The following is a 139,845-nucleotide window of genomic DNA, read 5'->3' on the forward strand; positions in this document are numbered from 1 at the left end:
GTGAGGGAAGGAATGACAGCTGGCCGGTCGGTTTGATGGCTGACGGTTGGACTTTTTTCATCCCGTCCCGTTTTTTCCCGGATGGTCAAAAAGGCCCGGGCTGGGGGGCTTTTGGTAGGGAATATCCCGACCGACATAAACTCCACCACGACCGATTGCCTTTGTCTTTGTCTTTCTGTCTTTGCAGGTAACGGGTCGGGCTTTTACGAAGAACCCGGTCGGGAAGGAACCGGGAATTGCCCGAGTGGTGGTGTCGACCACCGAGCGCTAGCCCTTCGGCGGGAGAGCTGACAAAGGACACGTGGCGGCTCTTCACGACGACAGGCAGGGCACCCGGGAGGATGACACGTGGTGGCTACGTGGAAGACATGCCGAACGGCTGGAATCCTGTCCCCGGCATAGCGGCTATAAATACCCACAGTAGCTACAGTGTAGGGGACTTTTGGACGATCGATAGGTTGTTGTTAGAGAATCCCGACTGCACTCAGTCGGTACTCAGAGCAACCAAGTAGATTGTACTTAGGGCCTTTACCGTGATCAATAAAGTCTTTTATTTGCTTTAAACGGTCTCGGTATTTTATATTGCTTGCGTGTAATTAGCAGTATCAATATGTATTATTTTTTTGTTGTAACTACTAAATTATTATTTATATATAATTTAATAAGAGTAAAATAGAGTACTAATTATGCCAACTTTGATTGGGATGAGGTTCGAACCTAAGACTTTTTTTTTTTTGTTTTTATTGAAATCAATAAGTAAGTTAACAGTGAACTAACGGCTATTAATATAGGCCTAACTCTCTTGGACTCTTATTAATATAGTAGATAGATAGTAGAAATAACAAGAAATATATACATACACACACAGATATATATATATATATATATATATATGTTCCCGGGCAGCCCCTCGATCGAGCATTTGTCCGCTCGGGATTGTATCATCAGAAATCCTCCCCCATGCGCGGCCGCCAGCACCTTCACTTGGTAGACGAAGTTGAAGAGCTCCATCGTGCAGGCTACGTCGTGCCGACTGCAGATCTGGGGAAAGCAGGCGATGATCCGATGCGCGTTCGGGCAAATCTGCCCGGGCATAACCTGGTAGTAGCCCAAGAATGCAGTAAGGAGGCTGGAAAAGGGGAACGTGATCGGGGCCATTAGCGAATCATAATGCATCCCGATCCATTTCCCCTGGTGCCGCTCGATGATGTTTCCGAGCTGCCTGCTGGTGTCGAACTCGACCCGACCAGCGATAGTTGTCGCGATCCTACTTGCTTCTCCCTTTGTTAGCAAGCTCCTTTGGCCTTCGACGTTTTCACTATTGAGGAACTCAAACCCATCCCCGCCCGGCGGCGCCGGCCCGGTCGGGTCCTCTTCATCCACTTCGGCCTCGTTGGCCCGGTCTCCGCCCTCAGGCTCGGCTCGAGGATAATCCCCTATTACCCTCGTAGGCGTTTCCCTAACGCCTTCGTCCGGGAGGTTTCGTCCGCTCGTGGACGTTTCTTCGCTCCCCGACTCGCTTGAGCTCGACCCGAGGTCCCTGACGAGCTTGATGACCCTGCTGGCTCGGGGGCTTGGTCGGGAGTGGGCTGTGGTCGTTGTTCGACCTCTGGGGAGTAGGACATGATGTCCACCTCCTCGCTGCTGTGCTCGATTGTGTTGTCGTAGTCTGCGATCGAGACGTTCTGGCTATCCGAATCCGACATATTATCTACCTAAAGGTCGGTCGGGGTTAGTACAGGGGTCGCGAAGTTAGTTCAACGTTAGCTTTGTCCTACTCCTACGCAGAACTAAGAACAAAGTAGAAGCTAAGGGATCAAGAGCTTACCGATTGCTGGTACTTGAAGAGAACTTGAAGCTTGGCTTTCGCTCGACTGGATCGCTGAATTGCTGCTCGGGACTCTCTGAGGGTACCGACTGCTTCAGTGGATTGAGGAAAGTTCAAATGGAGGCCTCAAGGGCCTATTTATAGGAGAGCATTTAGGCGGGAAACCAATCCACTTGCGTGACACGACCCGCGCTGATTCCGAGGCCGGCAGTGGCCGACACGTGGTGAGGGAAGGAATGACAGCTGGCCGGTCGGTTTGATGGCTGACGGTTGGACTTTTTTCATCCCGTCCCGTTTTTTCCCGGATGGTCAAAAAGGCCCGGGCTGGGGGGCTTTTGGTAGGGAATATCCCGACCGACATAAACTCCCACCACGACCGGATTGCCTTTGTCTTTGTCTTTCTGTCTTTGCAGGTAACGGGTCGGGCTTTTACGAAGAACCCGGTCGGGAAGGAACCGGGAATTGCCCGAGTGGTGGTGTCGACCACCGAGCGCTAGCCCTTCGGCGGGAGAGCTGACAAAGGACACGTGGCGGCTCTTCACGACGACAGGCAGGGCACCCGGGAGGATGACACGTGGTGGCTACGTGGAAGACATGCCGAACGGCTGGAATCCTGTCCCCGGCATAGCGGCTATAAATACCCACAGTAGCTACAGTGTAGGGGACTTTTGGACGATCGATAGGTTGTTGTTAGAGAATCCCGACTGCACTCAGTCGGTACTCAGAGCAACCAAGTAGATTGTACTTAGGGCCTTTACCGTGATCAATAAAGTCTTTTATTTGCTTTAAACGGTCTCGGGTATTTTATATTGCTTGCGTGTAATTAGCAGTATCAATATGTATTATTTTTTGTTGTAACTACTAAATTATTATTTATATATAATTTAATAAGAGTAAAATAGAGTACTAATTATGCCAACTTTGATTGGGATGAGGTTCGAACCTAAGACTTTTTTTGTTTTTGTTTTTATTGAAATCAATAAGTAAGTTAACAGTGAACTAACGGCTATTAATATAGGCCTAACTCTCTTGGACTCTTATTAATATAGTAGATAGATAGTAGAAATAACAAGAAATATATACATACACACACAGATATATATATATATATATATATATATATATATATATATATATATATATATATGCAATAACTCAAAATTAAATACAAAAAATAAAGAATTTGATTACTTTATTTGTTGGCCTATAGGTTAGTTTGGGCTAGTACACGACATTTGGTTGAAAGGAATAAATTATGCAGGAAATGAATTGTAATTTAGTGTGAAATAAATAAGGTGGAATAAATTAGAAATTCAAATTACGTTGTTTTGCATTGAGAAATATATTTATTGAGATTGAGAAGTAAACAAGTGGTATAAAAGGACTTAAATAGCATTGTGTAATTGTGTAATAATAATAATTAAAAAAAAACAAGGATTATAGTGTCATTTAATCTATTTTTTCTTTCCCGCTTGAAATTAAATAATTATGAGAAAAATGAATTATAATTCGGTGGGAAAAGATTAATGTCATAATAAATTTGGAATTTTAATTAGAGTGTTTGGTATGCAGCAAGACTATGATTACAATGAATTAAAATTGAAGAAGTTATACAATTTCTGAAATGCCCTTATGTATTACTACTACTAATAATGATGGGTTTGTTTGTGGTTTATAACTTGAGTACAACATGAAAGCAACTATGGAAGGATATAATAAGACGAAAGAGCAAAGCCTGCAATTGCGTACTAGTGGTGTATTGTGAAAGAGAACAAATGAGCGAGTGGATGAAAATAATAAAGACAATGGGTAATACAATCTTCGCAACAATATATTTCTCCCATTCCATTGCTGAATTAGAATGGGTCATGAATTACAATTTGGTAGAATTACAATTCGTTCCAGGCCAACCAAAACAACGTAATTGAATGAAGAAACTAATTGCAATGCAACAACGATGAAATTACATCCAATCAAACGGGGTGTGAATTACAATTCAGTGGGGTACCCCATGAATTGCAATTCATTGGGGTACCTCATAAATTGCAATTCAACAATATGAGGGAATTGAAATTGCAATTCCCTCCAACAAAATATTGTAATTAGAATGACAAAAATTTATGGTGAAATTGCAATGCAGTTCATGTCTACCGAACAATCCATTATTATTTGGCTCAATTTAAAAAAAAAACATTTAGAAAAGAGACTATGGATTTGCACTCTGCAATAGTCCTAATGTTTATTATCTGGTATAGCGTGATCCGGCCGAACTAAATAAACTGTGAACATAAAAACTTATTAATTTTGTTGGGTTATGGGTAAGACATGACTTATATTTGTGTGTGTATATATTTTTTTTACCCAAAATATTCCTATAATAGTAATAAATAAATATAAATAAATGAAAGACATTGAAAAAAAAAGGGAATTATGTTTTAGAAGAAAAATTGGGCTATTAGAAATTTAAAAATAAATAAATTTTAAATTCCTTCAACGGGGAGGGAGTCAGTCCATTTATTTTATTTGTTTTAAAAAAACTTTATTTATGTCTTTGCGAAAACAACACAAATAATTTTGTGAGTCAAAATGTTTAAATAAAATATTAAAATAAAGGACTGACCGACTATTTATTTTTAAGATTTCAATTTTTAATCAGCACAATTTTTTTTTGCCGTTGTAATTTTCTTGCCGTTGTAATTTTTAAGTTTATGGTTTCCTATTTCTAAAGCAGTTTAGGTTTAAATTTCTTTGTTGTTTTTTCGGCGTTCTCTCCGGCTCAAGCACTCTGTCCCAGTCTCCGTACTCAAAGAAAAAACACTCTCTCCCAGTCTCCTGCGCCGGAAACGGTACGCCAATCCGCCTTCCGCCGGAAACGGTACGTCGAATTTCAGGTTAATGAAATTCCTATTTAGGTTTTCCTATTTCCAAGCAGTTTAAATTTCCTATTTCTTTGTTTTTTCGTCGTTCACTCTCACCCCTCAAAATTCTCTCCGTCTCGAACACTCTATACCGCGCCAATCCGCCTTCCGCCGGAAACGGGACCGGTGGACGTCAAATTTCAGGTTAATGCCGGCCCCTAAAGTAGGATTTGGAGGGTAAAAAAGTTGCAGCCATGAAGCTATGATTGGGGAGGCAAAGTCACTGATTTATTCCATTGTAAGTTGCTCTCTCTTGTATGGTTATCTTTCTGAGACATATGAATGCGTTTGTGGAAAAAAAGATCAAAAAAGAGAAGGGAAAAGGTAAAGTAGACTCATTAAAAGATAAGGCCTAAACTACAGTGTAAAGAAAGAAATTACCCACCTTCTAAAATAATTGATGAATTGGCCCAAGAGATTGCCTATACACTGTTCCTCGGCATGGTTAACTTCTTCTCTATTTGTATTCTGTTACAAATTTATTTTATTTTGTCATAATACTTCGTAACAGGTTATATGGCACTTTTACAGTTTTACTAACATGATAGTTCAAGTATTATAGGTTTGTTCTCCATCACTTCTTGTCACATAGGTTTACTATCATGGCAAGGAGGTTCAACACTGTTAGTGTAAGATGTTAGATCTGCCATCATTCAAGCATTGTCTGGAATAAGGAAAGGTTGAGAAGGATTGGGGTAAGTAGGTAAATTTTGTGGTTTCTTATCTCCCTTCATAATTTATTATTTTCCTGTGTTTATTTCTTCATTCTAGTTGATTGTATGTTTGTATATGATGTTATGCTTTGTATAAATATGTCCCTATGAGATTGTATAATTTGTTCTAGTTTTACTGGTGATTTTTGGAGATTGACAGCAAATTTTTTTGACTCTGGTGACAGTAAAGGTTTAAGCAGAAACAGTACAGTTTATTGATTTATTTAAATTTTCACAGTGTAAGATGTTAGATCTGCCATCATTCAAGCATTGTCTGGAATAAGGAAAGGTTGAGAAGGATTGGGGTAAGCAGGTAAACTTTGTTGTTTCTTATCTCCCTTCATAATTTATTATTTTCCTGTGTTTATTTCTTCATTCTAGTTGATTGTATATTTGTATATGATGTTATGCTTTGTATAAATATGTCCCTATGAGATTGTATAATTTGTTCTAGTTTTACTGGTGATTTTTGCAGATTGACAGCAAGATTTTTTGACTCTGGTGACTGTAAAGGTTTTAGCAGAAACAGTACAGGTTATTTATTTATTTAAATTTTTAGTTTTCATTTATCTAACATTGTACTAACTAGAACAGAGTATCCCTAGCTTGTGGTTGAGAAGGATTGGAGTAAGCAGGTAAATGTTATGGTTTCTTATCCCTCTTTATAAGTTATTATTTTTTCTGTGTTTGTTTTGTTTTGGGCTGGGAAAGAAGGGGCAGTGGAATAGGTTTAAATACGTGTTCTCTTAAATCCAGTTGATTGTGTATTTGTATATGATGTTATGCTTTATATAATTGATCAGGTTGTATTAAAGGCTAAGTGGAAGGTAGAAAATAAAGAACTTGAAGAATTGAACAGTGAAACTAATAGGAAATTAACAGGTAAATGACCTTCTCTTATTGGTGCTCTTTGATTAATGAATTTGAACTTCTCTTCGGTAGGATCATGGCACCTTTGATGTTTATTGCAGAGTGCCAGATTCTTTGTTCGGTTGCTCTATTAATTACCATTGGTTGTTATTGAAAATAAAAATCAACTTGAACATTCCAGACAATGGAATTTAAGGTTAATGCCGGCACCCTAAAGTAGGATTTGGAGGGTAAAAATGTTGCAGCTATGAATCTATGATTGGGGGAGACAGAGTCACTAGTTTGTTCCATTTTGTGAGTTGCTCTCTCTTGTGTGGTTATCTTTTAATTGAGTACACTGTAATTTTTTTCCCCCCATTTCAGAGACGAATGAATGCATTTGCTGACAATAAAGCTCAACAAAGAGGAAACGTGAAAGGCAAAGTGGACTCATGAAGAGATAAAGCAATAAACTACAATGTAAAGAAAGAAATTACCCACCTTCTGACTGGTAAAGTTATTGATTAATTGGCCCAAGAGAATTGCCTATACACTGTTCCTCTTCATGATTAACTTCTCTATTTTTATTCTCTTACAAATTTATTTATTTTTTCATAATACTTCGTGATGGGGGTGCATTGTGCACTTTTTCTAACCTGAAAATTCAAGTATTGTAGGTCTGTTCTCGATCACTTCTTGTCACAGAGGTTTAATATCTAGACAAGGACGTTGAACGTTGTTAGTGTAAGAAGTTAGATCGGCCATCATTCAACCAACCATCACATTAGGAAACAGCACTAAACTGTACTGACCAACTACAACAGAGAATCCCTAGCTTGAGGTTGAGAAGGATTGGGGTAAGCAGTTAAATGTTGTGGTTTCTTATCCTGGTTTATAGGTTATTATTTTTCTGTGTTTGTTTTGTTTTTGGCTGGGAAAGAAGGGGCAGTGGAATAGGTCACTTAAATAGGTGTTTTCTTAAATCCAGTTGATTGCATATTTGTATATGATATTCTGCTTTATATAATTGATCAGGTTGTATTATAAAGGCTAAAGTTGATTTTGGAGGGTAAAAGTGTTGCAGCCATGAAGCTATCTATGGTTGGGGGAGGCAGAGTCACTGGTTTGTTCCATTGTGAGTTGCTCTATCGTGTGGTTAAGTGAAAGATAAAGTGGACTCATTGAAAGATGAAGCCATAAACTGCAGTGTAAAGAAAGAACTTACCCACCTTTTGACCGGTAAAATTATTGATTAATTGCCCCAAGAGAATGCCTATACACTGTTCCTCATCATGATTAGTTTCTTCTATATTTGTATTCTCTTAATACTCCGTGATGGGGTTATAGTGCACTTTTACAGTTTTACTAACCTGAAAATTCAAGTATTGTGTAGGTCTGTTCTCGATCACTCTTTTCACAGAGGTTTAATATCTACATGGAGGTTGAACACTGTTAGTGTAAGAAATTAGATCTGCCATCAACCATCACACTGGCAACCACCACGTAACAGGGCTGACCTGGGCACCTAACCGCAAGGTATCACTTTGGCTTTTTAAATGCTTTTAAACATGTTGCTCCGCACTCTTCCAACCACCGTGATGGGGTTATAGTGCACTTTTACAGTTTTACTAACCTGAAAATTCAAGTATTGTGTAGGTCTGTTGTCGATCACTCTTTTCACAGAGGTTTAATATCTACATGGAGGTTGAACACTGTTAGTGTAAGAAATTAGATCTGCCATCAACCATCACACTGGCAACCACCACGTAACAGGGCTGACCTGGGCACTCTTCCAATATAAATTGAATACTCCATTAGCTTTATTAGGGATTTCAATTTCATTTATCTAACAATTTACTGACTAGAACAGAGTAAATCCCTAGCTCGAGGATATTGACATCAAGCATTGTTTGGAATAAGTGAGGGTTGAGAAGGATTGGAGTAATGAGGTAAAATTTTCGGTTTCTTATCTCCCTTTATAAGTTATTATTTTTTCTGTGTTAGTTTTCGTTTTGGACCGGGAAGAAGTGGTAGTGGAATAGGTCGCTTAAGAGGTGTTTTGTTCAATCCAATTGATTGTGTATTTGTATATGATGTTATGCTTTACATACATAATTGATAGGGTTGAAGTGAAGGATTAAGTGGTAGGTAAAAATAGAGAGCTTGAGGAACTACAAACTGATAAGAATATAACAGGTAAATGACCTTCTCTCATTAGTTCTCTATGATTAACGGTTATTGAAAATAAAAATCAGCTTGAACATTCCAGACAATAGAATTTCAGGTTAATGCCGCGGCACCCTAAAGTAGTATTTGGAGGGTAAAAATGTTGCTGCCGTGAATCTATGATTGGGGGAGATAGAGTCACTAGTTTGTTCCATTTTGTGAGTTGCTCTCTCTTGTGTGGTTATCTTTTAATTGAGTACACTGTAATTTTTTTTTCCCCATTTCAGAGATGAATGAATGCATTTGCTGAAAATAAAGCTCAACAAAGAGGAAACGTGAAAGGCAAAGTGGACTCATGAAGAGATAAAGCAATAAACTACAATGTAAAGAAAGAAATTACCCACCTTCTGACTGGTAAAGTTATTGATTAATTGGCCCAAGAGAATTGCCTATACGCTGTTCCTCTTCATGATTAACTTCTCTATTTTTATTCTCTTACAAGTTTATCTATTTTTTCATAATACTTCGTGATGGGGGTTATAGTGCATTGTGCACTTTTTCTAACCTGAAAATTGAAGTATTGTAGGTCTGTTCTCGATCACTTCTTGTCACAGAGGTTTAATATCTAGAAAGGAGGTTGAACGTTGTTACTGTAAGAAGTTAGATCGGCCATCATTCAACCAACCATCTCATTAGGAAACAGCACTAAACTGTACTGACCAACTACAACAGAGAATCCCTAAACTGTAAACTGTAAGAAGTTATATCGGCCATCATTCAACCAACCATCACATTAGGAAACGGCACTAAACTGTACTGACCAACTACAACAGAGAATCCCTAGCTTGAGGTTGAGAAGGATTGGGGTAAGCAGTTAAATGTTGTGGTTTCTTATCCTGCTTTATAGGTTATTATTTTTCTGTGTTTGTTTTGTTTTGGGCTGGGAAAGAAGGGGCAGTGGAATAGGTCACTTAAATAGGTGTTTTCTTAAATCCAGTTGATTAGATATTTGTATATGATATTCTGCTTTATATAATTGATCAGGTTGTATTAAAGGCTAAAGTTGGATTTGGAGGGTAAAAATGTTGCAGCCATGAAGCTATCTATGGTTGGGGGAGGCAGAGTCACTGGTTTGTTCCATTGTGAGTTGCTCTATCGTGTGGTTAAGTGAAAGATAAAGTGGACTCATTGAAAGATGAAGCCATAAACTGCAGTGTAAAGAAAGAACTTACCCACCTTCTGACAGGTAAAATAATTGATTAATTGCCCCGAGAGAATGCCTATACACTGTTCCTCATCATGATTAGTTTCTTCTATATTTGTATTCTATTAATACTCCGTGATGGGGTTGTAGTTCACTTTTACAGTTTTACTAACCTGAAAATTCAAGTATTGTGTAGGTCTGTTCTCGATCACTCTTTTCACAGAGGTTTAATATCTACATGGAGGTTGAACACTGTTAGTGTAAGAAATTAGATCTGCCATCAACCATCACACTGGCAACCACCACGTAACAGGGCTGACCTGGGCACCTAACCACAAGGTATCACATTGGCTTTTTAAATGCTTTTGAACATGTTGCTCCGCACTCTTCCAATATAAATTGAATATCCATTAGCTTTATTAGGGATTTCAATTTCATTTATCTAACAATTTACCGACTAGAACAGAGTAAATCCCTAGCTCGAGGATATTGACATCAAGCATTGTTTGGAATAAGGGAGGGTTGAGAAGGATTGGAGTAAGGAGGTAAATTTTTCGGTTTCTTATCTCCCTTTATAAGTTATTATTTTTTCTGTGTTAGTTTTCGTTTTGGACCGGGAAGAAGGGGTAGTGGAATTGGTCACTTAAGAGGTGTTTTGTTCAATCCAATTGATTGTGTATTTGTATATGATGTTATGCTTTACATACATAATTGATAGGGTTGAAGTGAAGGTTTAATTGGTAGGTAAAAATAGAGAGCTTGAGGAACTACAAACTGATAAGAATATAACTGGTAAATGACCTTCTCTCATTAGTTCTCTATGATTAATGGTTATTGAAAATAAAAATCAACTTAAACATTCCAGACAATAGAATTTCAGGTTTATGCCGCGGCACCCTAAAGTAGGATTTGGAGGGTAAAAATGTTGCAGCCATGAATCTATGATTGCGGGAGATAGAGTCACTAGTTTGTTCCATTTTGTGAGTTGCTCTTTCTTGTGTGGTTATCTTTTAATTGAGTACACTGTAATTTTTTTTTTTCCCCATTTCAGAGATGAATGAATGCATTTGCTGAAAATAAACTACAATGTAAAGAAAGAAATTACCCACCTTCTGACTGGTAAAGTTATTGATTATTTGGCCCAAGAGAATTGGCTATACACTGTTCCTCTTCATGATTAACTTCTCTATTTTTATTCTCTTACAAGTTTATTTATTTTTTCACAATTCTTCGTGATGGGGGTTATAGTTGCATTGTGCACTTTTTCTAACCTGAAAATTGAAGTATTGTAGGTCTGTTCTCGATCAGTTCTTGTCACAGAGGTTTAATATCTAGACAAGGAGGTTGAACGTTGTTAGAGAAGTTAATCACAGAGTTAACGTTGTCACAGAGTTAGATCGGCCATCATTCAACCATCCATCACATTAGGAAACAACACTAAACTGTACTAACCAACTACAACAGAGAATCCCTAGTTTGAGGTTGAGAAGAATTGGGGTAAGCAGTTAAATGTTGTGGTTTCTTATCCTGCTTTATAGGTTATTATTTTTCTGTGTTTGTTTTGTTTTGGGCTGGGAAAGAAGGGGCAGTGGAATAGGTCACTTAAATAGGTGTTTTCTTAAATCCAGTTGATTAGATATTTGTATATGATATTCTGCTTTATATAATTGATCAGGTTGTATTAAAGGCTAAAGTTGGATTTGGAGGGTAAAAATGTTGCAGCCATGAAGCTATCTATGGTTGGGGGAGGCAGAGTCACTGGTTTGTTCCATTGTGAGTTGCTCTATCGTGTGGTTAAGTGAAAGATAAAGTGGACTCATTGAAAGATGAAGCCATAAACTGCAGTGTAAAGAAAGAACTTACCCACCTTCTGACAGGTAAAATAATTGATTAATTGCCCCGAGAGAATGCCTATACACTGTTCCTCATCATGATTAGTTTCTTCTATATTTGTATTCTCTTAATACTCCGTGATGGGGTTATAGTGCACTTTTACAGTTTTACTAACCTGAAAAGTCAAGTATTGTGTAGGTCTGTTCTCGATCACTCTTTTCACAGAGGTTTAATATCTACATGGAGGTTGAACACTATTAGTGTAAGAAATTAGATCTGCCATCAACATGGAGGTTGATCACTGTTAGTGTAAGAAATTAGATCTGCCATCAACCATCACACTGGCAACCACCACGTTACAGTGCTGACCTGGGCACCTAACCACAAGGTATCACATTGGCTTTTTAAATGCTTTTGAACATGTTGCTCCGCACTCTTCCAATATAGATTGAATACTCCATTAGCTTTATTAGGGATTTCAGTTTCATTTATCTAACAATTTACCGACTAGAACAGAGTAAATCCCTAGCTCGAGGATATTCACATCAAGCATTGTTTGGAATAAGGGAAGGTTGAGAAGGATTGGAGTAAGCTGGTAAATTTTTCGGTTTCTTATCTCCCTTTATAAGTTATTATTTTTTCTGTGTTTGTTTTCGTTTTGGACCGGGAAGAAGGGGTAGTGGAATAGGTCACTTAAGAGGTGTTTTGTTCAATCCAATTGATTGTGTATTTGTATATGATGTTATGCTTTACATACATAATTGATAGGTTTGAAGTGAAGGATTAAGTGGTAGGTAAAAATAGAGAGCTTGAGGAACTACAAACTGATAAGAATCTAACAGGTAAATGACCTTCTCTCATTAGTTCTCTATGATTAATGGTTATTGAAAATAAAAATCAACTTGAACATTCCAGACAATAGAATTTCAGGTTAATGCCGCGGCACCCTAAAGTAGGATTTGGAGGGTTAAAATGTTGCAGCCATGAATCTATGATTTGGGGAGATATAGTCACTAGTTTTTTCCATTTTGTGAGTTGCTCTCTCTTGTGTGGTTATCTTTTAATTGAGTACACTGTAATTTTTTTTTTCCTCATTTCAGAGAAGAATGAATGCATTTGCTGAAAATAAAGCTCAACAAAGAGGAAACGTGAAAGGCAAAGTGGACTCATGAAGAGATAAAGCAATAAACTACAATGTAAAGAAAGAAATTGCCCACCTTCTGTCTGGTAAAGTTATTGATTAATTGGCCCAAGAGAATTGGCTATACACTGTTCCTCTTCATGATTAACTTCTCTATTTTTATTCTCTTACAAATTTATTTATTTTTTCATAATACTTCGTGATGGGGGTTATAGTGCATTGTGCACTTTTTCTAACCTGATAATTCAAGTATTGTAGGTCTGTTCTCGATCACTTCTTATCACAGAGGTTTAATATCTAGACAAGGAGGTTGAACGTTGTTAGTGTAAGAAGTTAGATTGGTCATCATTCAACCAACCATTACATTAGGAACCAGCACTAAACTGTACTGACCAACTACAACAGAGAATCCCTAGCTTGAGGTTGAGAAGGATTGGGGTAAGCAGTTAAATGTTGTGGTTTCTTATCCTGCTTTATAAGTTATTATTTTTCTGTGTTTGTTTTGTTTTGGGCTGGGAAAGAATGGGCAGTGGAATAGGTCACTTAAATAGGTGTTTTCGTAAATCCAGTTGATTGCATATTTGTATATGATGTTCTGCTTTATATAATTGATCAGGTTGTATTAAAGGCTAAAGTAGCATTTGGAGGGTAAAAAGATTAGTTTCTTCTATATTTGTATTCTCTTAATACTTCGTGATGGGGTTATAGTGCACTTTTACTGTTTTACTAGCCTGAAAATTCACAGAGGTTGAACACTGTTAGTGTAAGAAGTTAGATCTGCCATCAACCATCACACTGGCAACCACCACGTAACAGGGCTGACCTGAGCACCTAACCACAAGGTATCACATCGGCTTTTTAAATGGTTTTGAACATGTTGCTCCGCACTCTTCCAATATATATAGAATACTCCATTAGCTTTATTAGAGATTTCAATTTCATTTATCTAACAATTTACCGACAAGAACAGAGTATTTCCCTTGCTCGAGGATATTCACATCAAGCATTGTTTGGAATAAGGGAAGGTTGAGAAGGATTTGAGTAAGGAGGTAAATTTTTCGGTTTCTTATCTCCCTTTATAAGTTATTATTTTTTCTGTGTTTGTTTTCGTTTTGGACCGGGAAGAAGTGGTAGTGGAATTGGTCACTTAAGAGGTGTTTTGTTCAATCCAATTGATTGTGTATTTGCATATGATGTTATGCTTTACATACATAATTGATCAGGTTGAAGTGAAGGTTTAAGTGGTAGGTAAAAATAGAGAGCTTGAGGAACTACAAACTGATAAGAATATAACAGGTAAATGAACTTCACTCATTAATTCTCTATGATTAATGGTTATTGAAAATAAAAATCAACTTGAACATTCCAGACAATAGGATTTCAGGTTAATGCCACGGCTTCCTAAAGTAGGATTTGGAGGGTAAAAATGTTGCAGCCATGAATCCATGATTGGGGGAGATAGAGTCACTAGTTTGTTCCATTTTGTGAGTTGCTCTCTCTTGTGTGGTTATCTTTTAATTGAGTACAATGTAATTTTTTTTTCCCCATTTCAGAGACGAATGAATGCATTTGCTGAAAAAAAAAGCTCAGCAAAGAGGAAAAGTGAAAGGCAAAGTGGACTCATGAAGGGATAAAGCAATAAACTACAATGTAAAGAAAGAAATTACCCACCCTTCTGACTGGTAAAGTAATTGATTAATTGGCCCAAGAGAATTGCCTATACACTGTTCCTCTTCATGATTAACTTCTCTATTTGTATTCTCTTACAAATTTATTTATTTTGTCATAATACTTCGTGATGGGGGTTATAGTGCATTATGCACTTTTACTAACCTGAAAATTCAAGTATTGTAGGTCTGTTCTCGATCACTTCTTGTCACAGAGGTTTAATATCTAGGCAAGGAGGTTGAACGTTGTTAGTGTAAGAAGTTAGATCGGCCATCATTCAACCAATCATCACATTAGGAACCAGCAGTTAAATGTTGTGGTTTCTTATCCTGCTTTATATGTTATTATTTTTCTGTGTTTGTTTTGTTTTTGGCTGGGAAAGAAGGGGCAGTGGAATAGGTCACTTAAATAGGTGTTTGCTTAAATCCAGTTGATTGCATATTTGTATATGATATTCTGCTTTATATAATTGATCAGGTTGTATTAAAGGCTAAAGTTGGATTTCGAGGGTAAAAATGTTGCTGCCATGAAGCCATAAACCGCAGTAAAATGAACGAAATTACCCACCTTCTGACAGGTAAAATAATTGATTAATTGCCCAAGAGAATGCCTATACACTGTTCCTCATCATGATTAGTTTCTTCTATATTTGTATTCTCTTAATACTCCGTGATGGGGTTATAGTGCACTTTTACAGTTTTACTAACCTGGAAATTTCAAGTATTGTCTAGGTCTGTTCTCAATCACTCTTTTCACAGCGGTTTAATATCTACATGGAGGTTGAACACTGTTAATGTAAGAAGTTAGATCTGCCATCAACCATCACACTGGCAACCACCATGTAACAGGGCTGACCTGAGTACCTAACCACAAGGTATCACATTGGCTTTTTAAATGCTTTTGAACATGTTGCTCCGCACTCTTCCAATATAAATAGAATACTCCATTAGCTTATTTGGGATTTCAATTTCATTTATCTAACAATTTACCGACTAGAACAGAGTATATCCCTAGCTGGAGGATATTCACATCAAGCATTGTTTGGAATAAGGGAAGGCTGAGAAGGATTGGAGTAAGCAGGTAAGTTTTTCGGTTTCTTATCTCCCTTTATAAGTTATTATTTTTGTTGTGTTTGTTTTCGTTTTGGACCGGGAAGAAGGGGTAGTGGAATTGGTCACTTAAGAGGTGTTTTGTTCAATCCAATTGATTGTGTATTTGTATATGATGTTATGCTTTACTTTCATAATTGATCAGGTTGAAGTGAAGGTTTAAGTTGTAGGTAAAAATAGAGAGCTTGAGGAATTACAAACTGATAAGAATATAACAGGTAAATGACCTTCTCTCATTAATTCTCTATGATTAATGGTTATTGAAAATAAAAATCAACTTGAACATTCCAGACAATGGAATTTCAGGTTAATGCCGCGGCACCCTAAAGTAGGATTTGGAGGGTAAAAATGTTACGGCCATGAATCTATGATTGGGGGTTATAGAGTTATTAGTTTGTTCCATTTTGTGAGTTGCTCTCTCTTGTGTAGTTGTGTGGTTATCTGTTAATTGAGTACACTGCAATTTTTTTTTTCTCCTCATTTCAGAGACGAATGCCGCGGCACCCTAAAGTAGGATTTGCAGGGTAAAAATGTTACGGCCATGAATTTATGATTGGGGGGAGATAAAAATGCATTCATTAGTTTGTTCCATTTTGTGAGTTGCTCTCTCTTGTGTAGTTATGTGGTTATCTTTTAATTGAGTACACTGCATTTTTTTTTTTCTCCCCATTTCAGAGACGAATGATTGCATTTGCTGGATATAATGCTCAACAAAGAGGAAAAGTGACAGGCAAAGTGGACTCATGAAGAGATAAAGCAATAAACTACAATGTAAAGAAAGAAATTACCCACCTTCTGACTGGTAAAGTAATTGATTAATTGGCCCAAGAGAATTGGCTATACACTGTTCCTCTTCATGATTAACTTCTCTATTTGTATTCTCTTACAAATTTATTTATTTTGTCATAATACTTTGTGATGGGGTTATAGTGCATTGTGCAGTTTTACTAACCTGAAAATTCAAGTATTGTAGGTCTGTTCTCGATCACTTCTTGTCACAGAGGTTTAATATCTAGACAAGGAGGTTGAACGTTGTTAGTGTAAGAAGTCAGATCGGCCATCTAACCAACCATCACATTAGGAACCAGCACTAAACTGTACTGAGCAACTACAACAGAGAATCCCTAGCTTCCGGTTGAGAAGGATTGGGGTAAGCAGTTAAATGTTGCGGTTTATTATCCTGCTTTATAAGTTTTTATTTTTCTGTGTTTGTTTTGTTTTGGGCTGGGAAAGGAGGGGCAGTGGAATATAGGTCACTTAAATAGGTGTTTTCTTAAATCCAGTTGATTGCATATTTGTATATGATAATTGATCAGGTTGTATTAAAGGCTAAAGTAGCATTTGGAGGGTAAAAATGATTAGTTTCTTCTATGTTTGTATTCTCTTAATACTCCGTGATCGGGTTATAGTGCACTTTTACAGTTTTACTAACCTGAAAATTCAAGTATTGTGTAGGTTTGTTCTCAATCACTCTTTTCCCAGAGGTTTAATATCTCCATGGAGGTTGAACACTGTTAGTGTAAGAAGTTAGATCTGCTGTCAACCACCACGTAACAGGGCTGACCTGAGCACCTAACCACAAGGTATCACATCGGCTTTTAAAATTCTTTTGAACATGTTGCTCCGCACTCTTCCAATATAAATAGAATACTCCTTTAGCTTATTAGGGATTTCAATTCCCTTTATCTAACAATTTACCAACTAGAACAGAGTATATCCCTAGCTCGATGATATTCACATCAAGCATTGTTTGGAATAAGGGAACGTTGAGAAGGATTGGAGTAAGCAGGTAAAATTTTCGGTTTCTTATCTCCCTTTATATGTTATTATTTTTTCTGTGTTTGTTTTGTTTTGGACCGGGAAGAAGGGGTAGTGGAATAGGTCACTTAAGAGGTGTTTTGTTCAATCCAATTGATTGCGTATTTGTATATGGAGTAAGCGGGTAAAATTTTCGGTTTCTTATCTCCCTTTATATGTTATTATTTTTTCTGTGTTTGTTTTGTTTTGGACCGGGAAGAAGGGGTAGTGGAATAGGTCACTTAAGAGGTGTTTTGTTTAATCCAATTGATTGCGTATTTGTATATGATGTTATGCTTTACATACATAATTGATCAGGTTGAAGTGAAGGTTAAGTGGGAGGTAAAAATAGGGAGCTTGAGGAATTACAATCTGATATAGAATACAACAGGTAAATGACCTTCTCTCATTAATTCTCTATGATTAATGAATTTGAACTTCTATTCGGATCATGGTAGTTATCTTTGATGTTTGTTGTATAGGGCTAGATTCTATTAATTACCATTGGTTGTTATTGATAATAATAATAATCATCAACATGAACATTCCAAACACTTATATTTTTTAAATACTTTTTATTTTCAATGGAGTATTTTCGACGTATTTTGTATGTTTTCAAGTGTTCTTGTGTAGTTTTTGGTTCTTTCTCTTTATGTTTTCCCTGCATTTTTGTGCTATTTTCGGTTTGTTATGTTTGTGACTTGTTTTGTCCATTGCGTTTTTCTTTGAATGTGTTCCTGGATGTCTTGTTTTTTTACCATGCATTAATTTCCCCCCTTTACTGTTCATTTGTTTTGTGTTCTTTTTGCGTATTTTTTGTTAGAATTGTGTAGTTCTATAAATCGTTTTATAATTGAATATTTATATTATATGTTTTCTTTAATTTTTATAGCATTTTCAAGTGTTCTTGTGTAGTTTTGGGTTATTTTTACTTTGTTATATTTGTCTGTTGCATTTTGCTTTGAATGTGTTCTTGAATGTCTTGGAGTTATTTTCGCTTTGTTATATTTTTGCATTTTTTGTTTTTTCCCATGCATAAATTTCCTCTTTTTACCGCTCGTTTTGTTCGTTTGCGTTCTTTTGGCTTGTTTGTTGTTTGAAATGTGTATTTCCAATGATCATTTTACTAAGAGTATCTATGATGTATTTAGTTGTTTTCCTTAGTTTATAGCATTTTTCAATTGTTCTTGTGTAGTTTTTGGTTCTTTCTCTTAATGTTTCCTTGCATTTTTGTGCTATTTTTGCTTTGTTATATTTGTGACTTGTTTTTTGTCCATTGTGCTTTTCTTAGAATGTGTTTCTGAATGTCTTGGGAATTCTTTTCGTTTCGTTATATTTGTGTGTTTTTTGTTTGCATTAATTTACCCCTTCTACTGTTCATTTTGTTTTTGTAATGACGTATTTAGTGCGTTTTCCTTTATTTATAGCATTTTTCAAGGGTTCTTGTGTAGTTTTGGGTGATATTTTTGCTTTGTTATCTTTGTCCATGACGTTTTGCTTTGAATGTGTTCCTTGTAAGTTATTTTCGCTTCGTTATGTTTGTTTATTTTTTGTTTATTTTTTTTTTCTATGCATTAATTTCCCTTTTTTACCGTTCATATTTTTTGTTGTTAGCGTTCTTTTGGCGTATTTGTAGTTTGAATTGCGCATTTCTAAAGATCATTTTTATTAGGGTTAGTGAATTCTTTTATTTTATAAGCAGTATTTTTGACGTATTTAGTATGTTTTCTTTAATTTATAGCATTTTTCAAGTGTTCTTGTGTAGTTTTTGGTTCCTTGCATTTTTTGGGTGATATTTGTTTTGATGTATTTGAAGCCTTTTGTTTTTGTCCGTTGTGTTCTTCATTCAATGTGTTCTTGAATTTCTTGGGAGTTCTGTTTGTTTGGTTAAAATTTGTGTGTATTTTTTGAATTTGAATGTGTTCCTGGATGTCTTGGATTGGGTAGTTCCAAATATTGTTTTGCAATTCAGTAAATAACTTTTAAAGGTATTTCCATTAGGAATAGTGAATTCTTTTATTTACTAAGGATTAATTTAGATGTTGTTAGTCTGTTTTCAAGTGTTCTTGTGTAATTCTTGTTTATTTTCTTTTCGTTGTTTTTGTCCGGTTAATGCCGGCACCCTAAAGTAGGATATGGAGGGTAAAAATGTTGCATCAATGAATCTATAATTGGGGGAGAACAGTCGCTTGTTTTTATTCTGTTGTTAGTTACTCTCTCTTGTGTGGTTATCTTTTAATTGAGTACACTGCAATTTTTTTTCCATTTCAGAGACAAATGAATGCATTTGCTGAAAATAAAGCTCAACAAAGAGGAAAAGTGAAAGGTAAAGTGGATTCCCATTGAAAGATGAAGCCATAACTGCAGTGTAAAGAAAGAAATTACCCACCTTCTGACAGGTAAAATAATTGAGAATGCCTATAGTGGTTCCTCTTCATGATTAGTTTCTTCTATATTTGTATTCTCTTAATACTCCGTGATGGGGTTATAGTGTTTACAGTTTTACTAACCTGAAAATTCAAGTATTGTTGGTCTTTTCTCAAAGGTTGAACACTGTTAGTGTAAGAAGTTAGATCCGCTATCAACCATCACATTAGCAACCACCAAGTAACAGGACTGGGTTGAGCACCTAACCACAAGGTACCACATTGGCTTTTCAACATGTTTCTCTCCACTCTTCCAATATAAATAGAATACTTCACTAGCTTATTAGGGATTTCAATTTCATTTATCTAACAATTTACCGACTAGAACAGAGTATCCGTAGCTCGACGATAATCACATTAAGCATTGTTTGGAACAAGGAAAGGTTGAGAAGGATGGGAGTAAGCAGGTAAATTTTTCGATTTCTTATCGCCCTTCCTAAGTTTTTATTTTTTCTGTGTTTGTTTTGTTTTGGACTGGGAAGAAGGGGTAGCAGAATAGGTCACTTAAGAGGTGTTTTCTTCAATCCAATTGATTGTGTATTTGTATATGATGTTATGCTTTACATACATATGTTTTCCTTGTATTTTTGTGCTATTTTTGCTTTGTTATATTTGTGATTTTTGTTTTTGTCCACTGTGTTTTTCTTTTAATGTGTTCATGAATGTTTTGTAGTTCTTTTCATTTCGTTATATTTGTGTGTTTTTTGTTTTTTTCCCAGCACTAAACTGTACTGACCAACTACAACAGAGAATCCCTAGCCTTGAGGTTGAGAAGGATGGGGTAAATAGTTAAATGTTGTGGTTTCTTATCCTGCTTTATAAGTTATTATTTTTCTGTGTTTGTTTTATTTTGGGCTGGGAAAGAAGGGGCAGTGGAATAGGTCACTTAAATAGGTGTTTTCTTAAATCCAGTTGATTGCATATTTGTATATGATATTCTGCTTTATATAATTGATCAGGTTGTATTAAAGGCCTAAGTTGGATTTGGAAGATAAAAATGTTGCAGCCATGAAGCTCTATGGTTGGGGGAGGCAGAGTCACTGGTTTGTTCCATTGTGAGTTGCTCTCTCTTGTGGTTAACTGAAAGATTAAGTGGACTCAATGAAAGATGAAGCCATAAACTTCAGTGTAAAGAAAGAAATTACTCACCTTCTGACAGGTAAAATTATTGATTAATTGCCCCAAGAGAATGCCTATACACTGTTCCTCATCATGATTAGTTTATTTGTATTCTCTATTAATACTCCGTGATGGGGTTATAGTGCACTTTTACAGTTTTACTAACCTTCTGACAGGTAAAATAATTGATTAATTGCCCCAAGAGAATGCCTATACACTGTTCCTCATCATGATTAGTTTATTTGTATTCTCTATTAATACTCCCTGATGGGGTTATAGTGCACTTTTACAGTTCTACTAACCTGAAAATTCAAGTATTGTGTAGGTCTGTTCTCGATCACTCTTTTCACAGAGATTTAATATCTACATGGAGGTTGAACACTGTTAGTGTAAGAAATTAGATCTGCCATCAACCAACCATCACACTGGCAACCACCACGTAACAGTGCTGACCTGAGCACCTAACCACAAGGTATCACATTGACTTTTTAAATGCTTTTGAACATGTTGGTCCTCACTCTTCCAATATAAATAGAATACTCCATTAGCTTATTAGGGGTTTCAATTTCATTTATCTATCAATTTACCGACTAGAACAGAGTATATCCCTAGCTCGAGGATATTCACATCAAGCATTGTTTGGAATAAAGGAAGGTTGAGAAGGATTGGACTAAGCAGGTAAATTTTTCGGTTTCTTATCTCCCTTTATAAGTTATTATTATTTTTGTGTTTGTTTTTGTTTTTGTTTTCGACCGGGAAGAAGGGGTAGTGGAATAGGTCTCACTTGAGAGGTGTTTTGTTCAATCCAATTGATTGTGTATTTGTATATGATGTTATGCTTTACATACATAATTGATCAGGTTGAAGTGAAGGTTGGTAGGTAAAAATAGAGAGCTTGAGGAACTAAAACTAGAGAGCTTGAGGAACTACAAACTGATAAGAATATAACAGGTAAATGACCTTCTCTCATTAATTCTCTATGATTTATGGTTATTGAAAATAAAAATGAACTCGAACATTCCAGATAATAGAATTTCAGGTTAATGCCGCGGCACCCTAAAGTAGGATTTGGAGGGTAAAAATGTTGTAGCCATGAATCTATGATTGGGGGGATATAGAATCACTTGTTTGTTCCATTTTGTGAGTTGCTCTCTCTTGTGTGGTTATCTTTTAATTGAGTACACTGCAATTTTTTCCCCCCATTTTAGAGACGAATGAATGCATTTGCTGAAAATAAAGCTCAACAAAGAGGAAAAGTGAAAGGCAGAGTGGACTCATGAAGATAAAGCAATAAACTTCAATGTAAAGAAAGAAATTACCCACCTTCTGACTGATAAAGTAATTGATTAATTGGCCCAAGAGAATTGCCTATACACTGTTCCTCTTCATGATTAACATCTCTATTTGTATTCTCTTACAAATTTATTTATTTTGTCATAATACTTCGTGATGGGGTTATAGTGAATTATGCACTTTTACTAACTTGAAAATTCAAGTATTGTAGGAGGTTTAATATCTAGACAAGGAGGTTGAACGTTGTTAGTGTAAGAAGTTAGATCGGTCATCATTCAACCAACCATCACATTAGGAACCAGCACTAAACTGTACTTGACCAACTAGAACAGAGAATCCCTAGCTTGAGGTTGAGAAGGATTGGGGTAAGCAGTTAAATGTTGTGGTTTGTTATCCTGGTTTATAAGTTATTATTTTTCTGTGTTTGTTTTGTTTTGGGCTGGGAAAGAAGGGGCAGTGGAATAGGTCACTTAAATAGGTGTTTTCTTAAATCCAGTTGATTGCATATAGTATATGATGTTCTGCTTTATATAATTGATCAGGTTGTATTAAAGGCTAAAGTAGCATTTGGAGGGTAAAAATGATTAGTTTCTTCTATATTTGTATTTTCTTAATACTCGTGATGGGGTTATAGTGTACTTTTACAGTTTTACTAACCTGAAAATTCAAGTATTGTGTAGGTTTGTTCTCGATCACTCTTTTCACAGAGGTTTAATATCCACATGGAGGTTGAACACTGTTAGTGTAAGAAGTTAGATCTCAACCATCACACTAGCAACCGCCACGTAACAGGGCTGACCTGAGCACCAAACCACAATGTATCACATCGCCTTTTTAATGCTTTTGAACATGTTGCTCCGCACTCTTCCAATATAAATAGAATACTCCATTAGCTTATTAGGGATTTCAATTTCATTTATCTAACAATTTACCGACTAGAACAGAGTATATCCCTAGCTCGGGGATATTCACATCAAGCATTGTTTGGAATAAGCGAAGGTTGAGAAGGATTGGAGTAAGCAGGTATATTTTTTCGCTTTCTTATCTCCATTTTTTTCTTATCTCCCTTTATTATTTTTTCTGTGTTTGTTTTGTTTTGGACCGGGAAGAAGTGGTAGTGGAATAGGTCACTTAAGAGGTAAGTTCAATCCAATTGATTGTGTATTTGTATATGTATATGATGTTTTGCTTTACTTACATAATTGATCAGGTTGAAGTGAAGGTTAAGTGGGAGGTAAAAATAGAGAGCTTGAGGAATTACAATTTGATATAGAATACAACAGGTAAATGACCTTCTCTCATTAATTCTCCTTGATTAATGAATTTGAACTTCTATTTGGTAAGAAGATCATGGTAGTAATCTTTGATGTTTGTTGTATAGGGCTAGATTCTATTAATTATCATTGGTTGTTATTGAAAATAATAATAATCATCAACATGAACATTCCATACACTTATATTTTTTAAATACTTTTTATTTTGAATGGAGTGTTTTCGACGTATTTAGTATGTTTTCAAGTGTTCTTGTGTATTTTTTGATTCTTTCGCTTTATGTTTTCTTTGCATTTATGTGCTATTTTCGATATGTTATGTTTGTGACTTGTTTTTTCCATTGCGTTTTTCTTTGAATGTGTTCCTGAATGTCTTGTTTTTTACCATGCATTAATTTTCCCCCCTTTTACTGTTTTATGTTTTCTTTGCATTTCTGTGCTATTTTCGATTTGTTATGTTTGTGACTTGTTTTGTCCATTGCGTTTTTCTTTGAATGTGTTCCTGAATGTCTTGTTCTTTACCATGCATTAATTTTTCCCCTTTTACTTTTCATTTTTAGCGTTCTTTCGGCGTATTTTTTGTTCGAAATGTGTAGTTCTATAAATCGTTTTATAATTAAATATTTATATTATATGTTTTCTTTAATTTATAGCATTTTCAAGTGTTCTTGTGTAGTTTTGAATTATTTATACTTTGTTATATTTGTCTGTTGCGTTTTGCTTTGAATGTGTTCTTGAATGTCTTGAAGTTCTTTTCGCTTTGTTATATTTTGCATTTTTTGTTTTTTACCATGCATAAATTCCCTCTTTTTACCGCTCATTTTGTTCGTTTGCGTTCTTTTGGCATATTTATAGTTTGAAATGTGTATTTTCAAAATGATCATTTTACTAAGAGTTTCTATGATGTATTTAGTTGTTTTCCTTAGTTTATAGCATTTTTCAAATGTTCTTGTGTAGTTTTTGGTTCTTTCTCTTTATGTTTTTCTTGCATTTTTGTGCTGTTTTTGCTTTGTTATATTTGTGACTTGTTTTTGTCCATTGGATTTTTCTTAGAATGTGTTTCTGAATGTCTTGGGAGTTCTTTTCGTTTCGTTATATTTGTGTGTTTTTTGTTTGCATTAATTTTCTCCTTTTACTGTTTATTTTGTTTTTGTTATGACGTATTTAGTGCGTTTTTTTTTTTTTTTATTTATAGCCTTTTTCAAGTATTCTTGTGTAGTTTTGGGTGATATTTTTGCTTCGTTATCTTTGTTCATGACGTTTTGCTTTGAATGTGTTCCTTGTAAGTTATTTTCGCTTCGTTATGTTTATGTATTTTTTGTTTTTTTTTTTCCACGCACTAATTTTCTTTTTTTACCGTTCATATTTTTTGTTGTTAGCGTTCTTTTGACGTATTTTTTTAGTTTGAATTGCGCATATCTAAAGATCTTTTTTATTAGGAATAGTGAATTCTTTTATTTTATAAGCAGTATTGTTGACGTATTTAGTATGTTTTCTTTAATTTATAGCATTTTTCAAGTGTTCTTGTTTAGTTTTTGGTTCCTTGATATATTTGAAGCCTTTTGTTTTTGTCTGTTGTGTTTTTCATTCAATGTGTTCTTGAGTTTCTTGGGAGTTCTCTTTGTTTTGTTAAAATTTGTGTGTTTTTGAATATTTGTGTTTTTTTTTCCAATGTGTTTATTTTCTAAGGAGAATTTTTGAAATATTTAGTTTGTTTCTCTTTATTTATAGCATTTTTTGAGTGTTATTGTGTAGTTTTTGATATTCTCTTTATGTCTTGCATGCATTTATGGGTTATTTTCGCTGCATTATATTTGTGCTTATGATTTTGTTCGTTCTGTTTTTCTTTGAATGTGTTCCTGGAAGTCTTGGAGTTTTCTCTTTGTTTTGTTAAAATTTGTGTTATTCTCTTTATGTCTTGCATGCATTTATGGGTTACTCTCGCTTCATTATATTTGTGCTTATGATTTTGTTCGTTCTGTTTTTCTTTGAATGTGTTCTTGGAAGTCTTTGGAGTTCTCTTTGTTTTGTTAAAATTTGTGTGTATTTTTTGAATGTGTTCCTGGATGTATTGGAGTTTTATTCGTTTCATTATATTTGTGTTTTTTTTTTCCAATGTGTTTATTTTCTAAGGAGTATTTTTGAAATATTTAGTTTGTTTCTCTTTATTTATAGCATTTTTTTGAGTGTTATTGTGTAGTTTTTGATATTCTCTTTATGTCTTGCATGCATTTATGGGTTATTTTCGCTTCATTATATTTGTGCTTATGATTTTGTTCGTTCTGTTTTTCTTTGAATGCGTTCCTGGAAGTCTTGAAGTTCTCTTTGTTTGGTTATATTTATGTGTATTTTTTGAATTTGTTCCTGGATGTCTTGGAGTTCTTTTCGTTTTATTATATTTGTGTTTTTTTTTTTTCCAATGTGTTTATTTTCTAAGGAATATTTTTGAAATATTTAGTTTCTCTTAATTTATAGCATTTTTTGAGTGTTGTGTAGCTTTTGATTTTCTTTTTATGTCTTTCATGCATTTATGGGTTATTCTCGCTTCATTTTATTTGTGTTTTTGATTTTGTTCGTTCTGTTTTTCTTTGAATGTGTTCCTGGATATCTTGGAGTTCTCTTTGTTTGGATGTCTTGGAGTTCTCTTTGTTTGGTTATATTTGTGTGTATTTTTTGAATGTGTTCCTGGATGTCTTCGAGTTTTTTTCGTTTCATTATATTTGTGTTTTTTTTCCAATATGTTTATTTTCTAAGGAGTATTTTTGAAATATTTAGTTTGTTTCACTTAATTTATAGCATTTTTTGAGTGTGATTGTGTAGTTTTTTATTTTCTCTTTATTTCTTTCATGCATTTATGGGTTATTCTCGCTTCATTATGTTTGTGCTTTTGTTTTTGTTCGTTCTGTTTTTCTTTGAATGTGTACCTGGATGTCTTGGAGTTCTTTTCGTTTTGTTATATTTGTGTGGTTTTTTTCTCATGTATTAATTTTTCCTTTTTACCGTTCATTGTTTTTGTTAGCGTTCTTTTGACATATTTTTTGTTTGAATTGGGCAAATATCGTTTTGAAATTCAGTAAATATGTTTTAAAGGTGTTTTCATTAGGAATAGTAAATTCTTTTATTTTCTAAGGATTAATTTCAACGTTGTTCATTGTTTTTGTTAGCGTTCTTTCGGCATATTTTTTGTTTGAATTGGGTAGTTCCAAATATTGTTTTGAAATTCAGTAAATAACTTTTTAAGGTATTTTCATTAGGAATAATGAATTCTTTTATTTACTAAGGATTAATTTCGGTGTTGTTAGTCTGTTTTTCTTAATTTATAGCACTTTTTAAGTGTTCTTGTGTAATTCTGGTTTATTTTCTTTTCGTTGTTTTTGTCCAGTTAAATGCCGGCACCCTGAAGTATGATTTGGAGGGTAAAAATGTTGCAGCCATGAATCTATGATTGGGGGAGAACAGTCGCTGGTTTTTATTCCGTTGTGAGTTGCTCTCTCTTGTGTGGTTATCTTTTAATTGAGTACACTGCAATTTTTTTTCCATTTCAGAGACAAATGAATGTATTTGCTGAAAATAAAGCTCAACAAAGAGGAAAAGTGAAAGGTAAAGTGGACTCATTGAAAGATGAAGCCATAACTGCAGTGTAAAGAAAGAAATTACCCACCTTCTGACAGGTAAAATAATTGAGAATGCCTATAGTGGTTCCTCTTCATGATTAGTTTCTTTTATATTTGTATTCTCTTAAATACTCTTTGACGGGTCATAGTGCAATTTAAGTATTGCAGGTCTTTTCTCAGGTTGAACACTGTTAGTGTAAGAAGTTAGATCCGCTATCAACTATCACATTAGCAACCACCACGTAACAGGACTGGGCTGAACACCTAACTACAAGGTACCACATCTGCTTTGTAAATGCTTTTCAACATGTTTCTCTCCACTCCTCCAATATAAATAGAATACTTCACTAGCTTATTAGGGATTTTAATTTCATTTATCTAACAATTTACCGATTAGAACAGAGTATCCGTAGCTCGAGGATATTCACATCAAGCATTGTTTGTAATAGGGAAGGTTGAGAAGGATGGGACTAAGCAGGTAAATTTTTCGATTTCTTATCGCCCTTTCTAAGTTTTTATTTTTTCTGCGTTTGTTTTGTTTTGGACTGGGAATAAGGGGTAGTGGAATAGGTGACTTAAAGAGGTGTTTTCTTCAATCCAATTGATTGTGTATTTGTATATGATGTATGCTTTACATACATGTGTTTTTCTTGTATTTTTGTGCTATTTTTGCTTTGTTATATTTATAATTTTTGTTTTTGTCCACTGTGTTTTTCTTTGAATGTGTTCATGAATGTTTTGTAGTTCTTTTCATTTCGTTATATTTGTGTGTTTTTTGTTTTTTCCCATGCATTAATTTACCCCTTTTACTGTTTATTTTGTTTTTGTTTGTGTTCTTTCGGCGTATTTTTTGTTTGAATTGTGTAAACCGAATGATAACAAGTGATAATTTTAGTGAATTCATTTATTTACTAAGGAGTATTGATGATGTATTTATGGGCTATTTTTGCTTTGTTATTTTTCGTTGTTTTTTTATTCAATGTGTTCCTGAATTTCTTGGTGTTCTCTTTGTTTAGTTGTATTTGTGTGTATCTTTTGAATGTGCTCGTGAATGTCTTGGGAGTTCTTTTATAGCGTTTTTCAAGTGTTATTGTGTAATTTTTGGTTCTCTCTCTTTATGTTTTTCTTGCACTTTTGTGTTATATTTGTGACTTTTGTTTTTGTCCATTGCATTTTTTTTGAATGTGTTCTTGAATGTCTTAGAGTTCTTTTCGTTTTGTTATATTTGTGAGTTTTTTGTTTTTTTCCATGCATTAATTTTCTCCTTTTAATTGTTGTTCATTTTGTTTTTGTTAGGATGTATTTAGTGCGTTTTCCTTTATTTATAGCATTTTTCAAGTGTTCTTGTGTAATTTTGGGTGACATTTTTGCTTCGTTATGTTTGTCCATTACGTTTTGCTTTGAATGTGTTCCTGAATGTTTTTTTTTTTTATTGCTTTGTTATGTTTGTGTATTTTTTTTCCATGCATTAATTTCCCTTTTTATCGTTCATATTTTGTTGTTAGCATTCTTTTGGCATATTTTTAGTTTGAATTGTGTATTTCTAAAGATCATTTGTATTAGGAATAGTGAATGTTTTTATTTTATAAGGAGTATTTTTGACGTGTTTAGTATGTTTTCTTTTTAATTTATAGCATTTTTTAAAAGTGTTTTTGTGTAGTTTTTAATTATGCATTTTTTGGGTTATTTTCATTTTGATATATTTGTACCTTTTTATTTTTTGGTGTGTTTTTTATTCAATGTGTTCCTGAATTTCTTAGTGTTCTCTTTGTTTGGTTATATTTGTGTGTATTTTTTGAATGTGTTCGTGAATGTCTAGGGAGTTCTTTTATAGCATTTTTCAAGTGTTCTTGTGTAATTTTTTGTTCTCTCGCTTTATGTTTTTCTTGCAATTTTTGTGTTATATTTGTGACATTTGTTTTTGTCCATTGCATTTTTCTTTGAATGTGGAGTTCTTTTCGTTTTGTTATATTTGTATGTTTTTTGTTTTTTCTATGCATTAATTTTTCCCTTTTATTGTTGTTCATTTTGTTTTTGTTAGGATGTATTTAGTGCGTTTTCCTTTATTTATAGCATTTTTCAAGTGTTCTTGTGTAATTTTGGATGACATTTTTGCTTCGTTATGTTTGTCCATTACGTTTTGCTTTGAATGTGTTCCTAAATGTTTTTTTTTTTTTTTTTTTTTTTTTGCTTTGTTATGTTTGTGTATTTTTTGTTTTTTTTTTTCCATGCATTAATTTCCCTTTTTACCGTTCATATTTTGTTGTTTGCATTCTTTTTGCGTATTTTTAGTTTGAATTGTGTATTTCTTAAGATCATTTGTATTAGGAATAGTGAATTCTTTTATTTCAAGGAGTATTTTTGACATGTTTAGTTAGTATGTTTTCTTTTTAATTTATAGCATTTTTTCCAAGTGTTGTTGTGTAGTTTTTAGTTATGCATTTTTTGGGTTATTTTCATTTTGATATATTTGTACCTTTTTATTTTTCGTTGTGTTTTTTATTCAATGTCTTCCTGAATTTCTTGGTGTTCTCTTTGTTTGGTTATATTTGTGTGTATCTTTTGAATGTGTTCGTGAATTTCTTGGGAGTTCTTTTATAGCATTTTTCAAGTGTTCTTGTGTAGTTTTTGGTTCTCTCTCTTTATGTTTTTCTTGCATTTTTGTGTTATATTTGTGACTTTTGTTTTTGTCCATTGCATTTTTCTTTGAATGTGTTCTTGAATGTCTTGGAGTTCTTTTCGTTTTGTTATATTTGTGAGTTTTTTATTTTTTCCATGCATTAATTTTCTCCTTTTAATTGTTGTTCATTTTGTTTTTGTTAGGATGTATTTAGTGCGTTTTACTTTATTTATAGCATTTTTCAAGTGTTCTTGTGTAATTTTGGATGACATTTTTGCTTCGTTATGTTTGTCCATTACGTTTTGCTTTGAATGTGTTCCTGAATGTTTTTTTTTTTTTTTTGCTTTGTTATGTTTGTGTATTTTTTGTTTTTTTTTTCCATGCATTAATTTCCCTTTTTACCGTTCATATTTTGTTGTTAGCATTCATTTGGCGTATTTTTAGTTTGAATTGTGTATTTCTAAAGATCATTTGTATTAGGAATAGTGAATTCTTTTATTTTATAAGGTGTATTTTTGACGTGTTTAGTAAGTATGTTTTCTTTTTAATTTATAGCATTTTTTTCAAGTGTTCTTGTGTAGTTTTCTGTTATGCATTTTTTGGATTATTTTCATTTTGATATATTTGTACCTTTTTATTTTTCGTTGTGTTTATTATTCAATGTGTTCCTGAATTTCTTGGTGTTCTCTTTGTTTGGTTATATTTGTCTGTATCTTTTGAATGTGTTCGTGAATGTTTTGGGAGTTCTTTTCGTTTTGTTATATATGTGTTTTTTTTTCAATGTATTTTTATTTTCCAGTGAGTATTTTCGAATTTATAGCATTTTTGGAGTGTTATTGTGTAGTTTTTGGATTTCTCTTTATTTGTGCTTTTGATTTTGTTCGTTTTGTTTTCTTTGAATGCATTCCTGAATATCTTGGAGTTCTTTTCGTTTTGTTATATTTGTGTGTTTTTTCTCCATGTATTAATTTATCTTTTTACCGTTCATTGTTTTAGCGTTCTTTTTGTCATATATTTTTTGTTTGAATTGGGTAGTTCCAAATATTGTTTTGAAATTCAGTACATAACTTTTAAAGGTATTACTAATAGGAATAGTGAATTATTTTATTTATTTTTTAAAGATGGATTAATTTCGAGGTTGTTAGTCTGTTTTCTTTAATTTATAGCACTTTTGTAGTTTTGGTTTATTTTCTTTTAGTTATATTTGTCCGTAGCGTTTTTCTTTTATTGTGTTCCTGAATATCTTGGAGTTCTTTTTGTTATGTGTATTTTTTATTTTTCCCATGCATTAATTACTCCTTTTTACCGTTCATTTTTTTTTGTTGTTGTTAGCTTTCTTTTTGCATATTTTTAGTTTGAGTTGTCTTTTGTCAAAGATCATTTTATAATTTAGTACTTGTAAATTTTGAAGGTATTTTTATTAGGAATAGTGATTTTTTTTTTTTAATTTTCTGAGTATTTTCGACGTATTTAGTCTATTTTCCTTAATTACCGAATGAGTTTTGGCGTTCTCTCCATCTCGAACACTTTCCCGCGCCAATCCGCCTTTCGCCGGAAATGGGCCACCGTAGGACATTGAATTTGGAGGGTAAAAATGTTGCAGCCATGAATCTATAATTGAGTACACTGTAAATATTTTTTCCATTTCAGAGACGAATGAATGCATTTGCTGAAAATAAAGCTCAACAAAGAGGAAAAGTGAAAGTTAAAGTGGGCTGATTGAAAGATGAAGCCATAAACTGCAGTGTAAAGAAAAGAAATTACCCACCTTATGACAGGTAAAATAATTGATTTAATTGCCCCAAGAGAATGTCTATACACTGTTTCTCATCATGATTAGTTTCTTCTATATTTGTATTCTCTTAATACTCCGTGATGGAGTTATAATGCACTTTTACAGTTTTACTAACCTGAAAATTCAAGTATTGTAGGTTTGTTCTCGATCACTCTTTTCACAGAGGCTTAATATCTACGCAAGGAGGATCTGCCATCAACCATCACATTAGCAACCACCACGTATCAGGGCTGACCTTAGCACCTAACCACAAGGTATCAAATCGGCTTTGTAAATGCTTTTCAACATGTTGCTCCCAACTCTTCCAATATAAATAGATTATCCAGTACCTTATTAGGGATTTCAATTGCATTTATATAACAATTTTTCGACTAGAACAGAATACATAGCTTGAGGATATTCACATCAAGCATTGCTAGGAATAAGGGAAGGTTGAGAAGGATTGCAGTGAGCAGGTAAATTTTTTGGTTTCTTATCAAGCTTTTCAACATGTTGCTCCCAACTCTTCCAATATAAATAGATTATCCAGTACCTTATTAGGGATTTCAATTGCATTTATCTAACAATTTTTCGACTAGAACAGAATACATAGCTTGAGGATATTCACATCAAGCATTGCTAGGAATAAGGGAAGGTTGAGAAGGATTGCAGTGAGCAGGTAAATTTTTGGTTTCTTATCTCCCTTTCTAAGTTTTTATTTTTTCTGTGTTTGTTTTGTTTTGGACTGGGAAGAAAGGGAAGGGGAATACATATGATTGTGTATTTGTATATATGATGGTATGCTTTACAAATTACATACACATGTTTTCCTTGCATTTTTGTGCTATTTTTGCTTTGTTATATTTGTGACTTTTGTTTTTGTCCATTGCATTTTTGTTTGAATGTCTTGGAGTTCTTTTAGTTTCGTTATATTTGTGTATTTTCATTTTTTCCCATGCATTAATTTTCTCCTTTTACTGTTCATTTATGTATTTTTTTGTTTGAATTGTGTAGTTATATAGTTCGCTTTATAATTTTGTGTAGTTTTGTGTTATTTTCGCTTTGTTATATTTGTCCATTACATTTTGCTTTGAATGTGTTCCTAAATCTTGAATGTTTTGTAGTTCTTTTCGCTTTGTTATATTTGTGCATTTTTTGTTTTTTCGCATGCATAAGTTTTCTCTTTTTACCGTTCACTTTGTTCGTTAGTGTTCTTTTGACATATTTTTAGTTTGAATTGTGTATTTTTTATGATCATTTTATAATTTTAGTACTTATATATACTAAGGAGTGTTTATGATGTATTTGGTTGTTTTTCATAATCTATAGCATTTTTTAAGTGTTCTTGTGTAGTTTTTTGGTTTTTTAACTTTATATTTTCCCTGGATTTCTGTGCTATTTTTGCTTTGTTATGTTTGTGACTTTTGTTTTTGTTCATTGCGTTTTTCTTTGTGTTCCTGAATGTCTTTGAGTTATTTTCGTTTTGTTATGTTTGTGTATTTTTTGTTTTTTTCCCATGCAGTAATTTTCACCTTTTACTATTTATTTTGTTTTTGTTAGCTTTCCTTCGACGTATTTTTTGTTTGAATTGTGTAGTTCTATAGATCATTTTATAATTTTGTGTAGTTTTGGGTTATTTTTGCTTTGTTATATTTGTCTATTGCATTTTATGTCTTGTTGCTTCGTTATATTTTTGCATGTTTTTTCTTTTTACTGTTCATATGCATAAATTTTCTCTTTTTACTGTTCATTTTGTTCGTTAGCATATTGTTAGTTTGAATTGTGTATTTCCATTGATCATTTTATAATTTTATCACTTATATTTTTTTATAAATAACATTCATTTGTTTACTACCAAGTATTTATGATGTATTTAGTTGTTTCCCTATTTATAGCATTTTTTAAGTGTTCTTGTGTAGTTTTTGGTTCTTTCTCTTTATGTTTTTACTGTATTTGCTTTGTTATATTTGTGACTTTCGTTTTTTGTTCATTACATTTTTCTTTGAATGTGCTCTTGAATATTTTGGAGTTCTTTTCGTTTCGTTATATTTGTGTGTTTTATTTTTTCATGCATTAATTTCCCTCTTTTATTTACTGTTCAATTTGTTTTTGTTAGGACATATTTATTTTAAGTGTTCTTGTGTAGTTATGGGTGATATTTTTGCTTCGTTATGTTTGTTCATAGCATTTTGCTTTGAAGTTCCTGAATGTTTTGGATTTCTTTTCTTTTGTGTATTTTTTGTTTTTTTTTCATGTATTAATTTTCTTTTTTGCCCCGTTCATATTTTGTTGTTAGCGTTCTTTTTGCGTATTTTTAGTTTGAATTGCGTATTTCTAAAGATAATTTTATTTGGAACATTAGAACATTAAATTTATTTTATGAGTATTTATGACCTATTCACTATTTTTTTTAATTTAATAGCATTTTTCAAGTGTTCTTGTGTAATTTTTGAATGTGTTCCGAAATGCCTTGAGTTCTTTTCGCTTCGTCATATTTTTGAAATTTTCATTTGCGTAGTTGGTTCTTTCTCTTTATGTTTTCCTTGCATTTTTGTGCTATTTTTGTTTTGTTATATTTGTGTCTTTTGTTTTTGTCCATTGCATTTTTGTTTGAATGTGTTCTTGAATGTCTTGAAGTTCTTTTCGTTTCGTTATATTTCGGTGTTTTTTATTTTTTTCCCATGCATTAATCTCCTCCTTTTACTGTTCATTTTGTTTTTGTTAGCGTTCTTTCGATGTATTTTTTGTTTGAATTGTGTAGTTCTATAAATCACTTTATAATTTTGTGTAGTTTTGTGTTATTTTTGCTTCGTTATATTTGTCTATTACGTTTTGCTTTGAATGTGTTTCTAAATCGTGAATGTTTTGTTGTTTTTTTTCGCTTCGTTATATTTTTGGATTTTTTGTTCTCTTTTTACCATTCACTTTGTTCGTTAGTGTTCTTTATATTGTGGATTTTTTGTTCTCTTTTTAGTTTGAATTGTGTATTTTCTATGATTATTTTATAATTTTAGTACTTGTATACTAAGGAGTGTTTATGATGTATTTGATTATTTTTCATAATCTATAGCATTTTTTAAGTGTTTTTGTGTAATTTTTTGGTTTTTTCACTTTATGTTTTTTCTGAATTTTTGTGCTATTTTTGCTTTGTTATATTTGTGACTTTTATTTTTGTTCATTGTGTTTTTCTTTGTGTTCCTGAATATCTTGGAGTTCTTTTCGTTTTGTTATATTTGTGTATTTTTTGTTTTTTTTCCTATGCAGTAATTTTCACCTTTTACTATTTATTTTGTTTTTGTTAGCTTTCTTTTAGCGTATTTTTTGTTTGAATTGTGTAGTTCTAGATCATTTTATAATTTTGAGTAGTTTTGGGTTATTTTTGCTTCGTTATATTTGTGTTTTAGTCTGGATGCTTCGTTATATTTTTGCTTCGTTATATTTTTGCCCATATGCATAAATTTCCTCTTTTTACAGTTAACATATTTTTAGTTTGAATTGTTTATTTCCATTGATCATTTTATAATTTTAGCACTTATATTTTGATGTATTTAGTTTAATTTATAGCATTTTTTAAGTATTCTTGTGTAGTTTTTGTTCTTTCTCTTTATGTTTTTACTGCATTTGCTTTGTTGTTATATTTGTGACTTTTGTTTTTTGTCCATTACATTTTTTGTTTATTTATAGCATTTTAAGTGTTCTTGTTTAGTTTTGGGTGATATTTTTGCTTCGTTATGTTTGTTTATAACGTTTTGCTTTGAAGTTCCTAAATGTTTTGGATTTCTTTTCGTTGTTTGTGTATTTTTTGTTTTTTTTTCCATGTATTAATTTTCTTTTTTATCGTTCATATTTTGTTGTTAGCGTTCTTTTGGCGTATTTTTTGTTTGAATTGCGTATTTCTAAAGATCTATTTGGTTGTTTTTATAAATATGACATTTTTCAAGTGTTCTTGTGTAGTTTTTGGTTCTTTCTCTTTATGTTTTTACTGCATTTGTTTTGTTATATTTGTGACTTGTTTTTTGTCCATTACATTTTTCTTTGAATGTGTGTGTTCTTGAATATTTTGGAGTTCTTTTCGTTTCATATATTTGTGTGTGTGTGTGTGTTTTTTTTTTCATGCATTATTTTCCCCCTTTTATTACGTTTCATTTTGTTTTTGTTAGGACATATTTATTGCGTTTTCTTTTATTTATAGCATTTTAAGTGTTCTTGTGTAGTTTTGGGTGATATTTTGCTTCGTTATTGTTCATAACGTTTATGTTTTGGATTTCTTTTTGCTGTTTGTGTATTTTTTATTTTTTTTCCATGTATTAATTTTCTTTTTTTCTAAAGATAATTTTATTTTGATTTATTTGGTTGTTTTTCATAATTTATAGCATTTTTTAAGTGTTTTTGTGTAGGTTTTTAATTTTTTTTTTTTTTACTTTATGTTTTCCCTGAATTTTTGTGCTATTTTTGCTTTGTTATATTTGTGTGTTTTGTTTTTGTTTGTTTTCATTTGGCGTATTTTTAGTTTGAATTGTGTAGTTCTATAGATCATTTTATAATTTTATGTAGTTTTGGGTTATTTTTGCTTCGTTATATTTGTCTATTGCGTTTTATGTCTGGATGCTTCGTTATATTTTTGCATGTTTTTTTTTGTTTGTCCATATGCATAGATTTTCTCTTTTTACTGTTCTTTTTGTTCGTTAGCATATTTTTAGTTTGAAGTGTGTATGTCCATTGATCATTTTATAATTTTAGCACTTATATTTTGGTCTTTATTATATTTGTGACTTTTGTTTTTTGTCCATTACATTTTTCTTTCTTTGAATGTGTTCTATTCGGAGTCTCTTTTCGTTTCATTATATTTGTGTGTGTTCTATTTTATTTTTGAGTGATATTTTTGCTTCGTATTTGTGTAGTTTTTTGGTTTTTTCACTTTATGTTTTCCCTGAATTTTTGTGCTATTTTTGCTTTGTTATATTTGTGACTTTTGTTTTTGTTCATTGCATTTTTCTTTGTGTTCCTGAGTTCTTTTCATTTTGTTGTATATGTGTATTTTTTGTTTTTTTTTCACCTAATTGTGTAGTTCTATAGGTTTTGGGTTATTTTTGCTTCGTTATATTTGTCTATTGCGTTTTATGTCTGGATGCTTCGTTATATTTTTTCATGTTTTTTTTTGTTTGTCCATATGCATATATTTTCTCTTTTTACTGTTCATTTTGTTCGTTAGCATATTTTAGTTTGAATTGTGTATTTCCATTGATCATTTTATAATTTCAGTTTGTTCATAACGTTTTGGTTTGAAGTTCATAAATGTTTCTTTTCAATGCTTGTGTATTTTTTTTTTCATGTATTAATTTTCTTTTTTACCGTTCATATTTTGTTGCTAGCGTTCTTTTGGCGTAATTTTAGTTTGAATTGCGTATTTCTAAAGATAATTTATTCATATTTTGTTGTTAGCGTTCTTTTGGCGTATTTTTAGTTTGAATTGCGTATTTCTAAAGATAATTTCTTCTTTTTATTGTTCATTTGTTCATTTGCGTAGTTGGTTCTTTTCCTTTATGTCTGCATTTTTGTGCTATTTTTGCTTTGTTATATTTATCTCTTCTGTGTGAGTGTAGTTTTGGGTGATATTTTTTGCTTTGAATGTGTTCCCTGTGTGCAATGTGTTCTTGAAATGTGTGTATTTGGTATATTTGTGTATATGTTTTGAATGTGTGGAGTTTTTTTCGTTTCGTTATCTTTATATTTTTTTGGTTCTCAATGGTGTTTATTTTCTAAAAGAGTATTTTTGAAATATTTGGTTTTTTCAATGTTTTTCATGCATTTATTTGTGCTTTTTATTTGTTCTGTTTTTCTTTGAATACTTCATGGGTTGATTTGGACTTTTCGTTTTGTTTTGTTTGTGTGTTTTTTTCCTATGCACTAATTTTCGCTTTTTGCATATTTTTTATTATTTGTTTTCCTTAATTTTTTCTTTGAATGTGTTTCTGGATGATTTGAAGTTCTTTTCGTTTTGTTTTGTTTGTGTTTTTTTCTCATGCACTAATTTTCTCCCTTTTTACCGGTTTATTGTTTTTGTTAGCGTTTCTTTTTGCATATTTTTTATTATTTTTGATTGCTCTTCTGTTTTCCTTTAATTTAGCATTTTTCAAGTGTTATATTTGGTCTGTTGCGTTTTTCTTTTCCATGTTATCTATTTTTATTCTGACTTTTCGTTTCGTTATTTTTTTTTTTTAGTTTGAATATATTTGTGCCTCTTTATTTTTTGTGTATATTTTGTCTTTGTGTGTGTTTTCGCTATTTTTATTTTGATTTTTTATTTTTAGGGATTATTTTTTTTTACAATCTGTTTTCCTGCTGCAAAGGAACAGGCGAGGGTTGCCGAGCTGTTGAGGGATTAGATACGGCACACCAAGACATTCGAATGCGACTCAAGGAAACTTATAGTTCTAGTTCGGCGGGCACCGGACAACCAAGCTAGCGAGGGAAACATCATTGAGAGGGAGAGATGCCGCAAGGAGGCATCGAGGATACCAGAGGTGGAATTCATGCACACCGCTTTCCCATTCGATCGGATATCATATGCTCACCGAGCCTCCTAGTGATATTTAGAAGAAGTAATCAGATATGACGAAATAGGGCACCTTTGAACTTTGGGTTCCCCCTCCTAAATACAATCGACATACTTTCACTTCATTAATTAAAAGTATAATTATATTTCTCCAAAACCCCACTCGTGTAATATAAAAACTAGATCGAATTGTCGCTGTACTTTAAAAACAAGTACATACGGTAAACTCTATAATTTGTAAGTTTTTCAAACTTTTAACATCTCACCTCAAATATAAAAAAAATTAATAAACGTAGAAACAAATATGAAACTATTCATGTGAGTTCTTACGAACCCCATCTAGGAGAGACGCCCAGTTTTCCCCGTTGGGTCTCTTTTGCAGCTAACAGTCGACAGGCACCGTGCCTGTCCGCTCAAGGAATCCAATGCGAAATTGGGCTACAGCAACATCCATTCCAACAAAATCTAGGACTTGCTTCTTTGATGAATCAATTGTCTTTTGCAAGACATCTTCAGGCTTGCCATTCGTAGTTGATGCTGTAACTGAAACAACCATAATAATTATTTTTAGTGCACTATAATAATGATCTTTGAAAATACACAATTCAAACTAAAAATATGCCAAAAGAATAATAAAATGAACGGCACAAAGGGGAAATCCGTGGAAAAATAGGGGTGTGTTCTAGTTTGATAATTGAAATTGAAATCGCAAATAAGGTGGGGCCCGTAAAAGTGGAGAGCAACATTTTGAAAAGGAGTTAATTCCAACAATGGTCCTCGGACTATGTTGATTTTCCACAATTGGTCCTCGACTTTTAATTTGGACAATTTAGACACTCAAGACATCTTCAGGCTTGCCATTCGTAGTTGATGCTGTAACTGAAACAACCATAATAATTATTTTTAGTGCACTATAATAATGATCTTTGAAAATACACAATTCAAACTAAAAATATGCCAAAAGAATAATAAAATGAACGGCACAAAGGGGAAATCCGTGGAAAAATAGGGGTGTGTTCTAGTTTGATAATTGAAATTGAAATCGCAAATAAGGTGGGGCCCGTAAAAGTGGAGAACAACATTTTGAAAAGGAGTTAATTCCAACAATGGTCCTCGGACTATGTTGATTTTCCACAATTGGTCCTCGACTTTTAATTTGGACAATTTAGACACTTGACTTTCAAAATCTTTCCAATGTTGGTCCTTCCGTTAGTTGAAAGTTAAGTCAACGTTAGTTTGAGGGGTAAAGTAGTCATTTCACTTGCTTAGAGTATAATTCACCTTCCTTGGTCGCATGACTGCTTTACCCCTCAAACTAACATTCACTTAACCTTCAACTAACGGAAGGACTAACATTGGAAAGATTTCGAAAGTCAAGTGTCTAAATTGTCCAAATTAAAAGTCAGGGATCAATTGTGGAAAATCAACATAGTCGGAGGACCATTGCTGGAATTAACTCTTTTGAAAAGCATTGACGAGGTGCTGCTAGAGAGTTAAAACAAAACTAAATACACAAAACTAGTATAAAATAAAGAATCGGAAAAAAATAAAAATTATAACCACACAAGAGAGAGCAACTTACAATGGAATAAATCAGTGACTTTGCCTCCCCAATCATAGCTTCATGGCTTCAACTTTTTTACCCTCCAAATCCTACTCTAGGGGGCCGGCATTAACCTGAAATTCGACGTCTTCCGGTACCTGTTTCCGGCGGAAGGCGGATTGGCGGGGTAGTGTTTGAGACGGAGAGAATTTTGAGGGGTGGGAGAGAACGCCAAAAAAACAAAGAAATAGGAAATTTAAACTGCTTGGAAATAGGAAACCCTAATCTTAGCTTCATGGCTGAAATTGACGAAAAAAACAAAGAAATTGAAATCTAACATTTTGAAATAGGAAACCCTAAACTCCAACGGTAATAAAATTGAAGTCGCCCCTTATTTTAATTTTTTATTTAACATTTTGAATCACTGAAAAAAAGAAAGTTTTAATAAAATAAAAGGACCGACTCCCTCAGTCCCTCGGTCCCTCCCCGTTGAGGGAATTTAAATTTTATTTATTTTTAAATTTTCAATAGCTCAATTTTTCTTTTGAAACGTAATTTCCTCTTTTTTCCAGTTTCTTTCTTTAATTTGATTAAATTTAGTCCTAGATTTTAATTTTTGCTATTTAACAAATTATTATTATTTTTAAACATTTTTAGTCATTCTCATACATTTTCTTATTTTTAGTAAAGACATTTTTGTCTCTTCACACTTTTCTATGCGCCTAGCTATCATGTCTCACTAACTCCATAGCATCAATTATATTGCTACATTTTTTAGTATATAATATTTGAATGTGTCACTTGTGATATGTTTCACAAGTAGTTTTATATTGAAAGCGATTAAAATGAACGTACAAAAGATAATTAAACCATTGATTTTGGATTATTAGGATGAGGATATAATATTTCTGAATGAATCAAATAATAAGTCTGTACAGGAATATATATAGTAGCGAATAGCAAACCTAATACAAGACTAATACTAGTAACAATAGGTAACGAATACTAATAATAATAGAGTCCTAATACTCCCCCTCAAGCACAAGGTGGACTAGCTACAACATTGAGCTTGCCACACAGAGTAGAGAAACGCGGACCAGGGAGAGCTTTAGTGAACACGTCAGCCAGCTGATCCTTAGTAGAAATGAAGCTAACCTGCAACTCTTTCTTTGCCACTTTGTCACGAACAAAGTGATAGTCAATTTCCACATGTTTCGTACGAGCATGGAACACCGGGTTGGAACAGAGATAAGTTGCACCCAGATTATCACACCAGAGAGTGGGAGGAGCTGCCAACGGCAACCGAAGTTCATGCAATAGAGAAACCAACCAGGTGACCTCAGCAGACACGTCAGCTAGTGCCTTGTACTCGGCCTCTGTAGACGAACGAGCAACCGTACGTTGCTTCCGGCAAGACCAAGAGATCAGATTGTCACCAAGAAAAACCGCAAAGCCGCTAGTAGACTTTCTGTCAGCGGGGTCCCCAGCCCAGTCCGAATCTGAAAAAGCATGCACTGCAACAGAGGAGGATGGGCGAATAAACAGACCAAAATGCAAAGTGCCTTTAACGTACCGCAGAACACGTTTGAGCATTGCCCAATGCTCAGTAGTCGGGGAGTGCATATGCTGACAGACCCGATTCACAGTAAAAGATAAATCCGGGCGAGTGACAGTAAGATACTGCAGAGCCCCAGCAAGACTGCGATACTGCGTGGGATCGGCATAAGGAACCACAGATTCAGAAACGGGTCGAGTCACAGGCACCGGAGTAGCCAACGGCTTGCAGTCCACCACACCTGCACGGCTCAAGATATCTCGCATGTATCGCTGCTGAGAAAGAAACAAACCATCACCACGAGAGACCGTCTCAATGCCCAGAAAAAAAGACGGAGCACCCATGTCACGAATCTTGAACTCCGAGGCTAAGTCAGTCAGAAGCCGAGTAACACGCGAAGCATCAGATCCCATAACAAGGATATCATCCACATAAACAAGCACATATAAAGATACAGAGTCACGAGTGTATATGAATAAAGAGACATCAGTCTTTGAAGGTGAAAAACCAACCGACACCAAGAAAACATGTAACCTGTTAAACCATGCGCGAGGAGCCTGCTTAAGACCATAGAGTGACCTCTGTAATAAGCATACATCATCCGGTCGTGACGAGTCCTCATAGCCAGCGGCTGTCGCATGTAGACTGTCTCTGCAAGATTACCATTCAGAAAGGCGTTGTGAACATCCAACTGCCGAATTACCCAACCGCGAGAGACAGCCAAGGAGAGAAGAAGCCGCACGGTTGTGGGTTTTACAACAGGACTGAAGGTCTCAAAAAAGTCCTGTCCTTGTGCCGCTCAATCGTGCCATCAGCCTTGCGCTTCGTCCTGAACACCCATTTGCAGCCTACAACATTCATACCAGGTGTGTGACTAACCGACGCCAAGTGTGATTCTGGAGCAAGGCATTAAACTCAAGATCCATGGCCTCACGCCATTCCGGATACCGAACTGCTTGAGAATAACAGGTCGGCTCAGAAACAGTCATAAGAGCCACATGCTGCGTCGGCCCCAAAGAACGAGTCGCCATAACATGAGACCGAGGTGGAACCGGTTTTACCGCGCGCCGACCTCGCTTGGGCGCCTTAGGAGCACCCGAGACTGCCACATCTGGAGCCACGGCAGTCTCGGTGCGGGAATCAGAAGCAGCACCAGCAGCCCCGGAATCCGTGTCCATCTCCGGACGAGGATCCGGCCCAGCAGAACAAACACCGGAGCTCGCGCCAACCTGAACGGCGTCAACACCCCACGGCTCAATCGGGCGAGAGCTAGAGACCTGAGAGGGGACAGAAGAAGCAAATGGAAATATGGTTTCATCAAACCGCACATGACGGCAAATGAATACCTTGTTAGTAGCAGGATCAAAACAACGATAGCCACGAAACGAAGACGGATAACCAAGAAACACACACGGAGAAGACCGATACTGCAACTTGTTACGATTATACGGGCGTAACAGAGGATAACAGAGACAGCCAAACACACGCAAGAAAGAGTAAGAAGGACTAGAACGATGCAACCGAGAATGAGGACTATCATTATCCAAAACCCGAGTCGGCATCTTATTGATGAGATAGACCGCAGTCTCAAAGGCATAATCCCAATATCGTTGTGGAACCGAAGCCTGGGCCAAGAGAGCCAAACCCGTTTCCACAACGTGACGATGCCGACGCTCAACTCTATCATTCTGCTCATGGGTATAGGCATAAGACTGCCTATGATTAATACCCAAAGAGACAAAAGTACGGTGCAACCGTTTATACTCTCCCCCTAAATCAGATTGAATAGAGACAATCTTACGACCATATGAACGCTCAACTAGTGACCGAAACTGCTCGAAGATAGCATACACATCAGTTTTCAAACGCATAGGATAAAACCATACATAGCGCGTATAATCATCAACAAACAAAACAAAATAACGAAAGCCATTGACGGAAAGAAAATGCGATGGGCCCCAAATATCAGTATATATAAGTTCTAAAACATGAGACGTAGTAGTATTGACACGAGGCAAGGGAAACCGTGAGGATTTCCCAAGCATACAAGCACGACACAATTCCGAGGTATCACTAAAACTAGACTGAATAGAACATGAATTTAAAATCTGCCGCAAGACACGCGGGTGAGGATGACCCAACCGGCTATGCCACACGTCAGAGGAAACTCGAGAGGCCACAAACACAGCGGGACTTGAACGAGAGACAGGCCAAGAATAGAGACCCCCCGAAGCCGGCCCTTTATATAGAACTTCCCTGATTGAACGATCCTTCACAAAGAAACAATCAGGGTGAAACTCAAAAAAGACATTATTATCACGAGCAAACCGTTGCACAGACAATAAAGACGCAGAAAGCCCAGGAACATGAAGAACATCAGACAATCGAAACAGTGTTTTAGATGCGGCTAACAAAGATGAACCAGTACTAACAATAGGTAAACACTTACCGTCACCAACACGAAGATGATCCGGACCATTATAAGGAACCGCCGAGGACATTAAAGACGGATCCGGAGTGGCATGATTCGACGCACCAGTGTCAGGAAACCACTGCTGAGGATTAACCGAAGCCGAATCATCAACAGAATATGCAACATGTGCCCGCGGCCCCGGAGCGCCATCATAACGACGATAGCACGAAGCGGCCGAGTGGCCTTCGCCGGAGTAGATCTGGCACTGGACAGCCCCGGCGCCACCTCGACCACGCCCTCGGCCCTTGCCACGACCTCGGCCTCGATTGCCGCCGCCACGCTGCTGCCCGCCCGAGCGACCTCCACCTCGCTGAGCCGCCATGGCGACCGGAGCAGCAGCAACGTCACCACCATCATCAGCACATATAAAGGCCTGCGAAACAAGAAAATCGGATAACTCGGGTAAAGACACCGGAGCACCCCTCGTCAGCGACGCCACCAAAGGGCGATATTCGGACCGCAAGCCCCGGAATATATACATATTCTGATCTTCTAGTGTCACCGGACGGCCGGCAAGTGCCAAATCCTCAATAAGCACCTGAGCACGCCCAAGATAATCCGGGATCGAAGCATCCTCTGCCGCAATCCTTGCAGTTCGCCCACCAACCGAAGAGCACGGGCCCGAGTCGTCGAACCAAGAACCTGTTCGATCGCCACCCACAAATGCCGAGAGGAGGTTTTACCGATGGCAAGATGCATCATCTCGTCAGACAAGGACGAGATCAACAAGGAGAGCACGACCTTATCTTGACGAAGCCATGCACTCCGAGCGGCGGACGATACGGCCGACGAAGACACGGCAGCAGCAGCCTCCTCGGCAGAAGGTACCGTAATCGCAGTAAACGGGGGACACACAGACGTTCCATCGACAAAATCCAATAATCCTTGGCCATCCAGGAACGGAAGAAGCTGAGTGCGCCAAAACAAAAAATTACGGGATGTCAATTTGATGGAAACGAAGTGATGAGCCGAAGAAAACGACACCCCGGACTGCAGGGGTGCCACAAGCGCAGCCTCAGAAACAGTCCGTTCAGAACTTCCAACAGAACCGCCATCAGAACCGAGGTGCGCCATAGAGAGAGAGAAAAAGAACCTGCTGATACCAGATGAGGATATAATATTTCTGAATGAATCAAATAATAAGTCTGTACAGGAATATATATAGTAGCGAATAGCAAACCTAATACAAGACTAATACTAGTAACAATAGGTAACGAATACTAATAATAATAGAGTCCTAATAATTAGAATACCCTCTAATTAACACAATCAATTAACAGCTATCAGCTAACAGCCATTTTACCAAACAAGGCCTATATCTTTTATTGAACTCTTTAGATGGTATTAAATCGGTATTGGTAAATAATTACGCATAAAATCATAATATTGAAATCATTTTTGCATTAAACACGAGATATAAATAAAACTGTGTTAAAATTACAACACCCACATCCCCCCCCCCCCCCCCCCCCCCCCCCCCCCCCCATACATTTGAAAAAATGAAAAGGAACTAGTGAAGGAGAATGGTCTTTGAGTGTTTCTCTACTTACACCAACTAACTATATATTTTTTTTTATTACAAAGGAAGGGGATACCTTAGACCTCCCATATACAAGAGCAATCCGATACCAGTGAACCACAAGCCACTTGGTACCAACTAACCACATATACTTGGACTTTGACAGCCCAACTAGAAGAATAATTGCCATTTTTCAACAAATAAAAATGATTATTATGGTTATAAGTTCAATTATTTGCAAATACTTTATTTTTCAAGTCTGTCCTATATTCATACGAGATCTTCCCAATACGCTTTACCTCTCATGTTTTCAGGCTATTACGTGATATTTTCGCAGCGCACATCCTTGGAGAGTGATAATAATTTTGTTGTCACTTACAAATCATAAGAAATTGTTTGGTTAATGTGATGTGAGATTACCTCTTGAAAATAATTTGAGATTTTAGAAATGTTGGATTACCTTATATGTTTATATGTTTAGTTTTTGAAGTGTGAAAATATGATATTACAATATTTAATTATCGATGACTCAATATATTTTAGATTATACGGAGCTATCTACTTTAATGTTCTCAATATAAATACATGTGTGTTTGTGCATGTCATATTGGTATGTATATTTATTTAGTATTTATATGTATACTAGTTTTTCTACGCGCTTTGCACGAATAGGATAATGCCCAATACTTATTTTTAAATAAGTATTTCAAAATATATCAATGCAATATTATATAGAAGATGTTCATGCATAAGTAAATAAATGTTGAATTTGTTTATTTAAATCGGTAATTTAAAGTATATAAATGCATGATAATATATGAGAGATTGATTATATATAACTATCACAAAAATAAATGTTTGCAACTTTGTAATAACGTTAATCTAAGTACTAAGTCTAAAAACGATAGTCTAAATAAATACTATTTTTGGTTTAAATTTTTCTAATTCTCTTTTAGGTAGCATTGTTATTGTTTTCATCTTGAGTGCATGTTTTTTTTTTTTTTTTTTTTTTTTTTTTTTTGTTATTGGTAGTGTGTCATGTGCAATTGGTTTATTGGTAGTATTATAGAGGGATTCATCATGCAATGAGATTATGGTGTATGAAGTTTTAGATTTGTCTTGTTGTGTATATGACTAAGATCTTAGTTGTGCTATGAACTATTTATCTTACAAGCAGATGTTGATATTTGGTAGTGGTAGTTTTCACCTACATGTTTCATGTATTGTGAGACATCTAATTCTAAATTAATTAAATGTATATATATTATTTGTTGTTGTAGCTACTAATTTATTTTTTAATTTAAGTAATAAGAGCAATAAAGTGAGAAAATTATGATGTGGAACCGTGTCCACCTTGCAAGGTGGACAAAGTTCCAAAACTATTCATAATTATGAATATATAGTTCAAAAATTATGAACATATAGTTCTATATTATGAACATAGAGTTGTGAACATAATTATGAACATATATTTCTATAATTATGAATATAGAGATTCAATAATTGTGAATATGAAGTTAAAAAATTATGAATATATAGCTTTATAATTATTAACATATAGTTCAGTAATTATGAACATAGAGTTCTATAATTGTGAATATAGAGTTCAATAATTATGAATATGAAGTTAAAAAATTATGAATATATAGCTTTATAATTATGAACATATAGTTTAGTAATTATGAACATAAAACTGTGTCCACATTACAAGGTGGACATAGTTTCACAGCATAACGATTGAATAAAGTGGCGTACATACTTTTCATCCACAATAATGAAATATTTCCATTCGTTGTTGAGACAAATTGTTTTGAGAGTTTGTCAATGATAATTGTTGTCAATAGATGATGATAATAAATAATTCAGAATATAAGGTTACAATAGATATTATTATAATAATATACTAAATTTACTTACAAATTTCTTTAGAAGTTTTCATGCATTGATAAAAGCATAATTGAAATATTAAGTTTTGTTCTCAATAATCAAAAGAAGATTAATTAAACGAAAAAAAAAAAAACTGAACTTAAATTTATTATTTATTATTTTTTTAATAAAAGAAAATCACATGATTATCAAAGTTCTTGATTTATAATCATTGAATGCTATGTATTTAGTCGGGCTAATTATTTGACCAAAGTTTATGTTAAATTTTATATTTTATTTTTAATACATTTTAACATATTCGTAGTATATGCTTAACAATTATGCTAACTCTAATTGGAATGAGGTTCGAACCTAAGACCTTTCTTATAGAAATTAATGAGTAAGTTAAGGATAATAAAATAGTTAACGGAATATTCCGTTAATAAAGTTTATACTAACGGAATTTAAGGTTATTTAAGGAAAGAAAATAATATAATAAAGGGTAAATAAGGAAAATCATTAAAAATACTAAAATCAAAATATTATGAACCATTCATTTTAAGAAACAAGTAGTACCGACATTTTTTTTATTCCAGTTAAGGGCCTAACATTATTGGCTCTTATTAGAATTGTATTGTATATATATATATATATATATATATATATATATATATATATATATATATATATATACACCCCTATGTGTGGATTTATATATTTATTTATTAATATTTACACCATGGCATGCATTCATCTATGTATAAATTTACACAGTTATACATTATATCTACATCTACAAAATATATATATATATATATATATATATATATATATATATATATATATATATATATATATATATTATGTTGCTATTATTATTTCTATTTCTATTCACTAATCATACTACTTTAAATATTATCGCTACATAAATTTGAAGTAATATAATATTACCAAATAATCTCATAATTTGAACCGAAATAAGGTAATATAATATTACCGTACCTACATTAATAATATTATAATACTTGCACCAATCATGGAAAAAGAAAACCATTACAAGTCTGCAACACTCTCCTGCATTTATTCCATTTAATATTCTTATAAAGAAAAATTATAATTTATGTACATTCATAATATGTTAAATATCAATGTAGAATTATTCATGGTGTAAATATTGTCTTTTAATTTTTAAAATTGTATATATATTATCATTCTCGTACCAAAAGAAAAATTAACAGAGCGTTTGGTTGGAGGAATTTTAAATTTCCTTCCCACATAATTCCAAAGACCATTAAATTCCGTAGTTTGGTTGGAGGAAATTGCAATTCCATGGAATTGCAATTCCCCCATTTTCATGGAATTAAAATCCCATGTCCCCCCTGGTATTTTAATTCCTGGGAAAAAAAGATAGTGATGAGTCAAAATTACCCCTGCCTTTTTTTTATCCTAAAATTAATGTCTAACAACAATAATGGACATTTTTGACTTTATACTACTTATTCCCTTTCAATTCTCATGTATACCAAACATTGGAATTGAAATTCCCAGTAATTCTATTCCTGTCAACCAAACACTGAAATTTAAATTCCCACTTTATTCCCAGTAATTCAACTCCCATGGAATTACAATTCCCTTCCCACATAATTCTCCCCCTCCAACCAAACGCCCTGTAATGAGTAACATTTACAATACGTGATATGCAATATATGTACCGTTTTAAAAAATGAGGGATAATATTTACACCATTGATAATTGAGATATGATATTAAAATTTTCCTTTCTTATAAAATTAGATTAGATTGCAAGGGGGGGCCCATGGCCATCTTTCTCCCTCCCACCAACCATGAATCCGCTTAAAATCTAACTTTCAATTGACCAACCAAACCTACCCCCACTCCTTTTATTTTCTCGCATAAGCATTCCAACCACACTCCTCGTCTCACCAAAAAACGTTGACACTTCACATCATTCCTGCTCTCTCTAACTCTTCAAGCTTTTCTGGCTTGAAGAGCTTCAGATCTTCTTCGTACTTGCTTGATTTTGCTTATTAGCAAACACCATTTTTTGTTGCTTCTCTCGGCGTGTCTAAATGGGTGCCAAAAGGGTCTTTACTTTGGCCGAGGTCTCCGAGCACAACCACAACAAGGACTGCTGGCTTGTCATCGGCGGCAAGGTTAATATTCCCCTCTCCGTGGAAATCGTGTAGCTTTTGTTTTGCAATTAAGTGGGTCGGACTTGCATTTGCCCTTTATTTCTTAGATCTATCAAAGATTCAATCTCTATCACCTCTGTTTTGCACATGTGTTTTACTGGATTCTTATTCGTTTTCTGGCCTCTCTCTCTATGTGTGATTTTCTGAGTGCGTAACTCTGTTTCCATGGCAAACCCTTTTTATAAATGTGCAGGATTGTGTTCCATTATTGGTTAATCAGATTGTTTGGCTTTTGATTGCTATGTGTTTGTGTGTTTGGATCTGATGCTGCTAAAAATATGTTTGACAATCTGCAAGTTAAGGTCATTCATCATTGGTTGTACTAGGAATTGGTTGTTAAACATGTATTTTTTGTTTTAGGTTTTGTGAGCTTCTGCTACAGATTGTTGAAATAATTGTATCCAGTTTAGTATTTGATTTAGTTCTGCATTTAGGATTATATAGATAGCCAACTGCCTATCTATATGCTTCAAAATTAACAGTGGGAATCAATCATTTGAACAGACTAGATATTTCTGCATTATCACCCTTAGTTTCTTCCTATCCCACATTACTGCTTCAATGCAAGAAAGTGTTCTTTCAGCAGGAGCATTATTTGGCTTGATCCCCCCCACCCCCAATGAATGAATGGATTTATCCTACGATAGAGCTTTCTCAACATGTTGACCTTGCTATTGTGTGTTCTGGGCTTCTGGCAGGTATATGATGTGACAAAATTCTTGGAAGATCATCCAGGTGGTGATGACGTTTTGTTGTCAGCAACCGGTATGATGTTTTCCTTTATATACTGAATGGTTAATAAAATATCTTAAAGTTGTAGGTTACTTCAATTCTTCGGTGTTTGCTTTCCTTTCTCTAGTTAGTAAATGCTCCCTAAATGTTTTAAAATTGATCTTGTACTCAATTATCTACATATGCATTGTTGCAAACATGTGTGTCTAGGTTTTGTAATGTTGGATCATAACATAGTCAAGTGTTTTGATACACAATCTTAGCAGCTGAGAGAACATTGTCAGGGTGTTGACTTGGTAACCACAAGGTTACAAGTTGATTCTTAGCTGAGCGGCCTATTGGCTTTCTTGGTTTGAGCCAGTTAGCTATGGGTAACTTAGGCTGGTTTACTTCCTTATGATCCTTTGTTAGTTAGAGTCACAAAGCGGGGTTTATCAATTGCGCACACTGTGTTTCCCTCGTCACTCTAAGATGATTCCTTGTTTGCAGGAAAGGATGCAACTGATGACTTTGAGGATATTGGCCACAGCAGCAGCGCCCGGGCAATGTTGGATGAGATGTTAGTGGGTGATATTGATTCTTCAACCATTCCCGCCAACACCAAGTACACACCGCCCAAGCAGCCTCACTACAACCAGGACAAAACGCCAGAGTTCCTCGTCAAGATCTTGCAATTCCTACTTCCTTTGATGATTCTGGGTGTCGCGGTTGGCATCCGTTTCTACACCAAGCAATCAGCTTAAACACTTGCACTGCTAGGAATCTGAATAAGAGTTTACTCCATTCATTAGCTCCCCCCTTCCCCCTCCCCCCACCTCCAATTCATTACCCAAAATTACTTCTTTGTTTTCATCTATTCTGCTCAATCATGGTTTGTTTTGTCGTAATGGATACACATGTTTTGTGACTTCAATTATGGTTTTGGGTGTGTCTGTTGTTTTCATTGATTTTGCAATAAGTTTATTCATAGTTAGTGCCTTAGTGGGTCATTCTTGATGCTTACTGATACCTACCCACTTGATGTTATCTTCCTTTCCAAAACTCTATTTAATTAGCTTTCACTCTCTCAGAGTTGAGAAGGGTCTTAATCATATACATTACACTAATAGAAACATACAACCCAAAATGTTAGTTCATTTATGTGAGTTATTGATTTATTTTTTAAAAGGTTGACATGAATGTTTGCATGGAAAGCACATGATCAAGTGGCATAGAATTTAGAGTATGCATATCGGAAAATACTATATGTACTCTTATTTTCTACTCTCAATTTTAACTCTCATACACAAAATCTTGATGCACATCTTGGTTATCTCTCTAGGCCTCATAGAAAATGTCCCTTGGCATGTAATTCGTGACAAAATTTTGGAATTCTAGCCTTAACCCTTCGAGAGTGTTAATAATGTGGTAAATCTCCAACTATATTTAAATGTGCAATTTAAAAAAGATATATAGAACTCATGTCAACTTGTCAAATTAGCTTTAAGAATCTAACATTATGCAATTAATCAGAATATAACATACAAAACAGTGATAATTGTACCTTTTTTTTTTTTATAAGTTTGAAGTTCTTATTAGAGCATTTTCAAAGCTTAAAATCCTAATTACACAAGAGGACTTATTTGATTGCTGTCCCAAAATAAAATGAGAATACACCTATTAAAACCACAATTTATGTACAAAATTTATGTTCATGATCTACAAAATTCATGTTCATAATACACATACATATAAACACGATATGATGAACATGAATTATGTGCATTATGAACATGAATTCTGTGTATTATATTAAATGTTTATGTGCCCTCAGCTATATAATACACAAAATTCATGTTTATAATGCACAGAATCCATGTTCAGAATACACAAAATTCATATTCATTATATTGTGTTTATGTGTATATATTATACATACTAGTCTTTTCTATGCGTGATGCGCAAAAACATATGTCCAATATTTATATTTTTTAAAATAACTAACAAATCCCTACCAATTAAAATCTATATGAAATAAAATTTATTTATTATAATAATTCAATATATAATTTCTACAACTATTATTATAATTAAAGAATATAAGAAAATATATGGTGGATGCATGTGCATGGTAACAATAAAGGAAAAGATAACGGAAGTTATAACGGTAGGGGTATTTTTGTCCAAAAAATTATATAGTACAACTCTAAAAGCACAATGTACAAAATGATTAGCATTAAAAACATTAACATAAATGAGGGATATAACTTTGATTGAGACTTATTATGTTTTTAGATTAGATTATGAACATGCATTCTGTGTATTGAACCAGGGTCCACACTGCATTGTGTACTCAGGACCACAGTGTACTCTCAATTCTCAATTAACTTTAGAAACTACGAAAGATAGGTAATTGGGCCATCAAGTTCAGTCACTTATGGTTACAATCATTGGTCCACACAAGTTGTATGGACCATGTTTTGTTTAGTATAAAAATAATGTATATTCAGTATAAAATAATGTACATTATATTCAAGGGATGTACATTATTTTTGTTCTAAGTGTATATTATATTGTATAATGTATATTCAGTACAAAAATAATGTACATTTAATATATATTAAAAATGTACATTTTATTATGGTCTACATAACATTGTGTGGACCATGGTCTACACAATAATTTGCTGGTTATATCACGGAACAATAGTTATGCTGTGCATCCATATGCACCATGCATGGTGCATACGGATGCCAAAACGACGTCGTTTTATTAAATAACGCGCGTCTCTCTTTAAAAAAAAAAAATTCAGGTTCGATTCCCAGCAACAACATTATATTGTTCATTCATTATGGAATTATAGTTCATTGATTATGGAATTATAGTTCATCGATTATGGAATTTTAGTTTATCGATTATGGAATTTTAGTTCATATGTTGTTGCTGAGAATCGAATCTGATTTTTTTTTAAGAAGACGCGCGTTTTATTAAAACGACGTCGTTTTGGCATCCGTATGCACCATGCATGGTGCATAGGGATGCACAGCATAATTTGCCATCCCGGCAATACTCGGCCCAAGTTTCTTCCCAAGCTCCCGGTTCAACCTCTTTGGCCCATAAGCAAAACATTAGGTTAGATAAACCCTAGCTCTTAACATACATCACAATTCACACAGCAGTTGAGCTCAACGAGACAACAACTCCTTTCCGGCGAGGTAAGTAGCAAAATGGTGTCCGGATCGGGAATCTGCGCTCGGAGAGTGGTGGTGGACGCAAGGCACCACATGTTGGGACGTCTGGCATCCATCTTGGCCAAGGAGCTGCTCAATGGACAGCGTGTGGTGGTGGTCCGCTGCGAAGAAATCTGCCTCTCCGGCGGCCTTGTCCGTCAGAAAATGAAGTACCACCGCTTCCTCCGCAAGCGCATGAACACCAAGCCCTCACACGGTCCCATCCATTTCCGTGCACCATCTAAGATTCTCTGGCGCACCATCCGAGGGTAAGTTTTTGCTCTAGAAATCCTTCGTCAATGTGACATGCATTTTTTTCAATCTTTGTACGTTTGTTTTTCTGCATATCTATAGGAATTTAATTTTGCAAATTGAACTTTTTGTGTGATTTGACTAATTGTAATGAATAGAATGATTCCGCACAAGACTAAGAGAGGAGCTGCCGCTCTGGCTCGATTGAAGGTCTACGAGGGTGTTCCTCCGCCGTATGATAAGGTTAAGCGAATGGTTATACCTGATGCCCTTAAGTGAGTTTACTACTCCATCCTCTCTCACTCATTCCTATAAAAGCTTTCTTCCTTTGATTGGTTTAATTAATGTTTTGAAATTGTGACTACGCAGGGTTTTGAGGCTCCAGGCTGGGCATAAGTACTGCTTGCTGGGTAAGCTTTCCTCTGAGGTCGGCTGGAACCACTATGACACCATCAAGGTAACTTTTTGATTTTTTTTTCTTCAAATAATTAGGAATTGTTATTGAATTATTGCATTGTGACTGTGCTAAATGAATTCTTTTTTATTGTGCCTTTTGTATTTGTTTTAATTTGTCAACTAATTTGCATTATTCAATTAAGGCATTTGGACTAGTAATGACAATGTGAGCTAGCTTGTAGGGGGCTAACAATCTGTTCCCTGCGCCCTGTCCCTCTTCTTCATCCTTGATCTTTTTCCTGTCCAATCCCTGCACATTAGTATGTATAGGATACAATACCTGCCACTATTGGCTGTGGTGTTGACTTATTTAGTAACCGCAAGGATATAAGTTCGACGGCCAACTGGAGCGGCTTATTGACCTTCCTCGTTGTCCTTTGCATACCGCTCGGGTCACAAGGTGGTGTTTACCCTGTGCATACCCTCAAGTAGTGGCTACAGGTTATACTTATCATCCAAAAAAATGCATTTAACATTAAATTATTTAAAGTTTTAACATTAAATTGGTATGTTGATGCCCTGACAGGTAATCCTCACACCTACCCTATCTCGTAACTAACTATATTCATACCTACCATATTCATACATGGTAGTAGGGTTAGTACTTTTCCTAGGGTTTTGACTTCTGAATTGCAATATGATGGGAGCTTTTTTGGTTCTAAGTCAAACCTTTTCAGCATTTATAGGATGCCTTGTTATGTGTGTGCTAAATGCCTAAAAGGTTAATATTATTTTTTGGAGGGGGATGCAATCACTTCGAATAATTATCTGTACTATCTGGCTTTCATTTTTATTCTGATTTTGTATGTAATATGGTGTCATCCTCTGCTGTTTTGAATTTTAACTGCTTGGTTACAATTAGTGCTAAAACATAAATTAAATAACTGGTCACCCTTCAAATTTGTGTAATTACAATTTTCCGTCTGGACAATCAAATTTGTGTAATTACAATTTTCCGTCTGGACAACAGGTTCTAGAGAATAAGAGGAAGGAGAGGGCCCAAGGAACATATGAGAGGAAGAAGCAATTGACAAAGCTTAGGATCAAAGCTGAGAAGGCTGCAGAGGAGAAACTTGGTTCCCAACTTGACATCCATCCTTACCTCGGTTAAGTACTAAATAAGGATCATGGAATGTTTTAGCAGATAATATATTTGAGCAGAGATATTGTTGTGTTTGTATTGCAATTTTTTGGTTACCTACAACGAATTATTTGTTTGCAGTTGTTTTTCAGTTTTACTTTTGAGCTCTCCATAATATAATATTGCTTTATAACAAATTTTGTTTTCATTAATGCTTTGTAATGAAGGTTAACATGCATTTCGTGTGTTTCCTTCTTTCCCTTTTTTTTTTTTCTTTTATAATAATAATAATAATAATTTAATTTAGTACTATTATTATAGAAGTATTTGCCAAGTGGTACATTGCTCCTAATTTCTTTGATTTGTGCTTCGATGGAAATTTTATTTACTATTTTTGCCCTCAACATCTAATTGCAGACTTGATGTGGAAAATCATGTACTATTTGAGGAGATAAATAAGTCTAAGTTATCCATAATTGATTGATTCAAATCAAGAAAATTAATAAATTTTATTTACTATTTTTGCCCTCAACATCTAATTGCAGTCTTGATGTGGAAAATCATGTACTATCTGAGGAGATAAATAAGTCTAAGTTATCCATAATTGATTGATTCAAATTAAGAAAATTAATAAATTGCTCCTGTTGAGAACTTATAACTTGTGATTATTAAATCAACCATTACCGACTAACTTTCAATCTGTGACTTTTGTCTTAAAAATTGTTTCTTTTTTTTTTTTTTTATATTGAACCGACTAACAACAAAAGGGATGAGTTTAGACATGATGTGTACGGTATTGGAGTAGTTCAGTTGTAATTTTTTTTTTTTATATTGAACCGACTAACAACAAAAGGGATGAGTTTAGACATGATGTGTACGGTATTGGAGTAGTTCAGTTGTAAGTTATTACTTTTGAGACTAGCTGGGTTTCTCTTTTTGGGTTGAATTGACCTTTCACCCGAACCATTACTTTTTTTTTTTTTTTTTTTTTTTTTTGGGTTCAAGCATAAACAAAATATTTGTTCGATTTGAGCGGATCAGTTATTAATGAGCTAAATTGATTTATCTTTTTATGATCCTTTATTGACTAAGGTTTTAAAACGGGTTGAACTTAAAACGCATATTCAAGTAGCAATTGTGCACATCTTCATCATGTGAGGTAGAAATTGAGTGTAAGTTTGAAAATACATTTATATTGTTAATATGGAATTTAAATGAGGAAAATGCTATTTTCCTTCCTCCCCTTAATGCAATTTATATTCAGTGGTGCCATGAATTGAATAACCACCCCCACTTTTAATTAAATACTAAATTAATCTAAGTTTTTTTATGAGAAGTACTTAACATTATTCTTTAAATAATTCCATCTAAAAACTAATCATTTACTCTTTAAATAATTCCATCTAAAAAATAATTATTGCACCATTAGTCCTGCCTATGATGATATGTGGTATTGGCATGGAGACCCAAAGGGAGTTTATATAGGGGGCTGATAATCCGTCCCCTGTGACTTTTCCTTGTTCTTCATCCTTCTTTTTCCTGTCCCATCCCTGCACATTGGTATGTATAGAATACAATCCCCCCCCCCCCCCCCCCCCCCCCCCCCACTATTGGCTATTGACTATTGACTGTACTTAGTAACCTCAAGGATGTGAGTTCGATTGCCAACTGGAGCGGCTTATTGACTTTCTTGGTTTGAGCCCGTTAGCTATAGGCAACTTAAGTTAGTTTACTTCCTTGTTGTCCTTTGCCGGTTAGGGTCAGGGTTTATCCCGTGCACACCCTCGGGTAGTGGCTAGAGGTTATACTTGTCATCCAAAAAAAGTGCATTTAACATTAAATTATTTAAAGTTTTAACATTAAATTGGTATGTTGATGCCCTGACAGGTAATCCTCACTCCTACCCTATCTCCTATCATGTTGTAACTAACTATGTTCATACATGGTAGTAGAGTTAGTACTTTTCCTAGGGTTCTGACTTATGAATTGCAGTATGATGGGATTTAGCTTTTTTTGGTTATAAGTCAAACATTTTCAGCTGAATGTTTAGTCCTTGTTTTTATATGATGCCTTGTTATGTGTGTGCTAAATGCCTAGATATTAATATTATTTTTTGAAGGGGGATTAATCTAAGCAATATCTAATATTCAAGCTAACATTATACACTTTGAATAATCATATGTACTATGCTGCTTTCATTTTTATTCTGATTTTGTATGTACTACGGTGTCATCCTATGTTGCTTTGAACTCTTGTGATTGTTCAAGAATATTGTTTATAACTTTGAATTTTAACTGCTTGGTTACAATTAGTGCTAAAACATAAATTAAATAACTGGTCACCCTTCAAATTTGTGTAATTACTCATCTTCCGTCTGGACAACAGGTTCTAGAGAATAAGAGGAAGGAGAGGGCCCAAGCAGCATATGAGAGGAAGAAGCAATTGACAAAGCTTAGGATCAAAGCTGAGAAGGCTGCAGAGGAGAAACTCGGTTCCCAACTTGACATCCTTACCTCGGTTAAGTACTAAATCTAGTTATTCCTTAAGATATACTATTATAAGTACTAAATCTAGTTATTCCTTAAGATACTATTAAGGATCATGGAATGTTTTAGCAGATAATGTATTTGAGCAGAGATATTGTTGTGTCTGTATTACAATGAATTATTTGTTTGCAGCTGTTTTTCAATTTTGTTTCTCAAGGCTTGTGATTAAGTACTAAATCTAGTTATTCCTTAAGATACTATTAAGGATCATGGAATGTTTTAGCAGATAATGTATTTGAGTAGAGATATTGTTGTGTCTGTATTACAATGAATTATTTGTTTGCAACTGTTTTTCAATTTTGTTTCTCAAGGCTTGTGATTAAGAATCAGTTTTACTTTTGAGCTCTCCATAATATTGCTCTATAACAAATTTTGTTTTCATTAATGCTTTGCAATGAAGGTTATGTTGCATTTTTCTATTATGACTCAGGCATTCATGTGATGGTTGTGAGCACATAGCCATTAATGTGCAATCTAACTATCAGCTTAAGCTTTTAGTTGAGATGGAGCACATGCTTCAATTTGGTATCAGAACCGCGACTACGGTTTACCGGTCCACGTGTTGCTTGGAACCCACCGCACACGTGAGGGGGCATGTATAATCCAACTATCAGCTTAAACTTTTTAGTTGAGATGGAGCACATGTTTCAATTTGGTATCAGAGCCAAATACATCGGCCCATTTGGCATCAGAGCCAAATACATGGGCGAGGCCGATTTGATGCCGAGAAAGCTTGATCCCGCCGAAGTTAAAGGCACCCACCGCACATGTGAGGGGGCGTGTGAGCACATGCACATAGCAATTAATGTGCAATCCAACTATCAGCTTAAGCTTTTTAGTTGAGATGGAACACATGTTTCAATTTGGTATCAGAGCCAAATACATGGGCGAGGCCGATTTGATGCCGAGAAAGCTTGATCCCGCTGAAGTTAAAGGCAAAATCGTCTTCATGTTCGGCGATGACCTCGATAGAAACCTCGTATTAGTAGACAAAGCAAGCGAGGTCGGCGCCGTCGGAGTCATCTACTCAAATCCCTCCAACGTAGATTCTTTACCTATATTGAACGCATGCTTCAATTTGGTATCAGAGCCAAACCAAAGGTCATGGGTTCGAATCTCAGCGCCACTCATAAGCGACTACGGTTTATCGGTCCACGTGTTGCTTGGAACCCACCGCACACGTGAGGGGGCGTGTGAGCACATAGCCATTAATGTGCAATCCAACTATCAGCTTAAGCTTTTAGTTGAGATGGAGCACATGTTTCAATTATGGTGAACAAGCATTTCTTGTGTTTTTCTTCTCTCCCCACTTTTTATTATTATTATTATTATTAATATTATAGAAGTATTTGCCAAGTGGTACATTGCTCTCAATTCCTTCTCATTTGAGCTCTGATGAAAAGTTCTCTGATGAAAAGTTTATTTACTATTTTTGCCCTCAATACATCTAGTTGTAGACTGACTGGTTCAAATCAAGAAAATTAATAAATTACGCTCGAGAGTTGAACTTATATAACTTGTGATTATTAAATTAACAATCCCTCAATCTTTTGCCCTTTGGTTTAGTTCTACCCTTTGGCTCGTCTTCTTGTTGGTTTAGTATTCAATTTGTGACTTGTCTTAAAAATTGTTTCTTTTTTATATTGAACCGACTAACAACAAATATTTTTAAAATTTCTTCTTGTTCAATATCCTCCCTACCACAAACAATTTGCTTATAAAGAGGGTGGAAATTAGCCCAATATGTGCTATGTGTGGAGTTATGGATGATAACACAATACATGCATTAGTGTTGTGTGATTATGCTAAGTCCATTTGGGATCAATCTAACCTTCCACTTCCCCATTTTGTAACGAATATTTTCTACGAATGGTTTAGAGTAATCCTAAATGTTCTAGATGCTAATGGGATATTGTTTGCACCCGGGATATTATACAACATTTGGAGAGCCCGGAACGATGCCTTTTGGAATGCATGCCTGCCAAGGCCGAGGAAGATTATTGCGATGGCCATAGCGTCCATGCATGCGTGGCAGCAGGTACATGTGGCTGTTCCCTCACAGCTGACCAACCATGCCACTGCCGGTGCAGCAATCCCCCCCCCCCCCCCCCCCCCCCCGCCGATCACAGCCGATGCCGCCGCTGCCCCCCATTGTCGCTGCTACTGGAATGGGAGTAGCGGAGCCAATCCGCTGTTTTGTAGACGCTGGGTTTCGACCCCAGTTCAAAACCGCCACAATTGGCGCAGTGCTATTCGATGCGCACGGCGGGTACATCTCACCGTACGCCGCACCCTTACAAAACTGTTTCTCACCGCTTATGGCCGAGGCTCTTGCGTGCAAGGAAGTTTTATCATGGCTCAGGGCACGTGGCGAACCGTCAGTTGAGTTGTTCACAGACTGCCAGACACTTCAGGCATATTTAGCCTCCTCGGCAATTCAACCAAGATCCTATCTTGGTTACGCCCTTGATGACTGCAGGACTACTATGGCTATGTTTACTTATTGCTCAGTAATTTATATTCTTAGATCACAAAATTATTTAGCACATATGTTGGTAGTTGAGGCTTTTGATCACAATACGACTATGTACTGGGATGTTATCCCACCTGACTCAATTTTGAGTTACTTATAAATATAACCACATTGATTTTTTTTAAAAAAAAATTGTTTCTTTTTATATTGAACCGACTAACAACAAATATTTTTGAAATGAAATTTTAAAATAAGGAAATGTTTAAAAAGAGCCCAACTTTTCATGGGCAATGGAATATTCAAAAAAAAAAAAAAAAGGACTAACAACAAATATTTTTGAAATGAAATTTTAAAATAAGGAAATGTTTAAAAAGAGCCCAACTTTTCATGGGCAATGGAATATTCAAAAACAAAAAAAAAAAAAAAAAAAAAAAAAAAAAGGCAAATAAAGAAGGATGAGTTTAGACATGATGTGTGTGGCATTGGAGTAGTTGAGTTGTAAGTTATAACTTTTGAGACTAGTTGAGATTCTGATTGGACTGACGGTCTTATCTTTTTGGGTTGAATTGACCTTTCATCCGAACCATTACTTTATATTAGTCGTTTTTTTTTTTTTTAAAGGTTCATGTATAAATAAAACATTTCAATGTGAGCGGGTCAGTTATTAACAATCTAAATTGATTTATCTTTTTATGGTCATTTATTGACTAAGGTTTTAAAACAGGTTTAACTCAAGACGCATATTCAAGTAGCAATTGTGGACATCTTCATCATGTAGGGTAGAAATTGAGTGTAAGTTTGAAAATACATTTAATATTTTCCTTATTGTTAATATGGAATTTAAATGAGGAAAATGCTATTTTCCTTCCTCCCCTTAATGCAATTTATATTCAGTGGTGTCATGAATTGACTAACAACACATATTTTTAATTAAATACGGAGTACTAAATAATCTAATTTTATGGTGTCACTTCAATAAAAAAAAAAATTTATGAGAAGTACCTAACATTACTCTTTAAATAATTCCATCTAAAAAATAATCATTGCACCATTGTACAATGTACACTAGTGTTCATAACTGCTTTAATTATATATCTTGGTCACAATCAAATCTTATACCTTGAGACTAATATCAAAGTTAAACTATTAACTTCTTATAAATGGTTCAATCAGTCACTAACCGTATAAAATTCAGTATTGTAGAATTTTTTTATTTCATTTTTTTTTGAAAATTATTTTTTATTTTTTATTTTTTATTTCTGTAGTGTCATGCATTATTGCCGTATCCTTTGCTAAAGCTATTATTGAGGTGGCCAGAAATACGTATGAGAGATCCCTCCCATAGTCCCATGTATATTCTATGCCAATAGCCCAATACTATTATTGAGGTGGCCAGAAATAATGCAAAATGAGTAGACCGCAAGCATTACTTGACTTGCCAAAAGTATTAGAACATTAGCCAAGTGGTCGAGCATAGAAGCCACTTGATGAGGACATGGGAAAATCTTGGCTCAAAGGGTAGGTCTTCAACAATATATAGCGCACCCTTGCCTCCCCGATCATCCTTAAGTTGACTCAATCACCCATGGTCCAGTAGTTTGTGATCCTAACCTTCAACCCAAACATCAGAGTTCAATTCTTAGCAACAACATTATTATTTCTAATCTACTATTTAGACTATACATGTATTATTTGGACGTTCTCGACAAAACCATCACCACCAATCGCTCCGAGAGGTTGCTTGTCGATCGTGCGTTTTGACCGCTCTGTTTGATCGATTTCCGCCACAATAATTGTGCCTATATATTCCTATTACCGCAATTATTGTACACGCTTTGCTAATACTCTGTGCCAACTGCCATAATGAAAAGTAGTATAGTGTATATATAACTGATGGAGTACTTAAAGCAATAGAATATATGATGGATGCTATCATGGATCACCTAAATTTGGTACGTGCCATATGATTACTTCCATCCATTTATAAATATATAGGGAAGGTGTGGACTAATATGACCCATTTATTTTTTTGGGTCAGATCACGAGGTGTCCTGAGCAGACCCTAACGGTAAGATGCACCTTAAGTCTGTACATACTCAGACTAATCTCCGTTTGCACCAGGCCGGCCCAGTTAAGGGGCAAAGTGCTGGCGATTAGTTTTTCCATACGAGAGAGAATTCGAATTTTCGACATTTCTTTAAGGGACAATAGTGTAGGGCCGCTCACACCAATCAAGCTGGTTTAATATAACTTATTTATGTGGGTAGAGCAATGATGATATTGAAAATATAGAGTAAATGACGAGTCAGTTTTATAAATTTAAATACTTACAATAATTATAAAATTGACATGTTTTGTTTGACTAAAATCTTTAACAATTGATAAATCTTGATGGACGACTGAAATCATACATCATTTTTTTACAGGGGTTGTTCTCATTTGAACACACCCCTATATATATTTCGAGTTAGACTCGAGACCTCTGTACTTATCCAATTACTACATCAGTATCAATATTTGATGAAAACTTATATATGAATTCCTATAGAGTAAAGCTCTCGCCCACGTACCTTGATTTTATAAATAAAACAGATAGAGAGTAATACAAATTGTGTGTCACTTTTTATGGACAAATAAAAATATGACATGTAAGCATAGAATATAATTTGAAAGTACATATAATATTACCCGGATTTGATGGGTTTCACCACAAACACATTGAAAAGTATTCCATTTATGATACAATGAGGCAGCCAATTCTACTTTTATAATTAGAGTGACACCCACACCATGTGCGGAAAAGGTTTGTTACACATTATGTCATAATTAATGCGATACACCATTGATTAATGAATGGAATGGAAGGACTAATTTTTGTATTTTCCATCCTTAACCTAAATATGGGAAAATCATGTCAGAATTAGCTATGAACTGGGCCCCATCCTATGCCCCCTTGACGTGGCATTAATCAACTTGATACATTTTTGGGATGATAGCCTTATAGGCACCTATATTAGGCACTTCTAATTGCCTCCGCATTCCTATATTATTAGTAATTAATAGTTACACGCCCAATAGTAATTTTATTTTGAATATTTGCCCACTCTGACGAGAAATTTTCCGTCACCATCCAAATATAGACAAATTATTATATAGACCATGAATGTAATATACATTTTGAATATATTAAAAATACATTATTTGTTTACTGAATATTTATTATTTGATAATATATAAAAATCATGTACTTTAACTTTACATATACAAATAATGTATTATTAGTATATTACAAATGTACTCCATACTTTTTACTTATGGTTCATAAAAATGTGTGGATTATGGTCCATTGCTTAATTATTGCCAAATATATGCATCGAGTAAAATGCATTTTTATGTAATTGCTCGCTTTTTATCACATTATTTGTATATTATGACATTTCACCGTCACTATCCAAATTAAATATATGCATCAAGTTAGCTCACGCGTTAACTAGAGCAACTCGTTCTCAACCTGGTCTTCGTTGTTGGCTTTCTTCAATTCCTTCTTGTATTGAGACTATGCTTTAATTTCAATGATAAGTTTGGTTTTCAAAAAAAAAATGTGCATCAAGTAAAATTCATGTATATGTAATAACTTGTTCTTTTAATCATATGATTTGTATATCATGACACTTTTAATTTACGTGGTATTTTATTTTTGTTACTACTTTTACTCTCTTTAGTCAATAATTCAGTGAAAAGTGTTAAAAGTTACATGAGAATAGTTAAGAAGGTCTCTCTTTTCTTTTCTTTTTTTTTTTTTTTTTTTTTTGTCTGTTTAGGCTTGTAAATGAATTATTAATCAAAAGAAAATATACGGAGTAATCTTTTTTTTTTTTTTTTTTTCATTGCCTCTATTTCTTAAAATGTTGATACCAATCTCAAGGGTTTTTGCATGTTATTGGCTTGGAGTCTTGTTGGATGTGGTAAATTATTATATGTGCTTTAACGGTCTACTATAGATTTTTCAAAGTGTTTGTATACTACTGCTTATAAAAATGTCAAATTCATACTTGGTATTAATAGAATCATGTACTATGTGACTACTAGCGAAACATATTTTTAATTTTTCTTCGAATTAGTCAATTAGATGAGCTATGTCTCAAAAATATTACCTATATTTCTTATTTACACATTGTACATATATAACGACCCAAATGAAAGAGTACAAATGTAACACATTTTCACATATTCAGTGGTAAGATGGATTAAAATTGACAAAAAGAAAAGGAGAGATAATCATGGCTAAAAAAAATGCAAAATAAAACTTAGAGAACAAAATATCATGAGATACAAATCGTGGGGTCAAAATGAATAGTATTCTTTTAATTTTACAATAAATCTTTAAGTAGGGAGGGCTAAGGAGTAGATTATTAAAAACTTCTAGAAAGTCAAAACTCAAATCCTGTAAATTCATCAAAAATCAAAATCATCTGTAGATTCATATGCTTTTTCCAAATTTTCTTACCAAATATAATTACCATATTAAATGTCTTGAAAAAATTATTTCATTTTTCAAACAAAATTTTCATGAGTACATTTGAATAGTATATTTGTCAAAAAAATCTCGGTCAAATGTCTCACACAATCTTTTTAGTATATTTTATTTGTGTCCGGAGTTAATTTTATTTTTTATCCTTAATTTATAAGTAACAACCAATTTGTAGTCATTTTTTCTCAAAACATCCTCCATGGGTCCTAGTATTATTGTGGCACGACTATTTTTTTTATCATCTATCAACAAAATAGTTTAAATGCCGTTAAGTACAAGAGGATTCTGCCTTCAATTATGATTTTTTTTCAAAAAAATAAACATAAAAAATATAATAAGTCAACACAGTTTGTATTAAAAAAGATCGAAAATGTCATTATATTTAACAACATTTTAAAGATTTTGTTAATAGATTACAAAAAAAAAAATCATGTAACAATAATACTATGACCAAAAGAAAATGTTCTGATTAAAAAGGATTAAAAGTTGACTTTCGCTTATAAATTTAAAAATAAAAATGAAATTAACTCATTTTTTTTACGTGATTTGCGAGATATTACATATAAATAAACATGTGTTTATATAGTAACTGTGAATTTTGTCCAACAAAATATATCTATATTTTTTCTATGGTAATTAGTAAACGAGGCTGGGAGGACAACAAATATACGAATATATTATATATATGCCAAAATCTAAAATCTGAGCTTAATATTTGGTTTGTAGGGAATTTTTCATTCTGACTCGTGAAAAAAGTTGGCAGCTTTGTGCCGTTAAAAGAATGACGGCGACGTTACTATTGGTTGGAAAAGTGAGGAGAGCATCTCCCAACACAGGTGGCGCCAAAGCAGGACATCCCAAACGGAGTTAAACTCTCCGCCTCCGCCGCCCTACCTACGCTACTAGCTCCTCCCTTTTCCGTTTCCGCGCTCGCTGCCTAACCTACTCTCCGTTACGTACCGGCGAGTATACCCCACCGCCGCGGCCACAGATCTGGTAGCCTTTTTGTACTATTATTCTTTTCTGCTTTAGAGAGAGAAACCGTCCTCGTAAACGGAAAGTAACGTACTCCACGTTTTCACGGGTATTATACTTTTAGAGAGAGAGAGAGAGAGTGAGTCGAAAGCAAAGTTAGCTACGCTGCGGCTGATACAGGAATCGTGTATATATATGTATGTATATATTGCGGAGGGGGGAGAGAGAGAGAGAGAGAGAGAGAGAGAGAGAGAGAATTTATATTGATCAGCTACATCGTGTGAATGAGGCTTTGCTCCGTAAGGTACACGCCGCGAAGAGCTGAATTGCCTGATTTGTAATTTCTGATCATGTAAAAATGCTGAATGAGAAACCTGAAATATTAAATGCTCTTGATTCTGTTTTACCTGTTTGTTGATTTTGACCGTTTCTTCATAATGAGTCCCTGCAAGATCTGAAACTTGTGTCGGCCGGCGTTTGGTTTTGATTTTATTTTTTGTGTTGATATTTGCAGAGGTAATATATGACCGAGTATTGGATTTGCAGCACAATGCCAGGTAATTTCTCATATATTACAGAAGATTTTGGTGGAGTTACTTTGGAAGTACCGGAGTTGTTTGTCGTGGTTGAATGAGTTTTGGGTTTTTGTTTATTTCGTTAATCTGTTTTTTCAGAAATTGTCTTAGCTCAGGAAGAAGATAGGGACAAAAGATCTGATTTTGAGATCTCTGAGGACGAGAAAAGGAGAACTAGGATTAGATCTTTGAAGAAGAAGGCGATGAGTGCTTCCACAAGGCTCACGCATACTCTCAGGAAACGCAGTAGACGTGTTGCTCATTGTCGATTTGCATCCATTTCAACTGATGATTTTCGGGATGAGAAGGAAGAAGAGGCAGTCAATACATTTCGTCAGGTCTTGATTGAAAAGGATCTTCTTCCAACTCGCCATGATGACTATCATACAATGCTGAGGTAAATTTCTTTGTCCGAATTCCGACACTACCTTTTCAACTGTTTATTCTAAAATGGGAGCACTCTTTAATTTGATGGAACACAAAAGTCATGTGGTTGGATATAGTGCTTTTTGTTCTATCATCAACTCTGCTGAGGTAAACACCTTAGGCGATGCCACTTTACTGGATTGCATTTGTCTATGGACAAAGTGGCCAACTTTTGTTTGTCAATGTGGAAAACAATCACTGTATGCTATTTCCAGATTCATACACAGATAGTGCCATAATAGTATAATATCTCACTGTGGTTCCTGGGCAAGCTTAAATCTGAAACAGAGAGCTTCCCTCACCCCTTTCTTTATTTGTGGGTTTAGTGAAATGAAGGGAGAGAGCTACTGATACTTCCCTAGTAATTGTACTTCCACTTTGGCAAAAGTGCAAAATGCACTCATTACAATAATCTTTTGTTCTTGAAGTCATGCTATAAAAGTGGCATCATTATTGCTATGAACACCATGATAATGAGTCCATAAATTGTCAACGCACAGCGTGATTTATGAAAATTGACTTCACGGGCGCAATTGGTCAGTTCATACAAGTGTGCACTAGTTATCACTTTTGTAGTCAACAACCATATTATGGATTTTTTTGTTCCTCATAACACTCTGTCTTTCCATCAAGTCTGTGCAGAGATGGAGTAAATACTACGGAGTAGTAGATATATACATACAGTGTGTTCCATTTGGATGGCCTTGTTCTCTGATGATTATGAACTTTAGTACTCAAATTGAGTAAAGCCTGAATCTCAATAGAGGTTCAGCTTGGTGTATGGCTAAGTGCTCCTGCGATAACCATTACGTAATGGGTTTAAGCCTTGGAAGCAACTCTTTAAAAGTAGTGGTAGAAACATGTAGACCTTCCTTCATCGATCCCACATGGCATGTGAGCTTTGCGCACTGAATTATAATCTTTGTAGTTGGATGATCAAACCCTTAATGGATGTTCTAAAATGTGTTGATAACGTCTGATTCTTTGTCGATGGCATTGTTGTAACTTTAGGGGTTAATGGAAAGGCAAGAGACTGTTTTACCAGAATACATGACTTCCACTTTATTGATGGCATTTCTGAATTTACCCAGTTGAGCTGGTTAATTGGTCACCTGCAACCTACTGAGCTCACTGGTTTTGGGTTTGGTGTGTTTCTATTGAATCAGCAGTACTCAAAGAACCTCCCTTGAAGTGTATGAATCATCATTATCTGTACTGCACATGTATATGTCTATCTAGAATGTCATTGATGATGCTTTATGTCTCCATAAAGAGGAAATATGCTGTCATTCTTTGTTTGATCCCCCCTCCTTTTTGGTTATAAATTACATGGCCATTTTTACAGATTTCTAAAAGCAAGGAAGTTTGATCTCGATAAGACAATCCAAATGTGGGCTGATATGCTCAACTGGAGGAAAGAAAATGGAGTAGACACTATTATACAGGTAACGCCGTGCATCATCATGTGCCAACATTTTGCTGTTCCTCATATGATTATTATTTATGGACAGTTTTCCTTAATAATGGTTTTCTAATATGATAGCTTCTGCCTTCTGTTTTTTATTTCTTTTTGTGTTTATGAAGATTGTTTTGCAAGTTTTAGTAGATTAAGTTTAGACATCTTTGGAGTTGCAGTTTCCAATTGTTTCAATTAATGACATTGACATTTTAGATTTTACCTATGACGGTTGTTTTACTGAGTGTGTTTTCACACAGTACATATATATGCAGATAACTTATAATTGGTCAAGGCTGCTTCTGATTAATGCTTTGTGGGAATAAAAATGTTTAGGATTTTATCTATGATGAATTTCAAGAAGTTCAGCGTTACTACCCTCATGGTTACCATGGCGTAGATAAAGGGGGGAGGCCTGTCTATATAGAAAGACTTGGCAAAATTGAACCTAGTAAGCTTATGAATGTCACAACAATTGACCGGTTCTTGAAGTATCACATTCGAGGGTTTGAAAAGGCATTTGCTGAGAAGTTTCCAGCATGTTCAATTGCAGCAAAGAGGCATATAGATTCTTCAACCACAATCCTTGATGTCCACGGGATGGTCTGTATTGTAGCTGTCAACTGTTCCTATCTGTTGCATTTATATTATTCTCAGTCTCTCACTTTTTTTCCCCTTCTGAAAACATTCAGAACTGGAGAAGTTTTGGAAAGCTAGCACATGATCTAGTCATGCGCATGCAAAAAATCGATGGTGATAACTATCCTGAGGTGCCTCTATTATCATTTTTGTGTAAAATGATGCAAAACGCTGATGTTTACTTTCCTATGTCTCTTTATTCTAACTGTTCATCTGGTCTCACTTTCTGCAGACATTAAACCAGATGTTCATTGTCAACGCTGGAAGTGGATTTAGATTGCTATGGAACACTGCAAAAGGTTTTCTTGATCCACGGACAACTGCGAAGATACATGTAAAAGAATATTTACTGTAAATGGTTTTGTACCTAGGACCACAATGAACAGAGAACTAATAGCATGGCTTTCAATGCACTTACAGGTCTTAGGGAGCAAATTCCAGAGCAAATTACTGGAAATCATAGACCCTAAGTGAGTATTAGTGTTTCTTAGTATCAGTAAAGATACAAGGGTTTTAACTTTTCAAAAATAAAAACAAAAACAAAAACTTGTGTTTTAAGGTTGTTTCTATTTATTTGTTTTGAGCAGCCAATTGCCAGATTTTCTTGGAGGAACCTGTGTGTGTCAAAACGAGGGTGGGTGTATGAGATCTGACAAGGGACCTTGGAATGATCCAGAATTGATGAAGGTTTGTTCACTACCATCCAATCATAGGCTTCAAAATATTTACTTGATTTGTAACACACTTGATTTCTTATGCTTTCCATCCCTTGCAGCTGGTATCTGCTTTACAAGGGGAAACAATTTTTAGGAAACTTGGTAGTTTCTCTGACAGTGATGTAGAAATCAAGCCACTTTCTATTACAGTAAGAAAATTTATTAGTGATTAGCTTATTAAAGTTACACATTCCAATTACCTTCCAATCAGTCTGAAACTTTGCTTCTTTGAACAGTTACTAAATAGCGAGATTGGTTGTGCTGAACCCGGGGCAGATGTGGGGTTTTATGCTTACAGTGGCAAGAAGTCAATCCAACATTCTATTAACAAAGTAAATGTCAATGCTATTTTACTCTACTTATTGTTAAATATTTGTCTGTTTTCTCACCTTTCTCTATTTACCTACAAGATTAGGGGAAAATGAAGTTAAAACTAAATGGAACTATATTCAGTATATTGACCTAAGACTACGAAGAAGGATTTGCTATGACATTAAGCCTGTTCAACACCAGCAATAGTTTTTCCACAATTGGGTGTTACAAGATTTGTTATACATCCACCATGGTTGCAAAATTTTCTAAGCTTGAATGAATTCTGCCAATACAGTAGTTCCAACTGACTGCCAGTGATAGTTATTTAGCAGTTGGAAGTTGTTCTAAAGCAATCATGGTTGTGAATTCTTTTGAACATTTATTATGCATCTCTTTCTCTATATATATGAAGAGAAATTACCTCTTTCTCCAAACCAGATGTGTGTTCTAAATGTCCACATTTAGAGAGTCTGATTCTTTCATGTATCTACTTTATTTAACAACATATGGCTTCTTTCGTCATTTAATGTAATGATGTTCCCAACTTTAATTCCCAGGAAACCGAAAGGAGACCTGAATCTCTTTGCAGGATAGTTGAACAACTGGATGATGGGAGTAGAGTTGAAAGTATTAGCTCTTCAAGTAAGTAGTGGGATTGGTTCTTTCTTCAGTATCATTGTTATGCACAACAACCATTAACAATTGTAGTTGCATATGATTACTATTAGTAAAATGCTATTTTCCCTGTTTTTTTTGGATGACGAGGGAAACCCTCAGCCACTACCCTAATCCTGCCTTATGGCCCTAGTCGGTAAAAGACTACAAGGAGGTAAAGTAGCCTAGGTTGCCCAGCTGACCGGCTCAAACAAAGAAGGCCAATAGGCTGCCCCCATTGGGAGTCGAACTTGGAACCTTGGGGTTACCAAGCCAACAGCCCTGATTGGGGTTGCCCTATTTTCCTTTATTAAAGTCACTACATAATGTTCACTCCCTAACGTGGTGTTACGCCGTTACCTATCTGTCTTTAAAAAGGATGTTATTTTTCTCATATAAAAATGCTATTTTCATTTGCAACAGGTTTGACCTATGGTAATACACAAGTTCAAGAGAAATCAATCTTGAAATTATTGGTCAACATCCTATTCAGATTACTTGGATGGATATACATTTTCCGAAACAGAATTGGTGGAGTGTGTGTGAGGAATAACTTGAACAGAACATCAGATAACGAGCAGAGGTTGATTGCACCTGATATTAGTCCTCAAGAACAAAACATATCATCCCCTAAAAAAGTGGACCTCCTCCATCCCTGCTGTGAGAGGCTGCAACAGTTAGAAAAGGCAGTTGCAGAACTGTTAAACAAACCTACGGAAATTCCTCCAGAAAAGGACCACATGCTGCTAGATTCAATGAACCGCATCAAGTCAATTGAACATGATTTGCAAAGGACAAGGAAAGTAAGAACCTATCCTCATCCAAATATGAAATTGATGAATTGTCCTTTCTTGCTTGCATCTAACTCGTTTGTATTTTAGGCACTCCTTGCAACAGCATCACAACAAGTAGAACTCGCTGAGTCCCTGGAATTGTTGAAGGAGGACACTCTTAAAGTAAGTTCTTTACATCTTTTCCAAACCTTCATTTCTTCCATCTCTAGCTCCATCTGTGTAATGGCTGTTTGTTCTGTGCCATAAATCTTACTGGATCATATTTAAGAATTCATAGCTGTTCAATCTGTTCATGGTACCGCTTTCTCTGGAACCAACATTTTAAAATTCATGATTGTTCAATCTGTTCATGGTACCATTTTCTTGGCTGCTACACAGGGAACGAAGTCTTGCTGGCTACGAACCAAATCTACTCCATGCCGAACCTGATGGCTTTGGAACAGCACATTAAACATGTCGATTGGTCTGTGGTTTCATCTTCAAACCCATCACAGCACAAAGAGGTTAACTTGCATATACTCTCCACATTCAGTTTGTGCAGAACAATTTTGTGGCACTAACATATATTATCATGCCCCTCTTTGAAACATTATATATTGCTCTCCTTCGCCCTTTAGGCTATATCAAATTTGAGGTTCAAAGATAGTTGCTGGAAGGATTGGACTCACACCTGATTTTCCCTGACATAGATGTGTGAGTGTAACTATGCTACTGACGAGGACAAAAATTGGTTAATGTACATAATATGTTGCGGCACTGAATATTTACTTAACAATTTAATGTACAACCTGTGGATCTCAAGGATTATCTCTTATCAAAGGATTCTGAAATTTTTTCCAGCGAGTAGGAAATTATTATCTGTGTTTTAGTTCAAAGTTTAGAAACAATATAGTTTATTTGGCCTTTTCTTCTTTGGTTTTTGGTCACATAGAATGAAAAACTGCTTTAAGATGGCTTACACATACAAGACTCTGCCCCTCAATCTTACAATTGCATTAGCAGCTCGTTTACTGAATTAACAAGTTAGCTTCTTTTATTACTTTGTTATGGGAATTATTCCAAAATAGTAACCCAGAGATAGAAGATCACACATCTTATCTGCCCAAAGCATAGATATGACTTGAACTTACATTTCTCCATAGAATGAGGATGGTAAGCGAGGAGTCACAAGCACTTCCAATGGAGTTGCTCTAGGCAAAGTGGTGGCTTGGCCTTCAGACATATCCACCGGCATGTTTAAAGGTGTGGTGACATTGAATCCCTGGAGCAAACGACCAATGGAAAGGTGCGTGACCTTCAACGCATACGAGATTCCAGGACAAGATCTTCTCCCGATTCCAAATGGAATAAACCCGAAATGCCTACTAGGAGTATCCATCTCTGTTTGACCTGCCAGGAACCTCTCCGGCAAGAACTTCTCGGGCTCTGGCCATACTTGTGGATCTCGTTGTATCTTCCACGCGTTGGCATACAAAATGGTTCCCTTTGGAAGGGTGTAGCCACCCACAATGCACTCTTCCATGGCTCTGTGTGGCACTAACAGAGGCGCTGGCGGGTACAATCGCATGGCTTCTTTTACAGCAGCTTGGAGGTATGCCATGTTATCAACGTCACAATCTTCTACCCATCTCTCCTTGCCAACTATGCTATCTATCTCTTCTTGAACTTTCTTCATTACATGGGGGTTGTTCAATAATAAGGATAGTACCCATTCCAAATTAAGGCCTAAAGTGTCTGCAGCATCTTCCAGCATACTCTGCACCAAAAGTAGGGATATTAGACTATTAGTAGCAGCATGGTTGAAAAAACCGTTGGGCACTCCTCGGACGCTCGGGGGTGCGTAAGCACCTGAGTATTTTTAATTTTTTAAAAATTTATCTAAATTTTTTAAGACTTAATAATTATAAACTATTTAATACTTTAATAGTTAATACTATAATATTAAATATTAATTTTAAAAACATCTAAAGTTTGAATAATTTAAGGTTATTTTGCTCAAAATGATGTCAGTAAAATAACTCATTTAAAAAAAAAAAAAAGAACAATAATTAATCGGCTGACTAGGCGACTCGGTGCATAGGCCCCAGGCGACCTAGTCGATCTCTAGGAGGCCTAGGCAGTCAGTGCTTAAATGATACGCAGACCATAATAATCATAACTTGGTTGAGTGCATAAATCATATTGGAATCAGAAAAAATTAAAAAAATATATATGCGCCCATTATCAAGGGGAAAATCAATCATATCGTCAATTAATGTAGGAAAAATGCCATTTTCCCTTAACTTAAAATGGAAGGTGTACATACATACCAGTGATGCTGCCTTGATAATTGTGTCGCGTGTATAAGAATGGTCGCCGGACTGGAACTTATCGTCGATCACTGAAAGCATGACGTCTATGAAGTCTCGATCGTCGTCTCCGTCGGCTCCCTTAATCTCCCTCCTCCGAACATGATCTTTAATCCAATTCTGAAGAATATCATCCATGGCCTTGGAGACTCGCTTCATGGACGCAATTTGGCCGCCGAAATCCAACCACCGGACCAACCCCGTCGGAAAAAACGCATCCCCGGGAGCAAATTCCCCCACGAGACACATAATTTCCTTGAACACCTTAGTCATACATCGTGCCTCCTCCTCCGCCTCCTCCGCGCCATCTTTGGGCCTGTACTTGTATCTCCTCCCTCCGATCAGCTTCACGATCAAGTTCAAGGTCAAATGTCCAAACCATTCACTCATGTCCACCTTTATTGGTCGCCGGAAGTTGACATCATCATCATCGAGTACTAAAGTGTAGAGTTCTTTGATGTTGGCCTCCAGCTCCGACATCCACACAGGCTTCAGTTTCTCCAGTGTGTTGTTTGAGAGCAATTCCACCACCACTAGCTTGCGCATGCGGCGCCAGTATGGACAGTGCAGACTGAACGGCAACACTGCATAGTCGTACCCCAAATACCTCCCTGCATATGCATCATAATCATACAATTAAGTTTTAATTTTATCAATTAGCTAGTTAGAATTACAGGATTGATCGATTTTAGGGATACATGCATATTTTCTTTCTTAATTTAAGAGTTGCGTTTAATTTGACCCGAATCCAGTAACCCTATCGATATTGAATCACACGATCCAGTTTGAAGGTGTTACCTGCACAACTAGGCGGGCGATCAGCGAGGAGCTTGTCGTTGGTAGAGAAGCAATCTCTGGCGGTTTCCCAGCTGCTAATGACAACCGATGGCTGCATTCCGATCCGGACGGTGAATATAGGGCCGTATTTATCCGCCAGCGCTCCCAAAGTCCGAACCAGTGGTTCCTTGCCGGAGGTGAGCTGCCGGAGGTGGCCGATCACCGGCCATGCGCCGGGGACTACCGGAGGTTTTGAATTGCTATTACTTTTTCTTCCTCGCCGTGAAGTGTAGAGTAACGCGAAGATGAATATCCCTGCTATGGCTAAGGAATTGGAGACAAGAAGCTCCATTATTGGTTGGTAATTAATTTCTTTGAGTTCGATTCCTCAATTGATCTGCTGGGATTGAAGCTGCAGGTAGATATTGCGTTAATAGGGAAATAATGATGATGTTGAAGAGTAGTACCATTATTGTGGATAGTGTTGGTCAAATAACAAAAATTGATAGTAAAATATTTTTTATATAAAAAAAATAATAATAATACTCCTTATTAAATATTTTATCTTTTTCAGATACAAAAATTATGCTTTATGTACTCGATCACTCCTTTTGGAATAAAATTTCACTATGTTAATATAAGTAATGAGAGTTATAAAAGTGATGTGTATGGTGAAAAATAATTTCTTACCTATTATCAATGTTGCAAAACACGCTAGGCGCCCCCTAGGCGCCGATTTATTATTATTTTTTTATTTTATTTTATTTTTTTTAATTAAAAATAAAATTTAAAATTTAAAATTTTTAAAATTTAGTAATAAAACATAAGGTTTCTATAGTTATTTCTTAGAAATTATTTACGAAAGTGGTTGTAAAAGTGTTCAAAAAATTGTTTAAACCATCTAAATACATAAAAAACTAAAATTAAGAGCTAAAGAAGCATTTTTTTGAGAAATTAGTGGACCAAACCGCCTTCGGCTGTTTGCGGTGGATAGATCTCGAAAAAATACGCGATTTGAAAAAAAAAAATTGTCCAAATCGGACAACTGAGTCAAAAGTTATGCCTTCCGAAACTTTTCCGACATTTTCGAAAAAAAAAAAAAAAAAAAAAAAACCGCCGAACCGGCCGGTTAGGCGGTCTAGGAGGCCGCCTAGACCGCCTAGCCAGCCGGCCGCGGAGGAGGCCGCGGAGGCCGTTCCTCGTGGCGGCGCAATGGCACCTAGCGCCTAGGCGCCGATTAATCGGCGCCTAGGCGCGATTTTTGCAACATTGCCTATTATATTGTAATATATAATAGAGAAATTCTGAGAAGCTATTATATTATTTTTATAAAGGGGATATTTTTGTTTTTGATGAGATATCCTGAATAAGATAACATAAAGTAGTAATAATAATGTACATGAAAAAGTAATTTATATTATTGTTTAAAATGTTGTGAATTTAATTTATATGTACATTCAATAATTTATTTATTCATTCATTTGTTATTATTATTTTATTGAATTAATTTCACTTTTGGTCCCACGACTTTTGAGTTCTTATCACTTTTGGTGTACAACTTTAATTTTTTTCAATTTTGGTGCCTAACTTTGTTATTTTTATTAGTTTTGGTCCTTCCAGCCAAATTGACGGTAAAATATTTCCGGATTTTATATTTTAGGGGCAAAATCGTCATCCCATGGAAAGATCTTCAATATTTAAACAAAAGAAAAATCATATTAAGAGGAAAAAAAGAGTTTGCCAATGATCGAAACTATAAATCCCATAGATCTGTATGGTTTCTGCCCGTCTTCCATCATCAAACACCTACAGATATGATTTTACAGTGATTTTGTTTAGATATTGAAGATGTTTCCTTGGGATGACAATTTTACCCCTAACAATATCAAATCCAGCAACATTTCGCAGTCAATTTGGCCGAAAGGACCAAAACTGATAAAAATAACAAAGTTAGGCACCAAAATTAAAAAATTTTAAAGTTGTGCACCAAAAGTGATAAAACATCAAAAGTCGTGGGACCAAAAGTGAAATTAATTCTTATTTTATTATTATGAATAAGGGTCAAATATGTATCTCTATATAAATACAAAGTATACTACATTATTTGCACTATTAAATAAAAGATTTTGTTGGTGTTGTAGGATTGAATTTTCTTTTATTAGATGATTAGAAAAATTTATAATTATTAATTGATAGTGTGTATAGAGTAAAATCTTTTGAATAACTATAAAATGGTAAATTAGTTTATATTGTTCGTAAGATCAAAGAAGGCTAATATCCATTTGATTGAGATTGCCTCGCAGTCACAATAGTGAATTATTGAACCATGGTGGAGTGTAGGGGTTCAATAATTTGGTAGTGGTGACCGGGCCTGGTGGCCGACATAGAATTTTCTCAAATTAATTATAACTAATTAAAATTATGAGCAATATCTCGCTACCTAGGATTAATGTGCCGTTTGCCCGTTTATATTGTGCTGGGGTATTGTGGACCGCGGTGCATATACATCATAATTAAAACGGTGTCGTTTCTTTAAGTAAAGAAATGATGCGCCGTTAGTGTTACGTGCGTATTTTTTGTACATTAATATCAATTGACACTATATTATATTTAAACTGACACTACCTCACGTATTATTTTTATATTATCAAATGAAACTGCAGTTATATCAAAATGATACTGTAGTTGTTGTGAAATGAAACTGCAGTGTATATAAAATGAAACTGAATAACATTTCACATATTTGAGTGTATATTGTATAATGAAGTTGTAATTATATCAAAATGATCATGTAATTGTGTTTTAATAAAATTATAGTGTATATAAAATAAAATTAAAATTTCACATATTTGAGTCTATAAATATCAAATGAAACTGTAGTTGTGTTGAACTGAAACTGCAGTGTATACAAAATGAAACTAAATAACATAGTTACTTTTTGTGGAAGGGTGCGAAACTGCGGAAAACGAATGACGTTTCTTTTCATTAAACAAAACAACGTCGTTTTGATGTGCGGGTCACAATATAAGTTGCCATTGTGCTTTGCGAAGTGTTGAACTAACTATTTTTGTGAGCCCAATAAATTCTAGCAATAGCCCAATCCAAAAATCTTAATGGGCCATAAATCAACCGTTGGGCCCAGCCTGCAAGCTCGAACCTCGATCTGTTCTTTTCGTCCACCGGTTGAAGCTTCAATGGCGGAACATCTTGCATCCTCCATACTTGCAACACTAAAATCATAGCTAAATCTCACTTAAATGCAATCAGATGGTTAGGTTAAAGCTAATCTTTCTATTGATTACGCTCCTTTTGAGCTCCAAATCAACGATTGGAAAGGAGGAAGAGTTCTCAGAAGCACTGCTGTTGAGGCCTTTGCCTGATCGCAAAGTGCTTGCTCATTTTCACTTTGAAAGCAAAGTTCCCCCAACTCACACTCATGGCCGTCATCACCATCTTTTCCCCAAATCAATTTATCAACTGGTAAGGCCTATTCATTTATTTACTCCGCAGATCATATTCTGTTTTGGTAGTGGTTAATTTTAATGTGTTTCTGGATTTTTTTTTCTTATTTTCTTATTTTCGCATAGTAGTTTAGCTCCAGGAACTTTTGTTTTCGTTATTTTGCATAATTTGTTACTCAGTTGCATGTTGTGGGAGCTGACGAGGTGTAGTTGTAGCAACGTTGGATGTTAGTTCTAATGTTTCTTACATGAACAATCAATTGCTGGTACTTAATGAAGCTCGGAAACTGAGATTGGATAAGATTCCAGAAAAAAAAAAAAAAAAAAAAAAAAATCTTTTTGAGGACTCTTATGTGGTTCAATTTGAAATTCAGTATTTTGCTTTCTGCTTCTGGAATGTTTGTTTGTTTACTTTCTTCTGTTGATATTTATGTTTTTTCCAGAGTGGGTGTTTTTTCTTGGCCCATGTGTGGGATTAGAGCTTTAGTTTACTGTTTAGTCTTGATACCGGTTGAATCATTCAGAGATTGTAGCTGATAGCTAGTCTTGCTCTACATTTTAGGTACACAAATTTCGCATACGAGAAATGGAGTTGTCTTTCACCCAAGGTAGGTGGAACTATGAACAATGGGGTGGGTACGATCCAATTGCGAGCAACAATGCAAAGCCTCCTGGAGTTGAACTCTGGGCTGTTTTTGATGTCCCTCAAGATCAGGTTGATGCTTCCTGGAAAAACTTAACGCATGCTCTTTCTGGCCTCTTTTGTGCTTCTGTTAACTTCTTGGAGTCTTCAACTGCTTATGCTGCTCCTCAATGGAGCTTCCGGTCTGTTGTTGGAAACTTGAGATATGGTACGTTACCCCGTGAGGCTGTTTGCACTGAGAACCTCACTCCCTGGTTAAAGTTGCTTCCTTGTCGAGATAAAGCTGGAATTGCTGCGTTAATGGACAGACCATCTATCTACAGAGGATTTTATCACTCTCAAAGATTGCACTTGATTTCAGATGAGTTTAGTTTAGCTGCATCAAGTTCTGGAGTAGTGCTTGAACAAACTCTGACAACTGTCCTTCAACCAAATTCTTTTGGAACTAGCTCGAATTCTTTTGATGGGTCAATAGTACAACCTAGCTGGTCTCTTAGCTCATTGTTTGGAAGGAAAGTTAGTGAAAGATGTTCTCTTTCCAAGTCTAGTAATGTGTATGTCCATCTTGACAAGAATTTAGTATCAAAGTTGAAGACTCTATGGAAGAAAGATGGTATATCTGATGATGTTGATGTGACCTCTGAAGGTTCATGGAAAAACCCAAGCTTTGAAATGTCCATACCTCCAGCCAGGGTAATCAAAGAAGTGTATACCTCATCCAAAGAGGAGAAATCTATTCTATGTGAATTTTCAATTGAAAATTACAGCCAATCCAGACCATTTGATTTGGGATTCAGGTGGAAGTTACCTGTACTGTGGTCAAGTCATTTGGCACCCTTGCATGCAAGCAGGTTCCTAATGGGAAGTGGGAATGAAAGGGGTGCTATAGCCATCTCTTTAAAGGCCACAGGAATGAATGACAATACACAAAGTGCTACTAGCAGTGAAGGAAGATGCTTCTTGCGGGTCAATATTTTCCAAGTTGTGCCATGGTATGTCAAGGTGTATTATCATACACTTAAAATTTTTCTGGACGGACATGCCAAATCTACAGCAGATATTGTTGAGAAAATGCGAGTTTCACCTTCTGAAGACAAGGTTTCGCCAGGACTAATGGAAATTACTCTTAGATTAGCCTGTGATGTGAACTCAGCTACATTGACTCTGGAGTTTGACAAGGTATGCATAATCCACATGAGCAATTTCTCTCCAAATCATTATTAAAATTGAAATCTCAATGCATGAAATTGTTATTGCTAAATAAGAATTAGAAGCTGTGGTAAATTTTCGTTGAAAAACTGGACTACTGGAGTATGTTGCTCTATTGTCAATACGCCTAGCTTTAAATCCTTCTGCTAGTAAACTCAGTCAGCTTGTAAATAGCATGAATCTTTCATTGAATGATGCGAGGGTAATTTTAGAAGTACAAGGAAATCATATCATTTAAAGTTTTAAGAAATCTTTACCTTTTATGATCTGAGAAACTTGGACCTCGCATTTCATTGTGAGCATGTATTAAAAATGTTTCCTTCAGTGTCACCCAATTCCTGATGTGATTCCATTGCTTGGTATTCCTTTGCAGGGGTTTCTGCACATTGATGAATATCCTCCTGATGCTAATCAGGGGTTTGACATCCCATCAGCTGTAATTAGTTTTCCCGAGTTCAAAACAAGCTTGCATCTAGTCGAGGATAGCTCTGCCAACACATTGCCTATTTTATCTAAACTACAGGTACTTATTTGTTTCAGAAAATAATATCTAAACAAGCTTGTCCAGTTTCTTGTCATTAACAATCCGGATTATTTTACAGGACGAAAGCCCCGTTCTTTCCTACACAGAAGTATTACTTGTCCCTTTGACAACACCTGATTTTAGCATGCCGTACAATGTCATCACAATTACATGCACAGTTTTTGCTTTATACTTCGGGTCGCTGCTCAATGCACTCCGAAGGCGTGCCGGTGAAGAGGAGCGGTTATTGAAAAGTAAAGGTAACACTTACTGAGAGAATTAATCCATTAATTTAGATACTTGACACTTCCATACTTGAGTTTAGACACCCACCGTGAGGCCATTCAAAAATTTACTTTTTCTCGAGGGTAATCACTCATGGTGTATCTTTCCTTGCAGCCTCGAAGGGGACCGGTCGTTTAACTTTGTTAGTATCCAAATTGTCTGCTAAATTGAGGGGAAAACCATGGAATCCTCCCAGCCCAGCCTCTTCATCATCATCATCTTTCTTGAGTTCTAAGCTGATTATAAAGGTCATAATTATAGCCTGCATTGCTGCTGGTTGGCAGTACTTCTCGGAATGACATCTTGAGGAGCAGCTATAAAATCCATTTGTGTAAAATGACATACAGAACAGCTATGAAAGCCATATCTGTAGAATGTGCCCAGAGTACCACTGTTTAAAATGTGACTTCAATTTTGTACCATTTAGTTACAGACATTGACTGCATGATTCTACATTGAGTTGTTAGTATTTATTGACTTGAAGATGCTAACTTTAAATCAATAGGCACATGGAAGATTGGATTTGTGTTAAATGCTTTGGATAATGATTATGGATTCTAGAGCTCTCAATCACTTTGGTAATATGAGAGAGACTATACGAGTTTCGACCCTTCTTTGTTTGGACTATTACACAATAATAAAATTATTCAGTACACAAATTCAGATTTGAACAATAGTTGTGAATTTTTCTCGAAAAAGGGACAGAATAATCAAGAACATAGTTGGTTAAGTTTGATAGCCTCAGGGATTTGGAGGAAGTGCATGTGATTAATTATGGGAAGTAATAGAATTTTAATGGAAAATTTTCAATTAACAAGATCATAAAAGTTGAGGGAATGGAAGCCTCAAATTAAAGTCCAATTTGTGCTCCGATCAGCGGACAATAGCCCGGCTTCTGAGGCCCAATATGCAACTTTCGCGCGCTTTTGATATCGTTTTCCCCTCTTCCCAATTCAAAACTGTGGGTACTGACGAAGCAAAAATGCAGAATCTATCAAACCAGAAGCTTGAGGATTGGGGCAAAGAATCGGAATCTCTGATGTCTTCCGGTGGCGTTTTCTTCCCTCATGGAACTCCTCGCGCCAGGTTTCTCCCGAAGTCCGTAGAACCAGCGTATAATCATCTAACCTCGTTCCTATACCAGTTCAAATCTAATAGCGAGATTCTATATAAAGAACGGGTCCGGTTTCTTTTTAATTTCAACTGTTTCTTTTGCTTGGGCGTTATATTTTGTGAAATAATCTATAAGTTTTACGGTTTTCATTTCGGTTTGTCAAACTTAAGGAATGGATGCTTTGCAAGTTAACAATGGATTACTTAGTGAACTTGAATTCATGGGATTTTCCGAGAGCCGAGCCAAGAAGGCACTTCAATCTTCTGGTTAGTTCATAAGATTTAGCTCTGAGTTTCTTTGTGCTTCATGACCTTCCTTTTTAAAATTATGAATTAAATTCAGGTAATTCGAGTATTGAGGCTGCTATAAATTGGCTTATTGATCATGAGAATGACCCAGATGATGATCAGAAAAGCCCGGATGATGATCAGAAAAGGCCAGATGATGATCAGGATGACCCGGCCGAGGTGTGTTGCTTAATTCCAGTCATTATGCATTTAGTTTTTGATCTTCAAGTAGTTTTCTCTGTTGCTATTGGGATTTTGTTTTGATTACTTTGGGAAAATGACTAATCTTCAAGAATTTGTTGTTTATAACTTTTGAGTTTCGATATATAATAATGGCAGATACTCAGATAGAGTCAATTTGCAGTTATGCTTTTTTGGACAACAATTGGCTTCTAGAGTACAAGTTTCTAGTTTTTCTTTCATTGCTTATTCAATTTTTTTTTGGATGACGAAGGAAACCTGTCTTGTGAATGGACGGTAAACCAACCTAGGTTTCCCGCTCAAACCAAGAAGGCCAATAGACCGCTCTCACCAGGAGTTGAACTTGGAACGTTGTGGTTACGAAACCAATAGTTGACTATCTTGGCTATTCAGTTTTAACCTATAGTAGTTCGGATTTCGGAATTACTTTTGCACCAAACTCAAATAATACTTAACATAACAATCTCAATTGCTATATACTGTGTTACCTTTCCTCTTCATGGTTTTGTGAACAACACTGATTGTGGAAATTGCATTCAGGTCCCAGTGATTATTGATATTGAAGGTCCTTCGATTTCTGAAGAAGTAGAGTCTAGAGCACAGGGACTAAGGTCTGCTTCTACCTTTTCTGTTCATGAAGGAACTCTTGAATGTTTTCCCCTTCAAGCACTCAAATTAGATGTATATTTCCTTTCATTATACTTATTTTTTCTATTGGTCTTCTGTGGTTAAACATTTCTGATTCTTATAAATTTCTAGTTCTCCTGATAGGGATAGAGCGCGCAGTAAAATGGAAGAGGAAGCGAAAAAGCTAGAAAGAGAAAGGGAAAAGGTATTGTTCCATATTGATCATATCCTCGATCAGCATCTATCGCCTAGCGTACTGCATGTTTTCTCTACACTATTCCTTCCTGTTTACCTTCGTTACGAGGTGATAAATGCCTTTAAGCCTTTCTTTCACTCAGCAGTTCCATTAAGATCTTGTAAGTATTAGCACATCACCCTGTATTGTAGCAAAACAGCTCTTTGATTGGGATGTTTCTATCTCTTTCTGTATAGAAGACGGGTAAAATTAAACTCTTTCTATGTGCAGCCGTGCAGCAATAGAATAACGAAGTTTTCTGGAACCTATTGCAAATAGGAAAATTATACTCCATAAAAGGAAGATGTAATTTGAACTTGGTTTCATAATCAAGAATTTATGGAGTTCCATGGTTGCATACTTGCATTGAAGCTAATATTTGACATAATTTCTCGGACCTGCTGCTTTTATGTTAAACCACAATCTAGTGTTTTAGACTGCATCCTATTATCCCTTATTCTCCTTAGTATATGTTTGTGTTAAGAGAGAGATCAGGTTATTTAATTGAGTTCTTTGACTCTAGGAAAGAATTCAATCCGGTAAGGAGTTGTTAATGGCAAAGCGACGGGCAGAAGAAACTGAAAGAGAACGGTAATTTTTCAACCAGTCATGCCACTTTTGTATCACAACTGAGTTCTTTGTTATTTCATTTTCCAACTCATAGTGAGTGTTTGTAACTAAATCACATGGTACTATATCAGCTTTATAGCACAACGGAAGAAAGACAAAGAGGAAGAAAGAAGGGCAAGAGATAGAGTTCGACAGAAGTTGCTGCAGGATAAGGTATATACCTCAAGTTTCTTTTCGATCTAACATTTGTTCTAACCATTTACCATTGTACGCCACAAATGTATGTTCTAATAGGCAGAAAGAATGGGGATACATAGCGCATCCTTGATGAACGAAAAGGAGGTAATACTTTTGCACTATATCCTCTGGCTTCTAAGAACTTCAGTCCTAAAACCTGTGGTAATCTCATTAATCTTCTGGCAATCAGAGACAGAACCCATTAGTGACCAAGTCTGCTCCCTTGCCTGATTATTCTGCTCCGAGGACAGAGCTCATGAGAGAATGTCTGAGATCTCTTAGGCGTCAATACAAGGTAGACGTTGCTCTTTTTTACGTAGTGTATATTAGTATGCAACCCAAAAAATTTGAAAGAATCTCTTCTAGGCTCATTTTTGTGCACTTCTGAATCACTAAGAGGTGCAAGGTTGTTCTGAAAGAATAAACTTAGCTGCAGTCTCTGTCTCCATTAAACTGTTACTAGCATTTTAGATTTATGAAATACGCATTTGTATAGCATAATAATGGAATCCCTCTTTTCTACGAGAAACCCAATTTCAGAATCATATCAGCAATTCTATTTTGTGTAATCTAATCTTCAAATGCCATGTGTGGCAGGAAGATGATACCAAGGTGAAAAGGGCATTTCAAACACTTCTAATATATTGCAGAAATGTGGTCAATAATCCTGATGAAGAAAAGTTCAGGAAGATCAGGCTAAGGAATCCAGCCTTTCAGGTGAACCCCAAGCATTCCAGTCTTTCAACATTTACCTATTTTCATATTCCATGTTTGTTAGGAAAAATATCTGTGATATGTGAAAGGAATCAAAAACACTTTAGGCATGTATTAAATACAACAATCACAATACGGGATTTACCAGGTGCACACTCTTGTGTAGTGGCTGCGAGTTTCCCTCGTCATGCAAAATACAACAATGTACACAACACTCAAACTATTATTTAAGTTCCCGGTAGCATGTCTGAAACACGAGGTGTCCTGAGCAGGCCCTAACGGTAGGAAGCACCTTTAAGCCCGTACCATACTCAAACTAATCCCCGTTCACACCGGGCCGGCCCAATTAAGGGGTAAAGTGCTGGCCAGATTGGTTTTTCCATACGACACCCCGACCTCTTTAAGGGACAAGAGTGCACAGCCACTCACGCCAACTAAGCTGGTTTGCATGTCTGAAACTCTAATCAACCATTATAATATAAATTTCCAAGGATGTTGATGCCATTGCTCATGATCTGGTGACAGGCCAGAGTTGGATTTTGCAGGGAAGGCATTCAGTTTCTTGAGCTCTGCGGATTTGAAAGAGTTGGAGGAGATCAGTTCTTGTTCTTGCCCAGAGAAAAGCTTGACATGGCTGTGCTGAAGTCTGCTGGGATTGTATTGCACTCTGCTATAACCAATCCCTTCTTTGGGCTTCTCTCAAAGTAAGTGAAGATCAAGACTGCCAAGGATTGCTCAACTTATCAGACAAAGTGGAATACAACATATATAGTGCAGAAGATTGATAATTTAGAATGTAATGAGGTTTCAAAGTCATGGATGGGATAGCATGTGGAAGGAATCCACACCTTACTAAGATCTCTTCATATCTCAAATGCCAAATGCTTTATTCTAGTTGAGAGGTTCTCGTCCTAACCACTAGTTTTAAAGTTATAATTGTTCTAAAGTACACTTTTAGATAGTGATTGTGAATTTTTTTTCGTAAATAAAAGAGTTATAATTGTCCCAAACTACTTTGAATTGATTGAGAATTAGGCTGGACCTGCTTGGCCTATTGGTAGGTGACCTCTAATAACTGTTTTGCAGTGCAATAGAAAATTAGAATTTGTTAAAATTCAAAAGAAAAAATAATGATTAGTAAAATAGTCTGTAATTTGTCAAAAATAAAAGAATACCACCTATTTGATAACTAATATTTTTCATTTTGTCGGACCTAGATTTCATAAACATGTCCTTAGGTTCATTAGTTCATGAGGTTTAATTGAGTTAATTTAGCTTTGAGACTTAACACCAAATTATACACTATGAATTAAATTTATTTGTGGTGTAAATCGAATCACACCTAATCGTTAAAATAAGTCTTAAGTGATACTTCTTTGGGAGATTTCCACGTATATATGTAATGAATACTTGAAATTTAATTTACTTGTCAAGCACATTGTGCTTAATTGGCACATATGTGGCTCTCTTTGAGAGAAAGTCATAGAATTGAACCCGGTGATGGTGTATTGACTCTTTGGGTTACAACTGATAGATAAAATATATTGAAGAGATAGTACATTATAATTGAGTCGATAGTACTCAAAAAAAAATATTTTACTTTGAGTAATGAGAGAAACCTATAATCATTACTTGATAGTATTGCATTGTGTAAACCTCGCTTGTGACCCTAACAGACAAAAGATCGCAATGAGATAAACTGAACATGTAACAGTGTGGTTATCAAATCAACCGCCTGACCAATTTGATTGTGGTTGGCCTCGAATTTATTTTACTTTAACTATTACGTAGTACATAAGAGGGAGATTTACCGATATACAATTATACACCCTTAAATAGTGACTACGAATTTATCTTATTATAAAAAAATAATTTACTTTTCTAATAAATTTTTTTAGTACACTCTAATATATTAATACTATCTATTAGGGCTGTGCATCGGACGGGTTCGGGCGGATCGGTTTAGAAAACCGTTCATCCGCTCGGATTTCGGATTGGGAAAAATTACCCCAATCCGTTCGAATTAAGAGGGAAATCCTATCGGATTTCCCATGTTCGGATACGGTCGGGTGGGGTCGGATTTCGGTTTGAACTCGGATTAATATAAAACATACCAAAAAAAAAACTGTAACAATGTTCAAACTTAATAACCATAATCTAAATTACCAAAGCTATCAGCTATGTAGGCATTTAGATTTTAGATACATAATTACATATTGCAGTTTCCAACTTGTGTTCAAAATTCAAAAAGCAAAAATGAAGTCCACAAAATGAGTTTTGTCTACAATACTCAAACAACACTAAACTACTAACTACTAACTACTAACTACTAAAGTACTCAACAAGTCAGCAGTCAGCAACTCAGCAAGTCAGCAAGCCAGCAGTCACCAATCAGCCTTCAGCAATCAGCATTCATCCATTCCTCATCTTCCTGCTCAATTACAAAACCAGTAAAGACTTTAAACTTTAAAGCCAATAAAGACAAAGAGAAGTAGGGAACTAATAATACTTAATAAGAAAGGCTCAGATTGCTTTTTTTTCATATCATTTTAGAGTTGGGGGCAAATTGCTTCATGAGTTTTGTCTCAGAACAACATACCAAACACTCAAACTCTTTTTAATTCAGACAAATGGTGGAAGCATCATCATAGCCATAAGTCCATAACTAAACAGAAATGAGAATATGAGAGGAAGGGAAGTGATATACCAGAATTCCAGAATACCAGAGATGTAACTGAGTAAGGGCAGCAACATTTATAAAAAAGTTACCAAGCCACTTAGCAATTAGCAGTTCTGGAATCTTACCTGATTTGCCTCAAAGAGTCCACACATTTATCAATCAAACTAAACAGAAAGTCAGAAAGCAATGTTATATAAAAGTATTACAGCAATTGTTGGGAGTGTTCCAACAGTACTTGGTAAAGAACCAGCAGCTCCAGTGGACAATTCTGCACAAAAAGGAAAAACAAAAAAGAGTTTAGAAAAGGTAAGTAACAATTAACAATTTATAAAGTAGAAACCTACAAAAGATATAAAATAAAAACAGTACCCTTCTCTAATCTTTCAACATCATCCAAGTTTTCCTCCACAGAGATTGGATGATTGGGTGCCCTCAACCAATCTTGTGCACATACTAGGGATTCAACAATTTTAGGAGTTAATGAACTCCTAAAGGGATCTAATACCCTACCACTAGTACTGAATGCACTCTCAGAGGCAACAGTTGAAATGGGAACAGCCAGCACATCCCTTGCCATTCTAGAGAGTATAGGAAATCTATCACTGTTAACCTTCCACCATCTTAGAACATCAAAGTCCACATTTTCTTCATCTTCCACTATTTTTTCACTTAGATAAATATGGAGTTCAGTTTCTTTACTGCTTCCACCAGCCTCCATTCTCTGTTTTTTAAGCTGGCTTTTCATTCTACCCTGAGGTTTTCCAACTGAAGTTTGAGAATGGACTGGTTCAGATTGGGTAGATTGCACAGTAGGGGATGCAGACTGCACACTGTAGGTGGCTGTATAATCATTAAACAGGACAACCATAGAAGATTGAACCTTTTCAAAGCATGATTTTCCTTTTTCATCACCATACAACTGAGCAAATTGGGCAGGCATGTACTCAATCTTATCCCTAGGATCCAGAATATTGGCATAGAATATCAAGAAGTTCATTTTTTCAGGATCTCCCCAATATTTTTCAAATTTTTGTTTCATATGGGACCCCATATCCTATAAAACAGACATAACAGAGAAAAAATTAAGAGATGCATACAAACACATTCAGATAAATGATACCAGTTTACAGTTTACCTTTTCAGAGGTTGAAACAGAGTTAACCATGTCATCCAGCATGCAACCTAAGTCAGAAATCTCATAAAAGAAAGTATTTGAAGTGACATATAGAGAACCAGATATTCTCACAGTCATCTCATAGAAGCCTTTCAGGAAATGGACTAAGCTTTGCACAGAAAGCCAATCCATAAAGTTTGGAATAGAATCAGGTAAGTCAGCATTCAATGAGGCATCATTCTCATAAGCTTCAAAGGCCCTCTGGTATTGAAGGGCAGTGTTAAGCATCATGTATGTGCTGTTCCATCTTGTTGGAACATCAAGTTGTAATGCACATTTGGCTTCCACCCCATTAAGCACAGCAATCTCTCTAAACTTCTTAAGTCTGGCAGGAGAACTCCTCACCCATCTCACAACATCTCTAACTTTCTTAACAGAAGGACCTGCATATCTCAACCCATCCTGGACCACTAAGTTCAACACATGGGCTATGCACCTCATGTGCATATATTGAACCCTAACAGAAGACCCACCCCAAGACAGAAGTTTGTTCTTGAAAACCCCCAAAGCTGTGTCATTTGAAGAGGCATTATCAACAGTAACAGTGAACACATTTCTAATCCCCCAATCAAGAAGACAACTCTCAAGGGCTTTGGCTATATACTCTCCCTTATGAGAAGAAATTGGGACAAAGGAAATGATCTTTTTGTTTAGCTTCCACTGATCATCAATGAAATGTGCAGTAATGCACATGTAATTGATCCTTTGGACAGAGGTCCATGTATCAGTGGTCAAGCTGACCCTTTGGGTGCTCACCTTAAACAACTTTTTTAGGGTTATTCTCTCATCTAGGTAAATCTGATAAATGTCTCTAGAAATGGTCCACCTAGAAGGGATTTGAAACCTAGGACAAGCAACTAAAATGAATTTCCTAAAGCCATTTCCCTCAACAATCCTAAAGGGAAGTTCATCAACAATGATCATCTCACACAATGCCCTCCTAATAGCCTCTTGGTTGAAAACCCAAGTCCCCAAAACCCCCTCAGAAGCTTCTGTTCCAGAGGCATTAAAGGTGAGAAGAGACTGCCTTGTGTCCTTACAATGAGGATTTTTTAGGCAGTCCTTCATATGGTTTCTCAAAGAGGAAGTGCCATGCTTTTTACTTTCACATTTATAGATTTTGGCACAATAAAGGCATTTGCCCTCAACTACTGGTCCCTCAATTTCACCTTCAGCAGGTGGAGCACGGATCTTTTCAAAATGATCCCATACTATAGATCTAGACTCCACCTCTTTCCTCTTCTTTGTAGGAACAACAGGAGGAGAAGGCATAGGATTTGTCTGAGAATTTCTCTCAGTACCTTGAGCTTCTACTCCATGCTCCTCATCAGTTGAGGCTGGAGGGTGTCCAGTTGCACTGATGCTTTCCATCTATAAAGATGGGCATCAGTATCCAAATAAAGCAGACAACCAATCATACTAAAGCTTCCACCATATAGTACTCATACATAGAAGTATTACATATTTACATATTACTTATTTACTTTCAGTTAATTTCACATGTCATCATGTATGCAGAATTGCACATAAACAATTTAAGGGTCCCATATCCATAAACTTAATACAATTTACAATTTACAATTTACAAAGAAATCCATATTCAGGCATTCAAGCTAAGTGGATGTATGCCACTTCATAATGCTCATCATATATATGGATTTCACACAAAGGGGCTAGGGCTTCCACCAGATTAGGGACAATTACCCCTTTAAGCCTTTAACTCAGTTAGTGAGTTACACACATACAGATTAAGCTTCCACCAACAATCTTAAATTAGAGACAAGTGAGTAAGTAATCTGGAACTTCTCAACAGATCACAGTCCTCACAGTCCATACAAATCACAGAATCACAATCAGAATAACCCTAATCAAACAATCAAAGTATCAATCTTAAATTAGAGACAAGTGAGTAAGTAATCTGGAACTTCTCAACAGATCACAGTCCTCACAGTCCATACAAATCACAGAATCACAATCAGAATAACCCTAATCAAACAATCAAAGTATCAATCTTAAATTAGAGACAAGTGAGTAAGTAATCTGGAACTTCTCAACAGATCACAGTCCTCACAGTCCATACAAATCACAGAATCACAATCAGAATAACCCTAATCAAACAATCAAAGTACCAATCTTAAATTAGAGACAAGTGAGTAAGTAATCTGGAACTTCTCAACAGATCACAGTCCTCACAGTCCATACAAATCACAGAATCACAATCAGAATAACCCTAATCAAACAATCAAAATATCAATCTTAAATTAGAGACAAGTGAGTAAGTAATCTGGAACTTCTCAACAGATCACAGTCCTCACAGTCCATACAAATCACAGAATCACAATTAGAATAACCCTAATCAAACAATCAAAGTATCAATCTTAAATTAGAGACAAGTGAGTAAGTAATCTGGAACTTCTCAACAGATCACAGTCCTCACAGTCCATACAAATCAAAAAATCACAATCAGAATAACCCTAATCAAACAATCAAACTAACAATCTTAAAAACTAGGGTTTAGAGAATAGAGATTACTTCGTTTCTCTAAAATAAACCCCCGAGAACAAAGGGCTTCGATTCCTAGCCAGCGAACTGCAATCCACCGGAGTATCGCTCCCACCGGAGACTCGCTTGGGGCTTGAGGGCTACCGGAAACGAATGGGGCTTGACTCTTGAGAGCTTCCACCGGAGAATAATAGCTTCCACACTACAGACACTCACACTCTCAGCGTCTCAGAGACTCAAAGAGACTGTCTGGGAGAAGAGACTTTGAGAGAACTAGGGTAGAGACTAGAGAGAAGAGAGAACTGAGAGAGTTCTCTGGAAGAAGGGAATGAAGAGCTGCGCAAATGAGACTAGGGTTTGCGATTTCTCCGCTTCTTCTTCTATTTATACTTAGGCTACACGACGTCGTATTACATAGGGTTATACGTAGGCTTAGAAATGTTCGGGTTATCGGACGGGTTCGGGTGGAAAATATAACCCCCTCCCCGCCCCAACTAATGCGGCGTCGTTTTCGGCCTCGGATCGGTTTTGGCTATTCGGGTTCGGTTCCCGATCCATTCCAGTATGACGGGTTCGGATCGGTCGGGTTGGGCGGGTTGGACGGGTTATGCACAGCCCTACTATCTATTCAGCAATTATTCTAATTGGAATAAGATTAAAAATTATATGAATCCTAGTCCTAGTTAGAATAATTAGCCCTCCCTAAAAGTTCTATAAATTTTACTCCTTTTTTTTTTTTCTTTTTAATTAACTACTATACTCCGCATAAGAGTACGACACGCCAACACAAAGTTATTCGCGGGTTTAAATCGTACAATTTATTTCCAGGTGAACATCCCTCGTATAAGTAATCATCAAAATATCTCGTAGACGACTTTCGATTTCATATCTTCGCATTCACCGCTCTTCCTTCAACCCTCGCCTCCGCTGCGCTTTTCACCTAACGTGATTCTCTCTATTTCAAGGACTGGAAAATTGCAGAATTGCGGTTAGGGCTAGGGTTTGGACCTGAGAATTTAGGTGTTTTTGACTTTCGAATCGAGCCATAAATAATTTGTGCGATGTACGCTGATCGATTGGAGGCTGGAGGGAGGCTTCCAGTAAAGGATAGGCTCTACGGAAGCACACTTGATGGTTCTGGTCGTCGGCGACAAATCTCCGGCAAGAGGTTCTCTCTCTTTTTAGTTGTACAGTACATGCATTTATCACCCTACTCCCCTGTGTGTATGTATGGCGAAGGCGGGCGTGGCGTTCTAGGATAAAGGACTGCGTAATTGAACACTTCAAGTTTTGCTTTCTAATCATTCCCTTTTGCCTAGTCAAAATGTAAAAGTTTGAGTGGAGAAGGTTTATGTGGCAAATCGCCTCACAAATCTATCTCTTTGGTGTTTTCTTTCTAGCTTGACTTAAGCAATAGCATTTACTGATTTAGTTTTGGGTAGATGGATGGTGAGGATGATGGTAGCAATAGTGCAATTTAATGATTGGTGTGGGGGTGGCATTATTTGAGAGCAGATGGGCAATGAGATTTTTGTGTATATGAGCATTGACATATCGAGTTTGTGAGAGATTGAATGCTGTTATATTCGAAGCATAAAGCAAATGCATACCTTCACAATATATAAGATATCATTACAAAGCTATGATCTATTCTGCAGGCAGAGAGAGGATGATGACAAATGGGAGCATGATTTGTATGAGCACAACAGGCCTCAAATGTCAAGTATGTGATGATTTTGGCAACTGCTGTATCTTTTCTTTTGGAAGATATACTTGTTGAATGCATGAGCAATGCATAGCTTTTCTTTGTATTTTATATGCCTAACCTTGTCCTGTTGACTTGTTGTAATGGACAGGAAGAAAAATAGGTTCTGCAGACCTTCGTCTGAAGCTGCAGAGGAAAAGTAACCAACAAGCTTCTCAAAGTGGGAAGGCAGATCTACGTGAAAGGCTTTCTGGTATATTTCATCCCCGAGTGGAGATTGATCTGCCAAAGCCAAAGAATGCACCTGAGATCAGTAAACCTGTTATGAAAAATGTCATATCTGAAGCTCCTGTATCGGGGACCAAGAAAGTTTCTAACAAGAATATTAAGAAGAGTCAACAGAAGGCAAGAATATTACTGCGTACATTATGCATTTATTTTATTGTGAATTTTTCCAGTTCATGTCTTTTTGGCCTTACATGACTTCTTATTCTCTAGTTAAATTGGTCTGAGATTGTAATTTAATTATCATGTTTTGCCTTTTTAAGAAAGATATAATGACTAAATTAGCTTAGTTTCCCAGTTGTGAGATGACCGAGTTTTAATATGGAGTATTTGTCTTAAGGAATTAGATTTCATAATAAACATAGGAGAATGAGGTTAGAGTAGGCGTTTTGGATTGCCATTCTTCCAAGTCATTAGACCTGTCAACTTTTTCATTTCATCTTCTGAAAGGACTACATCTGCTCTTTCCTTTTATCATCTATCACATTGTGCTTATGTTTCCTCTTGGTATTGCTGTTATTTATAAATTTTAGCTCTTTCAGAGTTAATCCATACTTGTTTACCATTTCTTTTTCACCTTTTGGTTGTCTGTTATGTGCTTCAATACCATGTAGTACTGCTGCTCACTAAAGCTCAGTGTATAGTTTTCAAAAATCTTGTCAAATTGTGTTGGTTTATTCTTTCATATAATTTAGACTAATTTGATGCAGGCTGGATCAATGGATAGTTTTCTGCAGTCCTTGGGTCTTGAGAAATATTCCATTACATTTCAAGCTGAAGAAGTATGTTATATCTTCCTTTCTGTTTATACTGTATTTGATGTTAGCTGCAGAGTATTAACCAAAAAAATTTGTAGGTTGACATGGCTGCCCTTATACACATGACTGATGAAGATCTTAAGGCTATGGGAATACCAATGGTAAATTATCAGATTCTGCCCATTCTGTGAATTATTCTGATAGGAATATATTACCATCATCACAATTTACTTTATAGATTTGTGGATCTTGTTAGAAAATTAGACAATGAATTTTAGGAAAAAAAGAACAGTAAGAAGGTTGAAAGATAATCTGCCATGGATGAAGCTTTTATTCTTCCCCATTGTGACTTGTGAGTCCAAGAATCTCATGGATATATAGGCTCTAGAGGGCAGTTGAATAAAGGAGTCTTTTGTTAGAGAGTGTACAGTAATACCTGAAATATCTTGGAATGCTTGCACAATAGGGTGCCAGAAGCTATTCTTCTGCACCCTTTTGCTTTCAGTTCTTTCTTCTAGCTCTTTGAAGAGATGTTTAACTGTTCTTATTTGAGTAGTGACATCTTGGACTCTTGGTATTATAACTTAGCTAACTTGCCTGCTAGAGTAGTGATGAAGGAAGATATTGTGCTCCTTGTTTGGTTGGAGCAGGAAAGACATGTTGCTTTCTTATCTCCCAAAATTTTATCTGCCTCGTATAATACATTGTAATTCTTTATGTTATATACTTATATATTTACTTTTTGTGATAAATCCTCGTATACCTTGAATTACTTGAGATTTCTTTGTCAAATTGTGAAATGCACTTTCAAAATCCAAATTCCCTGACCTAAGTCTTTTGAGCTTATGTTGTGGTAACTGGTAAACCCTATCCAAAGGGATAGCTAATTTGACCTCTTTATTCCATAATACTCCCTAGCCCACCAAGTGCAGACTGACATGACTACTTGTAACTTGTTTTAGAGATATGATGTTTTAGTCTTCTTTTTTTAGGGGTGGGGGTGGGACAAGGAGAATAAAGGTGGAGGTGCACGTGCCTATTTACAAAATCTTTGTTATTTCTAGAAGATTGCTTAGTCAATACACTATGAGCTTTTTATTTCTCCTACAAACCACAGCTGTAAATTTGATGTTTCTGTTTGTTCCAGGGTCCAAGAAAGAAGATACTTCTGGCATTGGAGTCTAAAAGCTGAGAGTTGGGGCTCTTCTTATCCTTTTACTCCTTTGATGGCTTATAGTGATTCACTCTTTAGAGGGCCCATTCATTTTAACTGTACAAGTATGTAATGCAACTTCTCTGGGATTTTATTTTATTTTTCATTTTTTTTAGAACTCTCTTATATCACTGGTAGTGGATCCACCATCAACCATTAAGCAAGTGATCATTATTATTTTACTCATTTTTGGTGCCTTTTACCATGTGAGCTGGATTGTACATTTTACTGATTTCCTCATAAAGCAATACATAGAGTCACTGGTATTTGGGGGATTAATAAGTGAACTACTAGTCTACTATTAATGCAAATAGTAACTTTAAGGTGATTGATTTTTTGTATGATAATTTTTGTATCTATGCATTATGTTAAAAGAACTTTCATACCAGATTGAATGTGATTTAGTCTCACAATGATAGTGATATTGAATATTATATATAGGTTTTGATGTAAATTGAATTTGAAATTTAAATTTTCACAGTGGTGGGGATATTATATGTTATACACACAAGAAAAGGGGATACAAAACATCTTGGGTGGATGATAAGATTAATGCTACACACCTACACCAAGGATCTTGAACACTGACAACAAACCAACATAATACACTAATTGAGTGTTTGGTTCAGGTTATTTCACATAACTTCAACAATGTGAATATGGTTGATATCGTAAATACTCCCGTGTAGACAGTGTGTATAACAGTATATGTAAAGTCGTGAGTAGCATGCAAGAATATTAGCTCGAAGACTTTTTTATTCATTGTTGTTTTTTAGTGTTAGAGAGAGTAGGGGGAGAGAGAGAGAGAGAGAGAGAGAGAGAGAGGAGGAGAGGAGGGCTAAAGCCCTTTATATAGGCTAAAGTATTGACGGATTTGACTTTGACCCGTTTACTCTAACCATGACCCGAATCGTTTGACCCCGACCCAACTACAGCACGAGAGCATTGACGTATATGGAGGTCAAAATCGGGGTATATTCCCTATCAATAGTAATATGTGTGAGATTATTGTCCACATTCTTAGATTATATTAAAGTGTTTGGAAAATAGCTTATCAATTAAAGTCTCACTTGTTTGATTGACCAAACACCTAATATGAGTGTTTGGTAAATAGCTTTTTGACTTAGTTTATTGACGTCAATAAGTTGAAAATGAAAAAGTGACTTTGAGTAGTTTATTGATATCATCGTAGTTTGATTTACTCTTAATAGTTGCTGGTAAGTTGGTTATTATATGTTTATATTTATTCAATTTTTATTCAAATTTATATTTTTAATTTTTAATAATATTAATAATAAAACAAAAATTTATTCGCTAGTAAAACTAGTTCAAAAAGTTGATCGAAAAAATTATTTTAAGCCGGTTAAATTTTAGCCTTTTAGAGCAATAAACTGTTATAAAAAGCTAATTAATAAACATTCATATTTTTTCTTTAACCAAGTCAAAGTCAAAGTGTCAAACAACTAATAGTAATTAAATAAGTTAAAATTAACTGATAAACTAACTATATTATCAAACAAGTTCATTATAATGTATATTTGTTATAAAATGGAGCAATCAGCCGCGACAACTTTTTACAGATTCAAAGACTACTTCGGGTGCCCATGTGCAGAGAAAAAATGGGCTACAAGATTTTGTGAGGTCTTTGAGTCAGTCAGAGAGCATAGGGACGTGGTACGCCACGCATAGATTAAAAGTCAAACGCCCTTTTGGAAAACAGGTACTAGGAAGAGAATAAAAAAATTAATTAATTAATAATATTTTTACCAATTGAATGATTGAATCCTTCCAGCAAGTTGAAAGCTTCATCGTTTACCATCTATATGTATATACGAGTATACGACCAAGCACCCTATGTTCTGTAGCGTTGACCGTTTGATGACACTTGTTGAGTTGCTGAATGTTTCTTCGTTGACCGGGAACCCCAGCCTAGAAGGGTTAATACTCACCGGTTGAATTAATGAATTCACAGGGACGATTCGTTGTTAATAGGAGTAATTCTTGCTTTTATTTACTGTGGTAAGTGGGGTATTGAGAGGTTTTTTGGATGGTTTTTGAGGTGCCAACTAAGAAAGAGACGAGAGAAAGAGAAGAAAAAAAAAAGTAAAAAAGATATATCTGGCATAACTCAAAAAAAAAAAAAAAAAACCGTGGGCACGATTTGTGCACCCCACGCACGCCAACACGTGTTTCCCTTTCCCTTTTTCTCTCCGACGAGTCTCACAAAAAGTCAATATTTGCATGAGGAGCTCAGCCATTCTCTCTCATCCACATCACTCAAAAATTGGTCCAAAATTCACTAATGTGGATGATCCAAGATTGTGTAAATTAGATGGATTGTAAGAGTATAGAGTTACATTATCGGATAAGAGAGTACAAAAATAAACTGCAAGGGTTGTAACTTTCCTAGTTGTTGAGCATGCATAGGTTGGTTAGTTTGCAAAGGTCATCCCATTAGGCCATGCGATAGGCCTAAGATAATGTTACTTCTTTAAATTACTAGATGTAGCTGGGTCATACAAGTTTAACTGATCTCCACCAATGGATCAAGAAGGTCTTGAATTAGACTCATGTACCCGTTGCATTGAACTTATTGTTTGAGTTATTGAGTCAGTTAATTGTCTTGTAACACCATAAGTTCTTTATAACAAAAATAACTGAGTATATATTTTCACCACCTAAGACTCAAGAGTTGAAATGTTTAAATTAATATAATTTTGAACTGAAAATGTGATGTATTTTGATTATTTGATACTTAGTGATCAAATATAGAAGCAACATAATAGTGTTGGTTTATATCAGAAACAATTCATCAATGTTGAATTAAGCAGGGAAGAAGGGAGACTAGTCAACCATTACAGCCTGTAGCCCCATGGTCAAATGGTTAGTTGGTTAATACTGTATATATATATATAAGGGCAAGCTGAACTCCTCTATTCAACTCTGCTTCTCTTTCTCTCTCGCGATTTTGTATATGTTCTTCATCACTCCCATTCTCTGAATTTCAGTTGAGAGTTTGATTTCTTGAAGATCATATATAGTCCTTCTCTGTCACTGTTTCTGGGTTTCAGTACTTTTCACAAACACCTGGTCGGCAAGGAAAAAATGGCTGCTGTAAGTCAACTCCTGTATATTTAATCTTTACGATTTCTGTTCTCTCTGTGCCTTTGATCGTGTTATCAGTGGAAGAATTGAATGTAATTAATGAACGAAACTTGCAATGCAGCGTCCGACTGTCCCAAAATTTGGAAACTGGGATAACGAACAGGAGCCATACACGGTCTACTTCGATCAGGCAAGGAAATATAAAGGTGGGAAGGCGATAAATCCAAACGATCCCGAGATGTATCAGAGCGCGGCCCCGTCCAAACCTAGAACCCTGCCGCCGGAGGAACCAGTCCGGCGCGGCGGCGTTAGGCAAACGAATGAGCGTAGGGAAGATGGTGGTTTCCAGCAATTCTCTAATCATTTAGCCAGGAATAACGGTAATATGAGCTCCAGAGGCCGCGGATCAAATTCCGGCGGACGCCGCCGGCAAAGCGGCGGCTCCGATCACAGCTTCGAGAAGTCGCCCCTCCACCCGCAGCACCGGGCAAAGCTAGCTCCCGGGAGAAGTAGTCCGTCTCATGACAATAGCTTCGATACTCCGGGAAGGTCTTATGATAGTAGCCATGGCGGTATTGGCAAATCCCGGCTAAAGCCAGAAAGTGTGAGTTTTATTGGATGCCTATTTTTGAAAAAACTATGATATTAACCATAGTCTTATTATTAATTTATATTTACCAAATTTTCTTCTGATTGTATAGCCCGATAGAGCTGCAATTCCAAAGTTTGGAGGGTGGGACGATGTCAATCCTCAATCAGCAGAGAATTACACCGAGATTTTTAACAGAGTGCGAGAAGCAAAACGCCTAGATAATTCTACAGATATACCTGGGACGCCTAGCCGATCATCGTACAATACGCAAAAGCAAGAAAAACGTGCTCAGGTATAAAAATCACTATCACATTTTTACAAACAAATATAATTAATCACAAAATCTCATATAAAGAGTTCATTATTTATGTTTTACCGCTATTTAATCCGCTCCATTTCCTTTTGTTTTTTCCAGAAATGTTGCTTTCCATGGTGGTAGATAGATAAGAAGAAAGTGTGGGCTTCCATTTCTTCATTGAATGTGTAGTTAGGTTGGTGAAGGTGTTATGTTGCATAGTTAGAGGATTTATGATTCCTCTGTAATTGTGTTTTTTCTTTTCTTTTTGTAACAATTCATTCATTTTGAGGTTGTATTTAATTTGTATGTAATCTTTTCTTAATTTTGATGGTGGCAATTATGTAATTTTGACATTAGAATAAATTTGGGAATTTTTTACACTTGCAAACTATCAAAAACTAACCACAACTACTTTACAAATAATGCTCATATACAAATATACCATTTGGAATATTAGGTTTCACACCAATCTAATTCAACAAATTATGGATGAATAGAGCATCCCTCCCAAACTTGAAAGTTCAAGTGTGTGAGCATGCCTATATGATATAATTAACAACATTTAATGTAATGCCATGCGTGGAGTACTTTATCATTTTCATAGCACGAGAACTCTTTTAATTCTGTTGCGTGGAGTACTTTATCATTTTCATAGCACGAGAACTCTTTTAATTCTGTTACATAGTAATATCTGGACCTCTTATTTGAAAGAGTCACAGTTATGCCGTTTAATCATTTTGGTATATTTCACCACCTATTTTAGGTGTCCTACTGAAACACAGAGAGCTAATAATGCCTCCTGAGGCTCAAACTCACAACCTTCCAAATGGAAGTCTAATCCGGGTGGCTCAAACTCACAACCTTCCAAATTGAAGTCTAACCCGGGTGGATCAAACTCACAACCTTCCAAATGGAAGTCCAACCCGGGTACCATTAGACCACATAGTTGGCTCAAACTCACAACCTTCCAAATGGAAGTCTAACCCGGGTGACTCAAAGTCACAACCTTCCAAATAGAAGTCCAACCCGGGTACCATTAGACCACATAGTCCTGATACACTCTAAAATAGTATCTCCTCATTTGATTTAATAGAAAAATGTATCAAAATTACTAAAATTGATTTATTTCTCAATTCTCAACCTTGGTAGTTGGTACTTCCATATCTAAAGCCTTCTACTTCTACGCTACCCATAAGAACACTGTGAGTGTAAGCTCCCATAGATGATGACAGCCTTCTTTTGGCTTTTGGCTTCTTTCGCCAGTTAACCATCTCGGTCACTCTCACGCCTCTTCAAATTCCCAAGGTTCAACTTCCCCTTCACCGCCATTCCTGGAGCTCCGAGTAAAGCAAGCGGGAGAGAGCAGAAAAGCAAGCTAGCTAGGTCAACTCTCTTTCGCCCATTTTGTTTGATCCGATTCGACCTCAGGTACCAACAGATCGCTCGATCGCCCTAATTATTACATACATGCATATAGGTGTCTGTATTTTGCGCTAACATACGTCGTCGTAGAGTAGCTTTCTTCTTCTTCTTCTTCAATATCGCAATTCTATGGTTTTCAGTCACCGCTTTTATACTGTAACAGTTTCGGCGATTTGTTAGTTAAGATCAATTGGCGATGGCGATTTGTAACACTGATTTTTATTTATTTTTTGCTGATTATAGGTGGGCAATGCGATTGTGGTCCTTTGTGGAGCAGTATTATCAGATACTTCACCAGTCTCCTCGCCAGGGTTTACAGGTTTTATTTACAATTCGATATTTGAACTTTTAAGTTTTTTGCACAATTTGACATTCAAACTTTTACCATTTGTCCATTTGAACACAAATCAGATAAAATTCACAGATGGCATAATAATTAGGGCCAGATTAACATCTCAGCCAGTTTAACTCCTTGTACTAGTCATTCTACACTTGACAGAAGGTTATAGTTTCAAAACTTTTACACAACATAGGGTATGAGGATTGAGGAACTTTTGGAGAAGAAATTAAAGAACAGTAAGATGAAGTCTTCTCCAAGAGAACTGAGAACTGACTCTATATGATAGGTTTATAATAGTTGGGCAGGCTTCCTTCTCCATTCAGTGCGACTCCTGTTTATTTCTAACCCGCTGCCAGATAATCTCAATAAATGTAAGAAGCACTTGTTTAGATTGTCCATAGTGGTGGGCGATCCATTTGTTCCGTTTAGTACTGAAGAAGCTGAAGCTGCATTGTCCACCAGTTCAAGGCTTGTGAGGGAGTCAACCACATCATCTTGCTGGCATTCGCGCCTGTAATCTAATGTGATGGTTTGTAGCTCGTGTGTGTCCATGATTTCTTGAGGCACGCTCTGCAATGAAGATTATTTGTGTCAGTAAAACCATGAAGCTTAAAGGCTATTGAAGCAACTAAGTTAGAAGGGCACAATACAAACATGTGTCTCTGATCTTGTTTGGTTCTTACAAATGTAACCATTGGGAAAGAGTAAATGAGTAATGCTAAATCAAAGTACAACTCTTTGACCATGAAGTAAAACAACATTGTGTTTGGGGACAACTAACAATCTCAACCAAGTTGGTCAAATTGTTGGGCTTGGTAACCAGTGGGAGCAACTTATATTAGCCTTTTGGTTTGAATTGCTCAGCTATGATAAGGAGTGAAATGTTGTGGACGGGTAAAAAGGTTCATTTTTATTGCAGAGAAGTACACACTCTGAATTTAAATGTGATGGGACACTTTGAAATATCAAATAATTCCAAGAAAGAAGCTGCATTAAAGTACAAGGCAACAAACCTCAAGGACCCATCCAATGTAGGTGACATTATTTACATGTCGGTTCATATCCAAATCGGCTCTTCTTGGCTGCCAAAATCACTAAATATGTAAGTATCTGAGAATGGAAGTTTACCGGGACGTTTTTATTTTCAAACTGATACTACTTACCACCAGTCCCAGTCGGGAATACTCAGATGGATCCTCCAGCTTAGCTATCTTCTTTAGACTGCCATTGTTTGCCTCAGGGAAAGCTAACCTAGCATCAACAGCAAAAGAACAATAAAGATATGTACTTGTTGACATCACTACAGTACACAAACCGGGGGGAATTTAAATAGATATTGCTCTTTAAAAGGCGGGAATACATGCCCACCCAAGGAAGGATAGAGTGAAGGACGCAAGAGATAGTACAGTAACTATAACTCTACCTTAGTGTTTTGGGGCAGTAAATTACATATTCATTGCGCACATCATCAGTGACTTTCTGAAGCCGTCTAGTGTCCTCGTTCATCATCACCCACTTGCTGCAATTAGAGGATTTAAATATTCTTCAATGTCTATGAGTGCAAGTAATTGGAAAAGGAGTTTGATGCAATTGTCTGAAGAGATGAGATCTGAAACCATGATTTTAGATAGTAAAAAGGTTCAAGCTTTGTAAATCACAATTGAAAAACGTAGTTGCTCAGTGGTGATACTTGCTCAATTTTCATCATGAAAGAAAGGTCTGTTTCCCCCAAGGAATTACATTTCAAACTAGGACCGCCAAATAAAAACTACTGAGCAATCTATCAGCTTATTCAAATTTCAAGTGCAAACGAATGTTATATACTCCATAGTCTGTAATAGATCAAGGTTCAAAAATGTTATACTTATTGATATTTCGTATATCTTTTCTCAAGCGCACCTGGTAGCCCTTCCAATGACTTCACCATTTGCATAGTCCTTCAGAATCCAATCCCGTCTAGTCCCAATTCTTCCCTCATTCTGGCACCAAGTCTCTATCTCAATTACATCACTCCTGTGCGTAATGCACGCAATTCATATCATGGTTGTCACCAAAAATAGTACTCCGTATATAGCAATCACAATTACTTAGAAATAAAATGGAGTATTACCAAGCAGGGTATTTATAGATCTCAATATGCATTCGTGCAGTGACCCATATCAGATGCAGTTTTCTCATGGTATGTGTGGTTGCAAAACCATCTGTTGAAAACCCAACACTCTGAGCATGGTTGCATCCAACCTCCTACACAACAAAATTTTTGAGAAAATAACACTCTCTAGGGAAGCATATCATAATTGGAGAACCAATACATGAATCATATATAATCCTAGCAGTGCATAAACTTAAACAGAGTATCATCTTAGCTCACACAGTAAAAATTGAACCATTCCATTATGAAGTACCAACACTTAACAGATGTAGGACCAATCCTAGCCAAGTTGGTTAGGCTCGGTAATCACAAGGTTCCAAGTTCAACTCTCAGTGAGAGCGGTCTATTTGCCTTCATGGTTTGAGCCCCCGTCAGCTATGGGCAACTTAAACCAATTTATCTCATTGTGATCATTTACTAGTTAGGCTCATCTTGTGATTCTTTGCTCTCTAGGGTCATAAAGCGAGGTTTACAGTGCAACCTTCAGGTAGTAGCTAAGGTCCATCATATTCCAAAAGAACACTTAACATATGTAAATCACTAACCGGGCGTTTGGTTGGAGGGATTTTAAATTCCCTTCCCACTTAATTCTCACCTAATTCCAAAGGCCATTAAATTCCGTAGTTTGGTTGGAGGGAATTACAATTCCATGGAATTGCAATTCCCCCATTTTCATGGAATTAAAATCTCATGTCCCCCCTGGTATTTTAATTCCTGGGAAAAAAAGATAGTGATGAGTCAAAATTACCCCTTCCTTTTTTAACCTAAAATTAATGTCTAACAACAATAATGGACATTTTTGACTTTATACTACTTATTCCCTTTCAATTCCCATGTATACCAAACATTGGAATTGAAATTCCCAGTAATTCTATTCCTATCAACCAAACACTGGAATTTAAATTCCCACTTTATTCTCAGTAATTCAACTCCCATGGAATTACAATTCCTTTCCCACATAATTCCCCCCTCCAACCAAACGCCCTGTAAATGGTTGAAAAAATCGATAGGCACTCCTCGAGCGCTTGGGAGCGCCTAGGCGGCCCTTAAGCGCCCGTGTATTTTTATTTTATTTTTTATTTTTTAAAATTTGTTTAAAATTTTTAAATTTTTTAAGACTTAATAATTATAAACTATTTAATAATTTAATAGTTAATACTAAAATATTAAATATTAACTTAAAAAAACATCTAGTGAACAATTTATGATTATTTCACTAAAAAATATCGTTTTGATGGAAATAACTAATAACTAATTTAAAAGAGAAGGGAACAATAGTTAATCGGTCCACTTGCGATATAGTCGGTGCCTAGGCAGCGGCCTAGTCGGCCAGCCGATTATGGTGATACGCTAGGCGGCCGGTTAGCAAGGCGCATCCGATAATCGGTGCTAGGCTAGGCGGGATTTTTGCAGTAGTTGTCTACATTACAGAATAGAGTAAAAAACTGAAGGAATCCAAAAAGTTTACAGCTAAAATCCAACAAAAAATAACAAAATGACATCCATTGAAAACTTAAATCCAGATTAGTGTACAAAAGTAGCAATCATTATCCCTAAAATCGAAGTTCATTCACTTGAAAAAGGGAGAAAAAGCTGAAAGAGTACCTGCAATAGATTAGCGATGGTTTCAACAGTGGCGGTTTTGTTAATCCCAACCTCATAGCACCGAACAATGAACTTCTCCTTGTAAGACAAGCCGTCCTCCGTCAAGCTCCCGAGGCGGAGCCGGTCCGCGAGGCTCGGCTCAAACGCCACCGGCACCTGCTGCTGGCTCTTCCGCTCCTCGGTGGCGACCGCCAGCGCCGGACCATTCATCGGAGCATAGCAGGAAACAACCACGCTCCGGCGGCCAACGGCGGCGCGCGAGTTAGTGAAATTGAGATTGGGAGATCGGCATTGAAGTTGCGGGTGAGAATCAATGGCGGTGAGGTTGCATGCCGAAAATGCCCCTCGAAGCATCGTCATTGTAAGCGCTGGCTCGCTTACATAATAGCACTGTGCGTTGTCATTTGCCGTTTATATGGTGAGAAAAGGAGAAGAAAACAGTTCGATAGGATCGAAGCAGACGAAAATATAGGACGTGGAAATGCCACTTGGCTTTTGAGCAAAATTACCAAGTTGCCTATGACATTATGGTAAATTACTTTACTTGTAGTTTGTTTATTGTTTACCACTACCTACCTACCCCGCTGTTTCAGCTCAACAACATAGAAATGGCACAAGTATTTATTTCGTTTTCCCCCTTTTGTGGATAAAATCCGCCACGAAATACTACAGATTACATAATCTCAATAAATCAATTCATCTGTCCCATTTTATCTGTTCTACTTACTATTTATAGGTCAAACCAACTATTTTTTCTTTGTTTATTTCTGTTAGCATTTTCTTATGATTTTTAAATTTGATTTTTTGTGTTTAATAGTACTTGTAGTTTCTAAATATATAAATTTTACATACTAATTTTAAACTTAATATTATAAAAAATTAAATTGTAAATAACTTCAGTCAAGCCTCGTTAACCGAACATGTCACATAAAATGGGACAAGGGAGTAATTTTTTTTATTCATATTAAATATTTCAAAGAAAAGTTTATTGGTGAATAGATATACGTGTCATCATGTATGTATAATTGTATATCATACATTCATTCATGATTGTGTAGATTAAATACAATAAAACTATTATCCATCCGTTATACAAGAATTATTTGAGGTGGTCTGTTAGAAACTTGAAAAACCTGCAAATTAGATTAATTGCATAAAATTGATTAGTTTAGAAACTCAATTGCATGTTTTTTTGAGTTTAATGACCTAATTGCATTTTAAGGTGTACTTCGATGGCCTATTTGACCCCTACCCCATTATGAAATAAATAAACCTTTATTTTCAAATAAATTATAATTTGAAACTAAATATATTTATTAATTAATTTAATATAAGAACTCTAATTCTCTTTACTAAAGTCCCAAACCCTACTTAATATATCTCATTTGTCCCCTAAAAACCTCTCATGCATCTTTGTTCCACCTTGGCCACTTTTATTTTCCTCAAACGATGCGCATTTCATAATTTTGAGATGCCTACATATGAATGTGTGTAACGGAGTATTTTGATGGAATGCTTTTGGATAATTATGAAAACAAATATACATAACTGTGATTCCCATTGAAGCAATACAACCATACCTTTGCATTTTTATTTTTATTTTTTGTAATTATTAATGCTTTAATCATCAACATTCTTCAATATATTTGAAATCGAGAATAAATAAATAAAAGAAGATGTTGGAGAAAAAAGGAAGAAGCTAAGAAAGTAAAGTGTGAAATACATGAGTTTTACTACATGAATTCTAAATCTCTATTTCCCCATTTTTATGATAAGTTATTTTCATTATGTAGTTTACAAAAACAATGTTGATATGTAATGAGTAAAAGTTATAAGTAAAATTTAGGATTTCAAATAATATTTTCAATACGTAGACTTAGTTGATTTCTATAACTCCAGGAAGCTTTGTGAAAGTTGCAATACAATGAAAATTTCAATGGTTGCGTTTAAAAATGTTAGTTTAAATAAATATGTTTAATTTTAGTTAAACTATATTTAATTAAATGTTATGATTTACTCCGTATTTACAAACGAAAAAAAAAAGAGGTTTCTTTAAATTTTGTAATTATTTTTTAATGACGTATCACTTTGTAATGAATCGTCAGTACATAGATATCATACAGTGCCAGTGCATTAAATATTAATCCATAAATAAATAGTACTCCGTAATTTCCATGAAAATGTAGGCAAGGAAACATAGATATGGCGACATGACGTGTCCACGCTCCCCTCCACATCTCATAGGGCTATTGACCTGTTGGGTGGGGGTGGGGGTGAGTGGAGGGGGGGTTGCTCTCTTTCTTGTCATCGCGTCGCATCACAAAGTGCACATGCTGAATAACTTATTTGAATAAGAGAGTACAAAATATATATATATATATATATATATATATATATATATATATATATATATATATATGCAAACAAATTTGTTTTATTTTTCTTCAACATGTTATTTTTAAAAAATGAACATTTTTGTCACATAACATTTTCTAATTAGTTATGATGAAGTCATAGGACCCGTTTTATTGGAGAAGTCTTGGGCTCTTGGCTTAAGCAATGTGTCAATCTTTATTGCTAGAAGATAGTAAAGCTTGGAGTAAAATATTAAATGATGGAGGTGCTACCAGCAATGTTCGGACTCATGACCTCGAGGATAACAACATGAGTTCCAAACCGCTCAAAGTACTTATGAAGTCATTGTACTATAATGTTTTGTTCAATTTAGTCCTTGTATATTTATTATGTTTGATTTAGTTCATCTACTTTAAAAATTTGTGAAACTAAGGACAATTGTCCAAATCTCATTAGGAACATGGTTGTAATTATTTATTTTAGACATACTAATTTAATATATTGGTGGTAAAAATAATTAATTTTAAATACTTATAAAGTAATATATGAGTAGGATTATAAATATCGCCAGCGCCATGTAACTTAAATTGACTGTAATATTAACACCGTTAACTATTATCCTTAATTGCAATACTTTTTTTAAAGCACATGGACTAAATTGAACAAAATAAATATATAAGGACTAAATTGAACAAAATGTTATAGTAGGTACCTTGTAAGTACTTTGACTGTTCCAAACCTCTCAAGATCTTGTATACTAAAAGACATGAAGTTCCACTTATGCATGGAAAGTACGTTGTAAGCAAAGTAGTGGGGGGACACGTGTGTGGCAAAAAATGAAAGTTGCCCGATGCTACACATTTGTCAACCATTCGTGAGTTCTTCAACAATATTACAATCGTTATATCCTACACCACGGCGCACATAGCACTGTGCGCCGCGCGCCTCCCAAAACGACGTCGTTTTGGGGTAGTGTTGGGAGGCGCGGTAGGAAGTTGCTGAGATTATGTGTATTTGTTCACAACGTTATGTGTATTGGTTCATACAGTTATGTGTATTTTTTATATAATTATGTACATTCTTTTTATACAATTATGTACATCCGAATCAGAAAATTTGTGTGTATTATGTTAAGAGTTGATGTGTATTATGTTAAAAGTTTATGTTTATTATGTATTATGTTAGATTATGTGTATTATCTTTTAAAAAGAGTATGTATATTTTGTTATATAATTATGTACATTCATGTATAACATTATGTGTATTCTAGTATAACATTATGTACATTCTTGAACAGCGGGGTTTTTTTTTTTAAAGAAAAAGCTACTGCCATTCACTGGGGCGGGAAATTTCAAAAAAAAAATAATTAAAACGACGTCGTTTTGCATCTGGGAGCATAGTGCAACGCACGCAGTGGTGTAGGATATAAATTGCCACAATATTAATATGGTGTCTTGTCTCCCTCTAGAAAGCATCAATTGGTTCACTTAATCTGCCTTGGTCTGATATTATTCTTAGTCCATTCTTTGAGCTATAGCTTGTATTATTTATCTATTATTTGGACTGTCATATTGAACCAGTATCTCGGACTGTATACACACTCTTTTGCATAGCACATCGAGCAATAATACTACTATTTTCCTACCCGGTTTTGTACGGCAAATTATGCTATGGACCCGTGTCCACCATGTGCATAGTGGACACGCTTTACATTCGTAATTTCTATACTGTACATTCATAATTTCTAAACTGTAGATTAATAAAATTTATAATGTAGATTCACAAGAGTAAATACCAGCCAAGGTCCCTTGAATTTGGTGGTTTCACCACCTATGGTCCCTAACTTCTGTAATTATCATCCATGGTCCTCCGAGTTGCAAAATCCGACCGGCTGCCATCCTCCCGTTAGTTTATGTCGTTTAAGCCGTCAAAAATAAGGGTAAATATGTCATTTCCCATAAAACAAAACATACAAAAAAAAAAACAAACAAAGCAATGATCGACATTCTACTTTCCAGATCGGAGGAGGAGTACCGTTTGTCGGTGAGCGACTGAGGCAGCGAAGCAGGCAGTCGGCGACGAACTTGAAGGCCGTAGACAGTGGAGTTCATCGGCGACGTCACGGGGAGCTTGGAGGCGGTTCTATTGCGACGAGACCACTGCGAGAAAGTGAGATTACGCTGGGAGGAGACCACTCCGGCAAGCTTCCGAGCAAGGTAGCAAGAATTTCACGCAGTTGGAGATCACCACACAAATTATCTAGGTTTCGATTGGGCGCCCTTGAGGCAGATGTCCCGGTAGCATTTGGAGCAGTAATTCTGCGTCGCCGGGCTTTCGAAAAAGATGCAATTGTTGGCGCACAGGCGGTGGCCTCGGGCAATTGGTATTTGTGCTCCTCCGCCATGCTCAGACCTTGAGAAATCCATAGGTCTTTTCCAAAACTAAAATCCATAGAGGAGACAGTGATGGACGAAATCTGAAAACATTCAATTTGGATGGTTGGATCATATTATGGTGGTTGGAAATGAGTTTCTTCGAGATGCGGATGAGGACGAAGTGTTTCAGGCGAGTAACAACCCTATTTCAATTTCATCCTACTTGAATCCGTATTTCAATTTCAATTTCAATTTCAATTTCATCGTCTTTCACCCACAAATTATCCTTCATCTATATTTCAATTCCATCTTTCCCTGCTTCAATTTCATCCTTCACCACACAAATTATCGTTCTTTGGCTTGAATCCGTATTTCAATTTCATCCTGCTTGAATCGTATTTCAATTTCAATTTCAATTTCATTCTTCACCGCACAAAGTTTTGTTTTTAATTTCTTAGTGATTGATCAGCTGCCGGATTGTATGTATGTAGGTACTTTAGCTACTTCTGCAGATGTACTCTCTTCATCCCGGCCTCACTTTCTTGATCATCTATCGTTTCACATACATACCCATCATCTCATCGATCTGTTTACTAGTAGCTGGGGTTTGTTTCAATGGTGGAAGAGTTAGAGGATCAGTTGCCAGAGGCAACAATAATCAAGAAGGGTCAGATGTAGTTTGATGGAGGTGATGGGAGGCGGCTGAGTATAAAGCTCAAGAATGTTCGCAAGGAGGAGGATCATGAAGGAGAATAAGAGGGGTATATGCCAAATGACCTTTCTAACCCCATTTGGACGGCTTAAACGGCATAAACTTACGGGAGGATGGCAGCCGGTCGAATTTTGCAACTCGGAGGACCATGGATGATAATTACGGAAGTTAGGGACCATAGGTGGTGAAACCACCAAACTCGAGGGACCTTGGCTGGTATTTACTCAGATTCACAATTTCTATACTGCAGTCAGTCTGCACATTCATAATTTCTGTATTGTAGATTCATAATTTCTGTAATGTAGATTCATAATTTCTAAAATGTATAGTTATCAAATTATGAACACATAATTATCAAATTATGAATCTACAATACAGAAATTATGAATGTGTAGTATAGAAATTATGAATCTACATTATAAATTTTATGAATCTACAGTATAAAAATTATGAATCTACAGTACAGAAATTATGAATGTGCCGTATAGAAATTATGAATCTACATTATAAATTTTATAAATCTACAGTATAAAAATTATGAATTTACAGTATAGAAATTATAAATTTACAGTATAAAAATTATGAATATACAGCGTGTCCACCATGCACATAGTAAACACGGGTTCAGGGCATAACGCTCCGTTTTGTACCTTTATACTCGGACAAAACCATCAAGTTAATATTAATATGACAATAATATTACTACTTTTAGAACTGTAAAAATATATTTCGTATATTCAAAAAAAAAAAAGAAAAAGTGAGAGAATAATTTCGTATATAAAAATCAACTACAAAATCATAGAGTTTCCACGTAATCACTCAACAAATTCATGGATTTCCCTTATATTTTTTCTTTTGAATGCGGATTTCCCTTATATAGTTTCCAAGTATATAATAATGAGTTCATTTATTTTTTATACAGTTAATTAGATATTGAGAACATTTATTTTTATAGTTAATTAGATTTGGAAGTTGGAACGCTTAAAATCCAATTCATAAATAATCAGTTTTTCAACGGCATGTATCGAGATAGATATTTTAAGGAATATGAAATATAAATTGTGGGCAAGAAAAAAAGAGATAGTTTTCAAATGTAAAATTAATTTATCATAAATGTTAATTTTTTTCTCTCTTTTTTTAATCATTAAAAAACCCATAATTATGGTGTGCACACAGTAAACTCATCTCCTTTATAATAGCACACAAACTACACAAGAAAAGAAAATTACATTAAGAAAATCACGTATTACGGACTCGACTAAGAGAGTGTTGGCAAAAATTTAACTCGTGATATTTTAGTACGAAAATCATGTTTTACCCACTCGCATACAAGCAATTGTGATGAGTTTTTTTTTTTTTTTTTTTTTTTTTTTTTTTTTTTTTTTTTTTGATATTTACACAAAAAATGTCATTTATTTATTTGTTTATGTGAACTATTTTCACGGTAAGTAGAGAAAATACTTTAGAATTATTAGTTTTTTTAATTTTTAGAATTATTAGTTTTAAATAATTTGTTTTTTTTTAAAAAAAAATCCAAAAGAAGGGAAAGAAAAGAGAGAGATTGCGTGATTGTGGCAGTATAAAAACGATAATCCAGTCAGCAACTGGGTCACTCTCGCGCCTCTTCAAGATCCCGCTTGCAAAAACCCTAGATACAACCTCCCTGCACCGCCATTCCTCGAGCTCCGAGCAAAGCAAGTGGGAGAGAGTAGAAAAGCGAAGAGACGCAATCCGCACAGCTCACTTTCCTCTCCTTCGCCTAATTTTCTCGATCCGATTCGAGCTCAGGTATCAACAGATCCTTCGATCTCCCTGCTTAAGCTCCATTAGTTTTTTGCATACATGCATATACGCTTATAGGTGTTCGTATTTTGCACTAGCGTTTGATGTAGAGTAGCTTACTACTTTGATATCGTGAGTCTAGGGTTTTGAGGCGTCGCTTTTTATTGTGCTACAGTTTTCGCAGGCAGCTTGTTAGTTGAGATCGAGTGGCGATGGCGACAGTAGCAGCTCCAGAGGTGGCGGCGCAACCGGCGGTCTCTGCCCAAGTCGTAAGTGTTTTTTCTTTTCTTCTTTGTAGGAAATAATAATTTGGCTCGTTCTGCTAACACTTTTTGTTTTGGTGGTGGTAATAGGTGGGCAACGCGTTTGTGCAGCAGTATTATCATATACTGCACCACTCTCCTGAACTCGTTTTCAGGTTTTATCAGGATATAAGTAAACTAGGCCGCCCTGAGGAAGATGGATCCTTGAGCAGCACTACCACAATGCAAGTAAGCCCCCTTCTCTCTGTATATCCAGCAACCATGCTGGTTTGTGTTTATTTGTTTTTGTAGTTACTTAATTTTTCATCTCTTTTGGATTTGAGAACTTAGTTACATCATTATGTATGTAAAAATGCTGGCAAATATCACAGCATCTGTTTAATTGATAAGATACCTATCAATTAAACAATGACTTGAATCTTTTCCCTTTGTAAGATACCTATCAATTAAACAATGACTTGTATATCCATCCACTATGCTGGTTTGTGTTTAATTAGTGAATGAAAGAAAAAATGACTCTGATCTTTTCCCTTTTTGAGCAAGCAATTATTGAATGCCATAGGTTGCACACTTGAGTACATTGATGCAATGTCCTCTAGTGATTTGTAAACCTGGGCTTTTAGCATTTGGAATGCAGATAATCACAACAAAGCAATTGAAAATGAGAAATATTATTTGTGAAAATTTGAGGAACAAAACATGGTTACCAATTAAATGGGAAATCTGATGTTTTAAATGACGTTCATTTCATGTATCTGGCTGAAACACTTATTTTGTGTGTTGATGTAAAATCTGCAGGCAATCAATGACAAGATACTCTCTCTTAATTATGCGGACTTAAGAGCTGAAATTAAGTCTATTGATGCCCAAGAATCTTTTGATGGAGGGGTATCTGTTCTTGTTACTGGGTATCTGACTGGGCCGGATAATGAGATCCGAAACTTCTCACAGTCTTTCTTTCTTGCACCACAAGATCGGGGGTACTTTGTATTGAATGACATGTTTCGATATGTGGACACCATCAAACAAAATGATAGGAGCCATATTCCAGTGGTTCCTTCTACTCCAGAGCCAAGTAATTAAAACAATTAAATAGAATTCTGTTGCTTATGGCTCTTTTAATTGGCTATTCAACTTTTTGGTTTCCACGTATTGGTTGCAGGTCCTCCTCCAGAGCAAGATAATCATGTATTGGAGCATAACACGGCATCAATAGAGGAACCAAATGGAGAAGTGGTCAGCCCTGCTGAGAATGGAGATGTGCCTGTTGTGGAAGAGGAAGTTCCTGTGGCTGAGGTTGTTAATGAAGTAGAGGAGGATTCACATGTGGCAGTTGAATCAAACAACAAAGTCGAAGAAGTGCCCAAGAAATTGTATTCTCAAATTGTAAGTGTATGAGCAGTTTCAACTGAACTACTTTCATAATTTTGATGTTTTGACATAGATATCTATTTGATTGCCTGTGCTTTATAGTACATTTCCTTGTAAGTTTTTTTAGCATAGATAGACTTGCATCTGTTCAGTTTCTTTGGGTTATCATGGTTCTGACAAAAGGTTACCTAATGAATGTCAGGCTTCCATTGAATATTTTCTTAAACAATTATGCCATTTGTTTTCAGGTCCAAGAGCTCAAAGAAAATGCTGCTTCTTTCTCCCCTCCTCCTGCCCCAGCTCCACGGAAGCCTGTAGTCAAGAATGTAGAGCAAGTGAATCAATCTCCAGCCCCAGTAGCAAATGGTCCAGATAGTTCAGGGTCTTTTGATGCCATAAATAATCAAGAACCAGAAGGCACGCTATTGCCACATTTTTCTTTATCTTTTTCCTAAGATGGTTCCACCTAAACTTTTCTCAGAACCGTAGGTGTTTTCTTACACATGCTCTATTATATCATACTTTCAGCAGCTGATGGCCATTCAATCTACATCAAGGGGCTGCCTTTGACTGCTACTGTGTCTGTTCTTGCTGAAGAGTTCAAGAAATTTGGACCTATCAAGAATGGTGGCATTCAAGTCAGAAGTAACAGGGTATGCATCTATGTTTTTTAACCATAATTTTTCCATATATTAATTTGTTGTTGGCTTGTGACAGCAACAGGGATTTTGTTTTGGCTTTGTGGAATTTGAAGAGGCAAATGCTGTGCAAAAAGCAATTGAGGTATCCACTTGTCAGATTAGCTATCAGTGTTTTATCTTGTTTCTTATTCTGAATTGTTTAGATCTTTGCAGAGTACATGTTGAATATAATAATTTTTAGGGAACTGTTTTTCATACAGTAGTTGATCGCAGTTTCTCATGGCTTATATTATTTGTAGTGTGGTTGGCTTTCTCTAGTGCTTTTAGTATGCACACTGTGCTTACATGCATGGGATTTTTTCCTGAGTTCTTGAATCCCATAGGGTGGTTTAACATATTTGATTTTGTGTTCTGCATACATATTCAACAATGTGTATAACAAACTGTTTAGGTTACATAGCATTCTGCAAGATCTTTGTTACAAATATATTTTAGAATTGTAGAATTTCTGTCTTCCCTGTGCATCATTTCACTTAAATTTGCTGTCTTTTAACTAATGGCTGTTAATTCTATTAATTGTTCTATTAATTGTATACAATAGGCTTCTCCAATTCCAATTGGTGGGCGCCAAGCTGTTGTTGAGGAGAAGCGGTCTACTAATTCACGAGGCAAGTTTGTTCATTTACCTTACTCTTTACAGTTGGTTTAAACCAAGTGGAGTAAAACTTGCCTATCAAAAAGTGGTCTACTGATGGAACCACTTTATTCAGCCCTCTCTTTATGTTGCCATTTCTGGAGAACAGGATTAAGCATATATACCTTGAATTCAAAATCTTGTATTTGGCACTTCCATTTCCTTTTGATATGTGGGGCTTTAGCTAAAGGAAAATGCTTGTTTCATTAATTGCCAGAAAGAATCAGAACTGTTTTTCAACCTCATAAAGAATATCTAAGAGATTTGTTTCATCAACTTCTGAAAATGGGTGCTATTCATCTTGATACTCTAGTAGTCTAGTTTGTGGAATTGTAGTTATTTTCTAACGGCTTGAAATTTGCATTTTGGCTTTTCCTGCAGTTGGAAGCAATAATAGAAGGTTCTTACCTGGGAGGGGTTCTGGATTCAGAAATGAAGGAGTGAGAGGGCGAGGAAATTATGGAGGTGGCAGGGGGTATAACAGAGGAGAGTTTAATGGCAGGAATGAATTCAACAACAGAGGTGGGAATCGCGGAGGACCATTGAACCGTGGAGGTGATGCATATCAGAGGGTTGACAATGCTGGAAGCAACGGTGGTCGCGTGAATCGTGCTGGTGGTATGCCTAATGGTACCGCAAAAACCATGGCACCACGAGTAACTGCTACTGCTTGAACAAAATACTTGGATTGATCATGAGAGCTGATTTAAGTAGGGATTATATTTTTGAATTGCAATAATTCAAAAGATTGAGTGTCTGTCATGAATGACCATTATTTTTTTCAGGGGCATAATGTTTCACGAGTTTTTTCGTAGTATTATTATTTTTTCCTCTTATTTCCCCTCTTATGGGTATAGGATGATAGCAGTTGAGTTGACGTAGCTTCTGTTATATGTAGCATATAGGTATTTAAGTCCCCACATTGAATTGATGGTTTTCCCGTCATTTTGCGGACCACGTTGCAATTGTGGATCAGTTTTCGGGGGTTGTTGTCACCTTTAATTGTGGAGATGGATTTGTTTTAGATTAGTCAGATTTCGGTCGTAAAAGCAGATGCAGGAAACTCTTTTTTGTTCTCTTAAAAGTATTGAAATTCTTTCAAGGAATAATAACGCATTTAGAAATTGCTACTCTACGCTTATAGAAACGGCCCTTGTAGACAAGCTGACAGGAAACTGAGAAGTGGAAAGACACCCTTTGTGTCTTTGTTGTATGATTTCAACCAAAAAATGATCAGAACACTGCTAACTACAACAACATTACTTAATTATGAATCCAACATATTATGCACCGAACGACAGGAAAATGTTTTAATACTTTATGAACAATTGAGGATTATATAAAAATAATCCATAGGTGGTTGCCATACAGCACATATAAAGCAGGAAAGACAAACCAAGATATTCTCAAACAAAAATGAGCATTAGGACGAGTAATATTCAGTTAAAAAGTAATACTTTTATATACACAATCATAAAAAATATTACATTTTACCTAAAAAAATTACACGAAAGACTTATTCAACAAAAATTACTCGTTAATTCAAATAAACAACAAGAGTAAAAACCTTACAAGTTCCAGAGACAAAATAATGTCACCGTAACAATCAGAAGTCTTAACACTTTCGCTATAAACATAAATGGAATGTTTAACAAAAACTGAAGATAAAGGAAACAAAAGAGGCCAAGTACTTATACAACTTAAGCAGATTTAGACACGGCACATATTAGGATGCGCAAAAAGTAGAAAATTGAGGTGTCATGTTTGGCCTACTCAGGAAACTACCAGTGTCTAAAGAAGCTTAGAAGGATACGAGCAGATTTCTCACCAGATTCTGCCAGTAATGGTATTGCTCAGTGCATACTCAAGCTGCCGAAGTACTGGAACATAAGAAGAGTTCAAGAACTTGTAATCCTCAACAGCCTTCACTTAGATGTGAGCCCCATCATAATCCTTCATCTTGAACATAACTTGCATAGCCCCAAGATTCATCTCGTCTGTCACAATGTGAAACACATGCTTCCATGGCTTTGTTGAATTCTTCTCTGCTGAATTCACAACTGGAGCAGCAACCACGTTGTCAGAGAAAATTGCATAATGGTAAAACTTGGGATCCTCAATCTCTGGTGAAGTAGGCTTCCCTCCATCTGTGTACTTGTCTGGATTCACAATGCACTCTTCCATCAACATCATAGCCAAGCAATGCAAATCCATAACAATTGTATGAAAACCCCTAACCACATTCCCAGTCATGTCCGTACGTCAATGACTGGCAAAATTGATCAGTAACGTGAGAAATCAATGCAAATGAAAAACTGTGAAAGAAATAAGCAACAGTATATCAGAAACAATTAGTAGCAACTGCATGGGTTTTCATGTCCACATTTTTTTTTTCTGATTAAAATTACGGTGTATTATATAAAAACAGCGAAATGCCAATGGAGCTGGTGAAGTTGAAATCGCAGTGCTTCTGAGAATGCACAAATGGATCAAAAACAAAAATCACAGAGAACCAAAGCAAAATCGATTAGTAGCAACTAGCAACTGCATGATTTTTGATGTCCACGTTTTTTTTTTCCTGATTAAAATTATTAAATAGAAACAGCGAAATGCAAGTCATGGCGCGGAGCTGATGAAAGTTGAAATCGCAGTTCTTCTGAGAGATAAACAAATGGATCTCCAAATCACAGAATCAAAGCAAAATACAGCAAGTAGCCAAGTATTACACACGGATGAGTGAAATACAAAACGAGAAAGGCGCTAATAGATACATACACACACACCAGAGGAGATCAGAAGAGAAATGCGAGTGTTGATCATAAGTACTTACAGCTTTGAGATCGGAGATATAAAGCAGAGAAAAAGTACGACAGTAAGAGAGGAAGCGAAGCTGCTCGACCGGAATGTTAGCGCGCGGGAGGTCCGGAGCGGCGTCGTAACCGCCATTTTCTACTCTCGCTTCTTCTGCTATCTCTTCTCTGGCTTGAAGTTCAAAAACGATAGAGAAATGAGAGGGAGAAAGAAAACCGTTCCCATATATAAAGAAGCAGTGTGCCACTGTGTGAAGGTGGGGCCCAATTGTGAACTTGTTAGCATCACTCATCCATGATGTTAATTTTTTTTTTAATACAAAAATTTATAATTTGAGACATATTTGTCAATATTCAATAAAAGACAAAGTGTGTTTGGTAATAGCTATTAGCTAATTGAGTTAATAAATTTGACTGGTGGATAGTAATAGCTATTGTAAAAAAATGTTTGGTAAATATAGTTGATTACATGGAAAATGATTTTCTTCAAAAGTTAATCGAAGAGCAGTTTTTTGAATTTTAGCGTTTTGGAGCAATAAACTGTTACAAAAAACTAATTAATCAAATACTTATATGATTGTTAAACTAAGTCAAGCAGCTAATACATGTATAATTTGAGACATATACTTACCCATAAAAAATAAAATCCCTCTAACTAGTCTCAAGAGTTCCCACACCTCGATCAAACACGATGGCGCCCTCTTAAACAAAAGGAGTCCGCCATATTATGTTCGCCCAGAGGATCCACATATCCTAATCTAACATGATGACGACCTTTTAGGTAAAAAGATTAGTATCTGTACTTACAGTTTACCATATTGAGTATAACTTTCATCTTGCATCTGGAGGATCCACATATCCTAACCTAACATGATGACGACCTTTTAGGTAAAAAGATTAATATCTGTACTCGCAGTTTACCATATTGAGTATAACTTTCATCTTGCATCTGTTAAGACTCAATCATGTGTTCTTATCTACAATCTACTACTAAAGACAACTTAGCTTGCGGTGCGGACAATTAGAGACATACACTTGAATTTAGTACCAGAATTACCGAACCAAAAAGAATCTATTATCAATTTCCATAAACTAACAAAATGGGAATTACCATTGACTACTAGCTAGTATTAGAAACCTTTTTTTGTATGTGCATATCTCCCCTGTGCACCTTCTTGCTAACATTCTTGAGCCATCCAAACCTTTTGATTGCCTTTGATATCTTCATGAGATTAGGCCTTCCGATTCCCGAATTCATCTTCCCAGCTGACAACTTCAATGCCTGCAAACAACACAGCTTCTCATCCATCTCTTCTTCTTCTTCTTCCTCGCTATCCTTTTCATATTTCTCCTTTGAATCGTCGCCTTGCCGTTCCTCGTTCTTCATTGTTTCCATTTCGTAAGTCTCCCACAGCAAATCCATCCCTTCACCGCTCTGATTCCTTTCCTCATACAGCTTGCAGGCCAATGTCCTCTTCCACTCCCTCTCCTTCCGATTGTACTCCAATGTCCGCCGTCTCTCTGCATTGCCTCCACCGCCATTGTCGTGATTCCCGTCGGCCGCCTTGGATCCGTTTCTAGTTCCGACAAATTCGTCGGTTTTCGCGCCACATCCCTCGAATTTGCCGTCATTTGCCGCGTTTTTGTCTTCCAATCTCCCCTCCTCCATTGCTGAATCAACTGATTTCCCCTCCATGAATCCGACCCGAATCAGAGATTCCTCCAGTAGGATTCTGTTCTCTTCGAAATTCCCCAAATCAAAAAGCTCATCCTCATTGTCACTTTCACTTTCGTCATCAAAAGAGACGGAAATCAGAGCACTAACCTTATCGCTTTCGGCCGGAAACTTGTCGCGAATGGTGACGGCGGGAGAGAGGGCGAGAAGGGCAAGGAGTAACAACGATGCGGCGGCGATGGAAAGCGGGGAGAGAAGGGAGAGGAGTTTTAGGAAGAAGAAAATGGAGAATGAGAAGTAGAGAGGATGAGAACGAGTGAAAGAACGCAGGAGCTTCAAATGGGAGATTAGAGAAGTAGAGAAGAGGGAAGACATTTTGGAGAGGTTGACGGGTTGGAGGAATTGAAAAATGGAAGATGGAGAAGAAGTGGCTATCTTCTTCGCCTGCGTGGACATGTGATTGATACGGTAGTAACCGCGGCGTGAATAAAGGAAAAGTTTTTATATATATAAATACTATATATTTACCTCTAAATATTTTGTCACTATTTAGTGCATGAAAGTGTGCTTTACTTCGCCTTGTAACTCTAACCAGTAAACTATAAGGAAGTAACTGATCGTCTCAAACTAAAAAAGTGAATAAACAATTTCAATAATGCGATAAATTTGGAACCTTATGACTGTCCATACTTTCTGATCAAATTGACTGAATTGTCTCCTCGTTCTTAACTCCTCGACTGATGGAGGTGCTCATCTTGAAGGATTGATTGACAATATTTAAAAAAAAAAAAAATCAATGTTTGAACTTAGAGATCGCTTGTGCACATCGACATTTGGTCATGTTTGTTGAGTTATTGATGAGTTACCGTGATTTATATTTATGTCCTCCCAAGTGTTCTTTGAGACTCTTGGGGTTAGAGATTCAACCTTTTGGAAGGAGAATATGGTGGAAATTATATATTTGGTCCCTTTTTTACACGGTGGATCATTTAGTCTTAGCCTCATAATTAGGGTATTAATTAAGATGGTGGTGTGATTGGTTTAAAAAACTATTGCATGTCCACTCCATAACTATGCTATTAATAGTTATGTGTCATATTAGAGACAAAATTAACTATTCAGATTTCATCACTCATTGATAGCCTGCAGGCTGCAGCTTGTCATATACATACATCCACATAATTTATTCGCAGCACTTTAATTATAAGCTTTTTTCGTGCATCTTTGTGCTTTTAATTTATTTAATTTTTCCTCTCAAATTAAATATATATATATATATATATATTTAAATAAAATTTCAAGTTCGAACATCAATTAGAAAGAAAATAACATGTGTTATCCTTGAGATGATAACGTTTTGTACACCTTAAATATGTATCATATCCTTCGAGGTGACTGTTTTGGTCTCAAAATGTTGCTTTAGCATTATGGATTTGTTTATCAACGAGGTTAGGGCAAATTATGCTGTGAATGGTGCATACGGATGCAAAAACGACGTCGTTTTATTAAAAATGCGCGTCTTTCCTTTAAAAAAAAAAATCAGGTTCGATTCCCAGCAACAACATATGAACTAAAATTCCAAAATCGATGAACTATAATTCCAGAATCGATGAACTATAATTCCAGAACCGATGAACTAAAATTCCAGAATCTAATCTATGAACTAAAAATTTCAGAATGAATGAACTAAAATTTCATAATCTATGAACTAAAATTTCAGAATCAATGAACTACAATTTCATAATCGATGAACTATAATTCCATAATCTATGAACTAAAATTCCATAATCTATGAACTAAAATTTCATAATGAATGAACAACATAATGTGTTGCTGGGAATCGAACCTGATTTTTTTTTTTTTAAGGGGAGACACGCGTTTTTAATAAAACGACGTCGTTTTTGATGGTGCATACGGATGCACAGCATAACTACTCTGAGGTTAGATGGTCATGGTTTGTAACGTTTTCCTTAATTATTGTAATTATAATAAAGTCTTTGTCTAGTTTTCATTTTACCTATTTATATGATCAATTAAACTCTATCTTCTTTGTTTTTTGTTTTTTTTGTTTTTTTATTATTTATAGTATGTTTAAATTTAGTTTTTTATATGTAATAGTATTATTAATGTAATTTCTAAATATATAAATTTTATATACTAATACTAAATTTAACATTATGAAAAATTAAATTAAAAATAATTGTACCAGCTTGGGGCTTCTCGCGACTCTCTCATCGCATTGGATATGACTTATGAGGCTACTCAACTTTCACCAACACATAAGTTATGGCGGGAAGTTAGTATTGATTTATATTGTTTATCTATGTGTGGTAGATTATGGGGAAGAAAAAACGCCACTAACAACGTCAGGAAAAGGCCAACAACCCTCAAACAGATACATTAAAAGACATCAAAATTCGAATCTTAGTTGCGGCAGTGCGGGAAATATGCTCAAAGTGAACAGATTTGGCAATGTCTGCTAAGTCATTGAGTCACCATAATTTATATTCTCTCAAATATTCTATCGGATCAGGGTGTAAGAAACCCTTGGAGTTGGTGATTCAACCTTCTGGGAGAAGATACATTAAAAGAGATTGTCATCCACAACCATAAATTCAAGCATTCTGCAAATCTTGAATCAGTATTGGGCTGACAGTTATGGACGTTATTTATTCTGGGTCCGTTGTTTTCGGCCGTCGGTGCTGCCAAGAAGCCCATAATAGCACTCCGCAATATCTAAAAGCGTTTTCCTATACATAATTATTGTGTGCAAATTGTAACATCTTATCCCTCAATGTCTCAAACCTTGACTGGTACTAAGTCAGAGTTAACTGATTCAAACTTCCTCGTTCGCCTTTCTCGGTCTCGTCAAAAATTTTGACCAAACTTTGATCGTTGGAGACTGCTAAAAAGGAACAGACACAAAACATGTCAATGTCATTGAGAAAACACCCTTTTATACGCACGGCATTGTACATAGGAAATTACTTATTTCTACTTCCAATTTTTACTCACTCTCACTAAATTTTGATCAGTTGAGATGTGTCACAGTGGTCAAATTAATAAACTACTAATATAATTGTAAGTTGGTAAACTCTTATAAGAATACATAAAAAGGTATCATTATTAAGGCGTAATAATGTGTTAAAATTGATTGACAATGATGAGAATTATATTAGAGAGGATTCCGGAGCAAACCAACTCGATGGAGCGGAACAATGTGAACTCGACCGGCCCCGAAGTTCCCAGGGTCGAGCCCAGTGTTCGACCTTAGTCGGCTAAGGCTGATCCCAGCGCTTGGTCTCAGCTACGATCTAGGCCTGGCTGTGAAGCCGGGTGGGGCATGCATACTTCGTCAAGGGACCCCTAACTATTTACCTTTTTCTCAACGGTGGTTACGGGACTAAGAAGAATATAAATTGTCACTATTTATCTTGTTAAGACATACAATCAGTAATCTCATTACACAATTGATTAATACAATGTCTTTATATTTTTCACCAATATAGTAATCTCATTACACAATTGATTAATACAATGTCTTTATATTTTTCACCAATATCGTGTCCTATTTATTTATCTCTTTAATTAATTGATTTAATTAATTTAGGCCATTCCTGTTAATTTACTTCATTAGACAAAATGTCCTATGCATTCAAATATAGCACTACAAATTAAAGGATCAAACTGATAATAAACTAATTAATTGACTCAAATCAAGAAAGTCAATATACATCTCTTACAAAAAGTCAATTTTAAAATTTTGTGATTACCAAGTCAATCGTCTAACTAATTCAAATGAATTGTTCTATTTTTACAAAAATAGCTTTTATCAATCATTAGGAGCACCCAAAATATATAGTCATTGTCACTACTTTTAGTCGCATAGCCCACCAACTCTTGCCTAACCTAACCATATCACCATTCCCTTTATTTCCTTAACTTTAGCCTTTAATTAGCTTGTCTTTAGGTTGCAACTCATACAACTACTTAGAAACACTTGATCGTTCCACTATAAGTAGGCGTGTTAAAATTAAAGATACTTAGACTAGTCAGTATTTATCGAAACTAATATTATTTATGTCAAATAAGATGATATATATACCTCTTAATAAATTTAAAGAGACTTAAATCATTTTATCCATACACCCATGAATAGCTTATAAAATAACTTTAATTATAAATAATATACATATAAAAAACGTAATTATTTCTGTTGACCTCCTAAACCACCCAACATAAAGCTTGTATTCCATATTTCATTTTTGATTGTTACATCTACAACATACCTAAACATCATTATAAGTCATAACATTATTCCTTAATCTTTAAAAAAAATTAAAAAAAAAAATCACACAAAATTAAGGTTGTTGACTGATTGTTGCAATTTTATTTATTTTTTGTTTTTTTTTTGTTTTTGTTTTTTTTTTTTTGAGAAGTTGCAAATTTCTCAACTGTCAACTTTCCTAAACTTGGCCTTTGGTATTTGTTAGACAGCTGCCTGATTGTCATTTGTCAATATTTCCACGTGGTTCTTCTTCTATTTTAAAATTTTGGCCACGTGGTGGGAGATGCTCTTTCTATTTTGTGATAGCCCCTCCTCTAAACTCACTCGATACCCCTTAGCAATGTGCATCTACCATAAGATACAAATATAAAGCTTTCGAGTAACTTTAGTCAAATTGGTCAAATTATTGACTTTGTAACAATAATATTACAAATTAAATTTAATTCGCGTGGGAGTAACTTATTGACTTTATTGGTTTGAGTCAGCTATAGACAATCTAAGGTCAAGTCACAAGATGAGGTTTATTCTATGCACACTCACAAATAGTACTTGCAGGTTTCCTTTGTCATTAAAAAATTAAAATATAACAAATAACTACATCAATTGAATTATTTGCGACTAAAATACTCCATACACAATTACATATTGTGGAATCAATACAATTTAATACTCCATACACAGTTACTCCATTTTTATACAAACTAAAATTATACAGAGTATATAATCATTGAGATTAACGCTCATATTATCAGGTACAACAATTTTTTGTTTGTGACGATAATAACAACTTGCAACCATTTTATAATGATTATGCATTAGGTAAATCTTAATCTTGTGTAATAATTTGAAAATCACACAAGAAAAATAAAATAATCGCACTAAAAAAGATTCCACAAAAAGAGTGTTGGACAATTCTAATACAAAGATACTGAATATAGCTACACCTAAGGTATATAATTATATCCTATATATTCAACATCATATGAAAACCTTATAGCATCACAAATAGTTGTAGTTTTTGAGGGGTTTCATTCTAAAAATTATTAGGCGATTGGGTTGAAACTTGAAAGCTTTAGAGAAATGTGACATGATGATTCATGACAAGAAATAAAAATGCAGTGGATAAATATTCAGATGAGGAAATTCTTTAATGATTTGGAGTGAAGACAGATGACAGGATCGAAGCTCTGACATTTGCAGCCATTTATCATTTCCCATTATTATATTCATTCCTATTTAATTTCTCCTACTAAACATTTGTTTATCACTTTATTGGTATTAAGTACCTAGTACCTTTTTATACAATTATTTTGGTACACCTACTAAGTACTCTAGTAGTCTATTCACAAGAAACCAAAATAAGAGAAATAAAAGATTATTGAAGCAAGTTAATCCTTTTTTTTTTATTTTATTTTTGTGACATAAGGAACCCGTTTCATTATTTGGAGTGTTCATTAAGTAATTTTCTTTTGAGATGTTTGATTAGAGGGAGGAAATTAGATGAGAAATGAATTGTAATTTTAGAAGAGATGAATAATGTGAGAATAAAGTGATAATTTAAATTGTAGTGTTCTCACAATCTTGGCTCAGTGGAGGCATTATTGGCTCTTTGTGTTTCAGTAGGTTGGAAAGTATATGAACAGATACTACATTGTAATAGAGCTAGTAGCATTCAAAAAAAATTGTAGTGTTCAATTTATAGAAATATAATTATTGAGAATTTCAATCTTAATATTTAATATATATGCGAATTGAAAGAGAATTAGTATAAAGTCCAAAACGTTCATACTTATTATTATTATGTAAAAATTTATGTGAGACTGTCTTATGGGTCTCAATCCGTGAGACGGGTCGAATATTTAATTAATGAGGGCAAAGGTCCGACTCATTAATCAAAGATTTGAACCATTAACCAAAGATCCGACCCATCTTATGGATTGAGACCTATGAGACGGTCTCACACAATTATTATTATTATTATTATTATTATTATTATTATTATTATTATTATTATTATTATTACAAATCCTAAATGACCAAATTCAATTTAAATTTTGTTTTTGAAAATGTATGTAATACGCTTTAAATAAATTATAAAATTGCATAACGAAAGCAATAAAATAAATAAGAGAGTTTTGAAAAAACATATTTGATTGAGGTTGGCCTAATGATTGACATTCTATATTGAGAATAGAAGAGGAAGACACGACTGCCATGCTATAACCGAAAGAGAGATCAGAGTTTAAATTGTCAAACATCAATTTTAAGTTTAAAAGAGAGAGAGAGAGAGAGAGAGAGAGAGAGAAATTAAAGATAATTTTGTCTCAAAGTTATTTTTTTTTTCCTTCATAAAATTCATGGAATTAAAATACCAAGGGAAGACGTGAGATTCTAATTCTATAAAAATGATGTGGCGGGCACCGATAAGTTGTCTTTTTTTTTTTTTCATGTGAATCTGAATACAAGTGTGTATATCAATATTTTGTGTTTGAGTAAAAATTGGGAGTTCACATAGTATTTTTCTTATAGAAAATTCAACAATTAGCTATAGCTGTTTGGAACGTGGTAAGCGTTGATATATATATATTTTTTTTAATATTGCATACTCTGTTAGAAAAGTCATTTCATGTCACTAGATCACAGTATTGGGTAAGCGTTGATATAAAATCAAATAATTTAAAAATAATTACTCTGTATTAAGTATGAAGGATAATGTCTCGTGTGAATAAGAGTAAATACCCAAAATGGTCCCTCGACTATAGCTAAATTCACAAATTGGTCCACAACTTTTAATTTCAACCAATTAAGTCCTTAATTTTGTAATTTTTACACGATTTGATCCTCCATCTATTTGACCGTTTGTTGACCGTGATCGACGATCTCCAAAAGAACCTTCAGCTCTCGTCGGAGCAGGTGGAGGTCTCCAGGATGACGTTGCACTGGTTCAGAAACACGTCGTCTTCTTTGCTCTGGTACGAACTCAACTACATTGAATCCAAAGGGAGGATGAAGAAAGACAACCGGATTTGGTAGATTGCTTTCAACAGTAAATTCAAATGTAATAGTGCGGTCTGGAAATGCAACCAGAACCTTAAAAAACCGACGATGGACCATGAAATTACATATATATCCTCAAAAATCACGGTCAACAAACGGTCAAATAGATGGAGGACCAAATCGTGTCAAAATTACAAAGTTAAGGACTTAATTGGTTGAAATTAAAAATTGAGGATCAATTTGTGAATTTAACTATAGTCGATGGACCATTTTAAGTATTTACTCTGTGAATAATTACGTGAAGTATGAATATTAAAAAAATAAAAAGAAAAAAAGAAAAGTAATAGTTGTTGCGTAGTAGTAGGACGGCCATCCAATCATGGAATCCCTTCTTCGTCGGTGCGATTCTTCCCTTCACTCGTCTTTTTTGGCTCTCCTTGCCTTGCCTGTTGCTACCAACCAATACCCGCCTATTAATTATTTTTTGCCCTTCCAATTTTTTTATTTTATTATTTTTTGCGTATTTCCCCCCTTTGCCCTTTCTTTACTGTTTATTGCCATGGATACCTTTTTTATTTCCCGTTTTGTCCCTCGTCCCATATTCTATTCATTGTATCCTTTTAACTAGATACCGCATCTTCACAAAATCAAGATTCAAAATCAGATAATAGCATTACAGGTGAGGTGGTCCAAAATTATTATTATTATATTATTATTTTTGTATCAAATGCTTATTATATTGTAGTACACATATCTATTCCTACTTTTTTGGAAATACAACTCAGGTTTATGAGGTGCTTTTACCGCCTCTATTTTTTAATGATGAAAAACTTCGTCACTGTTATTTAACGGTGTGCATTGTGCCAATCTTGTTCTTGTGTAATAATATACAAACTACATAGAATAGGTAAATTACATTAGACCGAACGCGTAACCACACAGGAGAGATAAATTATATTGAGAAAATTTTATGTAGCGGACTCAATCTAGAAGGTGATGGTAAGAATCAAACTAGAAACGTTTAAGTACGAGAGTATACTCTACCCACTTAACCACTAATTTTGGAAAATATTCTCCTCTTTTTTTTTTTTTTTTTTTTTTTAGAAATGGAATTATCAGTAAAGGAAAATGTGAAACAAGTTCGCTTGTACGCTTCTCCAATTTGAAAAACAGAGAACTAAGAATGAGAAGTTAAAGAATTTAAAAAGGAGAAAGAAAAATTAGAAAATTGAAATATATATGCACGTGCACACACACGCTCTTTATAATAACACTGACTCATTGAGCGAATTTGAGTCCAATAAACTTTATAATATATTTTTAAAAAATAAATATGATATTTTTTATCTTCTAATTTTAGCTCTAATATTACATCATTTCACAATTGGTTAACCACTTCATAAGTAACTTATATATATAAGAAGATACAATAGAAATAGTCTATACATTGGTTTGGTTTTAGTACCCAAGGTTATCAATATAAGACAATAACGATCAATGATTGCCATAAGGCCAATGATTATATGAATGACTTGAGAGTCACCATGAATACAATGAGTAGAGTTTCTTAGATAGGGGAGAAAATAAAATGGAGTCATTGTCTCAAGGGAGTTGATATCCTCATTAGGTTTCTTCATGACCTAGCTGGACTGATACACAACAAGCCAACTATCACTTCTGAAATCACTAGAGCTGTCAAAGTGAATTTAGCCTGTCCTGTCTTGCCAAAAAGGTGGTGCGAGCTTTGAATTTTATGGTTCGTATTTTGGCAGGTTTTTTAGCCTTCCCCCGCCAAAATGGTAGGCTTTGGTGTGGCGGTGGGCCCTGCCAAGCACGCCTAGTATGTATACATTATTAAAATTAGTGTATATATACATCATTTTATATATATATATATATATATATATATATATATATATATATATATATATATATATATATATATATATATATATATATATATATGTTAATTTATTTACTTATATTAAAAATGTATTAGTAAGTAGTACATTATATAAATTATTTGTTATTGTCTTATAGATTCACTCATTCACATATTATGTATTTGATTATTTATTAGGACTTATTATTACTATAATAGTTATTATTCTGTTCAATAAATTATAAATGCATTAATATATGTTTAAACTATTCAAATTATTTTAATAATAGAGTCAGTAGCACTCAAAAAAAAAAAAAACTATTCAAATTATTTTAGTATACACATTAATTTTATAGCTTACAAATGCATTATTTAAATTTAAAACTTTTTAAATTTGGTGGGCCCAATGCGGGGCGGACTATTTTAGGCCCGTATTTTGGTTGGCTTTTTATCCCACACCCGCCATATGACGGGTTTTGGTGAGTCCTGACGGGCGCCGTTCCGCAACCCGTTTCGACAAATCTAGAAATCACACTCTATGCTCCATCTTCCTATAACCATTGTCATTTAGGGCATCCCCAACAAGAAAATTTTGCACATATTTTGAGGGGAAAATGACAAGGTAGAGGAGAGAGAGGGGGATGGGGTTGTCCTGCAAAAATGAAAATTTTGCTGCAAAAATGAAAATTTTGCAAGTGAGTGGGTCCCACCAAGGAGAAGGAGAGTTGCGCCTCACGTGTGAGGCGCTATTCTCGCGCCTGCCTGGGCACGAAATTCTTTATTTATTTTATTTTCAGTTTTTAGTTTTTTTTTTCTCTCTCCCATTTTCTCTTTCTTAATCACACCTGTAAAATCTCCTCAAAATCTTCACACGATTGAGGATGCCCTTAGAGGTGACAGAGGGGTATAGTCTCAAGTTATACCTCCCTTCCTCGTTAGGCTACATAGGGATTTGGGTGTAGTTTAGGGTTTGACATGAATCCGCTGTCGCTCATGTATATTATCCCCAATAATAGTAATTAACTGTTACAAAATATAATAGAATAATGATAAGTCATTTATGAAAGTTAAGAAGTACTCCGTAGTAATTTATTAAGGGGAACCTCTATTTCAAATATTTCAATATCGGTAGTTGAATACATATTTATTTTTCCCTTTTAATACTCTATTTGAAACTTTTGAAAATTGATAGCTTATGAGTAAAAATAATAATTATTTTGTTTAAAGTGGTAGGTCTTGACTCCTGATAACCTGCCCTTTCAAAAAAATTCCCAAAAAAAAAAAAAATACATTTTTCTTATTTAAAGGAGTAGATGATACTTTTGAATTATCTTTTTGGTCTTGCTGTCTTACTATATTATAATGTATTTTTAGAAGTAAAAAAAGAGAGGTAAAGTTAATATGATAATTATTCACAAAAAATAACAACACTTAGTTTTTAAATTATAAAATTTGATCAAAGCATATAATTATAAAAATCATAAAATTTAATTATAACGTTAACATATAAATAAAATTTGAAAACAAAAACAATTGACCACATTTTTTACCTGCTTTTATTTATTGTTTATTTTTCTTTTTGTTTGTTTTGTTTAAAGTTGTTCAATTTATTTTATATGTTTGATCAAATCATCGTGGTCTCTAAAAATATTACATATGAAAATCAAATTAGTATCAAATCATCAACAACTTGTTGAATAGGTAGCATTTGAATTCTATTACATTATTTGCTCAATTTGGAGGTTTAGTTTACATTTTCATTTAGATAATTTCGAAGTAATTTTTATTTTAATAGATTTTAATACTATTATGTTCTAAAAAATCTATGACTTTGATTGCAAAAATTTTAAAATGTTGTTTTCTACATGTATTATGTTTGCACACAAAAAAATTAATATATAATTATATGCAAAGGTTGACGTGGCAAAGTCAAGGTGACACTTTAAAGCTTCTCATTATTAGTCCAAATTCTTTTTGCTTTTGCATACTTTGTACAAATAATACATGCAATTTTTGTGTATATCTTCCTTACCAAAATTTGTATATTTATAAACTACATCCAAAGTACAATCACACACAAAAAGCCAAAATCTGAAATTATAAGGAAATGTTAAAGAAAATAAGCGAAGAAAAAAATTGTTTAACCAATGAATAATATACAAGACATTTAATTTAAAACAAGACAATATGAGTATATTATTTGAGTTGCATTTGGTACTATTATCACTGATGTATAGTTGAACCTGATACAGATTATATCCATGATGGTCGCCTGGTCTGCACCTTAAAAAATACTTATATTAAATATAAAAAATAGTACTTAGTGCAATTAAGCATACCATGCTATTCTCGCCAGTTGATGTGACAATCAATGCTCACTATCATTGTGAGCATAGTAGCATGAAAAATACTATATATATCAAATTCGATATTGTAAAACGTAATGGAATTTGAATTGAACATTAACTCGTATCTTGTTAAGTTAATCAAGTTAAATTTGACATTGATTGAATTTGCTTTATACTTGTAGGAACCTTTTTTTTTTTTTTTTTTTTTTTTTTTTGGGTGATGAGAAAATTCATAATTATTATTTGAGAGTATATATTCGGTAAATCTTACTCCGGGGTAAAAGGATAATGAAGCAAGAAATGTGACTAAGTCATGCAATGTGTAAGGTGTAGAGTAGGTAAAGGATGACGAGCACACTTGCAGATTTAAGATAATAATTGTATGTTTGATAGATTAATATGCGTTGTGTTCGCAAAACTAAATAATGAAATTAAATTTGATTACATGTTTGAAATATGTGACATTAAATTATATATCTTTTTTTTTTGTTTTTTTTTTTTGTTTTTGTTTTTGTGGGTAAAAGAAAAACTCACAATTATTACTTAATGGTATATAATGGTTAAACTCTAATTTTGCCATGGCCAATAAATGGAGAATAATAAAAATAAAGTGCAAAATGAAAATGAGATTTTATATATCTAAAGGGGACAATACATGTTGACTCACTAATGGATCAAATTGTTAGGTCTAAAATGGTGGATAGTATAAGAGGCATTAACTATAAATGTGATCATATTTAATACGGAGTATATATTTATGTAAGAATGATAAAAAAAAAGGTTTTTTTTATTTTTTTATTTTTATATAACTGCTAAACATTTTTTACATTATAGTTAATTTTGAATTCAAATTTTTATTAAATTTTATTTAAAGTTTTTTTTTTTTTTTCAAACACTTAGTACTTCATTTACAAAATTTGAATTCGAGATTTGAACAATACCCTATACCAAAGTAAATATTTTTTGGGGGTTAATAAAACATATAGTAATAACGGGTATCCCTAACATTATGTGAGTAATATAGATTGAACTCGAATTGTGTTTTTAAATATTGACTTTAATTATGGGAAGGAACGGGTTCACATCCATTGGGATTTGAATCCTGATATTGTGGCAGGTGGAGTTCGTAAGATTTTAAGGTGATCGATCAAATCAACTAATTTAGACTGGTTTGATTTGGAAGTGAAGTTTTGATATTGAAGTAGGGGTATGAAGTGAAAGATTTGCTAAGAATTAAGAGAGTGAAAATCCATAGGCCCAAAGAGGGTAAAAGATAGCGGCGAGGGGAGTTGAATTGTGAATAAAAAGGAAAGGGAAGGGTATTTCGGTCAGGCTAAATCAAGGTACAACCAAGGAAGCATACGGTTGCTCGTCTCTTATTCAACCCCACCCCACCCACCCACCCACCCACCTTGACAGCAGCGGTCACCACCACCCTCTCTCCCCCAAAAAACAAAGACATAATGAGAGTAGAAATAAAACAAAAGGTGGTAGATGCATGAGTAACAACAACTACAATCCTCTCTCTCTCTCTCTTTCTCTCCCTTTCTCTCTCTAATCCCTTCATCTCTCACCACCTTCAATTCCAACCCACCACCACCTCCGCCACCCACAACCACCACATCGACTCTGATTGTACCTTTGCCTCGGTTGCCACGTCCCCATCAACCCACCACCCCCTTTTTCTTGTCTTCCCGGCGAGGTATATCCGCTTAAGCCTCTTTTCACGACTCATTATGGGCTTTTACTGATGTTTCTTCGTGTTGAGTTTTTTATATTTTTTCTAATTTGGGCGCCCCGTCTGGTTTTGGTTTGCTCGCGCTGAGTTTCTCCCCTCTGGCATTGGTTTTGATGACGATAATTTGCTAGTTTGACATGCGGGTTATATTGGGTTGTTTTTTGTTTTTTTGTTTTTTGGATTTTCCCTTTTGTTTGCTTGGGTATTTTGCCTCTGGGCTTTGCTTTGTTGATGGGTTTTTGCCTTTTCCTTTGTGCATCCATGAAAGGTGGTAGGTTGATGGAGTTGACTTCTTCTCCAAGGAGATAGACTTCCCCAATCTTTAAAACAAACAATGATTTGGGTGCTTATTTCTTCACTCTCTATTTCTGCTGCGCTTACTTGATTAGATTTGTAAAGCTTCCTCTTTTGATAATGATTATGCCCATCACCATTTATCTCGTCCAAAGCCCCACCTTCTCTGCTTGGATGGGGGGTTAGACTTTTAGTTTGTCACCTTGGTCTTATTGCTTCAATAGTATACACAATTGTTTCCCCTTTCTCTCTGTGAAATTCTACTGAGCCATAAGTTTAGTGTCCACTGTTTGTGATTGTTTGATGCTCAATTGTTGTTAATCCATGGAGTTTTGTGTTTATTCTTGGCCTTACAGTTTGGCACATTGTTTCAAGTTAAGTAATTACTTAAGATGGAATATGGAAGGATTTGTTTTATTTTAGGATGTGATCTCTTTATGAAGTGATGGCTATGGTTAAAACCTCGGCATTGTGGAAAGGTGTTCTGCTCGGGATTCAATGGTAGGAGTTGAAGTTAGGAGCCTGAGCACGAAAGTTGAAGTTAGGAGTCTGAGCACGAATCGATACTGCATAGTTTACCTAACTTTTACCTAATTGGATCTTTGTAGAAAATATATTTCCATAAAAATGTGTTTTAAAATGTAGGGCTCTCGTCAGTTCTAAATATGTTACCTTGTTCGACCTCAAGTGATATGTGGTTTCTGTTATAGTAATGTCTAGTAGATGATTTTGCTCGTGGGCAGAACGGATAGGAATTAGTCAAGTAATTGGCATAATTCTCGGGTTGATGTATACCAAACTTGGAGGTGACTGAAGTAAATGAGCTGAATATTTCGTGTCTTGTTTCCCTTATCTGTGTGGTTTCAATAATGCAATCTTGCATCACTATATTCTTTGCTGATTCCTGCTACTTAAGGGCGCATTACACCTGTGGTCTGCCCTTTTATGGAAGTACCTTAAACAGAGCATTTCTTTGTCTTCTTCTTCTTCATTCCCTCGAGATTTTGACCTTTCTGCAGTTGGCTCGTTCTTATGAAATCTTCTCTTTCTGGGTTTTTGTTTCGTATTAATTCAAGGCTGTGACTGTATTATGGTTGTTTTGTTTCCTAGGTATAACTGAAGAGGACATATGGTGAGCCTTCGAAGGCGTAGACTCCTTGGACTTTGTTCTGGTATGTTAAGTTCAATACCCGTCGGTTGATGATCCTAGTGTTTGGTTTGAGTAGGTTTACGCGAGATTATTTACCCATTTTGTGATTTAATTTATCTGGTTACTCGTGGACTTAAAAGTGTCTTGTTTGTCTTTCAGTGTCCTACGAAAATCTTGAATTTTACATAATAAATTATGCGAGATGTACAGATTCGAATTCTTGATAAAGAAATTGGTTTTGAAGGGCGAAGTTCGTTCATTGTTCCATTTCCAAAGTTTCCCGAGAATGGAAGCATGCCTGGGAACTATATGCAGAATACAAAGCCAGTCGGTAGTGTCTTTTCCAAGCCTTCAATGGACGTTGACCAGCTGAAGGAGGTAAGCACGGGGTTTTTAGTTCTTTTATTAGTTCTTTCCCGTGACGTAAGGTTCATAGTTCTTCACTCGTTGTGCCCTTTATCAAGGGATTTGTTGGCATATGTCATATTCAATTGCCTTATCAGTAAGGGTGACTGAATTTGTTTGTTTTGCACAAGCTACAGAGGCTCGAAGTAAATCCTTCTTGAAATTTAAAATGCTTCATCTAGAAGTTATTGGATTTGGTCATTCGTCTCCCTTGCTTTTGGAGTTAAATTGGATAAATTCAACAACTAGAAGCAATAATCTAGACGTATAACATGGCTCTAGTCGAGTTTGAGAATTTTATTATAGGCTTGGAAAGATAGCCACCTTAAAAAACAACCTAGGTTTGAAATTTGCAAGTTTTAGTTAACGAGAGACGTCAATTCATGCAGGACTTTGTTCGGTTTTTTCATTTTTGTGATATCTACACGGTTAAGTTTTAATGTGTATCCCAAGTTTGATCCATTATTCTTTTCTTCCTTAGGAAACTACAGCTCTTGGAACATCTAGTTTTTCAGCCTCCCCGCCTTCGAAAGAGCAGGAAAACGCAAAATTCCCAGGTTTGTTCTTCTTTGTTTATTGTTGTGCTCCCGATTGATTTTTGTTGTGTATTTTCATGATGTTTGTTATATGTATACACGACTACAATGAATTTTTTGAGTTTCTGACCCACATTGCTTTTTCCGAGTGAAATCTTATTTGTTTCGAAGGGGTTAAAAGATATGGCTGGCAACAGAGGAAAACTTAACCAGAAACATTGAAATCAGTTAAAGATTGGTTAAATCGGAAGAACTATGAATATCTATTGCTGGATTATATAACGAAGGATTATTTATGCATGAAAAATAACAGTGCTTTCCAAATCAGCTGCTTGTGGTTTTAAAATTTAAATTGAAGTATATACATTGCTGTTGTTCTAGAAGTTAAGCGCAGAAAATGGCATAGGAGGAAACACTTTGACAACCAAGAACCGTGCTTGATGAGAGGGGTCTATTTCAAGAACATGAAGTGGCAAGCAGCAATAAAAGTCGATAAAAAACAAATTCACTTGGGAACCGTTGGCTCGCAAGAAGAAGCTGCCAGATTGTATGACAGGTACTGTTGCAATTTGAAATATCCTCGTTAGATTATCCTCCCTTCGCCCACAACCCCTTTGCTTATATACCCGCAACCCATTTGTGTTTAATCTTCACGTTCTTAAATCGAGCTTCTACCATGCAAGTACCCGAGTTTTTCTTAGATTAGAAAGCTACGGGCTACCTTTGTGGCAAATGAGCCCTCTTTGTGGCGGAGAATTTCGGGATAACCCGGGTTCGATTCTCACAAGTGGCGATTCCCTTTGGACCAGCTCCCGTGCTTCCCGGAGCGAACGGGAAATTATCGGGTAGACCTGGACCGTTAAACGGACAGATCAGAGAAAAACTTGGACCACCTCGTGGTTTTCACTAAAAAAGAAAAAGAAAGCTAGGGGTTACAGCCTACAGTGCACACATATTGCACAATATTCTTCTCCCACTTGACTGGTTTCTTTCAGCATTACATGTACATAACTCACACGGGTGATATTAACGGATCACAGGGCCGCTTTTATGTGTGGAAGGGAGCCCAACTTTGAACTCTCGGAGGAAGAGAAACAGGAACTGAGAAAGTTCAACTGGGACGAGTTCTTGGCAATGACTCGATCCGCAATTACCAGCAAAAGTACTCATCCCAGTATCCACCATTGTTATTGATATAAGTTTTTGTCCATCCAAAACTGGGATATTGATTATGCGCAAAATTTTTGCAGAAACCCGGAGAAGAAGCGGGGTAGGTGCAAGGAGAAAATCTGAGTCCTCACCACAAAACAGTGAGGAGGGTGAGCAACAGGGCAATGGTTTTTCAGCCTCAGATGATGCAGACCAAGACACATCTGTTTAATGATTTTTTTTTTTTTTTTTTTTGGGAATTTATACCTATAAAATGCCTGAACATAATTGGGTTATATATTTCTGTTTAACCATTCAGCATATCCTATCCTGACACCTCAAGAAAATTATTTTTATATATATACAGATGCCCATGTTACTCCAGACAGATAATACTGATATTTCATTGGCAAGTTCAATCAGATGTACTAAGGGTACCATTCTGATTTCTCTCTCTCTCTCTCTCTCACTGCTGCTGTGGATAGAAGTTTATTATTACGTATTATTTTCCTGAAACAAAAGAACATTACAAAGGATATGGGGAAGGTTCGAAAATCACTCCGAGCAATCAAACACTGAAGCAGACCGCCTATTTAAGAGATGGGCAGCCTGATTCGATGAACGCTTACAAAAAGTTACAGAGAAATGAGAAAGTTAAAGATACATGAGAATAAGAACTCATACGTTTTTTAATATCCATAATAATAAGATGAAATGAAAAATCTTCCCTATTGGACTTGAAGCTTTAGACCACTCGAAGGGAATTGATATCGATTTGGATCTTATTAAGATTGAGGGTCTTCAACCAATTGAGAGCTTCTCTTATTGTCATTGCATCAACCTCCCTTGAATATAAATTTATTATGCAGTACTTATTACACTTGATGCTAATTCTCATTAAAATATATATATATATATATATATATATATATATATATATATATAACTCATTGACAAATATTATAATTTTTTATATTTATTAGTTACTCTTAAATTAACTAATTAATGATGTTAGATAATACCATATTTATTACGGAGTATAAAAATTGTCTAACATCATCCTGAAAATACATGAGAAAATTGCAAAATTAAGTTGAAACTTTATAATGTGCGGAGATAACGGATGTCGTATTAAAACAAAAAAAAAAAAAAATCATAATAGAAAAATGTTTGTTTTTAGTTTATTATCTAAAATGAATTTTTAGTATATTAAAAATGAATGTTTAATATACTAAAAATAAACATTTATCAATAGTCTATCTTACAACGTGGATTGTAGTCATGGGCATAGTTATGCTGTGGGCTCGTGCCCAGCGTGCTTCATGGGCACGGATAACGGTGCTGTCAGGCACCGTTATTTTCCCTCTTTTTTTTTTTTTTTTCAGACCGCTTCGTTATAGGAGCATATATTCACAGCTTTGTGTTCATAATTTCATAACTGTACATTCATAATTCTATAACTGTACATTCATAATTCCGTAACTGTACATTCATAATTCAATAACTGTAAATTCATAATTTTCGAAGCTCTATGTTCATAATTGTAAGTTCATAATGTCAGAGTTCTATGTTCATAATTTCATAACTGTACATTCATAATTCCATAACTGAACATTCATAATTCCATATTGTATATTAATAATTCCATACCGAACATTCATAATTTTCGAAGCTCTATGTTCATAATTGTAAGTTCATAATTCCATAACTATACATTCATAATTCTATAACTGTACATTCATAATGTCATAACTGTATATTCATAATTTCATAACGAATATGCCGTTAACGCCGTTAACGGCGTTTCAAACAAATTTTTTTTTTTAGTTAAAACAGCGTCGTTTTCCGTGAAAACGACGCCGTTTTAGCGCCGTGCGCACCTTGCAAGGTGCGCATAGCATAATTTGCCGTAGTCATGGTCCATGATATAATGTATGTGGACCACTGATAAATGTCTTTAAGTAGTATATCTAAAAATGAACCCTGAATATATTAAAATTGAACATTTAAAGATAAATATTCAATGTAATAAAAATGAATTTTTAATATGTTAAAAAAAATTATGCCAGTAGTCCACATTATAATGATTCGATGGTTATTGCGTGGACCGTAGTTCACACAACTGTACATAATTAATTTTTTTTTCCACACGATCCACTGCAATATACATTTTTATAATTCATAATGTACATTATTCTAAAACATGATCTACATTATTTTAACTCATAAAGTACATTATCTTACCTCATAAGTTTCATTATTCAAACACATAATATATATTATTCTAACACATAAAATATATTATTCTAACTCATGATGTACATATTTAAAAAAAAATCATAATGTACATTATTTTAACTCATAAAATTTAACGACGTCATTTTGGACCGTGGTCTATAGAACTGTATAATTTGCCATAATGATTGGTCAACTTACGATTGGACTGGTACAACGTGATTGGGCCCACTGAGAAGTATAGAAAAGTCGTAAGTCTTGTGTAGGTTTGGACCCATAGGCCCATAGAAATAAAAAAAAAATATATACGATGGATAGGAGCATGTGGGCCAGAAGGGCCCAATTACGCAGAGATATTTAGTCAAAGGCCCAAATCATTCATTAAATCCTCACCCGCGAACAGGCTTCTCTTTTTCCTCATATCGCCACCTTCTTCTACAGCTCGGAAACTAGGGCAGACAGATTCGAGAAGCGAGGATGATCATACCAGTCCGTTGCTTCACCTGTGGAAAGGTAATCCAGTTTGAAAATCCCTTTCTCACTAATCAATTACACGTTTTCTTTTGTTCTTATTTCTTTTATACTGCAAATTTCGGCAGTTTTTGTTACTTTCGGAGAAAAGAAGTTTCCTACTTTTGCATCGCTCTGATTTTCTGCAATTAATTGTTTTCAGGTCATCGGAAACAAATGGGACGAGTACCTTGATCTTCTCCAAGCTGATTACACCGAAGGGTAAGCTGCGGATCCCGCGTATTCTGTTTAGGTCTCTGTCATTCATCAAATGCTTGTTTAATTGTTTACCTCTAGGAGAATGAGGTTATTGTTTTGTGCATTTAGATGTTTTTGCTTCCCATATTTGATATTTGGTGGTAGGATTGGAAACAACTCTGCATCGCTTGGGTTGTCTGTTGATCATTTTTTATCAGTTCATGTCTGTTTTTGGAAAGATGAGAAACTAGGTTTCTACTGTCTAGGTTCATTAATTTGGGGAACAACCTGAAAATTGTTTTATTAGAAGAGAACCCTGTGTCTGAAATGTTTCCGCAATTTGGAGTGCATAAGTTTAAGGTGTTTTGCCTATGAGTTGTTGTATTGCATTATCAGCTTTTTGCTTATTGTTTATACTGTAGTATTGAACTATTGATAGGTTTATGAAATAAAACATCATATTTCAATTTTGATATTTGGTATACTGGCATTCATTATTTTGATGCGTTGGGTTTGGTGCCATAAACAATATGATATTTTTGTCTACAGGGATGCTCTTGATGCGTTGGGTTTGGTTCGGTATTGCTGTCGAAGAATGCTTATGACTCATGTTGATCTTATTGAGAAGCTTCTGAACTACAACAGTAATGCTCCATTCTTACCTTACTTTGCTCACACAACACACATGGTTGGATTTTGAATGAACATTATGAAGGAAGAGTATTATTATTGATTGAAAGTGAATCAATGTTATAGTATACACGCGTAAGCCATATATATGGCGGGATATGGTTCCCAACTCCCAAATATTGACATCAATCATCTCAAGACAGGAATTAGTAATAGCACAAGCCTGGCTTAGCTGTACATAAGTGATCCATGAAAACAATAATACAATTTTCATGATTCAGATCCATGGATGATAGTTTGTTCCATCCAAAATTGGACGATGTATAGGTAGTAAGGTTGATTGAATTAGCTGGATAGATTGATCCTGCAGTTGAGGATGAAGGAGGCAAATGCTTCCAAAGGAGGAAGTTGAGCAATATGCTCTTCTTATACCTTGGTGGAATTTAGATGAGCAAGAAAAAGAAATTAGAGTACTATTGATTGAAATTGAAGAATTCGGAGTGGAAGTTAATGATATAGCACACTGGCATAAGCCTTGTATAGGTTCATCTGGCAGCTCTAACCAGCTGACATGGCAGTTGTGCAGGTGCCTAGATTTCTGAAAGCTTCTGGAATTTGTTACTATTAAGCTTTGACACACACATAGAAAGAACATGTGCATAATGTCTTGTTGCACCATGCATCGTGGTCCTTTTTTAATTACTGATGGATTTCATTTCATGATTGCTTGTTTGACAAATTTAGTTCTTACTGCGTGATTTACTATCTACTTGTTGCATTTAACTGTTTAAATTTATTACTTTAAAAGGAAAAAAGAAGGGGTAATGCAATAAGTTTTCATCAAGAAAAGA

General features: G+C 35.2%; 12 protein-coding genes and 1 long non-coding RNA gene across 47 annotated transcripts; 10 read left to right on the top strand and 3 right to left on the bottom strand.

Annotated features, from left to right (window-relative positions):
- Positions 1–4,612: 4,612 nt before the first annotated feature.
- LOC109162090 lies at positions 4,613–38,106 on the top strand. Of its 16 annotated transcripts, XR_002051026.1 has the most exons (50): positions 8,105–8,257; positions 8,431–8,504; positions 8,585–8,692; positions 8,762–8,888; positions 9,061–9,340; positions 9,519–9,720; positions 9,875–10,017; positions 10,145–10,223; positions 10,397–10,470; positions 10,551–10,658; positions 10,730–10,797; positions 10,971–11,175; positions 11,354–11,555; positions 11,710–11,899; positions 12,028–12,106; positions 12,612–12,738; positions 12,911–13,090; positions 13,383–13,494; positions 13,623–13,701; positions 13,876–13,948; positions 14,029–14,136; positions 14,206–14,334; positions 14,798–14,897; positions 15,052–15,194; positions 15,322–15,400; positions 15,575–15,647; positions 16,105–16,231; positions 16,403–16,579; positions 16,885–17,012; positions 17,140–17,218; positions 17,545–17,617; positions 19,498–19,625; positions 19,772–19,866; positions 19,983–20,059; positions 20,372–20,433; positions 20,612–20,811; positions 21,097–21,243; positions 21,371–21,449; positions 21,632–21,722; positions 21,980–23,087; positions 23,275–23,347; positions 26,718–26,814; positions 26,912–27,006; positions 27,118–27,224; positions 27,352–27,427; positions 31,220–31,347; positions 31,501–31,618; positions 31,745–31,819; positions 31,948–32,022; positions 37,700–38,106. It is a non-coding gene; the product is annotated as an uncharacterized LOC109162090 (long non-coding RNA). The 16 variants fall into 16 exon arrangements; XR_002051019.1 differs by lacking the exons at positions 8,105–8,257; positions 8,431–8,504; positions 8,585–8,692; ... (12 more) ...; positions 12,612–12,738; positions 12,911–13,090 and adding exons at positions 4,613–4,703; positions 4,891–4,984; positions 5,339–5,449; positions 5,698–5,772; positions 15,916–15,953 and having other exon boundaries at positions 13,415–13,494; XR_002051020.1 differs by lacking the exons at positions 8,105–8,257; positions 8,431–8,504; positions 8,585–8,692; ... (12 more) ...; positions 12,612–12,738; positions 12,911–13,090 and adding exons at positions 4,613–4,703; positions 4,891–4,984; positions 5,339–5,449; positions 5,698–5,772 and having other exon boundaries at positions 13,415–13,494; positions 21,980–22,882; positions 23,009–23,087.
- Positions 38,107–48,678: 10,572 nt separating this feature from the next.
- LOC109162086 (cytochrome b5-like) lies at positions 48,679–50,809 on the top strand. Its single transcript, XM_019310763.1, has 3 exons — positions 48,679–49,028; positions 49,766–49,832; positions 50,289–50,809. The coding sequence occupies exons 1-3, from the start codon at positions 48,945–48,947 to the stop codon at positions 50,540–50,542; spliced, it is 405 nt and encodes a 134-aa protein (XP_019166308.1). The 5' UTR covers positions 48,679–48,944; the 3' UTR covers positions 50,543–50,809.
- A 2,122-nt stretch (positions 50,810–52,931) lies between these two features.
- Positions 52,932–57,606, top strand: LOC109162053 (60S ribosomal protein L13a-2). 7 transcript variants are annotated; one of them, XM_019310727.1, is made up of 6 exons: positions 52,932–53,277; positions 53,419–53,535; positions 53,630–53,717; positions 54,687–54,806; positions 57,303–57,338; positions 57,387–57,470. In XM_019310727.1, the coding sequence occupies exons 1-5, from the start codon at positions 53,006–53,008 to the stop codon at positions 57,324–57,326; spliced, it is 621 nt and encodes a 206-aa protein (XP_019166272.1). In that variant the 5' UTR covers positions 52,932–53,005; the 3' UTR covers positions 57,327–57,338; positions 57,387–57,470. The 7 variants fall into 7 exon arrangements, with proteins under 7 accessions (XP_019166272.1, XP_019166295.1, XP_019166247.1 ...); XM_019310750.1 differs by lacking the exons at positions 57,303–57,338; positions 57,387–57,470 and adding an exon at positions 57,520–57,606 and having other exon boundaries at positions 54,687–54,834; XM_019310702.1 differs by lacking the exon at positions 54,687–54,806 and having other exon boundaries at positions 57,183–57,338; positions 57,378–57,477.
- A 7,436-nt stretch (positions 57,607–65,042) lies between these two features.
- LOC109162139 (phosphatidylinositol/phosphatidylcholine transfer protein SFH9) lies at positions 65,043–71,733 on the top strand. 4 transcript variants are annotated; one of them, XR_002051034.1, is made up of 16 exons: positions 65,044–65,626; positions 65,837–65,879; positions 65,997–66,294; positions 67,669–67,768; positions 68,116–68,382; positions 68,472–68,549; positions 68,651–68,752; positions 68,839–68,888; positions 69,006–69,105; positions 69,194–69,283; positions 69,371–69,466; positions 70,004–70,088; positions 70,524–70,903; positions 70,982–71,056; positions 71,273–71,397; positions 71,512–71,733. XR_002051034.1 is itself a non-coding variant. In XM_019310874.1 (15 exons), the coding sequence occupies exons 2-15, from the start codon at positions 65,846–65,848 to the stop codon at positions 71,321–71,323; spliced, it is 1,806 nt and encodes a 601-aa protein (XP_019166419.1). In that variant the 5' UTR covers positions 65,043–65,674; positions 65,837–65,845; the 3' UTR covers positions 71,324–71,733. The 4 variants fall into 4 exon arrangements, 3 of the variants coding, with proteins under 3 accessions (XP_019166419.1, XP_019166398.1, XP_019166410.1); XM_019310874.1 differs by having other exon boundaries at positions 65,043–65,674; positions 71,273–71,733; XM_019310853.1 differs by having other exon boundaries at positions 71,273–71,733.
- A 171-nt stretch (positions 71,734–71,904) lies between these two features.
- LOC109162161 (cytochrome P450 82C4-like) lies at positions 71,905–74,438 on the bottom strand. Its single transcript, XM_019310887.1, has 4 exons — positions 74,420–74,438; positions 74,041–74,376; positions 73,204–73,853; positions 71,905–72,650 (listed from the first exon to the last, which is right to left on the bottom strand). Exons 2-4 carry the CDS (start codon positions 74,369–74,371, stop codon positions 72,021–72,023), a joined length of 1,611 nt encoding a protein of 536 aa, XP_019166432.1. The 5' UTR covers positions 74,372–74,376; positions 74,420–74,438; the 3' UTR covers positions 71,905–72,020.
- A 2,746-nt stretch (positions 74,439–77,184) lies between these two features.
- LOC109162131 (GPI transamidase component PIG-T) lies at positions 77,185–80,673 on the top strand. The gene is made up of 5 exons (XM_019310842.1): positions 77,185–77,499; positions 78,043–79,302; positions 79,706–79,855; positions 79,935–80,115; positions 80,255–80,673. Exons 1-5 carry the CDS (start codon positions 77,287–77,289, stop codon positions 80,437–80,439), a joined length of 1,989 nt encoding a protein of 662 aa, XP_019166387.1. The 5' UTR covers positions 77,185–77,286; the 3' UTR covers positions 80,440–80,673.
- A 354-nt stretch (positions 80,674–81,027) lies between these two features.
- Positions 81,028–85,026, top strand: LOC109162169 (UBX domain-containing protein 1-like). 2 transcript variants are annotated; one of them, XM_019310899.1, is made up of 11 exons: positions 81,029–81,320; positions 81,425–81,520; positions 81,597–81,721; positions 82,283–82,353; positions 82,502–82,574; positions 83,128–83,195; positions 83,306–83,387; positions 83,469–83,516; positions 83,602–83,706; positions 84,009–84,128; positions 84,651–85,026. In XM_019310899.1, exons 2-11 carry the CDS (start codon positions 81,427–81,429, stop codon positions 84,831–84,833), a joined length of 969 nt encoding a protein of 322 aa, XP_019166444.1. In that variant the 5' UTR covers positions 81,029–81,320; positions 81,425–81,426; the 3' UTR covers positions 84,834–85,026. The 2 variants fall into 2 exon arrangements, with proteins under 2 accessions (XP_019166452.1, XP_019166444.1); XM_019310907.1 differs by having other exon boundaries at positions 81,028–81,520; positions 82,514–82,574.
- Positions 85,027–91,285: 6,259 nt separating this feature from the next.
- Positions 91,286–94,721, top strand: LOC109162250 (protein bicaudal C homolog 1-like). The gene is made up of 6 exons (XM_019310970.1): positions 91,286–91,649; positions 92,140–92,204; positions 92,338–92,591; positions 93,182–93,253; positions 93,328–93,390; positions 94,377–94,721. Exons 1-6 carry the CDS (start codon positions 91,543–91,545, stop codon positions 94,419–94,421), a joined length of 606 nt encoding a protein of 201 aa, XP_019166515.1. The 5' UTR covers positions 91,286–91,542; the 3' UTR covers positions 94,422–94,721.
- Positions 94,722–97,253: 2,532 nt separating this feature from the next.
- LOC109162233 (RPM1-interacting protein 4-like) lies at positions 97,254–116,969 on the top strand. Of its 3 annotated transcripts, XM_019310961.1 has the most exons (6): positions 97,254–97,556; positions 97,669–98,151; positions 98,249–98,431; positions 98,555–98,622; positions 106,514–106,517; positions 116,960–116,969. In XM_019310961.1, the coding sequence occupies exons 1-4, from the start codon at positions 97,548–97,550 to the stop codon at positions 98,576–98,578; spliced, it is 699 nt and encodes a 232-aa protein (XP_019166506.1). In that variant the 5' UTR covers positions 97,254–97,547; the 3' UTR covers positions 98,579–98,622; positions 106,514–106,517; positions 116,960–116,969. The 3 variants fall into 3 exon arrangements, with proteins under 3 accessions (XP_019166506.1, XP_019166502.1, XP_019166510.1); XM_019310957.1 differs by lacking the exons at positions 106,514–106,517; positions 116,960–116,969 and having other exon boundaries at positions 98,555–98,814; XM_019310965.1 differs by lacking the exons at positions 97,254–97,556; positions 106,514–106,517; positions 116,960–116,969 and having other exon boundaries at positions 97,663–98,151; positions 98,555–98,814.
- Positions 100,737–104,316, bottom strand: LOC109158851 (oleoyl-acyl carrier protein thioesterase, chloroplastic-like). The gene is made up of 6 exons (XM_019306745.1): positions 103,957–104,316; positions 102,310–102,443; positions 102,099–102,212; positions 101,623–101,718; positions 101,213–101,450; positions 100,737–100,769 (listed from the first exon to the last, which is right to left on the bottom strand). The coding sequence occupies exons 1-5, from the start codon at positions 104,314–104,316 to the stop codon at positions 101,324–101,326; spliced, it is 831 nt and encodes a 276-aa protein (XP_019162290.1). The 3' UTR covers positions 100,737–100,769; positions 101,213–101,323.
- On the top strand, positions 110,998–115,182 carry LOC109162182 (putative G3BP-like protein). Of its 5 annotated transcripts, none has more exons than XM_019310936.1 (10): positions 110,998–111,186; positions 111,356–111,449; positions 111,534–111,671; positions 112,242–112,519; positions 112,610–112,829; positions 113,063–113,231; positions 113,343–113,467; positions 113,532–113,597; positions 114,057–114,123; positions 114,531–115,182. In XM_019310936.1, the coding sequence occupies exons 2-10, from the start codon at positions 111,393–111,395 to the stop codon at positions 114,821–114,823; spliced, it is 1,413 nt and encodes a 470-aa protein (XP_019166481.1). In that variant the 5' UTR covers positions 110,998–111,186; positions 111,356–111,392; the 3' UTR covers positions 114,824–115,182. The 5 variants fall into 5 exon arrangements, with proteins under 5 accessions (XP_019166481.1, XP_019166495.1, XP_019166490.1 ...); XM_019310950.1 differs by having other exon boundaries at positions 112,242–112,518; positions 112,606–112,829; positions 113,538–113,597; XM_019310945.1 differs by having other exon boundaries at positions 112,242–112,518; positions 112,606–112,829; positions 113,346–113,467.
- On the bottom strand, positions 115,681–119,100 carry LOC109162216. The gene is made up of 3 exons (XM_019310951.1): positions 118,071–119,100; positions 116,925–117,131; positions 115,681–116,418 (listed from the first exon to the last, which is right to left on the bottom strand). Exon 1 carries the CDS (start codon positions 119,088–119,090, stop codon positions 118,080–118,082), a length of 1,011 nt encoding a protein of 336 aa, XP_019166496.1. The 5' UTR covers positions 119,091–119,100; the 3' UTR covers positions 115,681–116,418; positions 116,925–117,131; positions 118,071–118,079.
- A 12,504-nt stretch (positions 119,101–131,604) lies between these two features.
- LOC109157946 (ethylene-responsive transcription factor-like protein At4g13040) lies at positions 131,605–135,845 on the top strand. Of its 4 annotated transcripts, none has more exons than XM_019305771.1 (7): positions 131,605–131,861; positions 133,292–133,353; positions 133,576–133,709; positions 134,218–134,293; positions 134,657–134,828; positions 135,313–135,434; positions 135,523–135,845. In XM_019305771.1, the coding sequence occupies exons 2-7, from the start codon at positions 133,311–133,313 to the stop codon at positions 135,651–135,653; spliced, it is 678 nt and encodes a 225-aa protein (XP_019161316.1). In that variant the 5' UTR covers positions 131,605–131,861; positions 133,292–133,310; the 3' UTR covers positions 135,654–135,845. The 4 variants fall into 4 exon arrangements, with proteins under 4 accessions (XP_019161316.1, XP_019161307.1, XP_019161297.1 ...); XM_019305762.1 differs by having other exon boundaries at positions 131,607–131,861; positions 134,654–134,828; XM_019305752.1 differs by having other exon boundaries at positions 131,607–131,851; positions 134,654–134,828.
- Positions 135,846–139,845: the final 4,000 nt, after the last annotated feature.

Source organism: Ipomoea nil, unplaced genomic scaffold (genome assembly GCF_001879475.1).
Source record: "Ipomoea nil cultivar Tokyo-kokei standard unplaced genomic scaffold, Asagao_1.1 scaffold0302, whole genome shotgun sequence".
Classification (NCBI taxonomy): domain Eukaryota; kingdom Viridiplantae; phylum Streptophyta; class Magnoliopsida; order Solanales; family Convolvulaceae; genus Ipomoea; species Ipomoea nil.

What these genes read in the sequence shown, in the direction of transcription:
- LOC109162053 (XM_019310702.1), top strand. Translation starts at nt 53,006, where the DNA reads ATGGTGTCCGGATCGGGAATCTGCGCTCGGAGAGTGGTGGTGGACGCA. An exon ending in CTCTGGCGCACCATCCGAGG is followed by an intron (nt 53,278 to 53,418) that starts GTAAGTTTTTGC and finishes TGTAATGAATAG; the next exon opens with AATGATTCCGCACAAGACTA. An exon ending in ACCACTATGACACCATCAAG is followed by an intron (nt 53,718 to 57,182) that starts GTAACTTTTTGA and finishes TCTGGACAACAG; the next exon opens with GTTCTAGAGAATAAGAGGAA.
- LOC109158851 (XM_019306745.1), bottom strand. Translation starts at nt 104,316, where the DNA reads ATGACGATGCTTCGAGGGGCATTTTCGGCATGCAACCTCACCGCCATT. An exon ending in ATCTATAAATACCCTGCTTG is followed by an intron (nt 102,213 to 102,309) that starts GTAATACTCCAT and finishes CATTACGCACAG; the next exon opens with GAGTGATGTAATTGAGATAG. An exon ending in TACTGCCCCAAAACACTAAG is followed by an intron (nt 101,451 to 101,622) that starts GTAGAGTTATAG and finishes TGTTGATGCTAG; the next exon opens with GTTAGCTTTCCCTGAGGCAA.
- LOC109162233 (XM_019310961.1), top strand. An exon ending in CCCGGCTAAAGCCAGAAAGT is followed by an intron (nt 98,152 to 98,248) that starts GTGAGTTTTATT and finishes CTGATTGTATAG; the next exon opens with CCCGATAGAGCTGCAATTCC. An exon ending in AGCAAGAAAAACGTGCTCAG is followed by an intron (nt 98,432 to 98,554) that starts GTATAAAAATCA and finishes TGTTTTTTCCAG; the next exon opens with AAATGTTGCTTTCCATGGTG.
- LOC109162086 (XM_019310763.1), top strand. Translation starts at nt 48,945, where the DNA reads ATGGGTGCCAAAAGGGTCTTTACTTTGGCCGAGGTCTCCGAGCACAAC. An exon ending in GGCTTGTCATCGGCGGCAAG is followed by an intron (nt 49,029 to 49,765) that starts GTTAATATTCCC and finishes GGCTTCTGGCAG; the next exon opens with GTATATGATGTGACAAAATT. An exon ending in CGTTTTGTTGTCAGCAACCG is followed by an intron (nt 49,833 to 50,288) that starts GTATGATGTTTT and finishes CCTTGTTTGCAG; the next exon opens with GAAAGGATGCAACTGATGAC.
- LOC109162216 (XM_019310951.1), bottom strand. Translation starts at nt 119,090, where the DNA reads ATGTCCACGCAGGCGAAGAAGATAGCCACTTCTTCTCCATCTTCCATT.
- LOC109162161 (XM_019310887.1), bottom strand. Translation starts at nt 74,371, where the DNA reads ATGGAGCTTCTTGTCTCCAATTCCTTAGCCATAGCAGGGATATTCATC. An exon ending in TCGCCCGCCTAGTTGTGCAG is followed by an intron (nt 73,854 to 74,040) that starts GTAACACCTTCA and finishes ATGCATATGCAG; the next exon opens with GGAGGTATTTGGGGTACGAC. An exon ending in TTATCAAGGCAGCATCACTG is followed by an intron (nt 72,651 to 73,203) that starts GTATGTATGTAC and finishes CTTTTGGTGCAG; the next exon opens with AGTATGCTGGAAGATGCTGC.
- LOC109162169 (XM_019310899.1), top strand. Translation starts at nt 81,427, where the DNA reads ATGGATGCTTTGCAAGTTAACAATGGATTACTTAGTGAACTTGAATTC. An exon ending in TCTAGAGCACAGGGACTAAG is followed by an intron (nt 82,354 to 82,501) that starts GTCTGCTTCTAC and finishes ATAAATTTCTAG; the next exon opens with TTCTCCTGATAGGGATAGAG. An exon ending in AGAAGTTGCTGCAGGATAAG is followed by an intron (nt 83,388 to 83,468) that starts GTATATACCTCA and finishes ATGTTCTAATAG; the next exon opens with GCAGAAAGAATGGGGATACA.
- LOC109162139 (XM_019310874.1), top strand. Translation starts at nt 65,846, where the DNA reads ATGACCGAGTATTGGATTTGCAGCACAATGCCAG. An exon ending in TCCTTGATGTCCACGGGATG is followed by an intron (nt 68,383 to 68,471) that starts GTCTGTATTGTA and finishes GAAAACATTCAG; the next exon opens with AACTGGAGAAGTTTTGGAAA. An exon ending in ATTTGCAAAGGACAAGGAAA is followed by an intron (nt 70,904 to 70,981) that starts GTAAGAACCTAT and finishes TTTGTATTTTAG; the next exon opens with GCACTCCTTGCAACAGCATC.
- LOC109162182 (XM_019310927.1), top strand. Translation starts at nt 111,393, where the DNA reads ATGGCGACAGTAGCAGCTCCAGAGGTGGCGGCGCAACCGGCGGTCTCT. An exon ending in AAATAATCAAGAACCAGAAG is followed by an intron (nt 113,232 to 113,342) that starts GCACGCTATTGC and finishes TCATACTTTCAG; the next exon opens with CAGCTGATGGCCATTCAATC. An exon ending in CTGTGCAAAAAGCAATTGAG is followed by an intron (nt 113,598 to 114,056) that starts GTATCCACTTGT and finishes TGTATACAATAG; the next exon opens with GCTTCTCCAATTCCAATTGG.
- LOC109162250 (XM_019310970.1), top strand. Translation starts at nt 91,543, where the DNA reads ATGTACGCTGATCGATTGGAGGCTGGAGGGAGGCTTCCAGTAAAGGAT. An exon ending in CAACAGGCCTCAAATGTCAA is followed by an intron (nt 92,205 to 92,337) that starts GTATGTGATGAT and finishes TGTAATGGACAG; the next exon opens with GAAGAAAAATAGGTTCTGCA. An exon ending in TTAAGAAGAGTCAACAGAAG is followed by an intron (nt 92,592 to 93,181) that starts GCAAGAATATTA and finishes AATTTGATGCAG; the next exon opens with GCTGGATCAATGGATAGTTT.
- LOC109157946 (XM_019305762.1), top strand. Translation starts at nt 133,311, where the DNA reads ATGGTGAGCCTTCGAAGGCGTAGACTCCTTGGACTTTGTTCTG. An exon ending in GGAAAACGCAAAATTCCCAG is followed by an intron (nt 134,294 to 134,653) that starts GTTTGTTCTTCT and finishes CTGTTGTTCTAG; the next exon opens with AAGTTAAGCGCAGAAAATGG. An exon ending in GCTGCCAGATTGTATGACAG is followed by an intron (nt 134,829 to 135,312) that starts GTACTGTTGCAA and finishes AACGGATCACAG; the next exon opens with GGCCGCTTTTATGTGTGGAA.
- LOC109162131 (XM_019310842.1), top strand. Translation starts at nt 77,287, where the DNA reads ATGGTTAGGTTAAAGCTAATCTTTCTATTGATTACGCTCCTTTTGAGC. An exon ending in CTATTTTATCTAAACTACAG is followed by an intron (nt 79,856 to 79,934) that starts GTACTTATTTGT and finishes ATTATTTTACAG; the next exon opens with GACGAAAGCCCCGTTCTTTC. An exon ending in GCGGTTATTGAAAAGTAAAG is followed by an intron (nt 80,116 to 80,254) that starts GTAACACTTACT and finishes CTTTCCTTGCAG; the next exon opens with CCTCGAAGGGGACCGGTCGT.